General features: G+C 49.6%; 6 protein-coding genes and 1 long non-coding RNA gene across 13 annotated transcripts; 5 read left to right on the top strand and 2 right to left on the bottom strand.

Moving 5' to 3' along the window:
* The first annotated feature begins 6,821 nt into the window (after positions 1–6,821).
* Positions 6,822–22,856, top strand: Efhd2 (EF-hand domain family, member D2). The gene is made up of 4 exons (NM_001031648.1): positions 6,822–7,153; positions 19,033–19,180; positions 20,340–20,474; positions 21,364–22,856. The coding sequence occupies exons 1-4, from the start codon at positions 6,849–6,851 to the stop codon at positions 21,493–21,495; spliced, it is 720 nt and encodes a 239-aa protein (NP_001026818.1). The 5' UTR covers positions 6,822–6,848; the 3' UTR covers positions 21,496–22,856.
* Positions 7,160–14,628, top strand: LOC120103027 (uncharacterized). The gene is made up of 2 exons (XR_005505082.2): positions 7,160–12,382; positions 12,496–14,628. It is a non-coding gene; the product is annotated as an uncharacterized LOC120103027 (long non-coding RNA).
* Positions 22,857–27,257: 4,401 nt separating the features above from the next.
* Positions 27,258–36,482, top strand: Ctrc (chymotrypsin C; the record flags this gene model as incomplete). 2 transcript variants are annotated; one of them, NM_001077649.2, is given in 8 exon segments in its annotated part: positions 27,258–27,309; positions 28,320–28,411; positions 28,495–28,592; positions 29,996–30,121; positions 32,679–32,815; positions 33,828–33,973; positions 35,820–35,972; positions 36,407–36,482. In NM_001077649.2, coding segments are annotated over 8 exon segments (807 nt in total). In that variant the 3' UTR covers positions 36,422–36,482.
* A 10,050-nt stretch (positions 36,483–46,532) lies between these two features.
* On the top strand, positions 46,533–56,915 carry Cela2a (chymotrypsin like elastase 2A). Of its 2 annotated transcripts, NM_012553.2 has the most exon segments (8): positions 47,164–47,224; positions 47,553–47,647; positions 48,698–48,795; positions 49,203–49,331; positions 49,643–49,779; positions 51,944–52,089; positions 53,209–53,361; positions 56,827–56,915. In NM_012553.2, coding segments are annotated over 8 exon segments (816 nt in total). In that variant the 5' UTR covers positions 47,164–47,184; the 3' UTR covers positions 56,845–56,915.
* Casp9 (caspase 9) lies at positions 56,474–74,908 on the bottom strand. 2 transcript variants are annotated; one of them, XM_039110693.2, is made up of 9 exons: positions 74,848–74,908; positions 72,078–72,477; positions 69,503–69,537; positions 67,799–67,975; positions 67,337–67,426; positions 66,240–66,387; positions 59,916–60,095; positions 59,323–59,432; positions 56,474–58,209 (listed from the first exon to the last, which is right to left on the bottom strand). In XM_039110693.2, exons 2-9 carry the CDS (start codon positions 72,259–72,261, stop codon positions 58,117–58,119), a joined length of 1,017 nt encoding a protein of 338 aa, XP_038966621.1. In that variant the 5' UTR covers positions 72,262–72,477; positions 74,848–74,908; the 3' UTR covers positions 56,474–58,116. The 2 variants fall into 2 exon arrangements, with proteins under 2 accessions (XP_038966621.1, NP_113820.1); NM_031632.2 differs by lacking the exon at positions 74,848–74,908 and adding an exon at positions 74,570–74,741 and having other exon boundaries at positions 57,166–58,209.
* Positions 74,909–77,547: 2,639 nt separating this feature from the next.
* On the top strand, positions 77,548–111,536 carry Dnajc16 (DnaJ heat shock protein family (Hsp40) member C16). 2 transcript variants are annotated; one of them, XM_039110431.2, is made up of 15 exons: positions 77,548–77,739; positions 79,471–79,655; positions 84,423–84,489; positions 86,117–86,447; positions 92,744–92,928; positions 94,705–94,809; positions 95,505–95,663; positions 98,379–98,509; positions 99,352–99,535; positions 101,048–101,230; positions 101,386–101,462; positions 102,354–102,434; positions 102,522–102,620; positions 103,968–104,138; positions 110,279–111,536. In XM_039110431.2, the coding sequence occupies exons 2-15, from the start codon at positions 79,489–79,491 to the stop codon at positions 110,319–110,321; spliced, it is 1,983 nt and encodes a 660-aa protein (XP_038966359.1). In that variant the 5' UTR covers positions 77,548–77,739; positions 79,471–79,488; the 3' UTR covers positions 110,322–111,536. The 2 variants fall into 2 exon arrangements, with proteins under 2 accessions (XP_038966359.1, NP_001014216.1); NM_001014194.1 differs by lacking the exon at positions 110,279–111,536 and adding an exon at positions 104,908–105,501 and having other exon boundaries at positions 77,704–77,739.
* Agmat (agmatinase) lies at positions 109,515–140,135 on the bottom strand. Of its 3 annotated transcripts, none has more exons than XM_039109690.2 (7): positions 139,820–140,135; positions 120,317–120,519; positions 115,682–115,730; positions 114,479–114,674; positions 112,277–112,456; positions 110,368–110,452; positions 109,515–109,782 (listed from the first exon to the last, which is right to left on the bottom strand). In XM_039109690.2, exons 2-7 carry the CDS (start codon positions 120,483–120,485, stop codon positions 109,709–109,711), a joined length of 753 nt encoding a protein of 250 aa, XP_038965618.1. In that variant the 5' UTR covers positions 120,486–120,519; positions 139,820–140,135; the 3' UTR covers positions 109,515–109,708. The 3 variants fall into 3 exon arrangements, with proteins under 3 accessions (XP_038965618.1, NP_001041650.1, XP_038965617.1); NM_001048185.1 differs by lacking the exon at positions 139,820–140,135 and adding an exon at positions 123,352–123,640; XM_039109689.2 differs by lacking the exons at positions 109,515–109,782; positions 110,368–110,452; positions 139,820–140,135 and adding an exon at positions 123,352–125,807 and having other exon boundaries at positions 114,412–114,674.
* Positions 140,136–140,602: the final 467 nt, after the last annotated feature.

Here is a 140,602-nt window from a genome sequence, read left to right as displayed (position 1 = left end):
GTGCTGCTTTCCCAGGTTAGCGGCTGCCAGGATGAAATTCACAGTCTTCTGCCCATGTCCGTAGCATCTGTGGAAGGAGCCCAGAAGGGCTAGACTTACGGTATCCTCTCCCTACACACACACACACACACACACATAGTCTTAAAGGATTTGAACCGACTAACAGTTGCACGGACCAACATCTATTCACCCAGACAGGGACGGAGGACAATCTGAAGAAGCCGGTACACTAAATCCATCCAGGAACTTACGAGCCTATTGGAGTTCCAGGAGTCTGGGTGAGGGGTTGTTTACACGTGGAGGACTCACCCCTACACAGGGGAGGACTCAGGAAAGATGCACTCTTGGAAGGCACCTGGAGGCAGAAGGACAGGTCTTCCAGAGTCCCCATTGCCCAGCAGTTGTTTATGGTCTCCAAGCCCTGGGGAGGAGCCCTGCGTAATCTCCCCTTTCCTGGAGGTTTGTTTGCTTTCTGGGTCCCCCTCCCCCTCCTCCTTCCCACCAGGAACATTCAGTTCAGAGGAAACGGCTGCAAACAGAGGCATTAACTTGGAGGCTGGTAAGGTGGTTCCACTGGCAAAGGGATTTGCTGCCAAACTCCTACCTTCAGTTCTAACCCCAGGCTGGCCCTGGCAGACGTCCAGAACTGACTCCTACAGTTGTCCTCTGGCGACCTACGGGCACCGTGCACACTCCCCACCGCCATTGTTCTCATATGCTTTCTGTTGCTGGCATTTATTTGGCTTCCTCATTCTGATCAACATCCATCAGAAAGGGAAGTCAAGGAAGAAACTAAAGGCAGGAACTTAGAGGCAGGATCTGAGGCAGTGGGCTGGACTCTCCCACATCAATTCATTTTTGGGTTTTTTGTTTGTTTGTTTTTTGGGTTTTTTGTTTGTTTGTTTTTGTTTTGGGGGTTTGCTGTTGTTTGGGTTTCTGTTTTCTTTTGTTTGTTTTTTTGGGTTTTTTTTTGTTTGTTTGTTTTTGACAAGGTTTCTTTGGTTCTTCATGACAGGGTTTCTCTGTGTAGCCCTGGCTGTCCCGAAACCCTTCTTGTAAACCAGGCTGGCCTCAAACTCGGAGATCAATTTGCCTCTGTCTCCTGAGGCCAGATCTAGGTTGCCCCCAAATTCTATATCAGACCGTGGAAGCAGTATCCTGAAGTTTTTACAGCTTTACAGAACAAAGGACTTCACAAATAAAGGCAAGTTTAAAACACACCGGTGGGTATATCAGAGAGGCAGGTACCATGAGATTGGGGGAGCTTTGCTTTAGGCTCGAGATGCTACCTGGTGACATTCTTAGCTCTTGGATTGGTGGAAGCTGGTAGTCTGTTAGGTTACTGGAGTCCCAAAGGTTTTCACTTATTGGTCACAGGACATTACTGGGACGAGGTGCGGCTGGGCGTGGGCATTTGGAATGACTGTTCCTGAGGGCTAGAACTAGCCCAAGGGAAAGTCACTGGTCTTTGGAACTGCCACACTAATCAAGGAAAAAAAAAATATATATATATATAATTAAAAACAACCACAATCCATTTAGGCCTAGGCAACTAAATCTTAGGATATTGAAGACCAAACACAAGACCCACGCATGCTAGGCAAGCACTGGACCACTAAGCCACACCCCCAGCCCCATATGCAAATACTATGGAATGCTACCTAGTTTCTAGAGTCAACTCATAATCTACAAGATAACTCCAAGAGAGAGCCCTGTACATGAGTCGGCTCGCAAACATTTGCAAATGCTCCCCTACCCTCTCCTCCTGCACCAGGCAGCGGGGCCTCAGAGTTCCTAGCTGACAGTAGCTACCTTCAGTGCGCCCACTGAATGGCCTCCGGATGCTGTAAGAGATTGAAGACAGAGATTATGGCCCCTTTCCCTGCCATCAGCCCATTACCTCAAGTGAGTGTTTATGGTGTCCCTGGGCCTTGACTTCTAAGCATCTCTCATCTCTCCGGGGCTTCCTGATGACTGGATCTTTATGATGATTAATTAGCTTCCTGGCATTCCTGAGTGCTAGGCACATGCTCTGACCTGGGGTTATCTCTCAAGGCCTCGATAATCCCTTTCTTGATCCCCCAGAATCTCAGGGCTTGAAGGACCCACCCGGTTCTGTCAGACTGTGGAATGTGGCCCCCAGTGGTCATGCCCTGTCTGGTCAACCCAGAGCTCTTCCCAACCCTTTCTTGTTTCTTCCTTCTGTCTCTTCTGTGTACGCAGACACAAGCATGCGAAGTGTGTATGTGTGTGCATGTGTGTATGCGTGTGCATGTGTGTAAGGTGTGGACCCATGCACTCCCACGAAAGGTATTGATTGGCCCACTCTATCATGCCACTATACTGCCCTGTTTCCTGTCTCTCACTGATCTTTGAGCTAGGCTGGAAGCAAACCCCAGTAATTCTCCTGCCTCCACCAGCTACAGTGCTAAGTTCTCTGTATAGCCCTGGCTGTCCTGGAACTCATTCTGTAAACCAGGCTGGCCTCGAACTCAGAAATCTGCCTACCCCTGCCTCTCAAGTGCTGAGGTTAAAATTGTGTGCCACCACATCTTACTAGGTATTTTTTTTTAAGTGTGGATACTTGGGATTCGAACTCAGGTCCTCACGCTTGCATAGCAATGGCTCATACCCACTGAGCCATCTCCCAGCCCAGCCCTTCTCTTTTTCAAATTGTTTTCTTGATAAGACTTCACCCCTCCCTACAAGACAGTTATACAAGTAAATGTGGGAGGCAGAGAAGAGACACGTCAGCGATGACTAAGTCGGCTTAGCTCCCTCTCCACTTGCGAGAGCGTCAGGGTTGGCTCTCACTCGCCTCAGCCTCCGTAGAAATCCTTTGCTGAGGGGGTGATTTTTCCTCAAGATCATTCTTTCTCCATGACCAAATGCTAGAATGTGCCACCAGAATAGATCTTCCCCGCTGCCAGAATCCGTGCTCCCCACACAGGACTCGTGGTCATTATAAAGTGACTCTCCTAATAAAAAGCCAACTGGTATTTCCTAGAAGTTCTATCTCCAGTCTGTCTCCAGTCAGAGCCCATCAATCACCTCTGTTTTTTCATACCCTCCCCATTGCTTTAGTGTCTAAAAGAGAAACAAAGATTCCCTGGACCCCCAAGACAGAAGAAAAAAAAATTGAACGAAACTCAGTCTCCAACTTGGATCTCTGGTTCCGGTTTTAGCAACCAGCCCTCTAGGCAAGACCACAGCCCCATTGCCTCTGAGACAGGCAAGGCAATGAGCGCCTTCCTCACATGTCACAGAGGCTCAGAGGTATGAGGAAGTTCACCGAGGGCCGGGAGACAAGGCTGGGAGATAGGTCAGTCAGCAATGTGTTCGCTGTGCACGTGCAAGGAGTTGAGTTCAACCCCCACCGCACACGTTTGGAAAGCGTCTGCTCCACAACTTCCAGGCTAGTGGAAAACCCTGTCTCAAAACACAGGTGAACTGAGCCTGAGAAATGACAGCCAAAGACCTCTGGCCTTCGTGTGTGTGTGTGTGTGTGTGTGTGTACACAGGTAACCCAAGAGTAGTTTTCAGAGCTTTCCCAAGCTGAGTAGAATGACCCATGCCTTGGTCTCAATACTCAGGGCGCTGAAACCAGAGCATTGATAACAGTTATAGGCCAGCCTGAGCTATCTAGTGAGATCTTGACCAACCTGGTTTACAGAGCGAGATTTTTGTCTCAAAAAAAAACAAAAAACACAAAAAACAAAAAGTGCTTAACTGAGTGCCATTCCTAGGTACCAGGAAAGTAGAGAACCAAACGCTAAGAATTGTCCTCTGGGGCTGGAGAGATGGCTCAGCGGTTAAGAGCACCCAACTACTCTTCCAGAGGTCCTGAGTTCAATTCCCAGCAACCACATGGTGGCTCACAACCATCTGTAATGGGATTCGATGCCCTCTTCTGGTGTGTCTGAAGACAGCTACAGTGTACTTATATGTGATAAATGAATAAATCTTAAAAAAAAAAAAAGAATTGTCCTCTGACCACCAGTAACACATGCTTCAAATTAATAATAATAATAATAATAATAATAATAATAATAATGATTTAATATAAAATTTAAAATGGACTGGGGAGTTGCTCACCCAGAAGGGTGTCCTGAGCTGAGGTACTAAGGCTCCGGTAACCTTTCTCTTTCTCGAGATGTAGCAGATAAGAGAGAAATTCCGTTACCTGTGCATCAAGGTGTTCATCCTCCTGCCCCAGGATTTTACCTATGCAAGCTAAGTAGGATGTTAAGTAGAGTTTAACACACACACAGACACACCCCCTTCAAAGAGTTCAAACTAGACCCCAGATTCATCTCATATGAATGACTTCTCCGGACAGCAGACCCATCAGATATCCTCATCCCGGTGAAGTCAAGTAGATGCAAAACTGCCCATAATTAAGACACTGCTGAGTCCTGAAGAACCATTAGATTGTCATACATTCTCCCAGAGTGCACCGGATACCTGTGATCACAGCACCCGAGAAGCTGAAGCAGGGAAATCTATAGTTTAAGGTCTGCCTAGACCAAATGGCAAGTCCAAGCCCTCAGACTGAAAAGGGAGACTGTCTCACAAACAGAACAAGAAATCAGACTGGGGATATGGATCAGACAGTAAGGCACTGGGCTAGCATGCTCAAAGCCCTGAGTTCAATCTCTAGCATCATATAAACAGCATCTAAGGGTGCAGATCTTGTTCTCCCAACATTTAGAAAGCTGAAATATCAGAAACGCATCATCCTCGGCTACACAGAGAGGATGGGGTTAGCCTGGGCTACTGATATCTATCTAAAATAAAGTCATAAGTTTGGGTAAACTGAGGCTCACCACAGTTTTAAAAGTAACCTTCACACTTTACAAGGACAGCCTAGACAAACATAGACGTGTGCAGATGTAATTTAAATGTTCCAATCTCTGTGCGCCCCTCCCCTGTCCTCGGTCCCTATGAAATAAGTAAGCTGGGTTCCTTTTACAAGCAGCTGGACTAAACTACCCAACACTAAGGAAGTGTAACTCCCTTGGTCTTTAAGAAATCAAAATCTCTAAACTTAATTAGCATCTTTATCAGACTTAGCAACCTTACAAACAGTGAATCGAAATGTTGCATTTTCTAAACTACCGGTTCCTTCTGTATCCATTTTACTCTTGCAAATCCCTTTTCCTTCAACAATATTTTTGAACGCATCAACAAATACTGATGGATGTCTTCCTCTGAGAGTCATCCTGCTGCAGCCAGCAGCTTCTCGGGTACCCTCTGTTTTCACAGCGTCGTCACCTTTTAGCCAGCCCTCTCCATGTCTTCTCTGCACCCTGCTTTTAGGAGTGGGCAGTATCTGGGTCCCCAGCATTGTCCTAACATCTTAGAGAATACACACCCCATCTGTACCAGAGACTCTTAACTCCAAAGAGTAAAGTTTTCCCCAAGTGCTTGTGGAAAGCAGCTTTGTGGACCCCAGTGACAAAGGACAGGTCTGTCAATCTAGGTGGGACCTGGGAATCAGTATTGTGGCTAGTGCCCCTGCAGTTGACGCCAGAGTACCATAGCTTTGTAGTTTTAAGAGTTTGTTGTCTGTCTGTCTGTCTATCTATCTATCTATCTAGAAGGGCTTCTCTCTATGCAGCTAGCCTGGAACTCCTGGTTGTGGACCAGAATGACCGAACTGGGTAACCTCTCTGCCTCCCGAGTGTTAGGACTAAAGGCTACATACACCCTGCTCAAAGATTTACTTTAGGTTTCATTATGTGGACGTGGGGGAGGGGTATATGCTTGTGAGTGCAGGTGCAGAAGCAGGCCAGAAGAGGGTCTTGGATCCCTGATGCTGGACTTACAGGCCTTTTGTGATTTGACCTTCCCTACCCCCACCCTGCACGGACGCTAGAAGGTCCTTCCTTCACCAGCGCGATGACCACTCTTAATAACCGAGCCTTCTCTTCAGCCTAGGTTTGCTGGTTTTGAAGTGACAGACTAGATGACAGAGACAAATTCTCTCTGAACTCCTCCTTTCCAGCCCCCTTTCCTGAGCTTTTGGAGAGAAGGTCACCCCCCACCCCCGGGATCCTCATCAAAGAGGCAACATGGAGATCTTTCTGAAACCCCTCTGAGGTAGAGTCCCAGGCATCCACCGGATCAAGCAGCTTATTGTGCTGAATCATTCTGTAACAGGACGAGCTAACCCCTTCCCCTTTCCCCAGTTCTTCGGGGACCTTTGAGGACTGGTAGGATTCACCTCCCTCATAGCAGCTACCCCACTCTTGAATGATGCCAGCTACTACGGCCCCGGAGACAGTCTCAGTTGGACTCTGGTGCTAGCTAGGGTCCACCTTCTTCAGACTCCTGCAACCTTATCAAGAATGCCCAGCGGCTCACCACCAGTGGTCTCCATGGCAACCGACAGCGTATCAGAAATACAAACCCCTTTTAGAGAAGGGGCTGGGAGCCGCGCCCCTCTCCAGTCCCTGAACGCACAGCCACCTCATGCGAGCGGACCCTCTTCCCTCCCGCAGGGTTGGGACGCCCCCCTCCCCGGGTTCCTTCCAGAGGGCTCCCGGGACTCAGCGGTCCCCCAGAGGTCATCAGAGAGATGTTGATGGTTTTTCACTGGGGGGGGGCGGGAGGGGGACGACGATGAAGAGCTAGGAAGCAGAATGCACATGACCCCCCCCCCCCGGGGACTGAGAGGGACTGGGCACGCGGCAGAGGCGGCGGGAGCCAGCCCGGGGGCGGGCGGTCCCCTAAGTCCCACCTTCAGGGCGGCGCCTGGCGGCGGGGAGTGTCAGGAAGAGGAAGAGCGCGGCCGGGTGCGCGGCGCGGAGCAGGGGCCCGGCCGAGGCAACGGTGCGCGGGCCACCATGGCCACGGACGAGCTGGCCAGCAAGCTGAGTCGGAGGCTGCAGATGGAGGACGAGGGCGGCGAGGCGACGGAGCAGCCGGGGCTCAACGGGGCGGCAGCGGCGGCGGCCGAGGCTCCCGACGAGACTGCCCAGGCGTTGGGCAGCGCGGACGACGAGCTGAGCGCCAAGCTGCTGCGGCGCGCGGACCTCAACCAGGGCATCGGCGAGCCGCAGTCGCCCAGCCGCCGCGTCTTCAACCCCTACACCGAGTTCAAGGAGTTCTCCAGGAAGCAGATCAAAGACATGGAGAAGATGTTCAAACAGTGAGTGCCCTCGCGCCCGGTTTCCCACCACCCTAGACCCGGCCTCGGGCCCGAACCTCCAGTAATCCCAGCTAGGCTCCCCCAGGACCCGGACCCACCAGGGTGGGGAACTCTGCTACCCCTTCCAGAGAGCCACGAGGCTTCCAGACCCACCACCCAAGCACGCAAGTGGATCTGGGGAACCCCCTTTCCCGGTCCTGGCATGTGACCCCCTCCTCCTGGTGATGCTGCCCTCGGGATACTCCACACGGGTTGGGAGCACCCCGAGGTTCCTTCTAGATAATCGCAGGTCCCCAGCGAGTTCCCACCACCACCACATCAGGGAACCGATCCCCTTCCCACTGTTAATGTTACTGCACCTACCACCCTAAACCCACACACACTGAGAAAGGGCCAGTGGCTTCCTCCCTTCCTCTCCTGTCCCAACTACTGGACTCCCTACCCCCCACCGCGATAAGGCACCCCTATTGCCTCTTAAGGGGACATTCCCGGCACCCATGCGAAACATATGCCATTTACTAGGGTCCTTTAATTTCTTCTGCTTAGCTCTGGTCTCTCTAGTTCTAGATTGGGACTACCTCCCCCGTGCCAAACACATACACACACACACACACACACACACACACACACACACACACACACACACACACACCTCAGTTATTCTGTTTACTTACCATGGGTGAAAAAAAACGCTTCAGCCTTTCCACTCCTGCCCACCCTGTTGGCCATGTCCCGTTTCCTTAACACTGTGTGACCGCACACTAGGAGAGGGTTCCTCTGTCCCTGTCCCCCCAGTCTTCAAATATGTATTTCCCCTATTATCAGGACAGAGTCCCCTGGGGCTTAGTCCTTCTCCACACACTGTGAGTCCACCTCCCTGAGCTCTCCACCCGGAACCCCTTCACTCAGCGGCGGGCGGTGCAGTGGTGACTCCCCTGCCCTTTATCAGAAGGCAGCCCTCTTCTCAGCAATAGTCTTCCCCCTCCCATACAATCCCCGGTGCCCGGTACCCGGTACCCGGCGCCCTGTTCCCGTACTCTCTGGGCAGAAAGGGGACCCCTTGCTATGTGCCCTGCCTGGGGTCTCCAACCGCCACACTCCAGTTCCTGTGATCCCAAGCTGTACCCTTACCAGATTAGGGTGTCCCCTAGACCTGCGGGCCCAGCCATTCCACGCCCGCCCCACAAAATAAAGCAATATGGAGGGGATAGAGAGAGTACCCATGGGGGTAGAGAAGGTGCCCTCCATAGGACCGTCGGCCCTACTTTGATCAAGCCACCTATGGTTCCTGGAAAGGAAACAGTCCTCCAGGTACCAGGCCCGAGTAGGGCGCAGAGGGATCCAAACCACTGAAGCTGAGTTTTGGGTGGGGTACGCAGGGAGTCCCAAAGCAGAAAACTGCAGGCAGGTAAAGGATTGAGAGCCCCAGCCACACCCAGCTGACAATACCCAGACACCAATCGGGAAGCCCGTGAAGGGGGCGTTTCCTCCATCCGGGGTCCAGAGAGGGCTTTCCTGCGTCCCACTTCCCACTTCCCACCCAGTCTGTGGGTGACTAGAAAGTCCCTCGTGCTGCTGGAATACACTCCCAAACTTCTCCATGGAGGTTCCAGGGTGAGGGGATACCCACTGGCTTCAGTCTGCGCTGACTGACTAGGCCAGGAGAGCAGGAATCCGCATTCCTTGCTTTTGAATCTTAGGGCAACTGTGACTTCCAGGTAGAGCCAGCCTGTGGGAGTGTCCCAGAGGATATTCGTGTGTCATAGATCTCTGTTGAGATAGGACTGAGGCGGTGCAGCCCACACATGCCTCCCAGCAGCCCTGTGACCCAGGACTTTACAGCTACAAAATGACAGGATTAGGATTCGAACTCAGACAGCATAGCTTCAAAAGCCCCAGCCTTCCCTTCAGAACTGTCTCTCACAGATGCCTGTGTCAGTGTCTCAAATCACATCCTGACACCTCTCTCTCTCTCTCTCTCTCTCTCTCTCTCTCTCTCTCTCTCTCCCCCCGTCTCTCTCCCCCCCCCCCGCTGTGTGACACCCCCAAAGAGCAAACTCGGGAGAGACCACTTGGATTTGTGGGGAACCCGTGGGGACAATGGTCTGGAAGCTGTGTTTGTACTCAGTTTCACACAGGCTGTTTTGGGGGGAGCAGTTTAATTGAGAGGTGCTTTTGTGGAGATGAGAGAGTCCTGGCCTCCTCAGAGCTACCTCTTGGCACTAGTGCTGCGTGCTGGGGTGTTGGGAGGGGCAGGAAGGAGCCAGAAAGCTGGACCTCAGGAGAAGGAAACGCCACTCGCCAGGGTCCCTTGCTGGGGCACAGAGCTGCTGATGTTGTATTCAGGGAAACAAGGCTTCACTGTGCCCCATCAGCCCAGCCCAGCCGGGGCCCGGCTGGGAACAGCCACAGCTAGCTTCTCAGAGCACAAAATACACGATCTGTTTCCACTGTGCAAGCGGCGGTTGCCTCCTGGGGCCCAGCAGGTCCCAGGATCTGAGCCAGGGCTCTGTTGAGAGCAGAGGGCAGGGAGGAGTGGAACTGGTGCCCTTGGAAAGTGGAGCTAGCTTTTCCTTGGCGGCTAGGAGGCCAGGCTTCCTGCGTCATCTTCCTTGTCATCCCTGGACCTCAGTCTACCCCTGTGTAAGAGGAATGGGCTGTGTGTGATGAGTCTCAAAGACACTTATGTTCTAGCCTTATTTCTAAGGGCTCTGGAGCACTGATGTTCTTCAGAACTGCGGTGCAGTCTTCTGGTCCATGCATTCAGTGTGGACGAGCAGATACCGCCTGAGAACAGTGGTTGAGGGAGTGCCGGAGGAAACAGCACTGCCAGCTGACTCCAGCCCCTCTCCCCATTTTACAGACAGGAAAACTGAGATCCAGAAGAGAGAAGTGACCAGCTCGGAATCATGGGTTTTTCTGGAGGTGGGGCCTAGAGATGACATGTACTGAGTTTCCCCCTTTGGTCCGGCATCTTAGAGCCTGTACCCCACCCTCTTGCCCTACCCCTCGTGGCCTCAGACTCTATCCCTTCTCTCTCACACACACACTCAGCCTCCTCCCCTCTCTCTACCCACTCATCCAGAGTTGTTTCTAGAAGTTTCCAAGACAAAAAGGCATGGGACAGATCCACAAAATTTCAGGGATGGCTACCCTCTGAGCCGATAACAGCCCAGGGAGAACTCTGGAAGGTTCTGTAAGCTGATGCTTGCCTGGAAGGCAGGCACACATAATTGTGAACGAGCTGTGGAATCTGAGGAAGGTGCCCTAGTTCCTTGTCCCGTCTGGCCAGCCTCCTCCCCACCCACTTCATCCCATGACCCCTTGCAGCAGGCAGGCAAGGTCCCCTTTCTTTCTGGCTTCCCATCACAAGCTCCTGGGGCCACCGGGCCTCCTCTCTCTTCCCTTCCTGCTTGACAGTCTGCAGCCCTATGAGGCTGTGGATTTAGCAGCATGTGGACCTAGAGCACATTCCTTAACCCTCTCTGGGTCTCTTTCCTCACCTGATGGTGCTGTCAGATGCGTAACCTAGGACTTGGCACTGAATCAGTACTTACTAACTTACTGTCACCACTGTCCCAAGTTCACCATATGCCCTGGCCCTGGCGGCAGCCATCAGCACCGATCCTGAGGTAGCTCAGAATGAGCCTCTGGCTGCCTCTGCTTCCCCCCAACAGAGCTGCCAGGCTGTGAGGCTGGCAGCAGCCCTTTGCATTGGGCAGGGATGACAGGGATGCAACCCGTTGCCACTTTTCCTCTTGCCCAACAGACGCTCTGATTGACGGCTACATATTGCTTTGATAAATAACAGAAATAGAGAGATGAATTCATTATCACTTAATTACGTGGCAGGCAGGTGGTAGAAGAAAAGGGGAGAGCTAACGGCAGCCCTTGGAGCGACACAAAACTGGGACACACGGGCCCTTGCCACCCAGCTGGGTGTCTGAGCAGGGTACTGGGCTTCTGAGCCTCGGTGTCTCCTGGGGTCTTAGGACCTACCTGACAATTGCGAGTGGGGAAACAGAACTGTCACAGGTTTGGCCTGGGGTCTGGGTCATGGATGGTCTTAGAAGCAAAAGGTGCCACCTGCCACCCAGCAGCTATCTTTCTCAAGTTTTGCATACAAAAATCCAGCTGCAGGCACGGTCTTTGGGAATTCTATGGTGGGTCCACAGGGCCAGTAATGGAAGGCTTCTGTGTGTCTACCGTTAGGAAAGACTGCAGCCACGGGTCCCCACAGCAGCCTGGGGGTGGTGTCGAATTAAAGGTGTCCCCAGCCCTGTCCTTACTAGAGAGTCCCAGGGGAACTCACCTCAATTACTTAGAGGTCAAGTTTAGTCCTCAAGACTCAAAGAGGTGAGTCACTTGGCCAAGGTGGTGAGTGCTACTTGTATGATTAGCTCTAGGAGGCTAGCAGGCTTGGTGGGGGTTGAGGTGCCTCCTACCCCAGGGAGGAAGTATTCCCAACAAGGACCTCTTCTCTTTTCCACCCACTTCCCCTCTGCGTCTGAGTCACCTCTCCTTCCCCTCCTGGGGACTTTCTGATTGGTGGGGGGAGCGGTGGTTACACCTCCCATTGCCCCACCTCCCTCCTTCCCAACCTTCTGGTTGAGGTCCAGGCCTGGCCCAAGGGTCATCAGGACTTCCAGAGGCAGGTTGGAGGCCCCCTTCTGCAAGGACGGCTCCTCTGAGGAGTTAGTCACGTCACAGCCTCTTACAAGGAACGGTGCCCACACCCTGCAGTCGCTGAGTTCCTTCTGGCTGTCTCAACAGCCTTCTTGCAAAGCGGAAGTCCAGCTTTGCAAAAACAGAGCAGGCTGCAGGGCCAGGCAGGTGTGGCTAGCTGGGCCCAGCCTGGCTGTGCTGAGCAGGAAGTCCTTTTTAGGACTCAGCCGTTTGACGGATGAATGAGGCCTCAGTTGACCCACTGGGTAGCAGGATCTTGACTCTCTTCTTCTTCTTCTTCTTACTACTACTACTACTACTACTACTACTACTATTACTACTTATTGTTATTGTTGTTATTATTATTATTATTATTATTATTGGTGTTTTGCCTTTGGAGGATATTGCATTCCCCAAACTGGAGTTATACACAGTGGAAGTTTCCATATGGGTGCTGGGAATTGAACCCAGGTCCTCTGCGAGAACAGCAAGTGCTCTTAACCACACTGAGCCATCTCTCCAGTCCTGCTGGCTCCCTTCCTGATACTACCGGCCATTTCACAGGTAGGGAGGCTGAGTCTCAGATGATTAGGGTCCACAGCTAGTGAGAGGCAGAGGCAGTCTCTTCATTGGGGGTCTATCTCCCTACCCTGATTTCTCCCTCACGTGGTCCACAGGCCTTCATGTCTCACTCGTAACCTGGAGCTATCAGAAAATGCATCTCCCCAAGTGCTTCCCAATTCTGGTGGCACTGGCCTGTCATCCCAGCTGCTCAGGCGCCTGAGGCAGGGGGATAGAAAAACTCAAGGCCAGCCTGTGCTGCAAAGTAGGTTCGAGACCAGCCTGGGCCACTCTGCAAGACCTCAGCATGCATGGGACCCTGGGGTTAATCCCCAGCATCACAGAAAGAGACCAAGAAAGAGAAAGTACAAGGCCAGTCTGTCTACTTCCATTTCCCTTCCTGGTGACGGCGGGCAGGTGACTTTGTCTGTGTGATCTCTTCAGGAGTACTGTGAATGGAGTCAAGAGTGGGTAACAACATTGGGTTATATTCATAGTCGGTATCATAAGTGATTATTAAAGGTGGGCGGAGAATAGAGCGACGGCAAGACGCTCCCACATCGCCACCTTGGCTCAGCCCGTGGGTGGTGTCAAACTTGAGGTTAAGACAACCCTGAGTCTTGGCAGCTCTCTGGCAAGTAGCTCTCAGCTTGTAGGCTCTCACTGGACCTTCTGGAAAACAGGAGAGGAGGGCCTGTGAGCACTGCACACTACTTGGTCCCTAAACCCCTGATATTCATGGTAATAAGAGAGCACGGAGACTGGGGGCCGGAGACTGGGGGGCTGCTGAGACCAGCGTCCCTTCAGCAGTCGATCCTCCTGTGGCCATTTGGAAGCAGCAACACAGGCCTGGGCTGGGTGCCAGAAGGGACAGAATGTGGTTAGTTCCCTGTACCCCTTTGCTGGGGCAACAGCTGTGATAATGGCTTCGCTTCAGCCAGCACAGCAGGGCTGGGGCTGGGGGAGCGAGGGCTGCCTACCTGAGGGAACAGTGAGCCCTCTGTCCTCAGAGGAATTCAAGGCACCAAGCAGGGAAAAACCACATTGGGAGTTTGGCCCTTACGGCCGGCCGGGCTGGCTGAAGTGACCTCCACTCACTACCCTTTCTATCCCTGGGACTCTCCAACCCAGCGTCTGGAGGCAGCCGGATATAGTGTGGTTTTGTTTTGTTTTGTTTTATCACAGTTGGACCCCACCTGCACCCATGCTGACCTTGGCCAGTGCACTTTCTTTCTGCCTGAGCCTCCTCGAAAAGGATGTCTGGAGGGAGAATGCCACCCTTGTGACTCGGGGTTATCAGGACGGAGGGCGAGGACAGACAGAGATGGGGGAGAGCGGCTGAATAAGATCGCATTCAGACCTAAAGACAGGGTCAGCCTGGGTGGCAGCTGGAGGGAGGGTGGATGGGAGGGATCTTTTTTGTCACATCCAGGGCAGCAGCTGCTGAGCCCTCCCCTGGTGTGAACTATGCATGGGGAGGGAGGCTGGAATGTGGGCTGGGTGCCAGGCAGCCACAACGTCGTTGCCGTCGTTGCCGTCCTGTCCCTCGGATGTTGAGAAAAGGTGCTGAGCTCCAAAGCCTGAGTTTTGTTATCAGAGCTTGGTGACATTGGCTTTCCTGAACCAGGCCCAAGAGCCCCCAAGGGGAGCATCAGGCCCAGCCCCAGAGGCCTATGAGGAAGTGGGAGTCAGAGGGAGGAGTCCAGCTAGTAATATCCCACCTGCTGTGTGGAATTATCATTCCCCTGCCCTGGGCCCCAATTTTCCTCCATAAGCTGGTGGGCCAGGCTAGGTGGATGAACCCTGAGGGCCAACCTTTCCTTCCTGTATCCTCGGAGCCTCCTGGAGCCTCATTTCCAGCTCAGAAAGAAAGGCAGCAGGATGAGAGGGCCTCCCCAGCCTCGCCTCTCTCATGAGAACACCATCATTTCCCACAGTTGTTCACTTGCTTGGAGGTGTGGGGACAGTCTCCACTGTTACCCCCTTACAGGGAGGAAAGCAGGGCGACCAGGGGCTACCTGCTTAAGGCTCCAGTCCCCTACAGTTTAGCCAGACCCCCTAAGGTGCTGGATCTTTAAGTCAAGCCTAGAAGGGGGAGAGAATGCTAAGCCCCTTGGCCATCTATCCAGTCTGACTTCCTACCCCTCAGGTCACTCCACTCCTCCCAATTCTGTAGGGAGCTAGGCCTAGACCCCTTGGAGAAGCCAGCATGGGTTTGTTTGTACGACCGCCTTACCTAGACTCGAAAACTTTTTTTTTTCTTTTTTTCGGAGCTGGGGACCGAACCCAGGGCCTTGCGTTTGCTAGGCAAGCGCTCTACCACTGAGCTAAATCCCCAACCCGACTCGAAAACTCTTATGCAAACCTAGCTGACCTCAAACTCACTGCAATCCTCCTGCCTTAATCTTCCAGGTGCTGAGATTATTGACAAGGGTCATCACACCCAGCTCCAGCGTAGCGGGGACTTTTGTCCTGTTTTTCTCTTATAATTTAGTGTTCTGTGTCCGTGTGCGCACCTGACTGTGTCCGTGCATTATGTGATGCAGTACCGGGGATGGCCAGAAGAGGGCGACAGACGCTGTGGCGCTGGCGTTACAGGTGCTTGTGAACAAGCTGGGTGGCCCGGGTGCTGAAACCCGGTCCTCATGATTGAGCAGCAGTGCTTTGGGCCTCCAGGGTGGTTTTTATTAACCCAACGTCACTGCCGTTTTCATAGTAAGGATGTGAAATGCTCAGTGTAGCATCTGGTGTATGATCTTGATGGCAATGGCCGGTTTTAAGGTATTAAGCTCCTACTGTGTGTCTGGCCCTGTGCTGAGAGCCAACTTGAATCATCTCGCAATCCTTGCCTCACTTTCAGAGTGGGCTCTTTAATCTGCGTGGTAGACATGGTGAAAGTGGGGTTCTTGGGGTCAGGTGACCCCAGCAGGGCCACCCAACCAACAGAGGCAGGGTTGGGTTTTGAATACAGGGTGAGTATGCAGTCGACTTTTCTCTCAGGTCAGTCCTGTGAACTAGTCACCCATGTACACCTTTAGGGCCTTTGGGGAATGGTCACCTCCCCCAGGGTCACCTCCCACCCTGCACAAGGCTTCTTTTGGCTCTGTGTCACCTGGCTTGGTGATCGATGTTTTTCGGAACTGTAGCCAGCCCCCGCATCGTCCCCTGGAGACTGGAGTTGGCCTGGGTTGGAGCCCTGCCCTGGTAATTGAATGACCTTTGATTGATATAGACTGCGGTTTGAAGCGTGGCCTGGCCCAGCCTGAAGCTGCCAGAAACCAGGGAATCCACAACTCAACGTGATCTCCAAGTTTGGGCATGGCATGTGCTTCCTTTAGTCTGAGATAGTTTATTCTGGCTTTAAAAGAAGCATAGACCCAGCTGGGGACGCAGAAAAACAAGGGACATGTGGCTCCCGAGCTGGGGTCCCAGGCTAGAGCCCTTTTCAGTGGTCCTCCAGTCCTGACCTGCTATGATTGCCGAGCATGTAAAGTGCCTGGTACACAGTGGTTACTTGGCAAGATAACCAAATCTCACCAGAGTGGTGATGGCTGCCAGGAAGCCTACTTACTGTATGGGCCGTGCTGTGGGCTTGGCATCTATGAGCCCAAGCGGGTCTCCCAATGACCAAGAGGCACCATGACATCTGCGTTTCTCAACCACGCTCCAGTGACGACGTTTAGGACCAGTGATGTTTAGTTGCACTGTCAACTTGACACGATTTAGAATCCCTGGAAAGGGAAGCTCAGTGAGGGATTGTCTGGACCAGGTTGGCCTGTGGGCGTGTCTTTAGGGGGCTGGATTATGCTAATTGATGTGGGGAGGCCCTGCCTAAGAGTGGGCAGTATCATTCCCTGGGGTAAAGCACTTGAACCAAAAGCAATCTGGGGAGAAAGGGGTTTATCTGGCTTAGACTTCGATATCATAGGACATCGCTGGGAGGAGTCAGGACAGGAACTCATAGGAACTTGAAGCAGAAACCAAGGAGGAATCCTGCTTGCTGTTTCCGGCTCACAATCAGCTAACTTCCCTATCCAGCCCAGGGAATGGTGCCACCCACAGTGGTCTGGGCCTTCCTAAATCAGTTAGCCATCAAGGTAATCCCTGACAGGTAGACCTGCAGGCCAATCTGATCTGGGCAAACCCTCAATTGAGATCCCCTTCTCAGATGACTCTAGACTGTATCGGGTTGACAATTAGAGCTAACTAGGACAGGTCGGAAAAGCGATCCGGGAGACAGAAAGCACAGCAAGGACTCTTTCGGTTCATTCGCTCTGCGGTTGGTGGCTATGCTGTGGCCGGTTGCTTCAAGCTGCTGCCAGAACTACCCCAGCCATCATGGCCCGTTCTCTCCAACCTGCTTTTTGTCAGGATATTTTAGCATAACCTCAAAAAAGAGACTCAGACCAGAGCATTCTCCTTGTAGGGGGCTGTACGGATGCTGTAGGCAGATTCTTTGATGTCTGTTCAGGAGCACCTATGACTCCCACTTAAGACAAGCAAAAATTGTGCCAAGATGTCACCAGATGCCCCTTAAAGGTCACACTGAGGGGGAGCCCAGGCAGTCTGACATGAGAACTGTGACGCGCCATCTCTGAACTTCACTGAGGTCCACGTTCAGAATGTAAGGGACTCTGTGGTCCCAAGGGACACAGAAGAGGTGTCCTTTGTGTCTTGCCTTGGGATAGACAAGCCCCTCATCAGGTACCCCTATTGACAAAGGAATGCAGTGGGAGCCCAGCCTTCCACCTCCGGCAGGCACAGTGCTGTAACAGGAGAGTGCCCAGTCACCTCAGGGGTGGGGGTGGTTCCTGCTGCAGACCGTGGCTGGGCCTTCACAGCCCTTGCCTGCCCGACTGGCATTCACCACATCCTCTCATACTTGCCCTACCCAGCAGTCCCTCTGTCCTCGGGGCCACTAGCCTGCCTGTCCCCACCCAGCGCTCTTACTCTGTTAGGGAACACATGGTCTGTGCTTCCTTCCTTCCAAGGCCTGATTCACCCATACATCAACTATTTATACCCCTCACACAAATGCTCGCCTTGGCGCTGTGGGCAGACACCGATCTGCAGGTGGCCACGGGACACAGAAGAGGACAGGGCACAGATGCGTTGATTTATAAGTTCATCAGCCGGGTTGGGGATTTAGCTCAGTGGTAGAGCACTTGCCTAGCAAGCACAAGGCCCTGGGTTCGGTCCTCAGCTCCAAAAAAAAAAAAAAAAAAAAAAAAGTTCATCAGCCTGACAGACCTGGGATAGTGGCCCAGCTCTTTTCCTTACTGCTGTGTGACCTTGGGTAGGTCAGTTAGCCTCTCTGAGCCTCTGGTTATTAAGAGTGTTAAGGAGTAATAAAGCTGCCGCCCAACCCGGGGGCTGTTTAGATGTCTACAGTCAGGTGCGGCTGTGTGTAATTGGAGAGGGGCACAGGGGAAAGCCAAGGAGAAGCAGGAAGGGCACCCAGTATCTGTAATTGAGCCCGTACTTGTCCTCAGGCAGAAAAGCCTGCATGTCACCCTGAGGACACTTCCCCCAGGCTCACGGCCCAGGGGACAATCAGAGCAACTGTGTGTCACCCTGACCAGCAGACTTGGCGGTGCAGACAGCACCTTTACTGGCTAGAAAGTGGATTGGAAGCTACCTCTGGCCACTCACAGCACAAGGTGTGTGGGGACAAAGAGAAGGGACATCCAGACCTTTTTCTCACCCATCCCTGACCCTGCCAGGCTGTTAGTGGCAGAGGGAAGAAGGGAAGGGCGGAAACAGAGGCCTGATTATCAACTGGTTCTGTGCCAACACACCCACCCCGCTCCCTGCGGGCTCCCAGAACAGCCTGTTTCCCTGAACACACCCAGATCCGCCGCCCTGCTGTGACTGCGGCCCTGCCTCCCTCCCTCCCAGACACAGTGCTCCAAAGAGGCTGCTGAGACCCTTGGCTCGGAAGTCATTCCCAAGTCACTCATGCCACAGTCTGAGCACCTAGTAGGTGCTTTTTATTCTCTCTCCCAGAACCTTGGCATAAGCTGGGGCGGGAAGATCCCCGAGTGAAGGGTGCTGGCTCCCTCCCGTGAAGGGGCGTGGCTCTGTTAGAGTGAACCACGCACCACAGAAATAGAGGAATGTGATGGTGCACATGAACCGTCCCAACAGTAGGGACAGGAAGGAGGATTGCTGTGAGCACAGGGCCAACCTGGGCTACATAGTGACTTGTAGGACAGCTGGGGCTGCCAAGTGAAACTGTCCAAAAAAATTTAAACATTGAGACCATCTCCGACATCCATGCATTCTCTGGCCACTGGGAATGATTTTGTACTCACGCGTGCGTACACACACACACACACACACACACACACACACACTGCCCATCGAGGTGCCTGGACCAGAGAGAGCAGGACCCACAGGCATGACGTGAGAACATCTGCTTGTTCACACCACACACAGCATAGGAGTCTGTGGTTTCCCCCTCCACGCCTTGGGTTTGTGTGAGAATTAGCACTGTTTAAAATACAGGATGCTGCCAGACCACGTGGTAAGGACCCTTCCAGCCCTGATGGGAAGACACTGACCACTTCCTGTACCCCCGGCTCGCGGCCTCTCTGCATCCTCCCAACACCAGGTCCGTCATGATAGCCTTAAGTCTCTCTCTGCGCCCACAGGTATGATGCGGGCAAGGATGGCTTCATCGACCTGATGGAGCTGAAACTCATGATGGAGAAGCTGGGGGCCCCCCAGACGCACCTGGGCCTGAAGAGTATGATCCAAGAGGTGGATGAGGATTTTGACAGCAAACTCAGCTTCCGGGAGGTGAGTCCATCCCCCCAGGGTCACTCCCGGCCAGCCACACCTGAGCACTGGGTGGCCAGCCAGCTGTGAATAACTGAGAGCTATGTGAGGCTTGCAAGGCATTCTTGGCAGGTATCCTCCTGCCTCAGCCAAACTAGTGCTGGGATTACGAATGTCGGCCATCACAATCAGCTATTTTGAATGACTCCTATGTATGCACGCCACTGAGTTGTGGGAAAGGCTGTATGCTCTGAGGGTCTGGAGATTAGAGGGAGAAGTCTCTGAAATGAGGTGCTTGGCTCAGAGGAAAGGAAGGCAACGGTTCTGCTGAGGGGACCAGGCATGGTGCTAGGTAGCTTCACATTCTCTGAGGCAGAAGCTATGGACCAGCCTGTTTAGGGAATGGCTGGAGAGACCAAGGCTCAAAGCACAATAGCCATGGCACGTGCTGAAGAGATGGCTCAGTGGTTAGAGCACTGACTGCGCTTCCAGAGGTCCTGAGTTCGAATCCCAGCAACCACACGGGAGGCTCCCAACCCTCTGTAATGGGATCTGGTGTCCTCTTCTGGTGTGCCTGAAAACAGCTACAATGTACTCATATATAAAATAAATAAATAAGTTGTATGGTTCTAGACCCCAGATGGCATAGAGTTGCGGCTGTGAGAAAGTAGGTGCTCCAGACAATGCTAGCCCTTAGAGAGCTGGCATGAGTCAGAGAAGGTAGGGAAGAGAGGTGGCGTCAAGGGCTTATTAGGTTATATGGGGATAACCAGAGGCCAGGGGAAAAAGTCAAAATGGTACCCCCAAAATAGCTTGGGGTCAGAGAGCACCCATCCCAATCCTTCCAGCGCAGAAGCCGTTTGCCATCTCTGAACCATCTTCCCACTGCGGAATGGGAGCGTGGTCCCTCTGGGGCTTTGTGAACACAGTGCAGATTTGTGTCGAGGACAGCGGGTGACAAGTAGAGGCGCCCTGAAGCCACTGGTGGGAACTCTTTAGCCCAGGGTCCTAGCAGGACAGACCAGGAAGGTGGGGGCAAGAGCCCCGCCTATCTTGACTTCCGGTCCTGCAGGTGAGCACACAGCCTTTCTGCAGAGGGATCGGAGCTGGGACTTGGGTGTGGCCAGGGACTTTGTCCCCATTATCCCTCACTGACCCCTGTGCCCTCATCTGTCCGCAGTTCCTTCTGATCTTCCGCAAGGCGGCAGCAGGGGAGTTGCAGGAAGACAGTGGCTTGCACGTCCTGGCCCGCCTCTCCGAGATTGATGTCTCCACAGAGGGCGTCAAGGGTGCCAAGAACTTCTTCGAGGCCAAGGTGAGGAGCCAGGGACTGCACGGTCCAGCTGTGCGATGACAGGGCTAACATGGAGGACTGGCGCCGTGCCTCCCTGTCCCTCGAGGCTGCAGAGGAGAGGTGGGGCTGACCTTTCGTGAGGTGTGCAGGGCCACGAGGCTCCCTGGATGCCCCACCTTTGCCAGCCCTAGCCTGGAGGAAGCCGCAGGGCTGCATGTACAGCCTCCCCCCTTCAGCGCATGTATAGATGAGGGGAGGGGACATATTTGTTTCAGCGGCTCCTGAGCCCATCCAGAACCCCGCCTTTTCTTATTTCTTGTTTCCATGAAAAGCTGAAACCGTTGCTTACCAAGGCTGCTCCCCTTCCCTTCTCTCTTTTCAAGCCTTTGATAGAGATGTCAGGGCTCATCAGTGGACCAGTATGTCTGACCTAGGACAGGATGTCAAGGGCATCACGGCTGTCTGTAAACCCCTACTGCTTCTGCCAGTGAATATTCTCTCGCTCTCCCTCTTCCTCTCCTTCTCTCTCTCCTTTCTGTGAGTGTGTCTATCTGTCTGTCTGTCTCCTCTTTCTTACTCTCTCAGAGAGAAATGGTCTCATATTACCCAGGCTGGCCTTGAACTTCTGATCCTTCCACCTCTGTCTCCCCAGAGCTAGGATCATAAGTATTTAGTACCATGTACATCACCCATGCTAGGCAAGCACTTTACCAGCTGGGCTCTATGTCCCCGCCTCTGCCAGAGAGCCCTGTGGTCAGTTTCTGTGTGCAAGATTCTATGTGGATAAACTAAGGCTGAGAGGTGACTGTGGCTCACAAGGGCCGGGGCCAGAAAGGCCCCCTGGAAAAGCAGCTCCCTGGGCTGATCTGATGTGGAGACCACACCCCTGACCTGTCCCCCTCGCCCTCAGGTGCAGGCCATCAACGTGTCCAGCCGCTTTGAGGAAGAGATCAAAGCCGAGCAGGAGGAAAGGAAGAAGCAGGCTGAGGAGGTGAAGCAGCGAAAAGCGGCCTTTAAGGAGCTGCAGTCCACATTCAAGTAGCCAGAGCCAAGGCCAAGACCTGGCCCGGCCCCATGTGCAGTCTGGGGGTACGGGTCGGTCCAGGAGACCTGTGGGAGACTAGCTCCCAGGTCCTGGTCTCTGTGCCTGGACCACTATGAAAACGCAAACTGTATGTGACCGGATCTCATCCGGGAGTCTCCTCAGTGGTTGGTCCAGGCCCTGCTCCCATCCGCTGTTCATGCGGCTGTGACACCAGCCACCAGCATCCTCTTTGGCCATCCCTACGTCTCTTGTTCTCTGGCCACTCTGCTGCCTGCTCTAGCCCAACTCCAGCCCATTCACGCCCCTGCCTTTGGTACCAGCTACTTTCTCCACTCATCACCTACCCTTAACTATAGGCCGCCCTGCCATGGTCCAGCAGAAAGTGAGACCCTCCCCAGGACTCTTCCTTTCAGATCGGCCCCATCTCCGCTGAAGGTGGAGGGACTCCTATATTGATGAGGAGATCCAGGGACTCTTATAGTAGTGAGGAGATCCAGGCCCTACTACTCTAAGCTGATATAAATGGGGCCCAGCCAGGCAGGGTGAAGGCCACTGAGCGAATCTACCTCACAGGCTACACTCTGTCAGGCATGCCACGGGGGATGTGAGTGATAGGGTTCCGTGGGGAGGGTCCCAAGGGGCTGTGGAGAGGGGGGTGGGGTTCCAAAGGGATTGGCCTTTTCAGGGTAGACTTCAGCACTCTGCCTTGACTCCCCACGGAGTGCCTGATGTGTTTATGTGCACTGGCAATAGGACACGGGGCGGCACCCCTTTCACGCTACCCTTCCTTGAGTTTGTCACCAGCGATGGCACTCGTCAGCACCAGATCGCATGGGGACTCCCTGTCACCAGACAGGCCGTAGTGAAACCCGTGCCGCTGCTCCATAGCTCATGTGCTTGCTTCACGCTTTACGTGTGTGTACGTGCGTGTCCCTTGCTGTGTTGTGGAACTGTGACGTCACCCCAGTCTAAGTGAACGGCCACCGGGGCCACCGTTATGCAATGTTCCTCGTGTCACTGCTCGTGAAACTCGATGACTCTTTGTTTTACTACAATGCCTCAAGAGCCCCCGGGACCCCTGCAGGACTTGCAAAGGTTTTATTTTTTCGGTCTTAGAACCTGTGAGAATCGGAGGGGCCAAGCCCAGCCCAGCTCAGCAGCCGTGGCCCTGGCTTGTTTGCCTTAGTGGATATGTTTATACAGAGGAATATAAATTCCCTTTACTTTTGGCTGTTTGCATTTTATTTTTGGTTCCCCCCTCTCAACACCTCTCCCCCGACCCCACTCCCCCAAAAAATGAAAAAAGCTTCATTCGGTGGTACGATTATTTTTTTTAACTAAAAGGAGATAAAATTCTATATTCTTATGTGTGCGTGGTTTTTCATGACCAACCGGAGACAAAGGCGGACAGGATTTATTCTGGATCTAGGCGGCCACAGCAAGTGCCCAGGGAGGAGGGCACTCTTGCTGGAGAAATCTGTCCCTTAGCATCTGTAAAACAGTGATCTAAGCACCCATATTAAACCCACTTCATCCTTAAAGGAGCTCACCAAAGGAGCACTGGGTTGTTTTTTTTTTTCTAAGAATATATATATATATACATATATATATATATATATATATATATATATATATATATATATATATATATATAGTGGCTGTCTTCAGACATACCAGAAGAGGGCATCAGATCCCATTACAGATGGCTGTGAGCCACCATGTGGTTGCTAGGATTTGAACTCAGGACCTCTGGAAGAGCAGTCAGTGCTCTTAACCACTGAGCCATCTCTCTAGGCCAGGAGCACTGGTTTTTAATCCCTTTTAATGGTAAGGATAGGGAGGCCTGAAGGTCTGTGGATACACAGACTGATTGAGGCAACAGGATTTAACCCAAGGCGCGAGCCTTTATCATAAGGCCCCCTGCCTTCAGATTTCACAGAGACTGTCAGAAGAATGGACAGGGCAGATGTGACACACACCTGACATCCTGGCCTTCCTGGGGGCTGAGGTGAGAGGAAGGAGAGTTCAAACCTGGTTGGCCTGGACTAAGCCCCAAGACCCTGCCTGTCTAAAGAAACTGTAACAAGATGGGTGCTATGGGTACAGAGGTTCTGAATCAGTGAATGCGCCCCCCCACACACACACACACACACGCAGACACCCACCATCCTCGATGCCTCTGGAGTGCTGGAGCGGCTGCAATGGTGAGATCAGCAGCTGCTTGTGTGGGGCCCATGGCATCCCAGTCTTCATCTGCTGGACTGAACTGGGATCTCCAAGACTGTCCAGACTTGTGGTTACAGCCTGAACCCAGTGGGGGAAGTTTCTGATTTGTCTGGATGCTGCTGTCCCCTTGTGGCCGTGAGTGGAACTGCAGCATCAGATGGCCACTAACATTTTAAGTCAGGCATCTCCTTTGAGTTCCTTTTTTGTGGGGATCACTGCAAGCAGCGATCCAGGTGAGGTTAGGAGTGAAACTCGGGTCGGCACAACTTAGCCGATTCCGGGTCAAAACCTCTAGAGTCTGATGCCAAGGGATTTGTTTTTTGCATATTTTTAGCACACTAAAACTTGGAAGAAAAAAGTTTCCAATTGGCAACTGCCACAACAAAGCTTAAGGCATGGCTACATCGAATCACATTGTGGCCTTTTCTACATGAAAGTTCTAATAACTGAGAAACTGGGTTCAGGTGGCAGTCTGGGGGATTCAATTTGAAAGCCTGCATGTTTAGTAACTGGTTTTTCTAGTGCCTTTCTGTGAGCGTGTGCCCTATAACTGGCTCGTCCGGTGGTTCTCAAATGCTGCGACTCTTTAACATTGTGGTGACCCCCCCCCCGCCAGAAAATTGTTTCGTTGCTACTCCGTAACTAATTCTCCTACTGTTAAGAATCCTAATGTAAGTATCTGATATGCAACCCTTGTAAAAGGGTCGTTTGACCCCGTGAAGGGGTCGTGAGAACCACTGTGCTAGTCAGGCAGATTTGGGAAGGGGAACAAGATTGAAAGGAACCAGCTTCCATTCAAGCTGCAGCTGGCCTGGCAGATGAGCATGGGCCAAGAGCCCTCAGAATCCAAGAGCCACAGGCTGACTTTCAGGTGCCAGAGGCTCAGCTATTGGGGACCTCAACCTTAGCCTGCCAAGACCCCACCCACTCAGAGCCCTGCAGAGAAAGCCAGCGGAGAAATGAGGTGGCTTCAAGTGACCCAGTTCCCAAGAGAAATTGCTCCAGAAACCATCCCCACAGCATGGTCTGGTGGAAACAGAGATGGGAAGCTCAGGGGTGTGAGACCAGCTGGGGCTCCATGGACCCATGGTGGAAGAGAGCACTAACTCCACCAAACTGTCCTCTGTCCTCTACATATATGCCGTGACACGTGCGTGTGTGGCACACACAAACACACACACACACGTAAATAACTACATGTAACTTTAAAGGGTTTTTTTATATCCAAATTAATTTTAAAAAACTTCCCTGGACCCCTATCTTCTCATTAATCTTCTTTACCAGATTCAAGCCACTCAAATCTCCTTTGCTCTCCCAGATCCTTCACGGGACTCAAAAAAAAAAAAAAAAAAAAAAAAAAAAAAAAAAAAAAGAGGAAGGATTTCACCGTGTAGCCCTGGTTGGCCTGGAAATCTCTATGTAGATCAGGCTAACCTCAAACTCTGCCTCAGTCTCCCAAGTGCTGGAATTAAAGGTGTACACCACCACAGTCAACCCCCCATTGAACTAACCACTCCACCTCACTGATCTGAAGCTCATCAGTGAATCCCCAAACCCTGAGGTCACAATTCTTTTGAATGGTATTTGAGGCAAAACCTCGCCCGCTTCAGTGAACCTTATTCTAGAGGCAATGGCTGCCACCATTCTTGTCAAAGCAGCCAGAACCCAATGTCCTGTGGCTAACACCTGTTCCTTTCACAGGCTCCGCCTCCTCCCCAAACCTTAGCATTGCTCCTCTGGAGGCCATGTGGCCTCATCTGGTCACATCCCACCACCCCCACACATCTTTTGTGGTTACTTTTCCATCACAGCTGCTGGCGCTGAGATCTGAGGTGCCGAGAGTCACACTGTGGGCTCTGGAAGTGAGAGCTACCGTGGGACAGAGCAGAGGGCTGTGACATTCTCAGTGCTTCCAGTTTATTCTGAACGTGGGATCAGCAAAGAAACCTTATTACCTGCAGCCTATCCAGTTCCCACCTAGAATGGATTTCATCTCCTACAGAGCTCCAGCCAGGTTCATCTCTCCTGGAACTACATCACCCTGGCTGACAGAAGGCTCAGGACATACACATAGCAGGTAGTGTGCACACTCAAATAAAACACACATCTATAAACAAGTAAGTACAGCCGCAAGCCCTGACCATCAGTCACAGCCTTCCCACACTCCCAACCCTGCCCCGCCCCTCACAGATACTCACCAAGTGTCTCTGACAGCTTTTGCTGTCTTTATTAGGAAAGGACGAGAAAGGAAGTCAACCCACCTAATATCACAGTGTGGGCGAAGGCTAACGGCATCCTCTGCCCAGCCACTCTCTGTGCCAGAGCCATGGGTGAGAACGCCAATGTGGCGCCCACCCACCCTACCTGCTGCTCTGAAGAAACGGTCACAGACACATTAAATACACTCATGGCTGGTGCCAAAGCCCTGCTACCTTGAGGACCCCAAGAGAATGCTTTGATTTCTTTGTTTTGTTTTGTTTTGTTTGTTTGTTTGTTTTGTTTTTTCGGAGCTGAGGACCGAACCCAGGGCCTTGCACTTGCTAGGCAAGCGCTCTACCACTGAGCTAAATTCCCAACCCCTTGATTTCTTTAAATTCAATGAGAAATGGGGTTGGAGACACGGCTCAGTGGTTAAAAGCATTTACTGTTTTTACAGAGGACCCAGGTTTGGTCCCCAACACCCACAAGCCACTCACAATCATCTGTAATTCTAGTTCCAGATCTGATCTCTCCTTCTGGCCTCCCGGGGCAGCAGACTTAAATGTAGTGTGCAGATATACGTGTGGGCAAACACTCATGCATGTGAAATCATCTTTACATTGACCAAGCCAGCTCAGTCAGCCAACAGGGTCTCGGGGGAGGGAGTGAGGCTTAAAGAAAAAAAAAAAAAAAGACAATTAGACAACTTTATGCTATGACCCCAGCAAATGCTGAAGTGGGTTTATTTTTTTTTCCCAGTCTGCTTTTATACCATTCTAGGCACATGCAGAGAATAGTGCCAGTTCTAGATCAAAGACAAAGTAGGGAAGGAACAAACAGGGCATAAACAAAGGTCTCATGATTGCTGTATATTCAGGGACTTAAGATGATCAAGATACAAAGAACCCATTCCTCAGCTGTGTTTATTGTGAGCCAACTTCCTTGTCTGAGCCCAGTGTCAATCATTCTTGCCAATATTTTTGAAAGGGGCACCAAGAGCTCTCCACACTACATTTTAAAATAATCATACTAATAAAGCAAAAATCAATAGAAAAATATACAAACTGAGTTACCACATCGACAAAGGCAGACGGCAGCCCTGGAGTTTAGTTCAGCGCGCTCTGATGGAAGAGGGAGGCTGGCTGGATTCCTTTAACCCCATGCCTCTAGCCAACCACATGGCCTACCCAAATTAAACAGTAATTACCAAGGTTAGGAAAAGGCCTTGTCAGGACAGGTTTGGCCCCAGGCTTAGCTCAGCCTTGACTCTGGTGGCCTCCCCTCCCCTCTCCGATGCCTATAAATGCCCAGCCTGTCCACACCAGCCAGTCCTCAACACCTGAACCATGTTGGGAATTACGGTCCTCGCTGCCATCCTGGCCTGCGGTAAGCGTGGGAGTGGGGACCAGCTGCATCCAGCTGGCTGTAAGATCAAGCTGGCCTTGGGGGTGTCCTCTATTCCCCCAAAAAGGCACTTTTGGGGTCCTATGTGGGTTCGCCCACTGAGCATCTGTGTGTCGGCTAAACCTCTTCCAGATTAGTAGGCTCTGGAGAACGGATGGAGAGCTCCCTCCAGGCTGTGAGGATCAGACAGGAGACCCTGAGCAAGGGCCACCATAGGTGCTTCATTCTGGGTTCACTCCAGGGAACCAGTGGGCCTGTGTTTCCCCATCTGTGTCCCCCCCCACCCCAACCCACATCCCCACCCCTGATGGCTCTTGGCTCTCCCATTTTGGTGACATTCTCCCAGATCGAAATGGAGGGTGCGACCCGGTTTGGTTTGGTTTGGTTTGGTTTGGACAAGTAAAAGCTCTTGATCAGGAATCCTAAGGACTCTCTAGATGCAGGAGCAAACTGGACACTGCATGTACTGGGTCTGCCCCTATCTCCATTCAGCGGTGGAGACTCGGAGGTCCAGTGATGCTCAGTACCCTGCCAGAGGACCACATGCTGCCTAACGCCAGAATGCTGGCTCCATCAGCCTCACCTCAGAACACGCTCTCGTAACCAATCCACACAATGTCTGAGACATGACAGGGTGGGACTCTGTGTGGTCCACACTGAGTATCCTTCCATCACACATTACACTGTGACCCACAGAAGATATCCTTTGTCATGAGCGCCAGTGGCTGCCTGTTCCTCTCACTTCTCCTTCTGTGATTCTTTAAATGTATCGAGTGGCTTCGTTCTCAGGAGACTCCCAGGTTAAGGTCATTCTTCCCACATCACACACACACACACACACACACACACACACAAAAGGGAAACTGAGGCCCACAGAGCCAAGTGGACTCTCCCAAGTCACCAAGTAGAATATAAACTTGCATACCCGAGTTTTCCCATCTCCCCCTTCTCAAAAGGCCAGCCTGCTTACTTGCACTCCCCTGTCTCCCCAGCCTCTTGCTGCGGGAACCCCGCCTTCCCACCTAACCTGTCAACCAGAGTGGTAGGAGGAGAGGATGCTGTCCCCAACAGCTGGCCTTGGCAGGTACGCATGCTGCAAGGCAGATGCAGGGGTTGGAGGGGCAAGGCTGGGCAACCCCGGAGGGATGATGTGCGGTCCTTCTGCAGGTCTCTCTCCAGTACCTCAAGGACGACACATGGAGGCACACCTGTGGGGGAAGTCTCATCACCACCAGCCACGTCCTCACTGCCGCCCACTGCATCAAGTGAGTGGGGATGACAACCGGAGGCCAGCGAGGAGCCAACAGTCCAGGCACTGGGTTCGCTCTGTCAGCTGTTCTCCTCTGCTAACTCAACTCATTCATTTATTCAGTTGAAGACGTTTCTTGTGCACCTACTGCGTGTCAAGAAATGGCAAGGAAGACAAAAGCTGGCCTCTGGGGCTATTCTAGTAGAAGGCAGAGCAGCTTATGAACGAGTCAATGTGTAACTTATTGAAAAAAAAAAAAAAAAACGGGGGCTGGGTATTTAGCTCAGTGGTAGAGTGCTTACCTAGGAAGCGCAAGGCCCTGGGTTCGGTCCCCAGCTCCGAAAAAAAAAAAAAAAACAAAAACAAAAAAAAAAAACAAAAACAAAACAAAAAAAAAAAACGGGGTTAGGAGAAGGGGACAGGGTACAAGGTGACTCTGGTTTAAGTTAAAAGAAGATAGCCCAGAACTAGGAAGGAGAGAGGGAAGGAGGAGGAATTAAAATAGTAAAATAAGGGGAAGTATAACTTAGTTGGTAGAGTTCCTTCTTAGCATGCACAAAGCCCTGGGTACACACACACACACACACACACACACACACACACACACACACACGTGCCACATCAAAACAGGTGCATTAATAACACACACCTGTAACTCAGTCCCTTGTGAAGTGGAGGAAGGGAGATCAGAGGTTGAAGGCTATCCTTGGCTATGCATTTGAGGCCAGCCTGGGCTAAAAAGAAGAAGGAAAGAGGCAGGTTAAGGTAAAGAGGGAAAGGAAGGGAGGGAGGAAAAAAGGAGAGAAAGAGAGAGACAGAAAGACAGACAAATGGATCTGGACAAAGGCACAAAAGGAAGATCACTCACTGATCTGTGGGATTCCAGGATCAGCCCGAGGGAGGAGCCTCTGAGGACTGGAAAATACTGAGGCAGCCTCCTACTGGGTGCAGAGTGTGAGGACCTGAGAATGAGGGTGGGGGTTGGGGGGGAGAGGAGGCATCTATGCAAGTACCACAGTTGACTGGAGAGAGGCAGAGCTGTGGGAAAGGCTTCGGGTTGTGAGCACCTCAACAGCCAAGGGATGACAGGTATGATGGCGCTTGCCTGCCATCTTAGGGCAGGAGGATCTTGTACTAGGGAGGACAGACCAAGGAGGTGACAGTAAGGTGCCTAAGGCCATGTGGAAGCCAGAGGCATGGCAGCTTGGCTTCTCCTAGTCTGCCAGTCTAGGGCGGCAAGGCTGAGTCCTGGCTCTAAGCTGTGGTTCTTCTCCAATCTTTCACAGGGGCGGGGGGATGGGAACAGACTTCCTCTTTCCCACAAAGCCCTACTGTCAAAAGAGGACCAGGCTTCTAAAGTTCTCAGTTCCCTGTTGGCCCTGCCTGAGGCCATTTGATGTCTCTCCTTCCCATTTCTAGCAAAGACTTCACTTACCGTGTGGGCCTGGGGAAGTATAATCTGACAGTGGAGGATGAGGAAGGCTCCGTGTACGCTGAGGTGGACACCATCTACGTCCATGAGAAGTGGAACCGACTCTTCCTGTGGTCAGTGCCAGCCCTGGGGCAGCATGGGAGGAGGGTCCCCAAGGTGGAGCCACAGAGTCTGGCCCCAGCACTTGGCAAGCCCAGCTCATAGGATCACAGGATGGCGCCACTCGTCCTTCACACTGACCAAGGATAGGGGTTAAGTACACGGGTATCTCTACACCCGAGGCTCCACACCACACTTTCCAGAATTGACCCCGCCAGAGGCTGAGCCAAGCGTTACCTATACGGAGTGCCGTGCGCATGCCCAGACTGCATCAGGCATGTGAGATGCCATCTTTCCGCTAAGTCTCACAACAGCCCTAGATGGGGAACTAAAGCTCAGAGGAGTTAAGAAATATACCCCATGTGGAGCTTGGTGGCACATGCCTTTAATTCCCGCAGAGGCTGGGGATCTCTGTAAGTTCAAGGCCAGCAGTTTGGTCTGCACGAGTTCCAGGACAGTCAGAGCTCTGTAGAGACTCTATCTATCTCAAAACAAACAACACAACACAACACAACACAACAGCCAGTGGTAGTCGTGGTGTACACCTTTAGGCAGAGGCAAGCAGACCTCTGAGTTTGAGGCCACACCTGTAAAGTAGGTTCCAGAACAGCCGGGGTACACAGAAAACCCCTGTCTCAAAAAACCGAAGTAGAGAGAGAGGACAGAGACAGAGAGACAGAGAGAGACAGAGACAGAGAGACAGAGACAGAGAGACACAGAGAGAGAGGAGACAGAGAGACAGAGATAGACAGAGACAGAGACAGAGAGACAGAGACAGAGAGGAGACAGAGACAGAGATAGACAGAGACAGAGACAGAGATAGACAGAGACAGAGACAGAGATAGACAGAGACAGAGACAGAGAGACAGAGACAGACAGAGACAGAGACAGAGAAATGTGGACCAAATCACACAGCCAGTGCATGTCTGCCAGCGTCACCAATTTTCTCTCTGGCAAGAGAGCAGCTAAATGAACCTGCCGGCACCTTTGTCATCACGTTGGACCAGCGGCACCTCCTTTCCAGGGGTCATAACCTACAGTGGTTCTGAAGATTTCACTCTGCTGAGCTATCATGAGTTGGCACATGAGGAAGAAGCCACATCTGAGGGGACAGCTGCATCTATTGGAAGGGTCACTTAGGACTGGAAAGGTGGCTTCATGGCTAAGAGCCCTTGTGTGTCTTGGGGTTTCTGAAGCCATTATAAATATCATGCCAAGGTTTTTTTTTTAAATATTTATTTATTTATTAGATATAAGTACACTGTAGCAGTCTTCAGACACACCAGAAGAGGACATCAGATCCCATTACAGATGGTTGTGAGCCACCATGTAGTTGCTGGGAATTGAACTCAGGACCTCTGGAAGAGCAGTCAGTGCTCTTAACCTCTGAGCCATCTCTCCAGCCCACTTTGTTTTATCTTAGACTTCCAGGTCACTGAGGGAATGGGAGCAGGAGCTGATGTGAAGGCCATGGAGGGGTGCTGCTTCCTGGCTTGCTCCTCATGGCTTGCTCACCAGGACCACCAGTCTAGGAATGGCTGGGCCCTCCTGCATCAATCACCAATCAAGAAGACGCCCCACAGCCTGGTCTATGGGCCAATCTTTTGAGAGTATTTTCTCAGTTATGATGCCTTCTTCTCAGATGACCCTAACTTATATCAAATGGACATAAAAGTAGACAGCACTCTGTGCAAGCCTGAGGACCCAAGTTCAGATCCCCAGCATCCCATGGGAAGCTGTGTACGGTAACCCGAGGGCTGTGGGAGCTGGAGGCTTAAGGATTTCTAGGGATTGCTGGCTGCCAGCCTCACTCTGGTGAGGGAGGGAACAAGGTGGTCAGGGACAGCCCAGGACACCTGAAGTCTTCTGGACTCTGCACACATGCACTGGTACACACAGACACACACACACATACACACAGACACACACACACACATACACATACTCACACACATACACGTACACACACATACACACACATATACACACACATACACACATATACATATACACACACATACACATACACACACATATATACACATACATATACACACATACACATACATACACATACACACACATACATACACATACACATATACACACATATACACACACCACACTGCACACACATACACACACATACACAAACACACCACACCGCACACACATACACACACAAACACACCACACCACACACACAGACACACACACATACACACACAAACACAGCACACCACATACACACACACAGACACATATACACACAGACACACACAGACACACACAGACACACACACATGTACACACACACACATACACACAAACACACCACACCACACACACATACACATATACACACACAGACACACACAGACACACACAGACACACACAGACACACACACGCACACACACACACACACACGCACACACACACCACGAGCCATTTGCCCTCCAGAGTCCTCCCCTAGCTTTGTTACGTAGCTCCTAGCAGATCCCTGGCCACCAAAGGTCAACACACAGCACCACCCTCTGCCCGCTTGCCAAACCTCCACTATGCGTTCCAGGAACGACATCGCTATCATTAAGTTGGCTGAGCCTGTGGAACTGAGCAACACCATCCAGGTGGCCTGCATCCCAGAGGAAGGTTCCCTGCTGCCTCAGGACTATCCCTGCTATGTCACGGGCTGGGGTCGCCTCTGGAGTGAGTACAGCCTGCACTAGAAAATCCCCGAGGCTTTCTGGAGGAGGTGCCACTGTCGATCCCACGTTCTCCCTCCCGACTGATGTTTTTGTAGACTTTTTAAACCTTTGTGATAATAACAACTGCTATGTATTACTTAGCCCAGACCCATGGGACAAGCACATCACAAGTAAACGTGTGTGTGGCTAGAACTCATCGGGCGTTTAGAACAGGGACTGCCTCATTGCCCCAGCCGTAGAAATGGGGTAAAAACGAAAGGCTGGCCTATGATCCAGAACTTGGAAAGTGGAAGCTGGAGAATCAGGAGTTCAAGGTTACTACACAGGGGATTTGAGGACAACCTAAGCTACATGAGAACCTGCATCAAAATAATTAAACTAACTAACTACTAACTAGCTAGCTAGCTAGCTAGCTAACTAACTAACTAAAACTGCCCCTTAGGGGTAGGAGGCTAGATCTCATAGCAGACAGACGCCCATGAAGATGCCAGCTTAACTAGATGGTTAAGTGAGACTATCGAGATTGGAGAAAGCAGAGGTTAGCTCTTAGGACCTCCTGTGCGAGGAAAGCCTTTAGATGTGTCCCCTAAAGATGGAGTGAGGGAAGCCCCTAAGACCTCAGCTGAGGCCGAAGGGTCACAAGTCAACCTGCCCCAGGTCAGAGTGAATCGGAGGCCAGCCTAGGCAGCGCGGGAGACCCTGTCACAAAATACAAAGTTAAGGGAAAGCTAGGGGTATAGTGCAGTGGTAGCATGCATGTCCAGCATCCTCAGAAGCCTGGGTTTGATCCTGACCACGGCAAAATAGGAAGGGGAAGCAAAATTAAGACTCCAAACTAGAGGCCCATAATCCCCAAGGGACTGTGACCCAAAGACCTGAGCCATCCCAGGGAAGGGCACACCCGTGGTTCCCACAGCCTTCCATACACTCTCGGTGTCCTGCTGGCTGGAGGCCAGAGCTAGGGCTGAGCCGAGGACATGGGCTGACTCCCTGCATGGCTACTCTCTCCTCAGCCAATGGTCCCATCGCTGAAGTGCTCCAGCAGGGCCTGCAGCCCATCGTGAGCCATGCCACGTGCTCCAGGTTGGACTGGTGGTTCATCAAGGTCCGGAAGACGATGGTGTGCGCTGGGGGTGATGGCGTCATCTCTGCCTGTAACGTGAGTGTCCTGACCCCACACCAGGGGACAGCAGGGAGGTAGGTGGGCAGAGCAGGGTTCAGGTGGAGCAAATCACACCCCTCCCTCCAAGAAGCCAGGCCATGATGAACCGTGCAGGCCTAGGAGAAAGCTGTCACTCCTGTTCACCCTTCTCTGTTCACCCCTCAGTGCATGGCGAGAGGCAGAGGGCTGGACATGAGCAACTCAGGTTCAAGTCCCAATGCCAGCAATTGGGTGGCTGCTGAAGTTCTCTATAAAGTGGCAAGAGGGGAGAGGTGGTTCAAAGGGTAAAACCCCTTTCACCAAGCCTGGGGACCTGATCCCCAGATGCCACATGGATGCCACATGGTGGAACAAGAGGATTAACTCCATAGTTGTCCTGTGGTCGCCACACATGCACTGTGGTGTGTGTACATGCACACATGGGTGCATGTATGCACACACACACATACACACACACACACACACACACACACACACACACACACACACACACTGAAAGTGAAAAATATATACTGAGGCAAGGGCTGGGGAGATAATTCAGTTGGTAGAGCTTGCCTTCCAAGCACAAGGAGCTGAATTTGATCCCCAGAACTCACGTTATGAAAATGGCACGCGTGGGGTGCACCTGAGTCCCAGTGCTAGGGAGGAGAAGCTGAGGGAATTCCTGGGGCTCACGTGTCAGTGCATCTACCCAATTGGCCAGCTCCAGGCTAGAGAGTGTGCCTCCTGGCTACACATACATACACATACATGTGCACACACACTGGCACAAATAACTAAATACACACACACACATACACACATACACCTTCATCCTTACACACAGACATACAAGCATACATATCTTCATTCTCACATACACACACATACCTCCATACACACACACACACATACACACATACACATGCATGCATACCTTCACCCTCACACACGTACATTCATACACACACATACCTTCATCCTCACAGACATACAAGCATACATATCTTCATTCTCACATACACACACATACCTCCGTACACACACACACACATGTACATTCATACACACACATACACATACACCTTCATCCTCACACACAGACATATAAGCATACATATCTTCATTCTCACATACACACACATACCTCCATACACACACACACACACGTACATTCATACACACACACATACACCTTCATCCTCACACACAGACATATAAGCATACGTATCTTCATTCTCACATACACACACATACCTCCGTACACACACACACACACATACACATGCATGCACACCTTCACTCTCACACACGTACGTTCATGCACACATACATACACACATGCATGTACATACGCGCATCAGAAAAGAAGCCGTACTAACCACTTCACAGAACCACCGTGAGCATGCCTAGCAGCACGAAGTGACTTCCTTCCTGTTCCACACATTCTCCTAAAGGCTCTACTAAGAGGAGACAGGGACTCAGAGTATGACCAGAACCACAAAACATTCAGAACAGTGTCCATTCTGAAACACACCAGCCTCCCTTCTTTCCCAGGCCTCTTCAGGGTTCCCAGCCTCCATGACTCTCTGGGCAGCACACAGCATCTTACACGGTCCTTCAACAGTCAGGGAACCTGAGGGCGAGTTTATTGGCATCATCCCAGATCACAGCAAACCGAAAGCTAGCTAGCTGACACCTCAGGGCCTCACAGGACGAGGCCAAGGTAGCCCCTACACTTCACGGCCAGCCTGAGGCCTGAAAAGTAGGTGTGGAATCGAAGGGCCCAGCTAGCATCCCCCAAAGCAGCCAAGGCCAGCCTCTTTGGGCTGCATTGGAGCTGAGGCCTACTGCCTTGCTGCAGGGAGATTCTGGCGGCCCACTGAACTGCCAAGCAGAAGACGGCTCATGGCAGGTGCACGGCATCGTGAGCTTCGGTTCCAGTAGCGGCTGCAACGTACACAAGAAACCGGTAGTCTTCACCCGAGTGTCTGCCTACAATGACTGGATCAACGAGGTAGGTGTTCCTTGGGCCCGTCCCTGGGCCCCTGGGCCCCTGAGCCCGGCTCCTCACGCAACCTCTCCTTTCCGGATGTATTCACTGCTCGGTCACTTAATCCCACATTCAAGTTCACTCTTCCATTCACTGAGAGACCCTGGCTGAAGCCTTCTCAGAGGAGGCCTTGAGTCGGGACTGAGAGGAGGGGCGGCTCACATAGGGGGACACGTGGGTGGTCACATAAAGGTTTAAGGACAGGGGGTGGGGGGGGGGACAGAGGCAGGAGGTCTAGGATGTGTTCTGAGTCCACAAGCACCATGCTCTGAAGAGCTGGGAGACCCCGGAGCCTATGTGCAGACACCGGCCCGGCCTCCTGGGAACCTATAACCCCTCAGAGAGCCTTGTGCTGGCCCAGAAGGTAGCATCGCTCACATAGGCTTCTACTTCTCCAGAAAATACAACTGTGAAGAGGCCGTTCCAGAAGTCTCGCTGCCCGTCTCCCAACAGCAATAAAGCTTCCTCCATGATTGACTGAGTACATTCATTTATGTCTTCTGGGGGTTCCTGGGTCTCCAAGCACTGGAAACAGATACCCTAGGCCAGGCTGTAGAGACTTAAGGAAGGTGACTTTTTAAAAATTATTATTAATTCAATTAATAATGTTAATTTATCTAAAATATTTTATTAACATATATTACTAAATTAACATGTATTGATTTATTAAATATGATTATATTTTATTTCTGTGGCTGTGTTAAATATATTTACGATATTATAATATAATATTTATAATATTTAAATAATTGATAGTTGTTTAAATTAATCTATTTTTTTTAAATATTTATTTATTTATTATGTACATCCATACACTTTCTGTCTGCATGTGTGCCTGCAGGCCAGAAGATGACCCCAGATCTCATTATAGATGGTTGTGAGCCACCATGTGGTTGCTGGGAACTGAACTCAGGACCCTTGGAAGAGCAGTCAGTGCTCTTAACCGCTGAGCCAACTCTCCAGCCCCTTAAATTAATCTATTAATTAATAAAGTATTAATGATAGTATTAAAGAGGCAGGCAGGTAGCATACGGGGCCAAAATTAAGGTCTAGAACTTCTAGCTGCACGTGGAGGCTGGGGATTCACTCAGAATCAAGGGCAGATTCACTCATTTCAGAGAGGTCAGGCCGCAGAAAGACACCCAAATCCTGTTCCCCCCCCCATGCCACTCACCCCCACTCCTCAGTCATCACCCCCCACACACAACGCACACACACACACACACACACACACACACACACACACACATACACACACTGCAATCTCAACAGCAGCTGTTGGGCAGAGGTGTCTGGTTGGAGAATTTAACGAATCCTGACCCAGGATGGTACAGGAAGAGGAGGCCCCAGCCCTACCCACGGGCTTGAGGAAAGCCGTGGCTTCCACAGTCACAGGGAAAGCCTTCGTTGTGTGAGGTGGGTAGGGAAACTGAGGCTCAGAGAGAGGAAGTACTGAACTAAAGCCTCGGGAACAGGACGAGCCCACAGGCAAAAGTCACAATGGACTAGGAACAGGAGCAAGAGGCAGGTGAGAGTCAAGACCTAAGTGACTGGGGATTGGTGACAGGTGTCCCAGAGGAGACACTAGCCTGGAACCGCTCCTGAAAGTGTGGCTGTTTGTCTTAGGTTCCTAAAGACCATGACCAAAACCAAGTTGGAGAGGAAAGGGCTTATTCAGCTCACACTTCCCCCTCACAGTCCATCACTGAAGGAAGTCGGGACAGGAACTCAAGCAGGGCAGGAACCTGGAGGCAGGAGCTGGTGCAGAGGCCATGGAGGGGCGCTGCTTACTGGTTTGCTCCCCATGGCTTGCTCAGCTTCCTTACAGAAGCAGGACCACCAACCCAGAGATGGCATCACCCACAATGGCTGGGCCCTCCCTATCAATCACTAGTTAGGAGAATACCCTACAGTCTTGCCTACAATCCAGTCTCATAGGTGCGATGTTCTAAATTGTCAATTTTTGAAACCGAGGGTTCCCCTTTTCTGAGGACTATACCTTGTGTCGAGCTGGCCTAAACTAGCCAGTGCAACTGACCCCTTGCCAACTTGACACACCAACGCTTACTTGTTAAGCCATATTTCCTTTCCTGTTCATCCCCAAGAACACACATTAATATGAACGTCACACTATAAAATATTCCAAGTCAAAAAAAGAAAAAAAAAGGGGCTGGGGATTTAGCTCAGTGGTAGAGCGCTTACCTAGGAAGCACAAGGCCCTGGGTTCGGTCCCCAGCTCCGAAAAAAAAGAACCAAAAAAAAAAAAATATTCCAAGTCTTAAAAGCCCCACCATCTTTACAAATTCAAACACTTTAAACTTCAGTCTATTTATAAAAAAAAAAATCCAAAGTCTCTTTTAAATCCTAGAATCTCTTTTAAAATTCGGTCTCTCAACTGCGGGCTCCTATAAACATCAAAAATAAATTCGACACTTTCTTACTTTGAGAAGGGAGAGACAGGGCGCAGTCGCAAACTCCAGCTGTAAATAATTCAGGACCAATGTCTGGTCCCCACTCGGCATCTTCTGGACTCTTCAGAAGAGCTTGGGTCCCTTCTCCAGCTCTGCCCTCTGGAACACACACAGTTTGTCTTCTAGGCTCTGGCCGGCTCCGCTCCACTGCTGCTGTTGTTTTTAGAGGTCACCCCATGGGGCTGGCATTTTCAATGCGCTGGGGTCTTCTGCTACAACTAGGCTATACTTTCTCCGATAGCCTCTCCTAGACTCTCTTAAGGGACTGTAATGCAGCCACACAGTGCCCAGACCTTGGCTGTTCTCCATGATCCCTTCAAACCTTCCAAGCCAGTATCACTGGGTGACTCTTACTCTACCAAGCTGGACTGCCATGGTGGGGTGCAACCTTGGCCATGTCTGGAACACAGCCTCTGTCTAGTGGCTCTCAGGAAACACTTTCCTGAGATTTTGCCTCAACCATCTCGGTCTTTTCTTTCTTTTTTTTTTTTAAGATTTATTTTTTTATTTATTATGCACTATAGTTGTCTTCAGACACACCAGAATAGAGCATCTGATTACAGATGGCTGTGAGTCACCATGTGGTAGCTGGGATTTGAACTCAGGACCTGTGGAAGAGCAGTCAGTGCTCTTAACCACTGAGCCATCACTCCAGCCCTCAGTCTTTTCTTTTCTTTTCTTTTCTTTTTTTTTTCAGAGATGGGGACCGAATCCAGGGCCTTGCGCTTGCTAGACACTGAGCTAAATCCCCAACCCCCCTCGGTCTTTTCTTAATTGCCATTAATTTCTCAGCTTCAGCTAACCTGCATTGTGGATCCCAGCAAAGTAAAGGTTTCACTTTAGTAATTCCGGTATCTTGTTAATCACAACTTATTCTTCAGCCTCATCTAACCAGAACCACAGAATCTTTTTTTTTTCATATTTATTTTTTCTCTTCTTTTTTTAAATTGGATTTTTAATTTACATTCCAAATGTTACCCCCTTTCCTGTTTTCCCGTTCATAAACCCCCTATCCCATCCCCTCTCCCCCTCCTTCTATGAGGGTGTTCCCCCACCCGACCACCCACCCCTTCCCATATCCCCAGCCCTGACATTCCCCTACACTGGGGCATGGAGCCTTGGCCGGACCAAGGGCTTCTCCTCCCATTGATGCCCAACAAGGCCATCCTCTGCTACATATGCAGCTGGAGCCATGGGTCTGTCCATGTATAGTCTTTGGATGGTGGTTTAGACCCTGGGAGCTCTGGTTGGTTGGCATTGTTGTTCTTATGGGGTTGCAAGCCCCTTCAGCTCCTTCAATTCTTTCTCTAACTCCTCTAATGGGGACCCCGTTCTCAGTTCAATGGTTGGCTGTGAGCATCCCTCTGTATTTGTCCTGCTCTAGAACCACAGAATCTTAATTCAATATAACCAATGGCTCCAATAGAGCCTTTAATCTTCCTTCTGAAACTTCACAAGCCTGGCCTCCATCGTCTGCTGGCCTTCAACATTCTCATCTTCCAAGCTCCCACAGAACTTCCCACTGAGAGCTCAACACTCAATGGCTTTTCCAGTCGAGCATTCCAAAATTCTTCCACGATCCTCCTCAAAACATGGTCACAGCAATGTCCCATTATGATGGTACCATCTTGTCTTAGAGTTTCTATTGCTGTGAGGACAGAAACACCATGACCGGAAAACAAAATGGAGAGGAGAGGGTTTATTGGGCTTACACTTCCACATCACAGTTCCTCACCTGAAGGAAGTCAGGGCAGGAACTCATGCAAGGGCAGGAACCTGGAGGCAGGGACGGATGCGGAGGTCATGGCAGGTGCTGCTTACAAGGTCTGGGCTAAATGGATCATTGTCCCTGAAAAGTTCCCCAGAAGCTATGACCATGGAACTTCCGGGGCTAAGGGGAATTTTCAGATTTGATTTAGAATCTTCAGACGGGGTGATCCATCTCTGTTTAGCATCACTTGACCCAGTGGAAACAGCTTAATAGGGAGAGGGGAACTTTCTTTATGGTTTCAGAGCTTTGTGGCAGAAGGGTATGGCTGGGTGTGAGGCCAGGGATGTAACTCTACAGCCCCACCTTTGCCCACCAGAGCCCCAGTAGCCAGGTTAAATTTCCTCTCCCCTTGTAAGGTCATGTCTAGCAGCACCTGGAATTCTTCCTTATGCAAATGAGGCGTCCCCATCACCCCGGCGCGGCCAATGATGTACAAGGTGAGTACCTTGTAAGCCCCCACCCACCCTATAAAGGTTTAAGAAGCTTTTGTGACCCACCCACTCCCCATTAAATGAACTGTTTGACTGAAGACTGCTCTTGCTGTGCTCACAGCCGCCTGTGATCTCTTCTGCGCCTGGCTGTCTGTTCTGCTTCCCCTATCGGGATTTGCGGGTCTTGAAGGACAGCTATGGGCAGGGAGGCGGCGCCTGAACGGCAGCTGAGCAGCAGATACCACGGGGATGGGAAGCAGAGGGAACAGGAACAGGAAAGGGATAAAAAAGACACCACCCCAAGGAATACCCCTCCCCCAAGACCTTCTTACTCCAGTCAGGCTCCGCCCCCAGCCCCCGCCTCCAGCCAGGCTCCGCCCCCAGGCCTCCCCTCTTCCTAATTACTCATTCAAAATTTTAATCCATAGATAAATGAAACTGTGGATAAGGCCAGAGTCCTCCTGGTCAAACTCTTTCCAGAAAGGTCACAGACACGCCCGAAGGTGTGCTTTCATAATTTCTTAGGTGACTCTCAATTTAGTCAAGTTGATAGTCAAGACCGACCATCGCAGCCTGAGAGACTGGGCTGGGCCCATTGTAATCGGCGGGGTCCCCAGAAGGAGGAGACAGGAGGGTCACATGACAGGTGTAAAGATGAAGGATGACACTCCCCTAGGGGGTCAGAATCAGGGAGACAGGAACAGGGAGAAGGGTCCATGAGACAAGAGATTCAGGCAGTCACAGGAGCTGAAAAGGACCTAGACAGATTCTCCTGGTGCTTGCGAAGGAAGCCATCTGCTGACTCCATGACTCAGCCCTGTAGGATAAATTGGACTCCTTGTTTCCAGAACTTTAATATGAGAAGATGGTTTGGTGTGTGGTGGTCTGTTACCATAGCCAAAGCAACCCATCGCTCCTGTCAGAAGGAACCTGCAGGGCTCAGGGATAAAGGAGGGTCATGAAGGACTCCCTGGGACCAGGGGGATGAGAGCAATATTGGAGGTTTTGGTCTGAGAGACCACAGACTCAGGCTTTAACTACCCCTCTCGTGTGTGTGTGTGTGTGTGTGTGTGTGTGTGTGTGTGTGTGTGTGTGAGAGAGAGAGAGAGAGAGAGAGAGAGAGAGAGAGAGAGAATATGTCTTTATTCTGTAGCAGCTGTGGTTGTTCTAGAACTCACTATGAGCCAGGCTAGCCTTGAACTCACAGAGATCTGCCTGCCTGCCTCTGTCTGCCTCTGCCTCTCAGGGGTTAAAGGCTGGCACTACCATGCCCTGCTTTGTCCCCTGTTTTCTTTGTGGTGTTGATGAGAGAAACAGATCTCGCCTCAAAGGAATAAAATGCACGTTTATTCTGGAACCAAATTTCAGTGACCATGACCCAGGAATGCAGATTTGGGTCTCCTCAAATACCATGCTCTAGTGAGGTAGCAATTGTATGACCTTTTTTTTAGTAACATAACAAAGAAAGCCACAAGTGAGGATACCATTCAAATATGTTGGTGGTGACATCAGGTGTGCAGGTTATAAGATTGGAGGACTCTACCACAGGGCTCCTGGTACTATATACGTCAACCCTTTGTTTTGGGTGGAAAAACAGGGTTTTGTTGAGTTAATACGTTTCAAACTGTTTTTATCTATTCTCAGGATGTCAGGTCGGGGTAGCAGCAGGGTATTTGTTTAGACACAGAGCTGGGGCCAGGGATGATATTTAGTGGGCTAAAGACTATGCACGGTACACCTAATTAGCTTCTGGACCTACGTCATCCCCACGTCTCCACATCTCTGCAGTCCCAACCAGTCAGCCAGACATGGCTTCTTTCTAGGAATTCACACTGGGTTGAGGGATGCCTGGCTGTGGCTTCAGAGAGCCCAGTACCCATGGTGCCGGTGCTGTGTAACAGTAGCAATTACTGTGCCTCACCCAATACCTCAGCCACAGAGAACCCTGGCTACTATCCCTTCTAGAAGAGAACCTTGGGTTCTGAGAGACTTAATCCCTTTCCCCCAGACCACACAGCCAAGGAGCAGGGCACTGTGATTTAAAGTCCAACTCCATAGCTGTGCCCTAGACAGTCACATTGCTCCAACAGGATCCTAAAGTCACACAGACCCCTTCACAAACAAAAATGTTCCAGTAACCAGGGAGGGGTGTAGGCAGCAGGAAACAGCAGGAGACCTAGAGACAGATGTTGGGAGGTGAAGAGAGGAGTTTGAAGTCACCCTCAACTACATAAGAGTCAGAGGCCAGCTTGGACTACCTGAGACCTCCCATCTCCAAAGATAGATAGATAGATAGATAGATAGATAGATAGATAGATAGATAGATAGATAGGATAAATAAGTAGGTAGACGGATAGATGATAGATAGGTAGATAGACACAGGCAGAGGGACAGACAAACAGACATAGATAAAGTCCACAGAGTGATCACCGGGAGGCTGAGGCAGGCTCTGGGCTACAGAGTGAGACCTTTGTCTAAAAAGAAGAAAAAGAATGAACATCTCCCAAGAGCTGGGATCACAGGTGTGTGCTCTGTGCAACCACTGGATCCTTGGTATGTTGCGTGTATGGCATGAGGGAGTGCATAAGTACCACACGCAGAAGGACAACTTGCAGGAGCTGATTCCCCCCTTCAATTTTACACAGCAAGTGCTTTACACACGAAACCATCTCACCCTACCTACAGTGAGTTCAAGGCTAACCTGAGGACATGAGACCCTGCCTCACACACACATGCACATTTATTTATACACATACCCACATAAACAGCCTCACACCCAACTAAGTACAACTGTGCATATGCACAGAGACAAATACACGTACACACACTTAGCACGCAGATCATACAGACATATAAGCATGCACATGCGTACACACTCAAAGATACGCACAAGTGCATACACATTTACATTCAAACACATATATACTTGTGTGCACTCACACTTTCATATACATGCTAGAATGTATTTGTATGTAGACACACACATGTGTACATGCCATGCATACTATGTACATATATACTCAAACACATTTGAATATACAAAAGTACAGATACACAGAAACAGGCGGACATGCATGTACACATACATGTATATAGGCAGACATATATAAACACAAACACACATAAACACTCATATACCCATGCACACACATACTTATGCACATACACATCTATAGGCATGTGTGCACACATATACATGCATACACACAGAAAAACAAACACATACTTAACCTTACAAACATTTCAAAGCATATATATATGGGCTCATACAGAGATAGACATCATATAGATGTATACACTCAAACACACATATACATGTACATACACAAAGACGCACTTATACATATAGACAGGTGCATACATATATAGACATCCATACACACACATATATATACCCAAACACAAACACATATACATACAGAAAGACAGGCATACACACACACACACACCATTTACCCAGTTCCCCTTCTGAGAATTTAGAGTCTCTGCCAGAGTCAGGGTCAACAGCCAACAGCACTGGCTTTGAGGCTATCTGTGAGGAACAGTAAGACAGCACGTGCCCTAGTGCCAAGCCAACATCTCACCCTAGAGGATGCACTGCAGGTGCTGACCTGGAGACCACGGCCCTCACGGGAGTTCTAACTTTCCAACTTTCCAATCTGATCCAAAGTCGCCGGTTCCAGCCACAAGGCCAGGCTGGGACCCTCAAACAGCCCACACAGACATGCCCATGCTGAGCCCAGGCCCCGAGCCAGAGAGCCCGCCACCGGGCTCCTCAGAGGAATGGCTCTGAGTGAGTCATGAGAAGGTTACATCTGCAGCCCTGCTCCACCCGCAGAAGCTCAAGGTCACACAGCCCAGTTTAGATCTTGCTACACAGCCACGCTATCCAAAAGTGCAGGAGTCGGGTGGTAGGGTTTGGGGGCCCGGGGGCTGCCGTGGTTCCTTGCTGTTCGCTCTCAGCACAGCACAGAAGCCTCGAATGGATTCACATGCAGCCCGGCCTTAGTCCTGGGTCAGGATAAAGCCTCCCTTCCAAGACAGGGATGGAGCACGTGCTGCAGACTCTACCAGTCCTTGCACTACATCCCCTTCCCCACTAGGCACTGGGTTCTAGGGAGGCCATGTGACCAGAGGTGAGCCGTACCTTAAGTTCTGGTGAAGTGATCTGAGGCCACAATGACAAAATGGAAAGGAAACCACAGAGAAGTGGGCTTGTCCCCCAGGGTGTGTGTAGTGATGAGTGCCGTCATCTTTGGTTGTGGAAGCTGGGATTGGTATCTAAGGGGATGGGACCAAGGACGCTTTGAAGGCCTCTACAGTAAGACACCAAGCATCACTCAGAGTGGGGAGGGCAGGTAGCTCAGTGGGTAGAGTGCTTGCCCGTCAAGCATGAAATGATGATTTCTGGCTGGAGAGATGGCACGGGTGGGGGTGGAGGCAGGGGTTGGGGTCGGGGGGGTGCTGGAGACAGAGCTCAAGAACAGGGCGCCTGCCTGGCATGTGTAGGTCCCCAGGTTCAATTTGAGAGACAGAGAAGAGATGGAGAGAGACTGAGCATATGTTCCCTTCCATTTTGTAGGTAAACAACCCTCAGGCAAAGAGCCTGCCTACTTTGCCCAAGGTCACACAGCAAGCAGCAAGCTCACGGCAAGCTGTTTGCTCAGTGACTTCATCTAGAGAAAACTTATTTTGATCTCAAAGCCAACACCCCGAGAAGAGTGCCACCTGCACCTTGACTTTTAAGGGAAAACTGACATTGACATTTCCAAAATGGCTGCTCTCGTGACCCTTGTAACCATAAACAAAGGTTCTACCTACCTATTCCAGGGAATCAGGGGTCGAGCTTAAACAAGAACACCCTCTGACTTCCAGTTCAATAGGATCCCGCACCCCAACACCCCTATCTTTGCAAGACCCTTGCCCTGAGCTTCCCACCCATACGGCAGTCCCAGAACTGTACCTGAATTCATTCATTCATTCATTCATTCATTCATTCATTCTCTCCTTCTTTCCCTCTCTCCTTTCTCTTTTTGAGATAGTGTCTCATGTAGCCCAGGTTGACGTTGCTGTGTAGCTGAAAACGATCAGTATATCCTCCTGCCTCCACCTCTGAGAGCCCTGGGATCACAGGACTGTGCCACAGGAACCTAATGTTCTACAGCGCTAGGATTCCAACCCAGGGCTTGACTGGGTAAGCCCTCCATGGGCTGAGCTATACCTGTAGGCCCTAGTCAGCATGGATCACATGCATTAGCAGTTAGCTCTGAGTCACCAATTGCAATGCATTAAGGAAGGAAACGGAAGCATTTCCCCTAGGAGTCACTTAACCCAGAGTGAGTCCAGATTTAAAATCTCTATTTCATGTTCTCGGAGGCTTCGGCCCCCCTGTCTGTCTACTGTGTAAGTCTGAACCTGTGCCCACCTGGAGGCTGTCTTGGGAAATCTGTCTGTCCCTGTGCCCGCATCTGACCCTGCGTGTGAGATCGTCTCTTCTGGGTGTTCTGTGCCTATGTGTCTGTTGTTGGGTGACTGTCTGTCTGTCCCTCACGAAGGGCTTTGCTCTGTCTTTATTGAACAGCATAGAAAGCATCACACAGAGAACGGAATGGAGTATATTGCTGAAATCTTTAACTCAGTTTTACAAGGGATTGAGTAAGTCACTGGGTCCAACTGATCCCAACTGACCAAGACAGCAAACATCAACCAGCATCCAAAAATGCCTTAACCTTTAGGGTAGACTTAGGAAGTTGCCTCTCTCTCTCTCTCCTCTCCTCTCTCTCTCTCTCTCTCTCTCTCTCTCTCTCTCTCTCTCCTTTCTTGTTTATTTGTTTGTTTGAGACAGGGTTTCTCTGTGTAGCCCTGGCTGTCCTGAAACCCACTTTGTAGACCAGGCTGGCTTCGAACTGGATGCTTCGCAAGCTGGTCTGGTATTTTTCTTCGGAAAAAGCAACCCCAAGAACAAGCAAAATGGCTGCTCTCATGACCCTTGTGACCATAAAGAAAGGTTCTACCTGTTCCAGGGCATTAGGGGTTGAGCTAGAACAAGCTCACCCTCCCCTAACGTGCAGAAGTCTCTTGAAAGCAAATAGAATCTATGTGTCTTTGGTGGTGGTAGTTGTTGTTGTTGTTTGGGGGGAGGGGGTTTGGGTGAAACAATCTCATGTAGCCCAGGCTGGCCCGGAGCACTCTATGTAGCGATGGACGATCTTAACTCCTGATCACCCTGCCTCTGCCTCCCCAGAGCTGGGGTACCGGGTGTGTGCAGCCATACCCAACAAAGCCAACTTGGTACCTATCTTTGACAAGTTTCTCAATGTACTTCCAGGATGGCAAGGAAATGGAAAAAATTAAAAAAAAACATTTGGACTCCAGCCCTTTATTCCACTGGGCTTTGGGAAAAGCTCCACCTTGCGTACTCCTCCCGCTTCTCTGACAGATAAGGCCATGGATATAAACAAAGCTTAGTCAGGGCCAGACATACAGACATCCACGGACACACCATGATCAGGACACTGCTGCTATCTGCCTTGGTGGCTGGAGGTAACCTCTGTCTGCTGAAGCTGGGAACCGGACCCTCCTGTCCTTCCCTCCAGTGGCTGTCCCCTCTCCAGTTGGTCCCTCAGTTATAGGACACATGGAGTAGGGCACGGTGACACACTCCTTGTGTCAGCCTCAGGAGCCTAAGACAAGAGGGTCGCAAATTTAAGGCCAGCTTCAGTTACAAAGGCGACTTATGAAGCAGGGGTGAAGGACAGGACTCACGGACCTCAAAGATCATTCCAAAGCAAGAGTTTCCTGTTAGGGTTCAGATATGTCCACAAATACCGTTCCCAACCAACACACTTCTCTCTCAACTCTCTCTTCACAGCTCTCAGCTGCGGGTACCCCACTTACGAGGTCCAGCATGATGTGAGCAGGGTAGTTGGGGGTCAAGAGGCCAGTCCCAACAGCTGGCCCTGGCAGGTGAGTCTGCCACACCGGTGGGTCTATCGTGCACACAAAGATGAGGCCTCCGGAAACGGAGAGGGCAGCACAAACAACTGCACCAATAGGATACATTTCTACAACCTTGGCCAATTTGGTGGTGGTGGTGGTGGGGTTTGAGGGAAAAGTTAGTTCTTGAATGCCTATGAGGTCAAAGAGATGGTGTAGGACCTCAGTACATTACACTACGTGAGAGGAAGCTCTGGATGGTCTGGGAAGAGCGTAGCTTCCATCAGTCTGAACGTTAAGAAAGGATTTTTCTGGCTGCTGTGCACTGAGAAGAAATGGGTGAGCGGGCATGGTGGCTCACACCTGCAATCTCACCTCTTGGAGGACTGAGGGCGGTGGGGGTTGGGAGTTAAAGGTCAGCCTGGGCTACATAGCAAGACACTGTCAGAAATGAAAGAAAACATAGGATGAGGGTTGGATTAAGGGCCACAACACAGGCTCACTAGGTAGCCCAAGCTGGCCTCGAATTCTCACCCTCCTGTCTCAGCCACCGCCCTGAGGGTTGAGATTAGTTAGTGAAATTTTTAATATTTTGTTCGTCGTAGATTTGTGTTAGGTTTTGCTGTTGCTTTGAGACAAGGTTTCGTATAGCTCAGGCTGTTCTGCAACTTGTTACCTAGCTAAGATTGTCCTTGATCTCTCTCTCTCTCTCTCTCCACCACCCAAGCACTAAGATCTCAGACCACATGTGCAACCACAGCCAGCTTTTGTCTTCATTTTTTTCCTGTAAAGCTCTAGAATTTACTGGGTTCAGTGGCACACATCTGTAGCCCCAGAACTCAGGAGGTAAAGGGAGGAGGGTCAAAGTCTCTAGACCATCCATGACTATGTACCAACCGACCCTGTGTGTTGGGGAGGAAAACATTTTTACCTCAGTGGTTGGAGGTCTAGGGATAGCCCCTTAAGTATGGGACCTGGCTTGAGCGCTCTGCCTCAGCCTGCTGTCAAACCATGGGAGAACTGAGAAACCAGTTTCTTCCACCCAAGCACCTGTTCTCCCGCCCCCAACCCCCACCCCAGGTCTCCCTGCAGTACCTTTCCTCTGGAAAGTGGCACCACACCTGCGGAGGCTCCCTGGTGGCCAACAACTGGGTTCTGACCGCTGCCCATTGTATCAGGTAACTGGACACGGTGGTTCCCTGCTCGCCTAACTGTGCACGGTGTCATGGAGTGGCACTCAACACTAGAGCATGGATCCCCGAGGAGACTGGTCAGTGCTCTGTAAGGGAGCCTGGAGAGAGTCATCACATGTCTGCCTTAGACACAGGGGCAAGGCCATGGTAGTTCAGGGTTATCGAGTTCCCTTGTGCATACACTACATGCACTGAATGCCCTGTGCCAGTAGAATATAAAGGAGGAAGAAGAAGCCCAATGCCTGCCTTTCTTCCGGGGAAAACAGTGATGGTTCTGGGCAGGGATTGTTTCCTTGATAGCATTCTGTCCTGAGGTGACCTTGCTCACAGACCGGGAGGGAGGGGTTGGGGGAGGGGAAGAGGTCCCTGACCTCTCGCTCTGCCCCTCACAGCAACTCTAGGACCTACCGCGTGCTGCTGGGCCGACACAGCCTCTCCACCTCGGAATCCGGCTCACTGGCTGTTCAGGTCTCCAAGCTTGTGGTCCATGAGAAGTGGAACGCTCAAAAGCTCTCCAACGGGTATGTTTCTGCCTGGTGCTCTCAGTGGGTAGGGTTGGCGGCAGCACAGAGAGGGGGTCGACACACCCCTCCTCTGCCTCTTCTGTACAGAAGAGAGGGAGCTCTTCCCTCCTAGAAGTGGAGCCACCCCTATCCCACAAAGCTGCCACAGAGGTGGCAATGGTGGAGTTATCAGAGAAGGGAGAAGCAAAGGCCGTGGGAGATCCTGCTACCCTGACAGCTGGGTCAGCCTGGGATCATACATGGGAAATGAGAATGCTAGATAGGAATAGTCAACACCCTTGCTGCTCTAACCTTTTTACCTGACCTAGGAATGACATTGCCCTGGTCAAACTGGCTAGCCCAGTGGCCCTGACCAGCAAGATCCAGACGGCTTGCCTCCCACCCGCTGGTACCATTCTGCCAAACAACTACCCCTGCTACGTCACAGGCTGGGGCCGGCTGCAGAGTAAGTGAAAGCGAGTGGGGGCGGGGAGGACCCCCAAGGCCTGGCAGGGAAGGGAGATGCTGTTATCTCTGTCCCTACCGTGTTTGGTTGCCTTAGAGGAGACTGGTAAATATGTCCGGGGTTCAAATCTCAGCTTTATTCGCTGTGTGATTCAGGCACATTACTGAGTTCTGGTGGCTTCCTCATCTGTAAAATGGGGCACAGACCAGCAGGGGGAGGGAGTGGAGTAGAGGCTATATATAGTTGACAAGGTACAGAGAAGGCGAGAGAAGACAGTCCGTGGAAGCGCTTATGACTGGTAACTACAGTGCACAGCAGCCACTGCACACAAGTTCACTATGGTGGAGTGAGAGCTACATGGACCACACTGTGTCTTTCATGCATGTGGCCCAAGGCCAGAGCTCAGAATAACATAAACTGTGTGACCACAATCTTCTGGAGCTCCGTGAAATCCCCAAGACCCTCCTCAGAAAGCTGGGCCAGGTTTAGCTATACTGTGTCCTCTCATATGATTGGTTAGTGTTCTGATCACTGGTGATTGGCTCAGGGATGAGCACCTGACTCAAGCTAAGCCAATAGGAATTGGGACTAGAGAAGCGCCTCTCCCAGACAAAGAGCTGTTTGCAGTGGCGGCCATTTTCTTCTCTATAGAGAGCAATGAAGCCCAACACCAAACCAATGAGGAAATTGGGGGGCGGGGGGGGTTAGCCCTGGCTTCTTAGATATACACATTTCACTCAGAATGGGCCCTTTGTAAAACCTATTTCCTCACTTTTAAAGTATAAAGTCTGCGGTGAATGTCAAAGATGTGTATGCTTTGGCCCCTGGATGGTGTTAACCAAGCATTAGTTGTGTGCTAATTAGAGCAGTCTTCCAAGTCCCATCTGTGAAATGGGAATAACTATTACTGTGGCAACTGACCTGTTTTAAGAGCCTGATAAACTGTGATTAAAGAAAGATAATGAGAAATGGGAGATTAACTCAGTTGGTAAACTGCTTGCTTTGCAAGCATGGGGAGATACATCCTCAGAACCCTTGAAAGAAGACAGGTGTGGTTGTGTGTTCCTACGATCCCAACTGTGGGGATCCTTACGGATCAGTAGCCACCCAGTCTTACCCTATTGGGTGAGCCCTAAGCTAGTGACAGACCCTAACTGAAAAGTCAAGGCAGATGGCGCTAGAGAAGTGTTTCTCAACCTGTGGGTCACGACCCCTCAGGATCGTATATCAAATATTCTGTTTATCTGTTATTTATATTATGATTCATAATCGTAGCAAAATTAGTTACGAAGTAGCAGTCATACTTTTACGGTTGGGGGTCACCACAACATGAGGAACTGTATGTATTTAGAGTCGCAGCGTTTGGAAGGTTGAGAACTGCAGTAGAGGTTGACTTCTGACCTCCACATGGACACACACACCCGGGAAATGAAATGAACTTTATTCTGGCCAACTGTGGCAGTGATGTAGACAATGTCATTTGGGCCATGAGGAAAACTACCTTGACCAGCTGGCGGAGTATTTTTTTCTGCCAGCTAGAGTGGTCCAGACAGCTCCCTCTCATAGTAAAGTAAGAAACCTGTGGAACTAGCCAGGCAAAAAGAGGAATTCTAACCCAAGGGTAGACACACAGCTAGATGTCGGGAACATTCTATATCAAGGAATTTGGAGCCTGTGAGCAACGTGAAGCTCTACTTCAGAGTGTCTTTTCTGCTTCATCCTTCGCCACACAAAAGAAAATGGCAGCCACTGCCAATGCCAGAATCCCAGAGGAAGGAGCTCATTGGCTTTGGGTTGAGTCAGATGCTCGCCCTGAACCAATCACCAATAGTCCAAACACCAACCAATCAACTGAGGACACAATGCTAACTAACATGGCCACCAGCAGCAACTGTGTGGATGGGAGAAAGTAAACTGGACCAGAAAGGAAGGGTTGGACAGAAGACACAGCAGCGAAGCTTCTCTCACACATGACTAGCAAGCTCTAGGAATCCTCCTGTCTCCGTCCCCACCCCCACAGTCACACTTGGCATTTTCCGCGCGCATTGGAGATCTGAACTCAGGTCTTCCTGCGTTCATGGCAAGCACATCCCTGGCAGTCCTTGTTCTCTCTTTATGTGGGAGTCTCTTTGCCCCCTCATGCCTTCTCTGTGGTCTCATTCAGCCAATGGAGCCACTCCTGACGTCCTGCAGCAGGGCCGTCTGCTGGTTGTGGACTATGCCACCTGCTCCAGCGCTAGCTGGTGGGGAAGCTCCGTGAAGACCAACATGGTGTGCGCTGGTGGCGACGGTGTGACCTCCAGCTGCAATGTGAGTATCCACAATCGGGTGTCTCAGTCTACAGCAAAACATGGCGTGGATGTGGCATAGGGGGAGTTGGGGTAGTGGGGTGTCCTAGGATTCATCTTCTCCCTCCTTCCTGGGCTGGAACCCTGTTAATTGTTCTGGAACATTCCAGAAACTGGCCTTCGTTCTCGTTGTCCCCAGAAAAATATTGTAAGTACCATTGCCCTGTAGCATTCTCTTTGCCTAACTGCTAGGAAATCTTTTTTTTTTTTAAGACTTATTTATATGAGTACACTGAAGGTGTCTTCAGACACACCAGGAGAGGGTATCTCATTACAGGTGGTTGTGAGCCACCATGTGGTTGCTGGGAATTGAACTCAGGACCTCTGGAAGAGCAGTCAGGAGTCTTAACCACTGAGCCATCTCTCCAGCCCTGCTGGGAAGTCTTTAGTCTTTCTTGAATCTCATCCAGGTCTCCCATTACTGTCATCCCACAGTAAACGGCCCAAGATAGCCCCTTTGGTAGCTGCTACAGAAATCTACTTAAAGACAGTGTCAGGAACCGAAGGACTTGGTACAGGCAGATTCTGCAGAGGAAGACAAAGGGGGAAGGGAGCCCCCACACCTTCAGATGCAGTCAGTGTCTTGACTACTAGACAGACAGACAGACAGACAGACAGACAGACAGACAGACACACACTCACTCACTCACTCCATGGTCTCCCTCGGGCCTCTGAACAGTTTTGCCTTCTCTTGTGAACCAGAAAAGCTTCCGCTGGACTGACTGACGCGCTCTCATGAGAGTGAAACAAGAAAAGGCATAGAAAGGGCATAGCTGCCAACTTGGGACACATACCTACCACCCCAGCACTAGGGAGGGTTGCACAGTTTAGCACAGCCTGCGCTAAATGGAAAGACCCTGATTTTTTTAATTAATAAATTAATTAATAAGTGGCGAGCGATGCCAACATGATAGTCCACGCCTGTAATGGCAGCATTTATGAGGCTGAAGCAGGAGAGGCACGTTGTGAGGCTCAGTATCCAAAAAGTGAATACCAGCTCCTGAGGACAGTGACCTCGTAGAACAATAGGGCCCACTGGGCACCCTCTTCCTCTCTTCACGCCCCACTCTGGCTTCCTCAGGGGGACTCCGGCGGACCACTGAATTGCCAGGCATCTAATGGCCAGTGGCAGGTGCACGGTATTGTGAGCTTTGGCTCCACTCTGGGCTGCAACTACCCCCGTAAGCCATCTGTCTTCACCAGGGTCTCCAACTACATCGACTGGATCAACTCGGTAAGAACTGTCATCCCTGAGCCCACGGCCCGCCCACCGTGAGACCCGCTGGGGTTCCCAGGGGCAGCAAGTGGATCTCATCTCTTTATATGGTCCCACTGGTGTGGACCCTCCAGTGCTGTCAGTGATATTTATCTGCAAAGCCCACACCCAGGTTGAGACCCCTACAACCTTAGTTTTTAGCACTTAATTCCCCTGAAGAGTGCTCCCCCAACTCCCTCAAGGCCAACTGTCTCATCTGCCCCGGGACAAAGGACTATTCGGTTCTATGTTGGGCCACTCCCCGGCATAAGTTAATCTTCTGTGCCTGTGTGTCCCCAGAAAGTCCTCTTCTGGAAGCTCGATTTCCCTTTTACTATAATAATCCCAAATTATTAAAAGAATAACAGAGGGAATGTTATAAAGTGCGTGCCTCGCAAATACAAAGGCCGCAGATCAATCCCCAGGACCCATGTAAAAAGCCAAGCGTGGTAGCCAGTGTTATCCTAGTGCTGGAGAAGCAGAGACAGGAGGAACCCAGAGGCACGCTGGCTAGTCAGAGCAGTTAAGGACACAGGGGCAGTCAGGGAGGCAGCAGAGCAGGAGGAAGTTGGCAGTCAAGGGGCCCTGGGTGAGGATGAAGGAACATGGAGTCTGCAGAGGAATGCTGGGAAGGGGGAGGACTCTGCCCATAGGGTGTATTTAACTCCGCCCCCTTGGTTTGCTTTTCTGTAAAATGGGACTTGAACCGAGCCAGACTCCTCAGGGGGTACAGCCCGGTGTCCGACAGAATGACTAGGGTGTTGGCTCGTGTGGCAGCGCCCATGAAGAAGGGAAGCTGCCATTGGCTCATTATCTCCAGCTCGGTGTGCAGGGAACCTTAAATTGAATTAGACTGCTGGAAAACCAGATATGAAGCGGCAGTTGTGAGCGAGTGCCTGAGGGAGCCGGCTGTCAGAGCCAGCCTGAGGGAGCTTCCAAGTTTGCCGGCTCTCACCTGCCCGCTTCTCAGTCTTTTGTCTGTCTGCTGGGTCTGTTCCGCACACAGCTAGACTCGACCCCAGAGCTCCCAAGAAAGTTTGTCAGGGCTCAGAAATGGACCAGTGGGATAGAGGGGCTTGGGGTCAAGCCTTATAGATGGCCTGAGTTCAGTCCCGGGTGTCCCGTGGTACACACATGCGCACACAGCAAGTAAATGCTTTTTTTAAATCTTTTTTAAAATTGATTTTGCTCTTTTAAAAGTAAGTTAGAGGGGCTGGGGATTTAGCTCAGTGGTAGAGCCCTTACCTAGGAAGCGCAAGGCCCTGGGTTCGGTCCCCAGCTCCGAAAAAAAAGAACCAAAAAAAAAAAAAAAATTGACAGAGGGGACTCTAAAGCCAGCTTAGAGCATTTCAAAGGAGCCGCGGTGATTGGTTGGGAAGATGCTTCTGGCCTTTGTCTCAGCCAGCTCCTCAGATGTCTTTTGTGGTCCCAGCTGCTGCATTAGTTAGCTCACAGCTGAGACTGGCAGCACCTTCGGGACCCAAAGCATGACCTGTTGTCCCAGCACCTGCTGTTCCCAGCCACAGGCGGCACAGCAAGGCAGATGGCCGAGGGTAGGAGTCAGGAAGACGAAAAGGGGAAAGCAAAACTTGCTGGTTACCTGGGCGGAGCTCCTGCATTCCTGGGAGAGCAGCCACTGGGGGAGAATGCTGGGGGACTAGGAGGGGAGGACAGGACAGGCAGGGGTGGAGCGCTGAGCAGCCAGCTGTCCCTGGAGAAGCTGCAGAGGAGACAATAGGAGCCTCACAAGGTCCCAGCCCAAGGCTCTGTGTGTGTGTGTGTGTGTGTGTGTGTGTGTGTGTGTGTGTGTACAAACAGCTGCAACCCTGAGGGGGTGCCTCAGAGCACACCTGCCTAGACAGCCTTAGGTGATGAGCCAAGGCCAACAAGCAGCCAACAAAAGGCACAAATGACCCCGGCATTCATCCTTTTGGCAAATGACCACTGAAAAATTCCAGCAATATAAAAATATTGCTTATTAAAGGAACATAGGAGCGTATCACGCAAATAACGAAGATCCCCTGGCTTTCACCTTTGTCCCACTCTACAGAGGCAATCACTGTGAATTATATGCTATGTGTTCATCTGGGCCTTGTGTGCATAAGCCAAAAATACAAAACCAAACCAAAAAGTCCTGTATTGCCAGACGTGGGGTACAGATGTATAATGGCCAGTACTTGGGAGTCAGAGGCAGGAGGATTGTTTTAAGGCCAGCCTGAGCTACATGAGACCCTGTTCTCAAAACCAGCCAGGCATGGTGGTAATGAGGCCAGCCTAGGCTACATAGTGAGTCCCAGCCTCAAAACAAACAACAAAGAAACTCCCACAACTACTTGTGTAGATTGTCTTCTAACAAAAGCCACGACAGTCACATTTTATTTGTTTAATGAACTCAGTGGTCATTGTGAACTGTGAAGTGTCTTCAGCACAAACATCACTAGAGACGTTTATTCTGGGTCCTGATTTTTGTTTTGTTTTTGTTTTTCGAAACCGGGTTTCTCTGTGTAGCCCTGGCTGCCCTAGAACTCACCCTGTAGACTAGGCGAGCCTCAAACTCACAGAGATCCACCTGCCTCTGCCTCCTGCCTCCTGCCCTGCCTGTGCTGGGATTAAATGTGCGAGCCTGTCACCTGGCTCTGGGTTCTGTTCTGAACGGCTGCCCACACTGCTGCAGTGAGCGACCTCAGACACAGATCCCTGTGCTCTGTGTGTTTGTGCTACAAAAACCTGAAGCTCAGCTGGTTATAGAACCTGCATGTCAGAAGCACGGGAGGAACCCAGCATAGGTGCAGGGGGGAGGGTCAGGAATTCAAGGTCATCCTTGGCTACATAGCAACTTTGAAGCCATCTTGAGTTATGAGAAAACCAGCTCACCAAAAAAAAAGAAGCCCAAGGGTTAAGAGTTATTGTGTAGCTCTGTAGTAGAACAGGTGCATAGAATGTAAGACCCCGGGCTCCATCTCAGCACGGAAGACACACCCAAAAAAAGTATTTGATCCTGCTAATTGGTCATGGGAGATAAGTGAGAGCCTCACCCCATACACTACATTAGTGCCTCAAATAGTAAGTTTAAGAAACAAATAGGCCTGTGTAGAGGTGCACACTTTTAATACCAGTACTCAGAGGCAAAGGCAGGCGGATCTCTGTGAGTTCAAGGCCAGTCTCGTCTATGTGGTGAGTTCCAAGACAGCCAAGGCTACCCAGGGAGACCCAGTCTCAGAAAAAAAAAAACAAAGAAACAAATTACATCAAAAAACCACACCCATCTGTACATTTGGCTTGTAATCGATTCCCGGCTTCCGGGCCTGACGCCCAAGCAGGACTCTGGGCCAAGACCCTTCTTGACAGGAGGGGAAAACTGCGACCGCACCTCTTGGCCCTGAGAAGTCACTGAACTCAGTGCTCAGCCCTCAGCTTAACGTCACTCTCCTGTGTGTCCTGCAGGTGATTGCAAAGAACTAAGCAAAGGCATCTCTGTGACTGTCACCTTGGGAACGCACGGAAGGGACACAGTAATAAAGTGACTTAGGAATCACACCATGGGATGCGTCTGTCTTATTAACCCGACACCCTAACCAGGGCCCTGGAAGCAACACCTGTGGCCCAACCTGCGGCAGTGACAAGCTATCATCCCTGTACTCGGGAGCAGTGGGATGGAGACTTTGAGGCTAGCCTGGGCTACAAAGTCAGAGCATGGTTCAAAAATAAACAAACAAGGCTTGGCACCCTTACCATCTACGGTCAAGTGAATGTTCACACAGCAAAGACCAGAGGAAACCAGAATGAAGTCAGAACAGCTTTAAAGACGGGGATGGTACCCTTCCCAGGGGAGGCCAACATGTCACTGTTGCCCGGTCACTGCCACTGGAGGACCAGGCTCACTTAGCAAGGAAGACACTGGGAGACACTGTCCAGGTGTCCCCACTAGGGTAACCAACAGACAGGAGACTTGATCAGTGGGGACTCTGGCTCCCACCTCAGTCAACTCCTGGGCTCAGGCCGAGACCTTGGAACACAGAGAAATACTCAGGAAAAAGCTAGTCTCCATTGTAGGAAGAGCAGAGTGAGGGTGGGGATGATACAGGCAAAAGACAGTCCTTTTGCCTAAGATTTATTGTTTAAGGATAAATACTGTGCTCAAGGAAGAATTAACCCTTCTGGAAACTTTGATGAGACGCAGTCCAGATCCAGGTATTCACACTGGGCCAGCTGGACTGTGGGTCTGGGAAGCAGTGATGCTGGTGTCTGCAGCCACAGACCCCTGTGGGCGATGGCCCTGGGAGGGGGGTGCTGTAATGTCCCCCAGGGCACACATGACAATGCCTGAAGACATGTCTGGTTGGCAGAACTCAGGAGGGGTGCTCAGGTGGAGACCAGAGACAGCTCAAAACACTACAACACACGGGGCAGTCCCATGACAGGATTACACAACCTCATGTGTCCGTGGTACATCGGCAGAGAAGCCCTGTTCTAGAGAGGCCTGGGGGTCCCAGGCCACAGTCCCTAACCACAGATGAAGCGGCCAGGCAGCATCCACAGTACTCTGTTCCTCCCCTCCCACCGTCCCACGTCTCCTCCAACCTGGAAGCTGCTAGGAGCCTGTCTGCATGGGAAACGGGGAAGAGCAGCCTGCCCCAGTTCGAAATCCTTGCTTCACGGGACAGTTCTGACCTTGGCCTACTCCAGGCCATGAAGGCTTTTGGGAGAAAAATGAGGCAGAGAGCAGCCCCTGACTCATGAAGTTTTAAAGAACAGCTTCTTCCGGAGGAAGTTAAAACAGCCAGGAATCTGCTTATAAACCCCTTTCTCAGAAACAGCATTGGCGACCTGCAAAACAGAAGCACAGCGGTAATCTGTGAGTACAGGGGCCTTGACTGAGGCAAGGGCTGAGGAGGGGCCCCACAGAGAGGGCCACTGAAGGGGACGTCTGAAGACGACTCCACCTACAACCTGCTGAGGTGGGTCATAGAACAAACCCCTTAGCTTTGTAAAAGAATGGAAAATTCAAGGTTTGGTTTGGTCTTGTTTCAGACGGGGTTTCTCTATGTAGCTCTGGCTGTCCTGGAACTCACTCTGTAGACCAGGCTGGCCTTGGACTGGGAGATCTTCCTGCCTCTGACTGCCAAGTGCGAGGATTAAAGATATATGCCACCACCACCTGGTCAAGTTTTCTTATGCAAAAATTCAGTTCTAATCGGACTGAAAAGTTGAGGGAGGGGGCAAGAAAGATGGGGAAAGATGACCCAGAGACCACATGTGTCCTGCTTGGCCCTGGCTGTCCCCTGCCCTGTAGGGTCCATTTCAGGACCAGAAGTGACCCCTATACCCCCAGAGTGTGTATCTGAGCAAACCCTCAGGGTCCACATGGAGAACAAATGCCCTGAAAGGGGACGGGCTGTTATGCCCCCCCCCCTTCTCACTGAGGCCTGCAGGAAGGGGACACACTAGGACAGTATCGCAATGCCGAACAGTACAGTCGAGAGTTGATGACATGGGGTGGAGATGTAGCTCCACTGGCCCCCAGCACTGCATAAACTGGGTGTGGCAGTCAACACTTACAATTTCAGCACCCAGGAAGTAAAGACAAGAGGATCAAAAGTTCAAGGTCATTGCCCACTACAGGCCTAGGCCAGCCTGGGCTACATGAGACCCTATTTAAAAAGAGAGCATGTGGCGGGGACTGGCATGGGGTTCAGGGAGTCACTTTTGCCACTGAGCCAGCCCACCTGGCCCTTAAGATCACTCTCATCTGTGTCTGGGCATCTGCCTCTAAGTAGGCAGGGAAGATGACACTTTGCAAACAGGACCAACGTCACCACCATGGTCACTTTCCTCATTTGAGAGGCAAAGCACTCCCTGATTCTCTGTCAGTCTTTGCATCTGGCTAGGGCCTGCTGCCCTGTTCTGCAGGCCTCTCTGCCCTCAGGAAGAATTGCTCACCCTGAGAAGGAGGGACTGCAGGTCTTCCGAGCGAGCCCACTGCTCCAGGACACCATCCAAGGTCTCGATGTACCAGGAACCGCTCTTCTTGTCTCTCCAGGAGACAAAACCTACAGGAGGGGGAAGGTTGACGTCTGCCACTGCCAAGCAGAGGGGCACAGTCCTTGGCGGAGTGTGCAGGCTGTGGCCAGATCCAGACTGTGGTTCACTGGCACGTGGCAAGGGTGACCCCATCTTCCTGGCTCCCTGCTAGCCTTCACCCTCAATACCACTTGACTGGCTGTGTCTCCTTCTTTCTCAGCTTCTGAGAAGCCAGGGGTCTCAAGAAGGTTGAAGGATGCACCTTACCACCTTATGCCAGGCACTGAGCTGAGGGAAGTACTAGTGCCCCACCCCCACCCTCCCAGTGTATTCCCCAAGACAACCTCAGCTAGGATTACTGCTCTTAATCCTCATGCCTTGCCTACTTCAGCCTGAGGTGGGGCTGGGAGAGGTAAAGAACCTGATGAGGACCCCATAGGCTGTGCCTGGCAGAAACACCACCTCAGGGCACAGCTGCCCTGGGCTAGGGGCGGCTGCACAGATGAGCTCACCTGGGAAGGTGGAGTAGGACACAAGGATGTCACTGGGGGTGGGCAAACTTGACACTGCGTCCAGCTGGTCCAAGGTCCTTGGGCCTTCCTGGTATGGGACAGCATCTGGCTCAGAGTCACTGTCGAAGGCCTTGTCTTGAGAGGAAGTGAAGGCCACCTCAAAGCCATGGTCTTTCTGCTCTGCAGGAAGCAGAAAACAGTCACCTAACGTCATGAATGTCACTTCAGCACAGGGTGCTTCTGTAAAGGAAAAGGTCTGGACTGGAAGGCTTCACATGTGAGCTCTGTCATCCGGGAAGGAAACAGAAACTGGATATGACGGGGCACGCTTGTTTTGAGATGGGGTCTCACTTATGCAATCCTGGCTGGCCTGGAACTCAATATGTAGACCAGGTTGGCTTTGAACTCACAAGAGATTCACTTGCCTCTGCCTCTCAAGTGCTGGGATTAAAGGCATAAACACAGTATGTGTGGAGGTAGGGTATGTGCATAAGTACAGTTACCCACAGTGGCCAGAAGAGGGTGTCGGATCTCCTGGACCTGCAGTTACAGGAAGCTGCCCACGTGTGTGCTGGGAACTGAACAGCGTCCCCTGCAACAGCATGTGCTCTTAGCTGCTGATGTATCTCTCCGGGGCCTGGTTTTGAGCTTTGATCACCCTGCCTTGGCTTCCTAAAGAGCCGAGATTACAGGTCTGTGCTAACAGGCCCAATCACTGGTATCTTTTAAGCTACCCTAATTAATACCCTAATTATTTTATAGTACCCCAAAACAGAGAATCCAAACTATACCAAAAAGGGGGGCCTGACAAAATGGCTCAGAAGGCACAGGCACCTGCGGCCAAGCCTGGGTCCCACGGGGTGGAAGGAGAGAACTGACTCCAAGTTGCCCTCTGACCTCCACGACCATGCACAAGTGTGAACATACAGGCTACATTTTATGTGTGTGGGCGTACATACACGCATCGCAGCTAACAAGATCTGTGTCAATGTGTACACCTCTTATCAACCCACAATTTCCTAAGGAAATAGCGCAGTGCAGCCCAAGGCCCTCTACGGAGATCCCTTGACTAGCGGGAGCTGAAAGGTGGTGGCCACTGTTGGGAGGTGACATGGGAAAGCAGAAGAACGAGACAGACAGAGACACCAGCCACATGTCTGTTCATGTGTCATTCTGTCTGCAAACTGTATAGGAAGGCTGAGCCCCAGGTGAGGACAAATATGTCTACAGGCAAGGCTGACCCCCCATACCAACGTCCAGCAGGAGGCATTCCCCCAGGACTGACAGCGGGGCATGTCTGAGCCACACCGGGTTCTCCTCAAGGGCGTCACACTGTATGACACACTGACAGCACCACATCCATTACTGGCTCTGGGGGGCATTTTCAAAGCCTGGTTCTATGCCACACCTACAGAGGGTAGGTGACACGTCACCTTTTAAATGAAAATAGTGACTCTGAAAACAGCAACAGTAGAGCGAACAAAACCCTGGGCTGGCGTCTGCATGTGTGTAAACAGGGTACCTAGCCAGGCAGGAGCAGGGATGGCATTGTTTCTGTCCATAGGTGACATGGCACCACCAGGTGGCAACAGCATTAAACACAGGTCATACTTCCTGGCAAAGACAGAGCTAGACAAAGAAAAGACTAGAATTCCAAAAGGGGGAATAATTTAGGAGGGTAGACAGGATCTCATGTAGCCCAGGTGAGCCTGAAATTTTTTTTTTTTTTTTTTTTTTTTGGTCTCTCTCTCTAGCTCTGGCTGTCTTGAGACTCACTATGAAGACTACCTACCCTGGAACTCACAGACCCTCCTGCTTCTGCTTCCCAAGTGCTGGGATCAGCCTTGTCAAGGAAGGGGGCAACAGGGAAGACTTCCTGGGGGCAATGGGAATAAACTATATGCAGAGATATAGGAGAGTCGGGGCTGGAGAGATGGCCCAGCGGGTGAACGCACTGGGGGCTCTTGCAGAGAATCCAGGTTTGGTTCCAATCCACATGGCAGCTCACAGCCTGTTCCAACTGCAGTGCCAAGTGATCTCATGGCCTCTCTGGCTGTCACAGCCCCTGTGCCCATGTGGTCCACAGAACATACATGAAAACACCCATATGCATAAGACAGAAAACCAAAACAGTCAGGTGTGGTGGTCTACACCTTTGATCCCCTGTGGAGGTGGGCAGATGGCTATGAGTTTGAGGACAGTCTGGTCTATACAGTGAGTTCCAGGACAGCCAGGGTTACATCTCAAAATATACAAATCAAGAAATTAATAACCAGGGGCTGGAGAGATGGCTCAGTGGTTAAGAGCACCGTCTGCTCTTCCAGAGGACCTGAGTTCAATTCCCAGCAACCACATGGTGGCTCACAACCATCTGTAATGGGATCCAATACCCTCTTCAGGTGTGTCTGAAGACAGTGACAGTGTACTCATATACATAAAATAAATCTTAAAAAAAAAAAAAGAAATTAATAACCAGGAGCCTGGAGCATTCTGGGAAGGCTGTGCAAAGGAATGGGTAGGCAAGCACAGTGGCAGAGTCTGGGTCATCAAAGGCCTTGATGACCCTGCTAAGAAGTCTGAAGAGTAGCACCAGTCATGTGTGTGGGACCAGAATCCTACTTGTTGGGGTTGGGGATTTAGCTCAGTAGAGCGCTTGCCTAGGAAGCGCAAGACCCTGGGTTCCGTCCCCAGCTCCGGAAAAAAAAAAAAAAAAAAAAAAAAGAACCAAAAGAAAGAATCCTACTTGTTACTGAAAACAGGGTGGGGGGTGAGGGGATGGGGGGTGGGAGAGGCGACAAGCAAACAGGGAGCTGTCCTGGGAGCCTGGGAGTTTGTGGCATCCCATACAGCTCTGTTCCTTGTTCTCTCTGCGTCTTTCAGGGATTGGGTTTGGAACATCATCTCAAAACACCCTAGAACAGAAATAGGGTGAACAAGGGGGCATCTCCATGGCTGGAGGGCTCAACTACTCCCTCCAGGATGTCAACATTAGACCAAAGAGCACTGGCAACAAGAGGGGGATGTGCGGGTACCCCTGAGCCCTGGAGGTAGTGGGGGGTATATGGGATTTCAGGGTTGTTTTGTTTTATGGTTTTTGTTTGGCCTTGGTTTGTTTTCGGTTTTCAAGACAGGGCTTCTCTGTGTAGCCTGAGCTGTCCTAGAACTTCTGTAGACCAGACTGGCCTCAAACTCAGAGAGATCTACCCGCCTCTGCCTCCAGAGTGCTAGGATCAAAGGCATGCACCACCACCGCCTGGCGGTTCTCAGTTATTTAAAGGAGCTGGGCGGGTGCTGCATATGTATAACTCGAGCATCCGGTATTATGACCCCCATTCACTGAGACTTCTGCAGATGAAGGCCCAGGGCTATGCAGTGAGTTAGTGACCAATCCAGGATTTACTGACACATCCTGAATCCTTCACTGTCAGCCTAAAAGCATAAATCCTGTAGCGACTTATACTGTTCACGTTAAATTATAAAATCTAAGGGTCACACCCTCTCTCTTCTGTTGTATACACAAGGTGCTAAATAAATACTTCTTGAATGCCTAAGGCCTGTTCCCCTAGTTGATCCCAAACAGAATGGGGCCAAGTATCCACAGAACCTGTGTTACAGGACATGGGGGTGTGCCCTGTCCCTAGGGCGAGCCAGACAGCCCCCTGGCTCACAGCGGTCACTTCACTGGAAGCTCGGGTGCAGGGACAAGGCAGACAGCCAGAAGCCCAGGGCCTCCATAGAAGAGACTCCTGGACAGGATGTCAGAGGTCCTAGTGTGCTAAAACAAATTCATTTGTTTTGTTCTTAGGTGTGCATATGTGTGAGTGCATGAGTGTGTGTATACACGTGTGTGCGCACACGTACACTCTCCTTGTTTCCCAGGTTGTTTTCAAATTCCTGGACTCAGGTAATCTTCCTGTTTTAGCTTCCAAGGATGAGGACTTTTTTTTTTTCTTTTTTTTCTTTTTTTTCGGAGCTGGGGACTGAACCCAGGGCCTTGCGCTTCCTAGGCAAGTGCTCTACCACTGAGCTAAATCCCCAACCCCAGGACTTTTTTTTTTAAAAGACAGGTTCTTATATAGTCCATCCTAGCCTCAAATTCACCACGTAGCTGAGGGTAGCCTTGAACTCCTGATTCTTCTGCCTCCACCTCCCAAATGTGATTACAGTTGAGTGTCACTAATTCTAGATTTAAAAAAAAAATTCAAAATGTTTTTATCCTTTAATTTCAGTTGCTTGAGAGTAAAAGAAAAAAGATAAAAGTATCAAGTTTTATTTATGTGGATATGTGTATGTGAATGTGTGAGCATATTGGGGTGGGGAGGCGAGTAAGAAAAGAGAACTGTATGCCCTGGGCCTAAAGGTGCAAGCAGTTTTAGGTGCTGGACAGCACACTCTGGTCCTCTCTCTATAAGAACAGCAGCAGTGAGGTTGGGGATTTGGCTCAGTGGTAGAGCACTTGCCTAGGAGGCGCAATGTCCTGGGTTCAGTCCTCAGCCCCGAGAAAAAGAAAAGAAAAAAAAAAGAACAGCAGCAGTGCTTAACCACTGAACCATTTCCCAGGCACCTAGATTTGTTTGTTTGCTGGTTTATTTGTGCTTTGTAAGAAAGAGCAGCAGGTTCCAGGCTTGGAAAACAAAACAAAAGCATGTAATGTCAAAGTCAGAGGTTTGCTGTATCTTTTTTTTTTTTGGTTCTTTTTTTCGGAGCTGGGGACCGAACCCAGGGCCTTGCGCTTACTAGGCAAGCGCTCTACCACTGAGCTAAATCCCCAACCCCTCTTATTTATTTTTGAGATAGGCTGTGGTAGTTTGAATATACTTGGCCCATGGGAAGTGGCACTATCAGGAAGTGTGGCCTTGTTGGAGGAAGTGCATCATTGTGGGGGTGGGCTTAGAAGCTCTGCCCAGTGTGTAATAGACCCTCCCCCTAGCTGCCTGGGAATCTCTTCTGGCTGCAGTTGGATCAAAATGCAGAACTCTCAGCTCCTTCTACAGCACCATGTCAGCCTGGATGCTGCCATGCTTCCTGTCATGTCAATAATGGACTGAACCTCTGAAACTGTAAGCCAGTCCCAATTAAATGTTGGCCTTTATAGGATTTGCCTTGGTCATGTGTCTGTCTTTTCACAGCAGTGAAACCCTAACTAAGACATAGGGTCTCACTGTACAGATTTGGTTGGCTTGAAATTCACTACGTAGACCAGGCTGGCCTTGAACTCAAGAGATCCACCTGTCCCTGCTTTCTGAGTGCTGGGATTAAAAGTATGGCCTGGAGGGATGGCTCAGCGATTAAGAGTACTATCTGTTCTTCCAGAGGTCCTGAGTTCAATTCCCAGCAACCACATGGTGGCTCACAACCATCTATACTGGGTTCTGATGCCTGTTCTGGTGTGCAGGTGTACATGCAGACAGAGCACTCATGCAAAATAAATAAATAACTCTTTGGGGGCAACATTTGGGATGTAAATACCCAGGCATGGCTGTTTACAGTGATCTTGTAAGTACAGAAGTTCAAATTCTCTTAAAAGTCATAAGGAGAGAGAGTGGGTGGGGGAGCGAGAGAGGCGGTGGTGGCAGCAAGCACAGGTACTATCTTGTCACCGGAAGCTGCCTGCCACATTGAAATTGGACAAGAATTCGACAAGCCCTCACTAGAGCCAGCACCCTGGTTCTGGATTTTCAGCTTCCAGATCGTGAGGGAATAACCCTCCCTCCTTATGTATTACCTAGCCTGTGGTGTTCAGTTATAGCAACAGAAAACAGTAAGGCACCAAGCACAAAGCAAAACCTCGAAGTCCCTCACATCCCCGGGCTCCTGGGAATTCCACGAGTTAAATTCTTTAGTTTCTCCTTGAGGCTCAGTGCACTTTCCCTGGGACAGTAGAATCTCCTTTGCTCTGTGTGTGTGTGTGTGTGTGTGTGTGTGTGTGTGTGTGTGTGTGTGTGTGTGTGTGAATATTAGCATGTGTTAGCATATGTGTGTGCGTATACATGTGTGCGTGCCTGGCTCACACTCATGAGCTCCGTGTTTCATGGCAAGCACTTTACAGATGGAGCTACCTCCCCTGCCCCATTCTGTTTTTATGGGAACTCTGGGACTGAAGAGATCAAGCTCACACAGACCTGTGGCATCACTGCAGCCAACTCAGATGTTGCTAGGCCTTTGGTGGGGAGGTGGAAGTCCTACTATACATGTACCAGTGGCGTGTGCCAGTGACGTGTGTGGAGCATCCCATAAATGCAGTGAGGGGCTGAGGTGGGGAAGGGAAGAGGCAGTGGCTCCTTCCCTGCCTACTGTGCTCACAGGAGGCCCGAGTCCACTCACCACCACCACAGGCCTGGATGAAGAACAGCTTGGGCTTCCCTCCCAGGCTGGGGCAGCCGGTCCCATTGAAGATGTTCACAATTCTCTCGATGGACACAGAGCATCCATCTGTGCCATAGACAGCACCCGGGAACTGGAGGTGGCTGGCCTAGAGGACAAGGTACCGTGGTTACCAAAATACCTCAGTTACAAAAGACTCTAGGTAGAAATCCAGAGGCCTGTCCGAAGGCTCTGTGTGGAGAGGGCCCTAGGCGGGCACACTGACTAACCAAGATGGACCAGGCGGGTCAGCGTCTATTCTAAGGGACTCAGACTCACTTAACTATGGGAGCCAAGGAGCCTGAGTGCAGGTCAGCTGTGTGTAGACGGTCTGTCCCCATGCCACCAGTGTCAACGTCACCCATAGGCTTGTACAAATGCTGATTCCCAGGCCTCGCCTAGCCCTCCACAGTCAGCCTTCTGGTCCTCCATACCCTCTGAAGCAGCCAAACACAGAACAGCATTTATCTTGGTGGTGTTGTTGTTGTTGTTGAGTGTCTGTGCATAGGCTACCCCCATGCATGTTGGGGGTCAGAGAACAGTCTGTAGGAGTCAGCTCTCTCCCCACACCATGTGGGCTCCAAGTTGTCAGGCTTGGCAGCCAGCACCCTTATCCGCTAAGCCATCTCACTGGCCCTCAAGCCCTCAACTTAAAACATGAAGGATCGAAGACCCGGATAGGAGTAGGGGCTTAGCCATGATAAATTAGTACGTTAGTGGCCAAAGCATCAGATGGGTCCCAGTGTCCTGTGTCCCACCCGATAGGAAAGGACCTGGAACATTCTCCATGGAACACAGCAGACATAGAGAACCAGGACAGCTGCATTTGGTTTCTGAACCAGGGAGGAGGGCTGAGCAGACAGGTTCTCCTTCTCCATCCTGGACAGGACCTCCCCATCCCCCTCCCACCCACAAAGGCAACTCCTTAGAGGACCACATGGCCCTGAAAACACAGCAGGAGGGACAAAGGCCTCACCACTTCCGCTTCCTCCCCAAAGCTAAGGGGCCACGAACACAGAGGGGCAGGGATACGGCAGAGCTGTAGAGAGGCCTCCTACCTGGCAGCCATGAGAGAGGATGACCACCACGAAGCAGTCCAGGGCACGGTGGTCGCGGTGCGCCATCTCCATCAAAGCCGTGACCATTTTCTAGGAGGGAAGGCTACAGTTAAGGCAGGGGCTCCAATGGAGATCTGACTTACAGGATCCGGCCAAAGGCCACGACACAGCACTCTGCTCCCAGTGCTGAAGCTGGGACAGACGCAGTCAGCAGACGCCACCATTGGTGCTGTGCTTAGTCACTGGCCATTTAATCCCCACAATGACTCTGTGGGGACCATTACTCTTGCTTCTAAACCAGGAAACCGAGGCATAAGAGGTTAAATGGCCAGCATTAAGAAAGCCGGTCCTCAGACCTCCTCTCTCTATCTGATGCTTGCACCAGTTGCCCAGGTCACCTCCACAGGCCTGTGGACACAGAGGCTTCTCTGGGGATTGTTCCTTGGGGGACAGCGGTTATACCTTAGCAGTCAGGTCGTTCTTCACCTCCACCATGAAGCGCAGCCAGCAGAAGCGGTGCTGAAGCTTCTCACAGTCCACGTGGGAGCCAATGCGTGTGCTGAGCCCTGAGGAAGGGCAGAAGTTCACGTTGTTGATGATGAGGCAGTGGCCACAGGGATCCGAGTCCAGGGTGTATGCCTGTGTAACAACAGGTTTCCAGTGTCATCAGGGGGTTCAGGGCACCCCTCGGGAGAGGCAGGGACTCCTGGATCTCACGGAAGTGGTCAAGTCTGGAGTGCCAGCACTCGTCATGGGGGGCAGTGCGGACTCCACCCAGCATTCCAGTGAGAAAACCCACAGGAAGAGCCAGACAAGCGCCAGGTGTGTGCCACTCCCTGAGAGAACTGAACGCCATCTTAGTATTTGGGGGTGGAAAACCGTCAGCTAAGTGGCTCCCACACAAAAGCCCAGCCAGCCATGGTGGCACACACGGTTAATGGCGACACTTGAATTGCAAAGGCGGGTGGACTTCTGTGCTCAGGCCTAGTCTACACAGAGAGACTTTGTCTCAAAGGAACAAAACAACACCCTCCTCCAAAAAAAAAAAAAAAAAAAAAAAAAAAAGCCCATAAACCAGGTAAGTTGGGAAGGAAGATTTTCATGAGTTCAAAGTGATTTGGGGGCTTTATATTGAGTTCTAGAACATCTTGGGCTAAATAATAAATTCTAGTTTCAAAAATACAGAAATGGAGGGGGGAAGGGGCTGGAGAGACGGTGCAGTAATTAAGAGCACCATATGCTCTTATAGAGGACTTCAATTCAATTTCCAGTGCCACATGGTGGCTCACAGCCTCCTGTCACTCCAGTTCTAGGAGATGCGACACCCTCTTCAGGCTTATGAGCACTGCACACACGTGGTACATGTAGGCAGAACACACACACACACACACACACACACACACACACACACACACACACACACAAAATAATTCCTTAAAAATACCAAACAAAGAGTTGGGGATGGTGACCCACACCTTTGATCCCAGCACTCTCGAGGCTGAGGAAGGCGGATCTCTGTGAGTTCCAGGCCAGCCTGGTCTACAGAGTGAGTTCCTGCTGGGAAACCAGGCTACACAGAGAAACTTTGTCTTGAACTTCCCCATCCCCCAAAATGAAAAAAACAAGCAAAAAAACAAAAAACAAAAAACAAAAAAACAACCAATCCAGACACATTCGCCCAGAGGGACTGGCCCAGGGCTCAACTGAGGGTCATGTGGAAGGTTCTTTCAGAGCAGTCTCATGCCAGGGCCCAGCCTCTGATCTCCTGAGGCAGCTCTCACCCAGGCTCAGGGCCCTTGAACTTCCTCTTTCCACAGCCTGTTTGAGCCCATGGGTCTGAAAATAATTAAATATTCTTCTGCCTAATTTTCTCCCTAGCACAGGGCTCTGTAGGGTGAGTGGTCTTGCTGTCCCCTTGTCCCCAGCACATGGGAGCCACAGAATACATATGTGAAGTATACTCGAGAATAGCTTGAGTGGCTTGCCCTGGAGTGGACGCCCCAGAGGCTGTAGCCCTTCTTTGGGTTCGAGCTCTGACTTTACAGGGGCAGCTGGGCGGACAGGACAGAGTGCTCCAGCTGGGGTCAGGAGCCATGGAGAGTGCTGACTGTACCCGCACTCGCCAGCCAGGCTTGGGGGAACAACCCTAATCACATGAGGACTCACCATATCTGCATGTCTCTCGATCTTCCCTGGAGTACCTGGGAAAACGGGAGAAAGAAGAAATGGGGGTGTTGAGGTTCATCTGGGAAAAGCCAAGGAGCTGTGTGGACAGCTCCCGTGAGAGAGAAGTGGGATCTTTAGAATAGAGTCACGTGACACCGACAGTATGGCAAAGTATCTAAGAGTTGCCAACAAAGTTAAACACACACTTACACCCTTGTAAGGAGTTGGCCAAAAATGTTCACTGAGGTCTTATTCCAAAGCCTCAAACTATGATTCAGCTACTCTGGGGGATATCCTAAAGAGGAGCCTGCTCGTGATACCCACAATGCCCTGGGTAATCGGAGAGCAAGAGGTTATGTTAAAGCAAACAAGGCAGCCACTGAAATACAGAGCCCATGATTCCATTCATACAAAATGCCACACGGAAAGGAGCAAGGGAGGTGGCGTGAGGGGATAGAGAGGTGGCTCAGCACACAAGAGCGTTCTTGCAGAGGATCAGGGTTCAAATCCCAGCAAACACATCCGGATCAGTTCAGGATCATTGTCAGGTCCAGTTTCAGGAGATATGGCACCCTAGTGAGCCTCTGTGGGCACCAGGCATGTATGCAGTACACACCCATGTACATCATGTGTACATACACATACACACACACAGGCAAAACACCCATATACATAGAATAAAAATAACAAATCTTAAAAGAGAGGAGGAAGTCAGAGCACATGCTAACTTAGTGTTTTACCAACCTCCAGCCCTCTGGATTAACATTTCTCCTCAGAACTGGGCTGCAACTGAGAATACACATTCACCACAGGACATCAAATCCCTCGTGAGGAGCTAGGAATTGGCTTGTGGGTAAAGCATTGGACACAAGGTTGAGAAGGCCGGAGTCTGGATCCCCAGAACCCGCACACAGTTGGATGTAGTAGAAATCACTTGTAATCCCAGCACCCCTACACTGAGATGGGAGGCAGACACCCCTACACTGAGATGGGAGGCAGAGGAGAGACCCTAAGACGTTCACAGGCCACCTGACCTGACTCGAGTAGTAATGAACAATAGTGTCTGTCACAAACCAGGTAGAAGGGAGGGCCAGCACAGAGGCTGTGCTCTGCCTCTACACGTGTGCAACGATGCACAAATGCAGGTGTGCACTCACTCACGTGCACACACACACACACACACACACACACACACACACACACACACACACACACACAAAGTCAATAAAATAAACTTTACCAGAAAGCAGAAAGTTTCAGGTCCAGACTGCTCTTCCTAATGATTCCAAATGACATTCCCCAGAGGGAGATAGGCAATGGGTCCCCTGTATCATCTGCCTCCTGTCATGAGGTGACTACACACAGAAACGATTCCTCATCCTTCTAGGTCAGCCAACTGTACCTTCAGAACTTCAGGATTCTTCCCTTTAACGGACTTCAAAAGTTACAGGGTCTGGGCTAATTTTACATCAACTCGATACAAGTCAGGAAGAGAAACTCTCAATGAGAAATGCCTCCATGAGGTTGGCCTGTAGGCAAGTCTATGGTGACTGACAGGGGAGGGCCCAGCCCACTGTTGTTAGTGCCATGACTGGGCAGGTGGTCCTGAGTTAAGAAAGCAGGCTGAGAAATGCCACAGAAAGCAAGCCTTCCTCCATGACCTCTGTAAGGTTGCTGCTCCAAGTCCGTGTCTTGTGCTCCCGCCCTGCCAAGTCTGTAACTCCAGGTTATTCAGAGCAGGAGCAACTATCAGCTGGCAATGAAAGAGAGTGACCTGTGGTCCGCACCATGAAGGAACACAGGCATGATGGGTGAAACACACCAAACTCAGCAGAGCTCCTACTAAGGTACGGTTTCATTTTTAATGATGTTCAAAGACAGGAAAAGTGACAAATGTCAAGGAGACCAGGACAGCAGTCCCCTCAATTGCAGGAGCCGGGTATGGACTGAAGAGGCAAGGTCTCCTAGGATTCTAGAATATCCTGTAATGTGGCAGTGAAGGTGGTAGAACCCTGTGTGCGCATGCATGCGCACAGACACACACACACACACACACACACACACACACACACACACGGCTGACATGTTGCATTTCCCCCACATTCTGCTGCCTTGACATCTTAGGCAAATCATTCCTCTTTCCCGGGGCTTTGCTTCCTCGCTGCCAGGGCTGAATCTAACAAAATCTGCTTTGCAGGACCGAGGGAGGTAGGGGTATGCTTCGTGCAATATATGTGTGCGCAGGGCCGAGTCCTGACAGCCAGCTTCCCCTCACCTCCTTTCGGGCGTGGGTAATTTCAGACACCCACCAGAACCCGAAGGCAATCCCTGAGCAACGGCCCCTTCTGGAAACACTGTGAGTAACAATGAGGATACAAGTCAGACGCTTGCTTCTCACATGGGCTGTCAGAATTTCATCTCCTATAGACTGATCGGAAGAGTCCACGTCTCTCCTGTGAGCGTTCATTAAGACAAACGTTACATTTAAATCCTGAATCTCAACCGGGGCAGTACCCAGAGTCACACCCCAGTAACCTCAATGCACCCACCTGCCAAACATTCTCTTGATACTCACAGACATCATGAGCTCTGCCAGAACCAATGTCCACCGGCCTGGGTGTTTCTGGTGTGAGAACCTCTGGCCTGAGCCGAGTAGGCCAGAGCTCTTCCGGCCCCAGCACCACTGGGGTGAGGTTTCCCAAGGCAGGCTGAGATGGGTCCAGCTTCACTACTTTCTGCTCCTTTGATTTGAGTCCCATTGGTCCCAGGACCACAGGCACCAGGTGGTCTAGGGGTGTAACAGCTTCTGGATCCTGCTTGGCTGCTTGCCCACTGCTTTGCAAGAATGAAGCCAGAGAGCCTTGGCCTGTGTCCTCTAAGCAGGAGATGAAGCGAGGAAGGGCCTGCCTCCCTCGAGTCTCAAGATCTATGACCAGCTGCCTGGCCTGATCCCGCCGAGACCCAGAGCCTGCCCGCTGTTTGGATAGAAAACCAGACACTCATTATCCAGTGACATCTACAGTCACCCTACCTCCCGCTTCTCACCTAGCCTCTACCTTGTGAGTGCCGGGACTGCAGGTATGTACCACCACCCCTGGAACAAGTCTCTCCTTTCAAACAGTCTGCCATTCCCAATACTAGGTCCGACACTGCTCTGACCACACTTAGCTGGAGAAGGACAGAGGCTGCTGGTGCCTCCCCGCGCAGTTTGGCTTTTGATCCCCCTTAATATGCCTGTGGTAGATAGACAGAAACTAATCTAGCAGTGTACTGAGTTCATGTCCCTCTGCAGTCTTTGCTTGTCAATGACACCTACTGTGTGTTTGTCCAGCTCTGTGCTAAGTGCTAATTAGCCCTACTAAAAGTAGCAAAATGGTGGTCAGTAGTTTGGACGAGGTACTTCAAACTTTCTAAACTTGTTCCTAACATTAAAATAAGAGAATTAAATGTAGAATTCAAGATCTCCAACATCTCTGTTTTTGGAGGAAAAGAAGTTTCTGTTGGGGGGGGGGGACTTTCATATTTGTGTGGGGGAAGGAAAAGTTCTCAAGTAGCCAAGATTGGCCTTCAAGTTCCTTCATAGCTGAGGATGACCTTTGAACTTCTGCCTCTCCTGACTCCAGAGTCACCAGGCCTGGTTTTATAGGGCTAGGGGTTAGACTCAGGGATTCACGAATACTAGACATGCACTGTACCAAATAAACTGTATGTCTAGCTTCTTGCTTTGGTTTTGCTTTTAAACATTTACTATGTATGTATGTATGTAGGTAGGTAGGTAGGTATATGTGTGTGTATCTAGATGTATATGTGCCAACTGTGTGTGCCTGGTGCCCAAGGAGGCCAGAAGAGTGTGTCAGATCCCAGGGACTACAGTTATAGTTGTGAGCCACCATGTGGGTGCTGAAAACTGAAATCAAAGCTCTTAACAACTGAGGCAGCTCTCCAGCCCTTGGTTTTGGTTTCCAGAGACTCGATCTCAAACTCTGTATGTAGCCAAGGATCCCCTCCAACACCTGATCCTCCTGCCTCTACCTCCTGAGGGCTGGGATTCCAGAGGAACAAACCATTCCTTTCAAACAGCCTGCCACTGCCAACACTAGGTCGGACACTGCTCTGACCACACTTAGCTGGAGAAGGAAATACGACAGAGGCCGCTGGTGCCTCCCTGCACAGTTCGGCTTCTGATCCTCCTTAATATGCCTTCTGGAAGACTAGGGCTTTCCCTTCAAACCACTTTCCTTGGCCAGCATGGGCCCCTCCGAAAGTGTTCCTGAGACTACTTTTGTTATTATCTGGTAGTTAACCCCATGACTCTACACCACTTTCTTCTATTTTCCTTCACTAGACCAGACTAGGTTCCAATCCAGATGCTGGAGACAGCTTTCTAGACAGTTCCCCAGGGCCTGACACTCATATCCTCTCAAAAAGAAATATTCCCTTTTCAGACTTGCAGTGAGGCATCAACTGGAGCAAAGAAGCTCAAATGTATTTTTTTTAAAAATCAAATGTTTGATTGTATTCTTCGGTGGTACCTGTATCAATGTCCGTCTTTTCTGAAATCCTTTATAAAGCATGCACTTGGATAAAAGCCCAGCTAAAAAAAAAGACATGGGTCCTGGGGCTGTGGCCCCACAGAAGTGCTTCACCTTGGTTATCTCATTCATCCTAGAACAGGATGACACCGTTGCATTTCACAGCCCAGGAAACTGAGGCTCAAAGACGGCAAGTGACAAGTACAATGAGCCAGTATAAACCTAAAGTGGGTGTTTAGGACCCTTCTACAGAGAGGCTAAACTACTAACAAGGTGTGGGTTACAGTGGCATTAGCGAGCACTCCACAAAAGAGGTGCTTGGGTTCTTCTGAAGGATTAAAAGAGCTGGATTGTGGAAGGTTTTAAAAATGGAGTTCCCACACCATGGTTTCCCAGGGCCTGGGTTGCACACCGTGCAAAGCGGGAGAAAAGGGCGGGAGCTCCGTAGCGGTGGCTTCAGTGAACCTCTCTGCGACCTCCCAGTCCCTACCGGCGCCGTGGGAAAAGCGGCGGACACAAGGGAGCGGGGGAGCACCTGAATATCCTCGATCATGTCGCGCGTGAAGAGCTCACGACTCAGCAGAGCGTCCCACAGCTCCGCGACTTGCAGTTCGCGCACAAGGCGTACCCTGCATCGCCGCAGGAGTTGCCGGTCAGCCTCCTCCATGGCTAGCGGATTGCTGGACCCCTGGTTCCGTCCGCTTCCGGGCCTCGGGTCCCGCCCCGGCACCCACGCCCCGCCCCCACATAGCTCCTCTAGGGATCACGCTCCGACCAGTGGTCACCGCCCCAAGGCCGGTCCCTCAAGCTCACTCGGCTCCACCTCCGCAGCCACCTCAGCTCCGAAGGCCCCGTCACCGCTTCACCAGTCCTCCCACCTCTCTCACTCCCCCCACGTCCCCCCTTCCCCCCACCCCCACCCCCCGCGCTCTCAGGCCACGCCCCTTCGCCACGCCCCAAGATGTCCTTGCTTCGTTCCGCCTGCTGGCGCTGCACGCAAGCCCCGCCCCGTCACACGCCTCATATAAGACTCGCTCTTCCTTGCCTCATAGACCAGCACTCCGGCCCTATGGAGTTCCTTCGCTCCGCCCCGTGGCCCGCCCCCTTCTCTGCTTTTGCCTTTGTCCCCGCCTCCAGGACCCGCCCCCATCTTGCTATTCCAACTCTCTCCTAGTCCGGCACTCAGGCCTCACCCCACCTCTTTCCCTGCAGCGCTCTCTCCTCACGCCCCTCCCTCGCCCAGCTCTCGCCCGCCTCTAACAGCGGCCAAACGTAACGTTGCTCCGCCCCCCATGCGACCCACGTGACTTTCCATGCGGCCTTCTCCTCCCACACTCTCCCCCAGGGCGCCCCTAGGGTTCCAAACCCCAGGTTTGCCTTGCTACCTTCCGCCCATTTGCTGGTTCCGCTTAGCAGCGATTGTTCTAACAAAGTTCACTGGTGACCCTATTTCTACAGATGCTCAAAGGGTCGCGAGAGGAAAAGGAAGAAACCATGTCTAGACGTCTTTCAAGTCCTTTGCGGGCTGTGGCTTTCTTCTAACGCCCTCCTCCGTTGCGGCTAGTAAAACCTCGCCTCCTGCTTTTTCAGGCTATCCTGCCTCAGCAAACTAAGCCCACAGACTTCCATCTCGCTCTCTTCTCTTTCCCTCCTCAGCACCTCCCACATAGAAACTGCCAGGAATCTAGTCCTCTGTTCTCTCAGTTTTGTACCACTCATTTCCACGACTTAAAAAGTAACTGAACAAGGCTGGAGAGATGGTTCAGTGGTTAAGAGCACTGGCTGCTCTTCCAGAGGTCCTGAATTCATATCCCAGCAACCACATGGTGGCTCACAGCCATCTATAATGGAAGGTGATTCCCTCTTTTGGTGTGCATGAAGATTCCTATATACATTAAGTAAATAAATCATTTTTAAAAAATAATTGAGCATCGTGCTAGCCACTTACGGTGTTGTCCCAGCTAGCCATGTTATTATCCCTGACATATTCCCGATAATAGTTATTCCTTGCTGACAGCTGTGGACATGTGTTAGGGATCTCACAGCTTGACCCCCAACAGAGGCATCTGAGATTCAAACCCGAACTGGGATAGACCCTTAGCCAAGAATCCACCATGGAATATGTCAAAAGATGATATTACACTCGCTTCCCGATTTTAGCATCAGGCAACGCTTCTTTCCATTAGATAGGATGCACATTCGGATGAGCAGCTGAGGTGAATTTACAAACAGGAAGTCTGGGGAGAGCCCAAACAAGAAACTCGAAGGGGAGTAGTTGCCAAGTCAAGGAGATTCGCCATGTTGGCTAAAACTGGCTGGTTTGGGGATTGGGCAGTTATATCTCTGTCACCTGATTTCTCAGACAGTTAAATAACCTAGTTTCGGCTTGGTAAAAATGAGCATGAGTGACTACAGCACATTGGTCTGCTGGTGCAAGTGCAGAAGCTCAACTGAAAACCAGTATGAATGTATTGTTCATTCGAGCAGCAAAGCCTTGGAGCTCAGTGATAGAGCACTTGCCTAGCATGCATGAGGGCCGCATTTTATTGCCCACACAGGCCAAGGTGGGAGGGGGGCGCAACAAGCTTTAGCTTCACTTTTCATTTATTTTGCAACTAACTATTCAAATACTGACAGCTTGTACAAATCAAGGTCTGTGCAGACAGTGATACGGTGCTGAAGAAGAAAAGAGACTGCCTACAGGAGCTTACACTCCTAAAAGAGCAGAGATATGGAATAAATGCATAAAAGATAGAGCCGGGCATGGTAGTGCAGACTTTTAATGCCAGAACTCTTTTGGGAGGCAGAGGCAGGCAGAGCTCGTGAGTTTGAGGCCACCCTGGTCCACCTAGCAAGTTCCAGGCCAGCGAGGGTTACACAGTGAGACCCTGTCTCAAAAACAAACAACAAAAACGGTGTGCTAGGTAAGGGATAAAAAGCAACCAATAACATAAGAATTCACTCAACAGGAGGCATGGAATAGAAAATACATTCCCAAGAGCCCTTGGTTGCAGGCGCAAAAAAATGTCAGCCTATTCACCACGCCCTCTTCCCCAGTTCTTGTCTAAATCCCAGTCTAGAACATTTTTGGTTTGATATACAGAATTTGAAGTCTTGGATTCTAAGCTTTGGGCAAGTCTTTGACCCTCTCCGAACTTCAGTATATGGAGAGGTTGAACTAGGAAGAATCCCTAAGGTCGCCTCAAACTCTGACGTTCTAGGATTCTATGAATAGGGTCAAAGTGAACTGGGACCAGCGACTGCGTCCCCGTCCTAGCAACAGTTGCTAGAAGTGGGCCACCTTCTGGCAACCAGTGGAAACCCCTCCCCAGTTCCCGGAGGTCTTCCTGGTATCCCGTGATGCATAGCGAGTTGGCCTCGCTAGTAGGCACGCTCTGGCCTCGCTGGTCAAGATCAAGCCTTCAGACCCAGCCGGAGAGCGCGCTCCGTTCCTATAGCAACCGCGCCCGATCCACGTGCCTACGGAGACCATCAGGGCCAAAATAGGCTGGCTGAGAGTGCAGCCTAAACCCAGTCCTTGCACGCCTTCCAGACACTGGGTCTTTAAGTGACACGTGACGGCCCGGGGCCTGGGCCCCGCCTCTTTCCCCTCCCCAGGTGCTCTGGTGTGGACTGGAAGCGCCGGCCCCGGCGGATTCACTGGAGCACGGACTCTGCGGCCGGTTGGGCCGGTGCCCTTTCCCGGTAACTCCTTCCCGGCGTGACGCGCGAACGCGGCGGGGCCCTGCAGGCTGGGGGATCTTCCGTGAGATCCTCCGCGACCTCAGCCCTTGCTGGGCCCGGGGGGACCCGGGAGCCGACAGGAACCGGGGCGGCGGGGGAGGGGGCCGCCTCCCGGAAGGTCGCGACCCGGGCGGGCACCGGAGTCGGGACTTGGTCCTGCGGAGCGTCTGGGGAGCCTCAGCCACCTGCGTTTGGGGACACCGAGGGCTACCTGTTGGCCAGCGCGTCCCCTGCCCTGTGGCCAGCCCCCTGGAGCTGGAGAACGTCAGCCAAAATAATGTCCCCATCTCACCCACTGAAGGGCTGACAATTCACCCACCCTGCTTGTGGCTTTTGCATATTAAACCCCTTACCCACTTTACCCCACCCCCGACCATGAAGATCCTGCTAGGTGCTGGTGCTCAGTCACACCCTGCCAGCAAGAACACAGGTTTAGGTCCTAGAATGGTGGACAACCTCCCCTCCACCCCCAATCTGATCCTCATTCTGGATCTCAATACCTCAGAACAGGTTGTCTTGAAAGAGAAACTGGCTTGCTTGTGGATTGTACTTAGCATGTATGCAGTCCTAAACAGTGGTCAATTGTCTGTGAAGACTCCCAAGCAGGATTTATGCCTGGAACTTGTCAAATACACCCCCCCCCCCGTCCCGAGTGAGTTGTCAGCCACTGAACTGAACACTGTGAGGTCAAGATAAATGTAACCCATGAAAATAATGTATGGTATAAAAGACCATAGCCCTCTGTGTGAGTGTGTGTGTGTCCAGGTCTACACTATCTCCGTACCAACCAGCCAGGATTATTCCAAAACCCACACTGAGTTCAACCCCTCAACTGAGTTGTAGTTAAGACATTTTAAAGCCCTGCCTATTCATTAAGTCTTTCCTGTTCTCTTTAGATGGAAAACTAAATTCTTTCATAACCATTTTTTCATATCTGAAGTTTCCATGGTCAATAACCAAATTGCTAACTGGCTTAAAAAACAGCTTCCCATTTCGTCTGAATGAATGTGATGATGATGATGATGATGATGATGATGATGATGATGATGATGATGATGATGATAGCAGCAGGCTTCTGAATATTACTGCACAATTATTTGTAAAGTTTTACTTTGATGTCCATTTAGTGCCCAGAAATGCCACAGTGATCCCAGAATGTAATTTAGTACATGAGAAATCATGATGAATTCGTGAATTAATTTGACACATCCTGAGCTACTCTGAAGCCAATTGTTTATTATTATGATAGGTGAGGTTGTGCAGGTGAGATGTGGTCTCCTGGATATCCTAAATCTGTTCTTGTAGTCACCATGTATTTCAGAGCATTCATTTTTAATAATTTTTTTTTTTTTGGTTCTTTTTTTCGGAGCTGGGGACCGAACCCAGGGCCTTGCGCTTCCTAGGTAAGCGCTCTACCACTGAGCTAAATCCCCAGCCCCCATTTTTAATAATTTTAAAAGGGCTTTTCTAATATGAGTTGTCTTTTTTTTAACTTATAATAGTTCTTATGTGTGATATTCAAAAGTTATGTTTTTTTTTTAAGATAGGGACAACAACTAGATTGACACACTCCCCTTTTTAAGAAAATTTCTTGTTTAGTTCTCATCTGAACATCTTGATCCCCTCCCTAAGAAAGCACAAGCATTCGGGTTCCTGTCTCTTGAACTTAAAACTACCTTTTAATCATTTCAGCTCTGGGAAGGAAGAGAGATGGAATTGAAAAGGTTGAGCATTTCCTGGCAATTCTTGATAGTCCTCGTTCTGATCCTGCAAAGCCTGTCTGCATTGGATTTTGACCCGTACAGAGTCCTAGGGGTCAGCCGCACAGCCAGTCAGGCTGACATTAAAAAGGCATATAAGAAGCTCGCTCGGGAATGGTAGGTGAAACCATGAACAGGAGTTCAATGTCTGCTAAGCAGTCAGCAGGTGGCTGAAGCCTCAATGAGGATGACTTGTCTGTTTCTGTGCTGGGTGTATTTGTAGACCTGTTTAGAGTATTGAGGGCCAGCTAATGGCCCATGCTCCATCTTTTTTAGCAGTCTAAAGTCTGTGTTTACTTTAATACACAATTCTTCAGGAATACTACAGCTTAGAGCATCCTCGTAGATAATGTTAGGACATTTAATGTTAAAGTAAGAAGTAAAATGAATTTAAAAAAAAATAATTGAAATGCACAGGATACCTTACACTTATGATCCCAGCACTTCAGAGGCAGAGGCAGGAGGCTCACCCACCCTTGGTTGAAGTCAGCCAGGGCTTCCTGGCAAGTTCCAGGCCCACTAGAACAGCAGTTCTCAACCTGCGATTCCCGACCCCTTTGGGGGTTGAACAACCCTCTCCGAGGGGTCACCTAAGATGGTCAGAAAACATTTAGGATTCGTAACAGTAGCAAAAGTACTGTTACAAAGTAGCAACAAAAGTAACTGATGGTTAGGGGTGTCACACCGTGATTAACTGTATTGAAGGGTCACAAGAAGGTTGAGAACTGCTGGCTAGAGCAAATAAGGAAGTGAGGTGGTCTGCAGGAATTAACCTCCTGTTGTGTAGAGGAATTCTGGTTTTTAAACATTATTTTTCCTTTGTGTGGGAAGAGAGTGTGTGTATGAGAGTTTGGGGGTCGGGGGGCTTCCCTGTAGCTCTGGCTGTCCTGGAACTCACTTTGTAAACTATACTGGCCTTAAACTCAGAGATTCACCCATTTCTACCTCCTGAATGCTGAGATGAAAGGTGTGTGCTTCTGCCACTACCCTTCTTTGTTTGGGGTTTTTGGTTTTTTTGGTAATATTTTATTTTTAATTATATGTATATCTCAAAAGAGACTGCTGAACGTGTGGGAGGTGGAGTTACGGGGAGTGGGAGTTGCCTCATGTGGGCACTGGAACAAAACCTTGGTCCTCTAGAAGAGCAGCAAGTGCTCTTAACCACTGAGCCATCTCTCCAACCCCTAGAAAGCAATTCTTTATGTGCATAAATGTTAAAGGGAACATACAGTTCTATTCTCTAAAACTCTAAGCTTTTAAAACATTTAGAATATGGACTTTTGGCTCCAGTTTTAAGAGATTCAAGAAGCAAGTGTATAACTTTGTAAAAACACCTTGAGAGAATTACCAGAACTTTTTGAGACGAAAGTCTTAGTGTGTAGCCCTGCCCGGCCTAGAACTCACTATGTAGCCCAGACTGGCCCTGAACTCACGGAGAGATCCCCCCTGCCTCTCAGGCACTAGGTATGCTCATGAGAGCAATCACAGTTTCACCTGGCGTCATCAGGATTATAATTACCAGGGAAGCAGTAAGTGTTAAACTTACTTTGGGCAAACTTCTCCCGAGACAACGTCAGCCAAGGAAGGACAGGCGTTAAGTAGCTGCAGAGAGAGTAGCGGGAGGACCATTGTTGAATACCTACTGCATGTTCACCTCCAGGTTCTGTGTGTCTCGTTGTGCCCATTTGACTAACCCTTGAGAGAGATGCTTCAACCTGATTTACAAATGGGTTGTCCAGTCGCAGAGTTGGCAACCCTGTTGCCCCTCATGCCCACAGTTTGTCCTGTTGGTACACGACTTTGCGATCACTTGCCCCTGTGCACATGAGTAAAATTGAACTGGTTAGTGCTTCAGGAAGACTAGTGTCAAGTTGGGCAGCCACGGAGCTGCCTTTGCGAAGACTCTAACCTTGCACGCTCTCCGGCTGACAGTATTTTTTCTCGATGAGCAGATTTAGCTTGATTTTAAACTAATTGTGGTAAAGGTAAAAAGTGTAAAGAATGTCAATGAATAATATTTGGGGCAATATTCCTATTATGAGGAATCGAGAATTAGATGCTGAAAATGCCATATCGAATAATGCATGGCCTCTTTCCAGCAAGTCTCTGCCAAATTGGCTTTCAGTAATATCTCAGGTCCCTGCCTCTCTGTACTTAAGGCAAGATGACAGTCTGTGGTTAGTTCATAAATAACAGCCTTCTTTGGACCAAGGTATCTAGAATGGTAGCTTAAGGTTGGGGGCCTCCCTCCTGCAGCGTACAGTTGTGACCTTTGTGTGTCAAGTTTTAAGAGATGTTCAGCTGTTGGCTAAACGCCCTTGTCTTCCTGCTGGAGTCTCTAGGAGTGATTCATATCGGCACAAATGTACAGTGTTGGCTTTGTGCATTGAATTCGTATTTACCTGCAAGTTTGTACTGTTTTCCTGGTTTCTACTGTTTGGGCCCAGGCAGTGTTTTTTCTCTCTTGCTTTAGTCTGTGTCCCCTCTGGGTGGTTTCATAGTAACATTGAAGTGATATAGCCCCACTTGACTTCCAGAATGAGGCATAGCGGGGAGACATGGTTAGTTAGCACTTGGACCATATTTTGTCAAGTGCTTTTCTGAGTGTTTCTTAGATCTCACCAAAAACATGCCTGGTGAAACCATGTGATGTGACTATATTTTTCTATCAGGAAAACTCTATTTCCCGCTCATGAATTACATATTATCATGGGTTTGCCATCTGTGTTAGCAGAGTACCAGGGCCCCCTAGGAGAAGCAGACTGGCGTAACGTGGTTTGCTCAAAGCACATCAGTCCTGCTCACTTTACCTGAAAGAAATTACTACTTTGCATCTTCACTTTTATTCCTTTAGAGGTTACACTGAAAGTCAGTTGAGCCATACACAGTAATTTGAAATGGAAGTTTGCCCACTGTGAGGCAGCTCATGAATCTATCTCCTTCCCTGAACCCAGCATTGGATGGTACTCACCTAGGGCTGAACCTCCCTTCTCCGAGTATTTGCAACTTGGAGAGGTCTCCCACCTTCAGGAAAGCACGCCTGAGTTCTCAGCTAACCTGTTCTACCCAGCTGCCATCGAGCCTTTGCCTCCGTCTCCTGTGAAGCCCCTCCTCCCTTCCTGCCTGTCAGCTCCTCAGGCTAAGTCATCATCTGCAGGTGTGCACACTTTATCCACCCATCCCTTAACCTGAGTTTAAAGAGTAAAAGCTTATATTGTAGTCAGTAGAAGCACACTTTGGGCCGCCATCCTGTTCCCTTAAGTCCTGTTGTGTTCGATGTGTCTACCTGACATTTGCTTTTTAACCTTATTGACATTTGTGGCAAGGATTCAGTGGTTAAGGGCAGGGTGGTATCTAAGTGCAAGTCACTTGAAGTTCCTTGTTTCAGAGAGTAGAGTAGGGGATAAAGTCCACTCATACATTGATGCTCCAATGAGTTTAGTGACTTGTAGCTTTTTACTTCAGTGCATTTGGTGTGTTGTCAGTCTTTCCTGTTTCCCTGTGAATTGTTTTTCTTCCCAGCATGTTTGCTAGGAGAAACGTCATACGGTTAGCATAAGTGATTACACAGTGTAAGTGGAGTGAGGCTCGGTGGTGCACACCTTTAGTCCCAGTACTCTGGGGGCAGAAGCAGGTGGATCTCCGTGAGTTTGAGGCCAGCTTCATCCACAAAGAAAGTTTCAGGATATCCAGGGCTACATAGAGGGGCAAAAGAACAGCAAAGAATAAATGTGGTTAAAAAAAAAAAACTTAATGGCTGGGGATTTAGCTCAGTGGTAGAGCGCTTGCCTAGCAAGCACAAGGCCCTGGGTTCGGTCCCCAGCTCCGAAAAAAAAAAAGAATAAATGTGGCTGGGCCTGGTAGAACAAGCCTGTGGTTCCAGCTCTCACAATGCTGAGGCAGAAGGATGAAAAGTTTGAAGCCAGCTTAAGCCATCTACTGAGCTTCTGTGTCAAATAGTGACAATCTCTTCATACCATGACCAGTGAAGTCTTTGTGGAAATCTGATTTCAGTCTTGGGGAGCAGCAGTAAAGCACACGAGGCTCATCCCTGCTCTCAGGAGATCTCCAGAGCTGCCAGTGGGAGGAGTGTGACCTGTAGTTCACACTTCGGGGAAGAAAGAGGCAAAGCTCTGGAGTTTAAAGCCTGCCCTGGGTACCTGAGACCCAGTCTCAAAAAACAAACTTTATGCCCCAAAGATAACAAGACTATAAACATGAAAAGATGGAGAGTGAATGCCTCACGTGGAAATAGCAGGTGCCAACTAGTTGAGAGACTCTCGGCTTCCTCACGGCTTATACACAGCCTTGAAATCATTACCCACACGAAGGGAAAAGTAGCCAGTCAGAGGCAGAGTGGGTCAGCAGGGCAGGGGCAAAAATGGGGGTTCTGATGTGAGAGTGAGCAGCAGGCATGGGAATGTGGCCGTCATCCCCTCACGGTGCAGCTTCGCCTACACCCAGGGCCTGCATTCAGGAAAACAAAGCCAAGCACCTGCAGCATGAACCTGACCCAGGGAGGGAGCACTGCTGCCCGGGGACAGCATGAATAACTGATTTAGCCTTGAGCCAGGTTGAGTCATGCTTAGGACAAGGATGAGGGTGCACATGTGTCTCCTCTTCTCAGCAGTGAGCTGTGGTGATCTCTGATGCTTTGGAAATGGGCTCAGCTGGAGCATCTTGAGAGGAAACGGCCTGTGTTAAAGTTCAATTTTTTTTTTATGGTTGAGTGAAGCAACTGATTGTTTCTACCATTTATTTTTGGAAACAGTCCTAAGCAAACAACCTTCTCTTCGTTCCTGACGTTGAGAGTTGTGTGGATGAGGTTATAAAATAGCTGTGCATAAAAAAAAATCTTCTCACTGGCTGCCATCTGTGTTTCAGGCATCCTGACAAAAACAAAGACCCTGGAGCAGAGGACAAGTTCATTCAGATCAGCAAGGCTTATGAGGTACCGTGACGGCCACTTCGGTGCCTCCATTAGCTCCTAGAAAATGGGTGGAGGGACTGGGAGATGGCTCAGCACCTCAGCCATGCAGGCAGGATCTGCAGAACCCACACAAATGCCACCTACAACGTCAGTGCTCACAAGGCTGAGAAAGGCTCCCGGGTCAAACTGGGCAAAACAGCCTTATCCGAGAGCTCCCAGTTAAGTTGAGAGACTCTGCCTCAAAGAATAGGGTGGAGGGTGACTAAGCAAAACCCCTAACATTGGCCTCGGGCCTCCACAGCATGTGAGCTCACACACATGAAAACAGAAATATGAATGCACACACAAAGCAAAGGGGAAACAGGCCAGAGCTGAGGAGCTCTGTGACGTCACCTCAGCAGGGCACGTTCTCCACAGGCAGCCCCAAATTTCTTATAATGTTAGAGAAGAGATCTCTGCCCCTCCAACATGTCGAAGCAAACCCCTTAACATTGTAGCTCCTAGAAAACCCAACCCATTTTGAAAGCTTTAATAAGAACTTTGCACTTACCCAGACAGATGTCTGTTCTGATTATAGACACTCAGGTTAAAGAATCTCACAGCAGTTTGCCTGGTTACACAAGGTTACAAATAACTGAAACACAAGACTTCTGGTAAGTCTCCAACATGTCGGCTTAAGTAGCACGGCCTAGAATACACATAGGCAGTAGGTCCCTGGCTGCCTGATTTGTTAGGGTAATGTGTTTCAGCAGATGGTGACTCATCACCCTAAAAAGATTATTGAATTTTAGTCTTCAAAGCTAGACTTGAGTCAAGCAAAGTTGGTGGTAACATGGCTCAGTGGGTAACAGCACCTGCTAGCCAGCCCTAAGGCCTGTGTTCAACCCCAGACCCATATGGTGGAAGGAGAGAACTGACTCTACAAGGTGTCCTCAGACCTCCATACCTGTGTTCTCCACACATGGAACGAACATAAAAGCGAAAGCTGAGGTCAGCTCCTGCTTAAGGCCCTGGACACGCTTTGTTTACTCTCTGATGTTCATGGTTACCGTACCTTGGTCCAAATGAGTCTAACTCCAGTGGTGTGGCCAGGGTGATGTTCTATGGTGGATCCTGGTAATGGTAATGGTCAGGTCTTCTCTGGTGTTTAGTGGGATGGTTGACAGCTTTAATGTCTACCTGAGGGAGAAGATCTCACCAAATGAACTCAGGGAGTTTTAACGTCTCTGTTAGGGAGTTTGAGAGGAACTTACTCACTGTGCATGTGTGTATTTTCTGGGCTTACATGTGCCATGACACACATGTTGGTCAGAGGAGAACTTGCATGAGTCGGCTCTCTCCTGCCATGTGGGTTCTAGGAGTGGTCAGATGGGAATCGGTCTCTCCTTCACTTCCTCCCCATGCGTCCAGCCTTGCTGGAGTTGAACCCACCATCCCACTATTCACTTCTGAGAAACACACTGCCATCTTTCAGGCTGCTTACTGGAAAGCCATTCGGGGCTGGGGTGTGGCTCGGGTAAAGGGTTCGCCAAGTGCACACAGGGCCTGGCCTCAGTCCTCAGTCCTGAAAACAGAGAGCAAGGAAAGAGCCCTTTGGCAAGCCACCTCCTTGCCCTTTGGACTCTTTCTCTTCCTCTTCCTCTTTCAGATTCTGTCCAATGAGGAGAAGAGGACAAACTATGACCACTACGGTGATGCGGGTGAGAACCAAGGCTACCAGCAGCAGCGCGAGTACCGCTTCCGCCATTTCCACGAGAACTTCTATTTTGATGAATCCTTTTTTCACTTCCCTTTCAATTCCGAGCGGCGGGACTCAATCGATGAGAAGTACTTGTTGCACTTTTCACACTACGTGAATGAAGTGGTTCCCGACAGCTTCAAAAAACCCTACCTCATTAAGATCACGTCGGATTGGTGCTTTAGCTGTATCCACATCGAGCCTATCTGGAAGGAAGTGGTCCAGGAACTGGAAGGACTGGGTAAGTCGTTTCCATTAGAGCACTTCTCTTTAAAATGTACGTGTTCTATGTGTGAGTGTTCACCCACTCGTATATACTGAAATACACGTATGTACATACACTGCATACAAGCGGTGCCCATGGGGACAGAAGAGAGCACTAGATCCCCAGGAGCTGGAGCTAGAGGTGGTTCTAAGCTGCTCTGTGGGTTCTGGGAACTGAGCCCAGGTCTTCTGCAAGAGCAGCAAGTGCTCTTTGAACCTCAGAGGCACCGCTCCAGCCCGTCATTCTTAAATGTGATGGGCGTTGGGGAGAGGGAGCAACCAGTGTGTTTTCTTTTCCCAAGTCCATAGTGATTGATTTTCAAAGGTGTTTATGGAGAGAAGAGGTGTATTAAACTACTTTTCTTTCCTTTTTAAATGCGTATGAATGTTCTGCCTACATGCATGTCTGTACCTGCATGCATGACTAGTGCCTGAGAAGGTCAGAAGAGGGTATAGGATCCTCTGGAACTGGAGTCACACAAGGTTGTGAGCCACCATGTGGGTCCTGGGATTTGAACCTAGATCCTCTGCAAGAGCAAGGAGTGCTTTTACCTGCGGAGCCATCTTTCCATACTCTACTTTCTCAAAGGCATATACCAGTATAACTGGCTCGGCTCGGCTCGGCTCGGCTCGGCTCGGCTCTGCTCTCTTCTCCTCTCTTCTCTTCTTTTCTAAATTCTCTGAAAAGAGTAGACTTCTGGAAATTAGTGGGCCATTTGTTCCAAATAGGTTTTTGGTGCGCTGTGCAGAAGCAGGAGGGTACTCGGCCTTGGCCAAATACGTCCCTGGATGTATGAGCCTGGATACAGTGGCCCTTGGACGAAGCCGGAAGTACTGTCATCCAGTGGAGCAAAGGCAGTGGGAAGTTGTTTGCTCTCAGTGTATAAAGCTGGATGAGAGCGGAGATGTCGCACAAGTAAATGCATGTGAGAACACACCCAGCCCACATGGGGGTCAGAGGTTGACTTTGTCTCTCCTTCTACCTGTGGTTTCTGGGCATGGAACTCTGATCGTCAGGTTGCAGCAGAAGTCATAAAGATGTGAACATAGGGGAAGGACCACAAGGTCTGAGATGCAGTAGTCACCAGGAGCTGAAAAGGGTTCACACGGGCTTTCCCTGCAGCTTACAAAGGAAGCCAGCTGCTGACTCCATAGCTCAGCCCTGTAGGATAAATTGGATTCCTTGTCTCCGGAACTTTAAGATGAGAAGTTGGCTTGGTGTGTGGTGCTCTGTTACCATAGCAAAAGCAACCCATCGCTCCTGTCAAAAGGAACATGTAGGACTCAGGGATAAAGGAGGGTCACGAAGGACTCCCTGGGACCAGGGGGATGAGAGCAACATTGGAGGGTTTGGTCTGAGAGACCACAGACTGGTGGTTGGAAGGGAGGGGAATTCGAATTCAGACCTCGATTGTCTCCAATCTCTGTTTTTGTGGTTGTTTGTATTAATGAGACAGGATCTGTTTGTGTAGCCCTGGCTGTCCTGAAACTTGCTATCTAGATCAGTCTGGCCTCAAACTCACAGAAATCTGCGTGCTTCTGCCTCCCAGGTAGTAGGGTGAAAGGTGTGTGCCACCACTCCTGGCAAAGCTGTCCTTTTATCTCCATATTTATTCTGTGGGATGCTCATGAAGATGCATGTGTGCGCACACACCATCAACAACTACAATGACAACACATGGAAAGCTTTAGAGAAAGATGCCCAGTGTCGACCTCTAGCATCCTGTGTACAAGTGTTGGTTAGCACACACTGTGTTAGTTACACTACACACTGCACACACATCTGGGTGCCATGACATATGCTATGCTGTGGTTCAGTGCAGAGGCAGCTGGATCCTGAGGCCAGCTGGCCATCCAGCCTAGCCTAATCAGCAGGTTCTAAGCCAAGAGAGGAACCCTGACTCCAAAACTAAGGCGCATGGCACCTGAGGAGTGGCCTAGGGCTGACCTCTGCCCTCCATGTGTACACACGCACATGGACACGCACAGAGTGGTAAAGTTTCAAATGTGACACTAGGAATGCAGTTGCCTTCTTTCTGTCTTCTGCACAGCTTCATTGTATAAGAAAGAATTGGTTAGCTGGGTGGTGGTCCATGCCTTTAATTCCAGCACTCAGGAAACAGGCAGGCAGATCTCCATGAGTTCAAGGCCAGCCTGGTCTACAGAGAGAGTTCTGGAGTAGCCAGGGCTGTTACACAGAGAAGCCCTGTCTTGAAAAAACAAAAACAAAAGAAAGGGAAAGAAAGAATAAGAATTGGCTAATAGCCACTTTGATTGAGCACCTACTAAGTGCCTGCCTCTGTCTGATGCTGACAATACACCAGGACCACTCTCTTCCTTGGAGCCTTCATCGTAGAAGGGGGAGGCCTATAAATAATGAACAGGAAGAGGTGTGTGCACGCTGTGCTAGAGCATGAGAAACAGCCGTGGGGGAGAGCTGAGCGGTAGCATGTGCTCAGTGTGCTCAGGACCTTGGATGCCATCCACTGGGACCTGTGTGCAAGCAATAAGCTGTGGAAAAACAAAGTAAGTGGGAGTCAGGGAAGGCAGTGTGCAGACTGGTCTCATCCCAAGTGGGGTGAGTACTTCTTTGCACAGTTTGGTCAGTACTGTGATCCATTTAGAAGGAACAGTCTGCTCTATGTGAAGAAGAGACTGTACCAGGAAAGACCACTTAGGAGGCCGCTGTAGTAGCCAGCCAAGAAGAATGAAGAAGTTGTGTGCCGAGGTGCACACCTGTGTGTGATCCAGGCACCTGGGGAGCCAGAGGCAAGAGGATCAGGGTGCTCAGGGTTATCCTTGGCTACATAGTGAGGTGAGCAGAGAAGGAAGAGGAGGAGGAGCACTCTGAGAGTGGTAAAGGCTGTGCTGGCATCTTCTGAGGAGATGCAGGAAGCTTGCTGGCAGATTGGGTGTGGGTGTGAGGGACGAGAGAGGGATGGCTGTGTCGTTTGCACTGTGTAATGGGAGGAATGGAGCTGCCATATTTGGAGCGACAAAGGCAGCATTGGAGCTTCTGTGGGAGGAGGCTAGGAGTTCAGTGTCAGGAGCTTGACACTTTCAAGCCTCCCAGACACCAAAAAGTTCTCTATATTGGCTGTTAATCTTGCACTTAGGGCAGACATACCAGTTAAATGAAAGAACGAGAGAGGACCGGAATTAAATGAAGCAAGTATCAGGTGAAAAGGAAATGCCAGGAGCCCCACTTTACTGCATGTGTCCTCGTGCACACAGGCGAGGAGTGGGCAGATGACACCAAGCTACCCACAGAGCTCTGCTACCGCATGTGGGCTCTGCAACGGTGCTAACTGGAGTGTGTTCACTTGATGAAGTTCTCTTTATTCATTTTGTAGGTGTGTTTGTGTGTTATCATGTGTACGTGGAATGCCAAAGCTGTGTGTGAAGGTCAGAGAACAGATTTGGGGAGTCAGTTCTCTTTCTCACCTAGTTTTAAGGCAAGGTCTCTCTTGGTTCTGCCATGCTGTGTACACAAAGATAGCTGACCCACGGGTTTCTGGGTGATCTCTGCCTCCCATCTCCCATGAAAACGCTGAGTTACAGATGCACACTCAGATCTGAAGGCGTTAGGCTTGTGGAGCAAGCTTTTCCCATTAACTACGCCATCTCCAAGCCCCTTCCTGTACTCTGTAAAGAATTTGTAGCCATGCTGATGGCACACACTTAGTCCCAGCACTCAGAGGCAAAGGCAGGTGGATCTCTGTCAGTTTGAGGCCAGCCTGGTCTACCTTATAAAATTTCAGGCCAGCCAAGTTTGTAGAGTGAGGCCCTGTCTCAACAAAAAGAAAGTAGAAGAGAAGGAAGAAGAGGAGGAGAAAGTAAAAGAAAAGAAAAATGTTGTAGTTTTAGAGTTCTTTTAAATTATTATATTTTGGGCTGGGGATTTAGCTCAGTGGTAGAGCGCTTGCCTAGGAAGCACAAGGCCCTGGGTTCAGTCCCCAGCTCCAAAAAAAAAAAAAAAAAATTATTATATTTTATGTGAATGGATATTTTGCCTGAATGCATGTCTGGGTTTTATGCGTTTGAGACAGGTTGTGGTGGTTTGAGTAGTTTGAGTAAGAATGCCGCCCATAGGCATATGTGTGTGTGTGTGTGTGTGTGTGTGTGTGTGTGTGTGTGTGTGTGTGATGTGTGTGGTGTGTGTGTGTGTGTGGTGTGTGTGTGTGTGGTATGTGTGTGATGTGTGTGTGCGTGTGTGGTGTGTGTGTGTGTGTGGTATGTGTGTGTGGTGTGTGTGTGTGGTGTGTGTGTGTGTGTGGTATGTGTGTGTGGTGTGTGTGTGCGTGTGTGGTGTGTGTGTGTGTGTGGTATGTGTGTGGGGTGTGTGTGGGGTGTGTGTGTGTGTGGTGGTGTGGGGGGGGTGTGTGTGGGGGTGTGTGTGGGGTGTGTGTGTGGTGTGTGTGTGTGGTGTGTGTGTGGTGTGTGTGTGTGTGTGTGGTGTGTGTGTGGTGTGTGTGTGTGTGTGGTGTGTGTGTGTGTGGTGTGTGTGTGTGTGTGGTATGTGTGTGTGGTGTGTGTGTGCGTGTGTGGTGGTGTGTGTGTGTGTGTGGTGGTGTGTGTGTGTGGTGTGTGTGTGGTGTGTGTGTGTGTGTGGTATGTGTGTGTGGTGTGTGTGTGCGTGTGTGGTGGTGTGTGTGTGTGTGGTGGTGTGTGTGTGTGTGTGGTGTGTGTGTGTGGTGTGTGTGTGAGTGTGGTGGTGTGTGTGTGTGTGGTATGTGTGTGTGCGTGTGTGGTGGTGTGTGTGTGTGGTGTGTGTGTGGTGTGTGTGCGTGTGTGTGGTGTGTGTGTGGTGTGTGTGTGGTGTGTGTGTGTGTGTGTGTGTGTGTGTGTGTGTGTGTGTGTGTGTGTTTGATTGCTTAGTCACTTGAGAAGGATAGGAGGTGTGGCCTTGTGAGATAGGTGTGCTTTTGTTGGAGGAAGTCTGTCACTGGAGGTGGAGGTTTCAAAAACCTAAGCCAGGCCCAGTGGCTCTCTCTCCCTTCCTGCTGCCTCCAGACTCAGATGTAAAACTCAGCCACTTCTCCAGCACTGCTTCTGTCTGCTGCTGCCATGAGCCTGCCGTCATTACAATGACAGCCTCTGAAACCAAGCACTGTTAGAAGAGTTGCTGTGGTCATGGTGGCGCTTCACAGCCGTAGGACAGTGACTAAGACACAGAGTTTCCTGTGTAGCCTTGACTGGCCTGGAACTGGATATGTAGACCAGGATGGCCTCAAACTCACTGATCTCTACCTCTCTCTCTGCCTCCTAGTGCTGGCATAAAGGTGTGTGCCATCATGCCTAATCCAGCAGGCTCAACTCTGCACTACATAAATGCCTGGTGCCTGAGAAGGCCAGAGAGCATGGCTGATGATCCTTGGAAATGGAGTTAGAGATACCGAGAGTCACCACATGATGCTGACAAGTGAGCCTTGCTCCCAGAGGAACCAGTGCTCTTAACTCCTAGCCATCTCTCCAGCCCCCAAAGACTGTATTTCATTTTATTGTGTGTAGGGTTTTTGGAGGGGGTACACATACAACAGCAAGCATGTGCGGGTCTGCAGACAACTCTGAAGAGTTGATTCTCTTCCTCAACGTTTCCAGGAGATCCAGGGCTCAAATGCAGCGATCCATCCTGTACAGCAAGCGCATTCACCCACTGAGCCATCTCCTATAAGGGAGATGTGTCTCCAGAGGTGAAATGTGACTCTCTCATGTTGATAAGTCAGAGGCTGTGGTGTGGGGTGGGATACTGTCACGAAGTCATTGGCCACTTATTTATATATGTTTGTTTATGGGTAAGAACATGGTGGTCAGATTGTTTCTTCTTTTTTGCATTTACTCTGTGTGTGTGTGTGTGTGTGTGTGTGTGTGTGTGTGTGTGTGTGTGTGTGTACAAGGGTCAGAGGATAACCTGTCAGAGTCAGTTCTCTCTTTTCTATCTTGAGAGCCCCAGGGATGGACCTCAGGCTTGACAGCAAGCTCTCTCCGGCCCGCTTTCTTTTTTTCTTTTAAAAAATTTCCTCATGAGCGTCTCTCAAAATTAGTAATAACAGGCATAAGAGATGGTCAGGTTTACAGTTTTTTGTAAATATTACCAGGTTGTTCTATAGAAAAACTGGCCGATCTAGAATTCTAACAATGCAAGAAAGCTAAACAAGCTATTAAAATACTTATTCCCACCCAGTTGGTCCGTTTTTCCATCCCAACGGATTTGTCAGCACTCCTTCCTGCCGAGTCTCAGGACGCTTCATGCGGTTCTTCCATGCTTTGCAGGTGTGGGGATTGGTGTTGTCCATGCTGGGTACGAAAGACGCCTGGCCCATCACCTGGGAGCACACAGCACCCCCTCCATCCTAGGGATCATCAATGGGAAGATCTCTTTCTTCCACAATGCGGTAGTTCATGAGAACCTACGGCAGTTCGTGGAGAGCCTTCTTCCAGGGAACTTGGTGGAGAAGGTGAGTGTCCCCAAGACAGGGCTGCCAGCTGAAGCCTCCCAGACTTTGCTCTGAGCAGCCAAGACACTTCCATTTCCTTACCACGTAAGGCAAGAAGCCTGAGGAGACTAGCGGCTGAAGCAGGATACAGAGCTGGAAAGAGCTCACTGCCATTACAAACAGCTCACAGGTTCTAGACATCAGAAAAACCTGATCCGAAGCCACAGTCCGGTTTACTAAACAACAACAAAGTTAGATCACATGATAGAATTTATGGCTCTTGCATTTGGTCATATGTACAAATTTGTCCTGTGAGAATATGAAAATCAGGCTGGAGAGATAGCTCAGTGGTTAAGAGCACTGACTGCTCTTCTAGAGGTCCTGAGTTCAATTCCCAGCTACCACATGGTGGCTCACAACCATCTGTGATGGGATCCAATGCCCTCTTCTGGTGTGTCTGAAGAGAGCTACAGTGTACTTATATAAATTAAATAAATACTTAAAAAAAGAAAATATGAAAATCAGATTACATTGAGAAAAATTAATTACCTTTGGATTTTACACTTTTTAGGTATGTATTGGGTAAGTATAATCATATCTACCAAACCCACTAAATTCATTAAACAGATATTATTTCTAGAACTTTAAAAGCTTAGTGGTCATGATGGTGTACACCTTGCATCCCAGCACTCAGGAGGGAGAAGAAAGTGGATCTCGGTGCATTTGAGGTTAGCCAGGACCTTGTTAAAAGTTCCAGGTCAGATTGCTGTGTGGAGAGAATTTGTCTTAGAAACAAAACAAAAAGTAAAAGCTTAGTGAGGGCAAGAGAGCTGGCTCAGAAGGTAAAGATGCTCATCAGCAAGCTTGACCCCCCCGAATGTGATTCCAGCACCCACAGGGTGGAAGGAGAACCAGCTCCTGAAAGCTGTCCTCTGCCCCATGCATGCATGCAGAGCTCATGTACCTGTATGTACACACACACTCGGTCCTCTTGGGTCAGAGCAGTACATGCCCTAACCACTGAGCATCTCTCCAGCCCAACTTAGGCAGGCCTTGTTTACAGAGTGAGTGCTGTGTGCCTTCTATGGCACTGCGCTCTGGCGGCTGCTGGCAGGGCCTGTGCTCGGAGATGCCCTGTACTAGATCTCTAGGACTCCTACCAAAAAGCAAACAAGAACCAACCAACTGAGAAGTGACTTTATAGTGTAGTCAGTAATTCTTTCATCTGTAAGAGTTATAAACATATGACATGTGTGTCACCATTCTTCTAATGGCTTTGTCAAATTAAGACAGACTAGTGGCCAAGGCTGGCAGATCTCAGTGAGTTCAAGGCCAGGCTGGTCTGCTTAGCAAGTTCCAGTCCAGCCAGGACTAAATGGACCCTTTCTCAAAAAAAGGCAAAAAGATTAGTTGCTGCATTTTTTGTTTTTTAAAAACAACCTCTTTATAGGTACTTAACTTTCCTCCTGACAGAAGTATAATACAATTGTCAAGAATTAAACATTGTGGCTAAAGAGATGCCTTGGCAGTTGGGAACACTGGCTACTCTTCCAGAAGGCCTGGCTTCCGTTCCCAGCACCCACATGGTGGCTCACAACCATCAGAGCTCCGGTTCTAGGGAGTTTGATACCCTCTTCTGACCTTTGTGAGCACCTGACATACGTGTAGTGCACGTGCATACATACATGCAGGCAAAACATTCATAATAATAATAAATAGTAAAAATAATAGATAAAAATGAATAAAATTGTTTTTTAAAATTAAATATTGCAACTAACCTTCTATTTCCAATTTAAGGTCACAAATAAAAATTATGTGCGGTTCCTCTCTGGCTGGCAGCAGGAGAATAAGCCACATGCCCTCCTGTTCGGCCAGACACCAGCAGCGCCACTGCTGTACAAGGTAATGCATCTGTGGAGTAGCTTCCCGTTTCCCTGGTGGGGCAGCAGCCCTTCGTCAGAACCCATGGCTTGCTTGTCTTTTGTATAATTACATTTTTGAGCATCTTTAACTTAAAAATCCCAACTCAGAAAACTCTTGACCGTCAGTGCCTCACACCTCAGGAAATTCCACCCCAGCCTCATGTGACAGGTCACAGTCGAGACATAGGAACACTAAAATGTGCGCTCTTACCTTCTCACTGTGAGTATAGGGTGTATGGGAAACATACAAATTTTATGTTTAAATTTGGTCCTGGTCCCAAGAATACTTTGTTAGGGATGTGCTATATTACAAAATCTGAAAAGGGCTGAACCATTTTGGTTTGCAAATGTTTCAGAAAAGTCTATTCTGCCTGTGCTGGGATAGACATGGACACACACACACACACACACACACACACACACACCCAGGCAAAATTTCTGGATAATGTTTATTTTGTTTTATCTCTTGACAAAATTAGTTGTGTTCACCCTTGCTCAGTTTCTATGCACAGAATACGACTAGAATTCCTGGAGTAGATGTTTGAGGGTGAAGAAGACTCATGGGGCTCCATAAGCTGACAGCTCATCCCAGCCATCGATGCTAATGGGTCCCACTTGGTCTGTAAGCTGTGCCAAGCTGTCTGCTTCACCTCCTTCCTCCCTCTGCCCTCACAGTTGACGGCCTTTGCATACAAAGATTATGTGTCATTTGGATATGTGTATGTGGGCTTGAGAGGTGTGGAGGAGATGACCAGGCAGTACAACGTCAACATCTATGCCCCCACCATGCTGATCTTCAAAGAGCACATCAACAAGCCTGCCGATGCGATCCAGGTATGTGAGTCACCTCAAGCCTTCACAGAAAGCAGAGCTGAACTATAAACAACGCACTGGAAGGCTCAGGAGTTCAAGGTCATGCTCAGCTACACGTGAGTTTGTGGTTAGCCTAAGCTGGAGTCAGACTTTGTCTCAAATGATGAAGAAGGAAAGAAAAGGAAGGACCAAGATGGCTTAGTGGGTGAAGTGCTGCTGCCTAACCTGACCCCTGACCCCTAAGTTCACTTCTTGGACCCACATGGAAAAAGGAGAAATCAACTGCAGAGGGTCATCCTTGTCCTGAGTGTGCTCAGGCACACACATGCACACTCATGAGACAGACAGACAGAGTGTTAGAGAGTTGATCAAAACAGCTGAATAAAGGGAGAAATTCACTTGGCATTTTTTCTTACTGATGCACTAAATTTTGTTGATTTTTTTTTAATCTGACACAATAATGTTTTGCTTAAAAAACTGAAATCGTCTCAGATGGCACACAGGTGGAATTCAGTACTCTGAAGGCCACGGCAGGAGAATCTGGGTTTGAGAGAAGAGTTATTTGTTGACTTTTGGGTTTGTTTTTTAGACAAGGTCTCACTCACTATATAAACATGGCTGACCAGAAACTCCCAGAGATCCACCTGCCTCTGCCTCCTGAGTGCTGGGACTAAAGGTGTGCGCCACTATGCCCAGTAGTCCTTGACTCTTAAGTGGCTACAATAAGTTTTGTTAAGTGCTTTTTTGGGGGACTGGAGAGATGGCTCAGCAGTTAAAATACATGTACTGCTCTTCCAGAGGCCCCAAATTCCAGAGTTCAGTTCCCTGCACCGATGTTGGGCAGCTCACAGCCACCTCTAACTCCAGTTCTAGGGGGTCTGACAGTCTTTTCTGGATCCTGTGCTCCTGTACACTCCCCTACGCATACCTACACACACATACATGTGATTTTTTATAAATTAGAATATAGTGTATAAACATTTCGTTGTCCAACTGCTGTGTAGTGAATATGGTATTTTCAGGACATCCACTGTACACTACAGTGGTTCAGTCAGGGGAGGAAGGACAGAAAGACAGTCTACCCAGTGTACTAGGTCGCCTGTTGAGCATAAAGAATAGGGTGTCTGAGACTGGGAATGGGGAAGGTCATTTTGTAGGACAGAACCAGACAGGGAAATGACTGATGGGAAAAGAAGAGAACAAACTGGTCTTAGGCATGCTGAATTAGAACTGCCTACAGCAAATGCTAGAGGTGACCCTAGGTGGGCAGAGGGCAGCTTGGGAAAGGCAGGTGGAGGCTGGCCTCAATGGCAGTGTTTATAATCTCAGCACTTTAAAGGCTGAGAATATTAAGAATTCAGAGCCAGCTCAGGAGGCTTTAGGAGGCATCTGGGGGCTGATTTGTTAGGTGCTGGCCTGGCAGGCCCAGAGCCCCAGGCTGGAGGTACAGCACTGGAGAAGCCAGTCATTGCAGGCCTGTGATCTCCGCACTCAGGACACAGACGTTCTGAACTAACATAGTTCGCTGTGACATCTTGAGATATCCGCACATTCACGTTTGTGTAGAGGTCACTGGGGAAGTCAGTGCTTCCTCCTGTGGGCTTAGAGAATCAAGGGGAGACTGACAGACTTGTCAGCAAACACCCTTATCCACTGAGCCATCTCCCTAGCCCAGGCAGGGTATCTGTCAGCTCCCCTCTGTGAGACAGCGTCTTCTGCTGCGCTCTCTGCTGATGTAAGGGACACGGGTGCTCTCCAGTACTGACCTGGTATCCTCCAGCAGCTTTGCAGACACTTCAGCAGCCAGGTATTTATCTGCCCTGTCCTTAGGACTTGCTAAGTACACAGTGAATGACTAATGACAGTTTTGTGTCTCCTTCATCATGTCTGTCCTTTGAACTAGTTGAAATCGTAACAAAGCATTCAGTGTTCACTTTTGTGGTCCGCCTCTTCGGTCTTACAGACAGGTTTGGGAGGGGCTGGGATGTCAGAGCGGTTGTGCTCTTAGAGTGTGTGAAGTCCTGAATTCACTATGAAGACACATAAACTTGATGTGGTGACAATGCCTGAAATCCCAGCACCAGGAAGGTAGGAAGATCAGAAATCCAGGGCCATCCTCTGCTACTTAACAATCTGGGTTCTCCAGCCTGGGCTACACAACACCTGTATCTAAAGGACAGTGGTTGGACATGGTGGTACAGCACTCTGGTGGCAGGGACAGGTGTGAACTTGTGGATTTGAGGTCATCATGGTCTACAGAGGAGTTCCGGGACAGCCAGGCTAAATAGTAAGACCCTGTCTCAAACACACAAAAGCTGCCATTGTTTGGGCGTTTTGTTTGTTTTTTGTCTTTTTGAGGTACAGTAATTGAACCCAGAGCTTCGTGCATGTTAGACCAGCGTACTACCACTGAACCATCTCCCCAGCCCTGGAATTTATTTTGAGTGGTTTAGTTTGCTACAGATCCCAAAGTAGAAATACATTTGTGTAAAATCAAAAACGATCGATGTAAACTGTTAGTGTGAACTGGTATGCAGAGTCCTGCAGGAGAAACCTCGTGATTGTCTCCTGAGCACGACCTGCCTGCATCATGACCTTCACCTGAGATGCTAACCAACATTTCCACACAATACTTGCCTAGTGATGTTGCTTTAGCCAGGGTCAGCCATGGTCTTCATAAGTGTGAGTAAGCCCATGTGCAGTGTGAAAACAGAGTACTTGTTGGTGTTTCTCCAGGCTCGGGGGCTGAAGAAGCAGGTCATCGAGGACTTCATCACCCAAAACAAGTACCTGCTGGCGTCCCGGCTCACCAGCCAGAAGTTGTTCCATGAACTCTGCCCCGTGAAGCGGTCTCACCGACAGAGAAAGTAAGGACTCGAGGCTCTGCCTCTCACTGAGAGGTGTCTTTCTCAGGGGCAGTTAAACCTCTGTGATGGGGTGGGGTGTCTTAGTCCAGGGTACCCTCAGACCACATGCTGAAATCATAGACATAAGCCCCCATATCTAGTAGATACGGGGAGGCCAGCAACATGGGTTTGCTCACTGAGATCCATGTGATAGAAAGAGGATTGATCCCCACACACCAAGACACACGTGCAGTTTAGGATCAATCTGAATCTCACTATTTACCACTGCTGCTCTTGAGCAGGCCACTGGTATCCCATGGCTCTGTACTCCCATGCGTCCCCTTGCTCAGGACTCAGTTCTCCAGTGCATGTTTGCCATTGGTCTCTCCAAACCTAGGACTCCGCCCTCTTTTCTTCCCCTACAACACTTTATCCAAATATCTGCTCAAACATCAGGTGGTGTTTTCCTGACCAGCACTCCAGCCTCTCTCTGTCCCTCCTGTCCTCACAACACTTGTCAATACCCATTTATGTGTCTGTGTGTCTGTCTTCTCTACTGAAACAGGATGAGATGTTGTCTGAGAGCTCAGTAGAGGTCTGAGGAAATGAATGGATAAATGCTAGACTTCCTTTAGAACCTTGTGGAGGCAGCCCCTTCAGAACAAGGTTCAGTCACCTGTGCCCTAAGGTAGATCAGCCACTCCTCCCTGAGAGAGGAGATCATACAGAGTGTAGCTCTAACTTAGCAGCCATTGCCAGCCCTGGTCCTGCCTCGGGGTTGCTCATAAGGACTCCTCTCTCATTTGTGTACAGATACTGCCTCAGGGTTGCTCATAAGAGACTCCTCTCTTATTTGTGTGCAGATACTGCGTGGTTCTGCTGACAGCTGAGGCTAACAAACTAAGCAAACCCTTTGACGCCTTCCTGTCATTTGCACTGGCAAATACTCAAGACACGGTGCGCTTTGTGCACGTCTACAGCAGCCGGCAGCAGGAGTTTGCCAGCACCTTGCTACCGGACATTGAAGCATTCCAGGGGAAGTCAGGGGTGAGCCATGGGCCCCAATCCTCGTTCCTATTCCCACTCCTCCTGTCTTGGGAGTACTGCGTATAGAGTCCAGACATCTGGAAACCTCTGAGACCTGGTTGGAACATTATTCAGACTTCCCTCCATCCTTCACCTAGCGACTTTACATCCCCCATGTGGGCTCCAGACCTGCCTGGAAGGACTTCTTCCTCCACTCCAATGCCATCCCAGCTGAGCCCTCTTGGCCACTTCCCCTGAGGGAAGTTGAGATGTGTCAGCCTTTTCCAACAGCTTTTCCTAGGTATAGCATAGTGGTACAGAAGCCAAGAGGCCCATTCTCCAAATCTCAGGCCACTGGTGATGTGCTCAGAAACTTTCCTTCCTCACATTCTCTGCCTCTGCTGTCACTGCCCACCCCCCCAGAAGCCTAAGGTGGTTCTTTTGGGGTCAATATTGTAGTTTGGTGGCAGAATGCTTGCCTGAAAAGCCTGAGGCCCTGGGTTGCATGCTCAGCACACAGAAAGGAGGAAAAGACCCACGGTCTCATTCAGTTATCATAGAAAAGATCTCTGCAAAGCAAAGGCTCCTTAACTGGACACTAAGTCAGAAGTTGCTACACAAAATCTGTGGGAAGAAAAAAAGTTTAGAATTTTGACAGAAGCTTTGGGATGTCACCATAAAAGCAGTTACTTTTGCCAGTCGTAGTGGCATATGCCTGTAATCCTAGCACTTGGGAGGTAGAGGCAAGAAGATGAAGTTTCAGGCCAGCCTGGGCTACTCAGTGATTAAGAGCACTCACTGTAAAATTCATGGCCTTTTTTATTGATTATTATTGCATGCATGTGTGTGTGTGTGTGTGTGTGTGTGTGTGTGTGTGTACACATACATATATCTTAGCACGCATGCATATTCCTGTTCAGTTCATACAAAACTACCTGTACAGTATATTTTCAAGACTGACTGTTTGGCTTTGAACAACCAAATGGTGTACTCTTCCCCGAGCAAGAAAGACCTCTTCTCCCATTCCATGAGTAAATGTTTTGAAGAACCAAAAATTAGATTATCATCTGGGAAGGCCAAGGTTGATCTCTTGAGCCCAGGAATTTAAGGCCAACCTAGGTCACAAAATGAGAACTCATCTTGACAGTAACTCCTGATGAGGGTGGGATTCAGTTGGTAGAATGTGTAGCTGACATGCACTAGCCCGGGTTCCCTCTCTAGCACAGTAAACGAGGGATGCTGGTAAGCCAGAGACAAGTTCAGGGTCATCCTCACAACTCACAGTGAGTTTGAATACTCATGACTCAGACCTCAAGGCCTCCTACAGATACCATAGACAGTGTAAGGTATTAGCTTAGGTGTTGCCCTCATGAGGCCCTTTTGCCATCTGCCCTGAAAAATATGTAAGTCTAGGCTGGGCTCAAACTCCTGATCCTCTTACCCCAGCCTCAACCTCCCAGGAATCGGGGGTTGGGGAGGGAGTTTATATCCTGCTGCTTTTGAGACCCTTAATGGTTTTTCCTTTTTGCCCAGGTGTCCATCTTGGAAAGGCGGAACACAGCAGGGAGGGTGGTGTTTAAAACCCTGGAAGACCCCTGGACTGGCAGTGAGAGCGATAAGTTCGTCCTTTTGGGTTATCTTGACCAGCTGCGGAAAGATCCAGCATTTCTGTCCTCAGAAGCGGTGCTCCCTGACCTGACTGACGAACTGGCCCCTGTGAGCATCAGGGACCAGAAAGAATGGGTCACCAGGAGGGGTGGGGCAACGTGAAGGGCGGGGCAGGGACAGAGCAGGATTGACAGGACTTGTCTGTTGGGAAGTGTGGGTTCCTTCTGGGCTCAGTCCTGTCTACTGCCCATTTCCTCCCCCAGGTGTTTCTCCTCCGGTGGCTCTACTCTGTGTCTGACTACCTCTCGGACTTCTGGGAGAGCCTGCTGCACAGTAACTGGTAGGATGTCACGGGTTTTTTTTTTACTTGGCAAAGCCAGCCTCCAGCTCTAGAAAGAACCGTGCTTGGATTTCAGTGTGCACTTGCTGCTGGAAGTAGGAGAGTTCACACAGGCCCAATGACTGACTTCCTCTTTCTTGCTGACTGGTACTTCCTGCTGGGAGGGATGAGTCATCCCAGCTGGCTTCCCTCTCAGCAGATCTGGTATTAGTCCCTTCCTCACTCTGCCTGCCGCTCAGCGCAGGGCCTCATGTGTAGAGTGCAGTGTGTGCATGCACGGATAGATATATCTGTCCATGACCAAAACTTAGGAAAAGGGTTTATTTTGGCTTACAAGCCAAGGCAGGAGCTGAAGCAGACCGCAGAGGAATGCTGCTTACTGCCTGCCCACAGTGGGTAGGCCCTGCTGTATCAACTAGTAATCGAGAAAACTCCCCCACGGACGTGTCCGCAAGCCAGTCTGACGGAGACAGCTCTCCTGCTAAGTTCCCTCTTTCCAGGTGACTAGTTCGTGCCCACTTGACAGCTGAAGCTGATTGTGACACTCCCTGTCCATCTGGGCCACATCTGATCATTCTGGCCACACAAGAGTCAGTTAAATTGAGATCATTCCACAGACTCGATAGTCACCAGTACCTTAGTGTCAGTAAGTTGTTCTGTGTGTCCAACATAAATCCTTCATCCTCTTCTGCAGAATGTACTAGACACAGCCTAAAGTCACTTTCCAGAATACAGTCTCTGTGACTAGGGCTCTGAGGACCCCCTCCTTCACCCTAGAAACAGCCAGTCTTGGGATCGTGTTTCTTGGTGTGAAAGGAGTTTGGTTGGGACTTTTTCCCACTCAGACAGCCGAATCCCAGCAGCTGTGGCTAACACTGCCTTTGCTTCCAGGCGGGAGATGATGCCCTTGCTGTCCCTCATCTTCTCAGCCCTCTTCATCCTGTTCGGCACTGTCATCGTCCAGGCTTTCAGGTGAGCCTGGTGACCAACCTGCCACGTCACTTCTGCCCTCTTTGTTTAGAAAAGAAAAGAAGAGTAACTTGTGTTTCTGTGCTTTAGTGACTCAAATGAGGAGCGGGAGTCTCACCCTCCGGATAAAGAGGAAGTCCCTGAGAAGGCTGGGAAGACTGAGCCGAGCTTCACCAAAGAGAGCAGCAGGTTCTTCCTACACACACCCTGCCCTCAGCTTCGTAGAGCATCGTAGGCTGAATGAAAGGCCTCCTTGCCTGGCTGTACTGGCTGTTAGTTTGAGGGAGGGATCAAACACAGGGCCTCACATGTGCTAGACAGAAGCTCTCACTGAGCAGCATCCTGATCCCCAACTCTAAAATAACCTCAAGTGTAAAACTTTATGGATGGCAACATAAGGCCACAGGTAGCCTTCTGAACCAGGGAGTCATGGCGGCACACACCTTTAATCCCAGAACTTGGGAGGCAGAGGCAGGCAGATCCCTGCAAGTTTTAGATGGTGAGTTCCAGACCAGCCGGAACTACATGTTGAGACCTTGTCCTAGACAAAAAGAAAACAGCCGTGTGCCTCATTGGTGGGTCTCAGTCACAGCAAGTGCACGTGTACCCAAAGTTTAGTGAAGTCACCTCAGGCTGAGGTGTATGAACAGACATGTCATGTTTTGACCCCACCCCGTGTCTCACTTGCATGTTCACACGTGTTATCAAATGGGAGGGAAATCCAGACATCCAAAGCATTCCCAGGCATCTGAGTTCTTCGTAATTGATATTTTTTAGTTATGTTGGAGTGTGTCTGTGTGTAGCTTTGTACCCTCAGAGTCCAGAAATATCAGATCCCCTACAGCTGGAGTCCAGACTGTTGGGACTTTCAGTACACACTCCTAACTGCTGAGCTGTCTCTAGCCCCTTCCCAGGCATCTAGAATAGGGAAAGCCACTGCTGACTGGGGGTCACTGAGACCCTCTGCATACATACATACAGGACTGATAAGCCGAGTGCCAGGGGATTTGCAGTCCCAGCTTCAGTCAGGAAAGCAGGAAGAGAAAGAAACAAAAGGGAGGTGGTATCTGACCCAGAAGCTGGGCTGGCCTGTCCCATGACCCACAGCTGCAAGGGACCTGTCTGAATTAAAAACAGACGCACACCTAAGCATGTGTGAGCTCCATGGCTCTCCTCTGCAGCCACCTTTGCACTGGACAGAAAGCTGTGTGAGAAGGGTTCCTGTGGGCCAGAGCCACCTTGTGGCCTGTGGGTCCTAGTGCCAAGAAGCAGACCCGATCAAGCCAGCAGGCATTCTGTTTCACTGGTTTTGTGTTTGATTTGGAGGCCTAAGGGGGAGTTTGCATGTTTATTTATTCCCATAGCCCAGGCTATCCTCAGACTCACCACATAGTTGAGGCTTGCCTTAAGCTTCTCATCTTCCTGTGTCTACCTCCCAGATGCTAGGGTTACAGGCATGCGTTGCCCACACCTGACTTCCAGTGGTTTCCTCTTCCTCATCTGATCATGTCTAAAGTTCTCCATATTTCTCCACAGCAAAATTCCTAAAAAAGGCTTTGTGGAGGTGACTGAACTCACAGATGTGACGTACACCAGTAATTTGGTACGCCTGAGGCCGGGTCACATGAATGTGGTCCTCATCCTGTCCAATTCCACCAAGACAAGCCTGCTGCAGAAGTTTGCTTTGGAAGTCTACACATTCACCGGGTAAGCAGGGTGTCTGTGCGTGCATGCATGCATGTATGTGTATGTGTGTGTATGTGTATGTGTCTTGAGCTCAAGAAGGTGGCAGGGAGGGGTTGGGGATTTAGCTCAGCGGTAGAGCGCTTGCCTAGCGAGCGCAAGGCCCTGGGTTCGGTCCCCAGCTCCGGGGAAAAAAAAAAAAGAAGGGGACAGGGAGAGAGAAAGGAGGGTGTGTGTGTATCCGAATAAAGAAGAGAGGAGATTCTCCACTTGGAATAAGAGACTAGAAGACTGCTGCACACTTCCCAGCAGATGAGCAGTCTCTGTATTCTTCCAGAGCCACATATCTGCCATCGTTGTGGTTTTCTCTTGACTTTGTTTGTTTGGGTTTTTTGAGATGGGTTCTCTGCATAGCCCTGGCTGTCTGGAACTCATGATACAGATCATGCTGGCCTCAAACTTACAGAGATCCTCTGCCTCGTGAGTGCTATGATTAAAGGCAGGCACCAGCATACCTGACTTGTAATTTCTATAATAGACCTGGATGCTCTCAAAGTTGGAACAATCCTCCTGCCTCTACCTTCCAAGTGCTAGAATTACAGACTTTCTTCCACTCTCCCTTGACTTTCATGTCCGTGTACCCCATGCCTCAGCTCCACATAAATTCCTTCCTAAGCTCAGGCTGCAGCCAGCCAAGCCTCTCCTGGCTGTTCAGCCCTGCCTAGGGTGCTGATGCTGTTCCCAGTGGCCTACTCGGAACTCCTGAGCCCTCCCTCCTCTGCTCTTCCCACAGGAGCAGCAGCCTGCACTTCTCCTTCCTAACCCTAGACAAACACCGGGAGTGGCTGGAGTATTTGCTAGAGTTTGCTCAGGATGCAGCTCCCATCCCAAACCAGTATGACAAGCACTTTATGGAACGAGACTACACTGGCTACGTGCTGGCCCTGAATGGCCACAAGAAGTATTTCTGCCTTTTCAAGCCCCTAAAGACCGTGGATGAGGAGACCGTGGGCTCCTGTGACCTTGACTCCTCCCGAGGGAAGCCACCCTGTGGCCTTGGGCCCAAGCCCCTCAAAGGCAAGCTGAGCAAGCTGTCGCTGTGGATGGAGCGCCTGCTGGAAGGCTCCTTGCAGAGGTTCTACATCCCATCGTGGCCTGAGCTGGACTGAGCCGAGGGCTCTTCGGATTGTAGCGTACCCCAGGGACAGGGTTTTCCAGAGAGTCTCGATTTTAGATTCCTCTTCTAGAGCAGTGGCTAGAAGACCTTTCCTTTGTCACCTAGGAGTAAAGCGCACCACAGGTTTGACCCCCAGATGAAAATCTTCCCCTTTGGGTTTTCTTGCCCCTGATGAATGCCGCACTACTTAAATAGACTGCCCAGCCCCTCTTTGCTGTCCCTGTAACGTGCTTGCACCCCCGTCCTACATTGGAGATACCCAGGGCTTGACCCTGAGCCGTGCCTGGATGAACCTCAGGATCTTCATGAGCTGCCATATGGGGTGGGTCACTCACCTCTCCCCCGCCCCTGCCGCAGGCTCCTGCTAGCCCCTGCTTAGCCTCTGCCAAGGTGCGTGCTCTCAACACCATGGGACAGCCCACCACAGCTTCTAGGTCCTCCGTCTTCAAAAGAGGCCTTGTGTGTAAGCAGTTTTCCATGTGACTCTGCTTCTGGCGCAAGCATTGAAAAGTATATTTTGGGGGTATCCCCCACAACAATTGGCCAACCATGGTTTTGAGAAGAAAGGGGTGACCAGGCGGGTAAGGGTGCAGCATTCACATTTGGTCTCCCCACCGAGAGGGAGGGTGAGCACTGCCTGGAGGTGCACAGCCCTGTAATCTTGTGAGTTTCCCTGTTCCTGACCCCTTCCCTCACGGCACTCCCTGTCAGCACCACCACAGCCAGGGCTGTCTGCCTCACCAGCGCTGGAATGACTGAGCTGCTGACCTGTCTCCAGATGCCTTTTTGCCTCTGGATTTTAGAGTTCGATACTAGGAGCCATATCCTGTGACCTTGTCCTCTGAGCGTAGATAAGCTGCTATAGAGCCAGTAGATTTAAGGTGGCAGTACTTACTCCTCCCGCCAAAAGCTGGGTGCAGGAGCCCTGCCTGCCTCACTCTACAGGAGAACAAACGCCAGGCGTGTCTTCATACCAAGGAACCTGACCTCTCTGACAATTGCATTTGAACATTGTTGTCCCCAAAGAGCTCAATCTTCAAGTCGTCCCTGTGACTGAGCGGAGACTTGTATGGACTCCTGTCCAGTAGGCAGCTGCTTCTGGTGTCTCTGCTTCATCGCTTCTCCCTCACTCATGCTGCTTTTCCGCCGCCTGACCAGACCCGGCAGCTCCAGCTTGCCTGGCCCCACGCACCTTGGGCTCAGGGCCGGATCATGCTCGCCCACTCAAGGGCGCACCCTTTGTTTTTAGAGCCAAACCATGAGGAGAGTTTGGACAACTGTCACACATGGTGTGTTCTACTGTCAAGCAAGTGCCCTTTTATACAGTGAAGGGCACAAATCAGGGACCGGACATTCACTCAGTGAGTATTTTCCTGTTGTAATTGCTTTGAACCAAGCACCTCGGATCCTGACTACTTTAAACACTGAGCTCCAGTGGTAAGTGATAAATTATTTGAACCCAGGAACTGTAGTTTCCAGAGTCTTTAGCTTTATTAAAAAATAAAGAAAACACTGCCAGGCTTCATTCTTCCACCTGACCCTGTAGAAGTACATGCCGATTCCAGATGCGCTGCTCATGCGCCTGCCCCGCAGGAGGGGGAAGGCAGCCTCAGCCCCTCTGCCCAGTCCTCAGAATGCGTTTCTGGAGGCTGAGGGTGAGCAGGGTGGAGCACTGAGTCCCACCCCAAGTATCACACACAGTGATTTTTCTTTCTGTGTTTATGACTGGGCTCCTCTTAGGAAACTTGGTGATAGATTTTTGTCTTTACGTTCGTTTCTGGAACTGGTGAAATCCCTTGACATGTCATTTCTGAAAACCAAAAGGTCCCTGGATGTTTGTGCTTTTCTCAAAACTGTACCATGAAGATAAAATGTCTTTCCATTCGAGGGGCAGAGAGGAGCAGGGATAGCATTGACAGAAATCCCTGCAGTCCTGATGGCCACGGGGTATCCAAGGACACCATGGGGCTTTGATTGGTTCTTTGCTTGCTTTAAAGGAGGGTCTGACTATGTAGCCCAGGCTGGCCTCCAACTCAAGGCCCTCCTGCCTCAGCTTCCCAATTACTGGGATTGCAGGTGAGCACCACAAGTCTACCTTTGACAGACACAAGCCTTTCCTCCTGAATGTTGTTTCTATGAACTGTTTATTTTTGTGTCAAATATGAGCTATATTTATGCTCAGCCAAATGCCAGGGTTTCTCGTCCTAATGAATGTAGTCTTCACAGGACCTGATTTCAGTTCAGATACTGCTGTGTGAGGAGTGGGTATCTGCTCAAGGCAGCCTGTGAGTCGTGTTCAGTAGCTGGGGTGGAAGTCCAGTCAGTCTGTGGGATGCCCTCTCCCTGCCACTTGGGGATCAACTGAGGTTGGCCTAACTCACGTTGATAAGCTCCAGAGAGAGACATTAGTGGAGACTGCTCTCCTGTCAGCCGCCAACACCCAAAATAGTTCTCTTGTTTTCAGAAGGGTCAGTCTCCTCATCTGCAGTCACCACCGGTATGTTTCTAAGGAAATAGATCCGAGCCATCTGCTTCGCTCGGCTAGGGACTGGCAGCAAGCGCCCAGCATCTCTGGTTTGGCTTGGTTTGGGTTTTCAAAGTAGAGGCGCATCTGAGGCTGAAGCTCAGTGGTGAAAACACTTGCCTGTGGAGTGTGAGTCTCTGGTTTGATCCACAGGGATGAGGGGGATTTGGGTACCATCCCTTAATTGCATGGAGCCAGATGTGGGGTCCATGCCTGGAATCCCAGCACTCAGGAAGCAGAGACCGGAAGGAAAGTCAGGACTTGGGGTTAATCCTCAGCATGAGCAGGCAGAACCAGCGTGGGCTATGAGACCGGGGCTCGGGGTGTTAGAAGACCTGTGTAGCACGTGTGAGGCACTGTGTTCTTTAATCCTAGCTCCATAAAATAAGTAAACAAGTAACTCGTTGAGTAAGAAGAGGATGCGGATGAAATATCATTTGTGTCCATGTGCCCTTGAAACAATGGCGGGACGGAATCTGTTGTCATTCATTAGAAAGGATAGCTGTACCTGGAGACAGAGCTGAGAGGAAGGTGGATATTTTGCACTTTTGATATTACTAAGAACAAATAATTTATTTGGCAAATTGTGTCTTTTATGTTTTATGTTTTTCCTTTTCAGTTTGGTTTTGTTTTTGTATTGTGAACAGGCACTAAAGCTAATGTTATTTTTGTTTTAAGAATATTGCGGACTGGAAACAAATAAACTATTTTAATGTGTGATGGCTCTGGGGCACCTCTGGTACTGCAAGATGATTTCCTCATGGATACATTATCAGAATTGTATGCCATTCAGTCATGCCCTCAGTCAGGGCAGGCTGGCATCCTCGATGGTGGGCATTGAGGAGCCGTCAGCCTAAAAGGCAGAGAATGCAAGGCTGGGTTGTGCAGCGAGGGTTAGGAGGGCCTCTCAGAGCAAGCTGGCAGCATCTGGTTTAGTCTTTACCCCAGGCTTGTTTGAGGTGCAGTGCAGTGATGTGGTCTTATTCTATAGACCAGGTTAGCCTTGGACTCACGTGGACTCCCCTGCCTTGGCTCTCCACTGTGAAGACAACGAACGCTGTGGAGGTGGAATGCTTGCACAGTGCTACCTCATGGGCCTTTCTCGTTTATTCATCTCCTTCTCCTGTGTTCTCCAGCTTCTATCAAGGGAATAAAATAAAGCAGTATAGACTGGCCAGACAACCGGTTTTGGTTTTTGAGAGAGTCTAGCATTCTTGCTATATAACCCTAGTTAGACTCAAATCTGTAGCAATCCTGCCTCAGCCTCCCAAGTGTTGGGACTACAGGTAAGTGCCAGGCAGGGTACGTCACTGGACCTGGAGCTGCTGTATTTCTCCGGTCCACATTTCTCCGTAGAAATGTGAACTTTGGCCAGGCAGCGGTGGCCCACACCTTTAATTTCAGCACTCTGGAGGCAGAGGCAAGCTGATCTCTTGAGTTTGAGGCTAGACTGGTCTACACAGTGAGTTCCAGGACAGCCAGGCTACATAGAGAAACCCTGTCTCTCAAAATAAGCTTGGGTGGAAGGGAGATGGCTCATCAGTTAAGAGCGCTTACTAATACAGAGGACTCTGATCCAGTTCCCAGCACCCACTGGAGGCTCACTGCTGTCTAACTTCAGTTCCAGAGGACCAATCCTGAACCCTGTTCTGAACTCCTCAGGCACACATGTACACATGCAGGTACTCGGGCACACATAAAAATTAAATAAATGTTTTAATGTTAGGAAGGAAAGAGACACGAGCTGTTCGAGCTGTTCGGGGTAATGCTCTGAATTGCCCTTGTTTGTGGTGACACCTCACAGGAGGGGTTCTTTGATCCTAGCCACAGTTCGTTCACAGGGCCTTGAGGCTTCATCATGACCCAGTCTGTTTCAACTTCAGGAACACTGACTCAGACAGTTGTCACCTTGGGGAGAGCACACAGCATCTCAAACAGTAGGTTAGCCGCGAGGAGGGCTGTGTTTCCTAAGAGGAAGAGACAGGCTATGAAGCTGGCACACACCTCCCCGAAGTCCACTCTCCAAGGACTCTAGCCCTTCTGGCCTTCCCAGAGCCCTGGCTTCTGAACTCAGGGTGTCATCCACCTGTAAACATGCCCTCAGTCCCTACCAAGCATCTTCTGGAGACCGAATGAGAATTCTGAGGGACCTTTGATACCAGTGACTGCTTGGGGCCCACCCTCAGGCCGGTAGGCCTAATCAGAAGCTCCTTTCTTTCTTCCACAGTTAGAATGACAGGGGTGACATCTGCTTTGCCCAGGTGTCAGCCGAAGCAGCCCCCTCCTTCACAGTAAAGCATGCTTTGCAAATTCATGTCTCAATGAAGACACCAAAGGGATGCCACTGAGCCACCCTGCCACTGAACAGCAGCCCCTGGCACCTCCCAGGGGCTTTGTTCCTTGCATTAGCTCATGCTTGTCTGGGTCGTGGTAACAGGCTTCACCGTTGGACATTCTCCACAGGGTCCCCGAGGTAAACATGGAGGCCTGCCTCCTAACTGGATGAATCTAAACCAACAGCCACCTGTGGATCGCTCTTGCTCTTCACTCACCAGAGAGATCATACGGCGGGGAAACTTCCACAAGGTCACAGCCCACCACATTCAGGCCTTGACAGCCCCGGATGATCTCCAGAGCCTGCCCAAGGTGAGCATGACAGTCATTTCCAATGAGAAGCAACCAGTGAAGGCACAGATAACCCACGCTTGACCTAGGCGTGTACTGGCTACAGCCACGCAAGGTGACCCAGGTACACAATTCACAGCACACAGCCCCTCTACTAGGGGCTCCGAGGTGCGACAGTGGAGTCGAGCAAGCCATGCAATGCCATGTGCCATGATCCTCGAGACAAGCAATCTTCAGGAAACAGCCTGGGCGAGAGAAGGCTTCCCAAAATATAAACAAGAAGAGAACATTCTGGGCAAAGACACAGGCTAAGGTACCAAAGGAGATAGGCACGGGGTGGGGCTTAGGAACAGGTACAGAGGCCTTACTGAAGAACTTCCCATCCTCTACATGAAAAACAGACAGGGCTTAGGGTTGCTCCAGAAATACTCTGGATGGGACGGGATGGCTGTGAGAGACAGTTATGAGCGTCCTCCTTTCTTAGAAGATGCATGCAATTTACTTAGACCTTGGACAGCCTGCCCCTCATACCCTGCCTCCAAGGACATGATAATCAGGGCCATGGGAAAAGACCCTGCCCTGGGGGATCTCAGCATGGCTCCAGCCACCTGGGCAGGGTCAGTCTCCCATGTGTGCACTTCACAAATGTCACCATAAGAGCTTGGTGCGTTGTATATTGGTTTGAGGCTGGGAATGTTGCAAAGACCTTTGTTCATACTACGAATGAGTGCTACTACTGGGACACCCTCTCAGCCCCAACACTCAGTGTTCTTAGGAGGGGACACTACAAAATGTTCTCCATGAATTGAGAGGCAGAAAGAATGATAGAGGCCTGGGCAGGGGTGACACATGCCTCTAATCCCAGCACAGCACTCGGGAGGCAGAGGCCGGTGGAGCTCTGAGTTCAAGGCCAGCTTGGTCTACAGAGCAAGTTCCAGGACAGCCAGGGCTACACAGAGAAACCCTGCCTCAAAGAAGAAGAGAGGAGAAGAAGGAGGGAGGAGGAAGAGGAAGGGGAAAAGAATGAGAGAGAAAGAGAAAGAAAGAAGAAAGAAAGAAAGAAAGAAAGAAGGAAGGAAAGAAAGAAGGAAAGAAAGAAAGAAAAAAAGAAAAAAGAAAACCACAGACAAACACCTCAAAGCAATGCCTCATTTCTACAGTCAGCCCTGAAGACAAGCTCATTACATTGTGAAATGACATTATGGTCTACAAATTTCATGCTCACAAACCACACAGTCCAAGTTTTTTTTTAAATATCTTAATGTTTTTCAAGTAAGTTTACAATTTGTGTTGAACGGTATTCACTACTATCCTTAGCCAAAGAAAAACAAAAGTAACCTGAGTCCTGAAGACTAGGGCTCAGGCAACTGCAGTGTAAAGAGTACACCCTTCCCAGGGTAGTGGTGGCTCACAGCTTTAATTCCGGCACTTGGGAGGCAGAGGCAGGCAGATCTCTGAGTTTGAGGCTAGCCTGTCTACAGGAGTTCCCGGACAGCCAAGGCTGTCTCAAAAAAGACCACTAGTTAAGAGTGCTTGCTGCTTTTACAGAGAACTCAAGTTTGGTTCACAGCACGCACGTTAGGTGGCTTCCAACCTCCTGTAATTCAGCTCCAGAGGGATCTGTGAGATCTTGTATACACAGGTGTGTTTCTCTCTCTCTCTCTCTCTCTCTCTCTCTCTCTCTCTCTCTCTCTCTCTCTCTCTCACACACACACACACACACACACACACACACACACACACACAGAGAGAGAGAGAGAGAGAGATGGAGCAGAGGACACATACATAAAAAAGAATACCCCCTCCAGCAGGAATCCACTAGGGAAGCCCACTTACCTGACTAGGGGTGAGCCCAGCAATTTCTGGTGTCCCTGTCCCTGGGGCATAGGCAGGATCCAAGGCATCTATGGCAAAGCTGATGTAAAGAGGCACACCCCCCATCTGCTGCCTGATCTCTGCCATCAGGGGGACCAGTGACTTCATCCAACAGTCTTCAGCCAGGACCACACGGAAGCCCTGTGCAGGCAACAGTCAGAGAGCTGAGGTGATAGCTGACCCCAGACTCTGCCTAACACGCACGTATCACATCTGACCTCAGCTTCCAGGAGACGAACAGCAACCCCCACTCTACTGATGAAGTTAGGAAGCAAGGTCAAGTCTGGCCTGAGCGGTGGGATAAGGAAAGAGCATTGTGGGCTGGAGAGATGGCTCAGCAGTTAAGAGCACTGACCGCTCTTCCAGAGGTCCTGAGTTCAAGTCCCAGCAACCACATGGTGGCTCACAGCCATCTGGAATGCCCTCTTCTGGTGTGTCTGAAGACAGCTACAGTGTACTCATATATATAAATAAATGTTTGTTTGTTTTTTAGTTTTTTTTTTTTTAAAAAGGAGCTTTGCTAAAACCAAGCATGAGAAACTTGGTCACTTATGCTTCTAGATGCTTCTGTCTAGAACCCTGGGCTTGACACTCTAAAATCAAAGGTCTAGACAGTTGAAACAGTTCGGCTAGGGTAAAGGCACTTGCTGCCCAGCCTAATGACCTGAGTTCAGTCCCAAGACCCCACCCAGCAGAGGGGAACCTGATCCACAAGTGTCCTCTGACCTCTGTACTCATGCTGTGGCACTCACACACATTAGAATAAATAAATATAAAAGCAAAGTAAAATGAAGGAAGCAGGTGTGGTGACCCACACCTTAAATCCCAACATGTGGAAGGAGAGGTAGGTGGATCTCTGTGCGTTTGAGGCCGGCCTGGTCTACATGGCAAGTCCCGGGACAGCCAGGGCTATATAACGATCCCCTGGTCCAAAAAAAAAAGAGACTGAGGTGTTTGTGTGGAAGCCTGGCACCGTGTTCAGATCAGAGCTTTCCACTGCTGGGTGTTAAACACTAGGAAAGGGCATCTGCCCTAGCTCGGGTTCACACCCCATGTCTTCTAAGCCAGCAGCCCCCAAGGGGTTTGCTCTCTGTTTCATCCTTCTGCACAGCAACTGGCAGCTTCTGCCTCACTGATGTCTCCCAGGCACAGTGGCTTGCACCTGCTATCCCCAAAACTCAAGAGGCTGAGGCAGAAGGATCACCATGTTGCAGGCCAGCCTGGGCTACAGAATATGATCCTGTACCAAGCAAAAGCAAAAATCAGCAAGCAAGAATCAGTACTGTTGCCACATGGCTCACTTGATTCAAACTCAGCTTTTTGTCTCCGCTTGCTTTTTCTTATCTGTGTGTGTGTATGTATGTGTGCATGTGTGTGTGCATGTGTGTGTATGAGAGAGAGTGTGTGTGTGTGTGAGAGTATATGAGAGAGAGAGAGTGTGTGTGTGTATGTGTATGCATGTATGTGTGTATGAGAGAGTGTGTGTGTATGAGTGTTTGTGTGTGTGTATGATAGAGTGTGTGTATGAGAGAGAGTGTGTGTGCATGTGTGTGTATGAGAGAGAGAGTGTGTGTGTGTGTGTGTATGTGAGAGTGTGTGGTGTGTGTGTGTATATGAGAGTGTGTATGTGTGTGCATGTGTGTATGAGAGTGTGTATGAGAGTGTATGTATGTATGTGTGCATGTGTGTATGAGAGAGAGTGAGTGACTGTGTGTATGAGAGAGTGTGTGTGTATATAAGAGTGTGTGTATGTGTGCATGTGTGTATATGAAAGACAGAGTGTGTGTGTGTGTGTGTGTATGAGAGAGTGTGTGTAGCATAGGCATGCACACCTTTGCAGTTGCTTCTCTGCTTCCACTGTGAGGGTGTTGGGGATCAAACTCAGGTCATCAAACTTAACGGAAAGCCCCTTCCCTCTGTGAACCATGGTGCCAGCCCATCTCTGGTTTTATCCTCAAACAAGGTCTCACATAGCCCAGGCTTGCCAGGAATTCAATACAAAACTGTGAATGGTGTTGCATTCTTGAAGTTTGGGCTTACAGACCTATCCTGCCACATCTAGCCCCAGCCTCACTTTCTGAACTTAAATAAAGCACCTGTTGAATCCCTCTTTGACAATGCAGAAGACACTTTGCAGAGTAGAGAGGGGCGAGCATCTGTCACCTGGCTCCGACTGTATCTGTAGGGATCCAGGGTCCTGGAGGAGCCCCGGATACCTATCTGTACCACTCGCTTGCTGTCCAGCAGTCCCTCATCCACACTTCGGCGGAAAGGTGTCCGATGGTAGACCTTGTCCTCCAGAGGTTTGTCCGAGGTGTTGCTGTGGGCACCCACATGCACTAAACCCACAGGGCCATGCCTGGGGGCAAAACAGCATCTCAGAGATCAAAGGTCCAGGCATCCTGCCTGCCTTGCACCTATTTTCTGTGTTCAGCTCACTTAGCACCTAGGAAAAACCAGGCAGAAGCAGACACGACTGGCCTGCCACCAAGAGTTTCAGAGAGAAGGGAGTGGCTCAGGGTGGAGCTCTGTAAAGGCTAAACCAGTCAGAGTCATCTTTTTTTTTTTTTTGTTCTTTTTTTCCGGAGCTGGGGACCAAACCCAGGGCCTTGCGCTTCCTAGGCAAGCGCTCTACCACTGAGCTAAATCCCCAACCCCCAGTCAGAGCCATCTTTTCTCCAGCTAAGGCACCAAAGGAGTCTGCTCCTTTCCATCAGCCCTGCAGGACATGGCAGATGAACACAGTTCCCACTAGCAAGAGGCTAGAACAGCTTGAGACAAGACTGACCCCATCCCCACACAGAGTCAGGATGCTACCCACATACCCCGCCACCCCCGTTAGGATGTTATCCATGTTCCCTCCCAGAATGCCCAATCAGAATGCTGCCCACATGCCTTCCCTAAAACAAATTCTGAAACTCCCACTTCCACCCTCTACCTTCCTCCAACTAAATCTGCCAAAGCTGACCGGTGTCAGTAGACTTGCACTTACTGAAAAACCTACTTTCTGTTGTCCAGGCAAGGAAGGAGTCTATGGGAGATGGGGGATTGGAGGGGGGATAGGGCCTCCCCTCTGTCAATATTTGTACTTAGCTTGCACAGAAAAACAGATAGAAGGTAGCTGGGGTTACATATCTCACTCAGGACTCACTGGCCAACCGAAAATGTAGTGCGCGTGTAACACGGCAGATGTAGGCAAGAGAAAGCACGCCAAGCTAATGACTGACAGAGAGAGACACATGGAGTCCAGCCTTAGTTTTGAGCCATAGAAACAAGTCAGTGGGGGATTTCTAATAACCCTTCCATAACCTGCACCCAGTAGCAACTTGGACCTTAGCTCCTGGATGCTGCAACCTTGGAACTTACTCTTTTGCCACGGCTTGCAGTATGGGATATGTGATGGTATGGTCTCCACCTACAGAGAGAAAACAGGACAAACACCAAGACCATCATATGCACCAGCCCCAAAGTCCCCAACGCTGCCACCGTTTTGGGTGTACTACAGAACTGTATCTATAGCTAAATGGCTATGGGTGGCATTCTAAAAGGAAAATGCCTTCCCTGCCTGTTGTATGATCTTTGATCTCACTATGAGATTGTGCTGTTTACCGGAAAAAGCTATTACTAGTCGTGGTGTGGCTCAGGCTTAGTGCACACCTTTAATCCCTCTGGCTGGGATAAGACACACCCTCAGTACACATACACCTTTAATCCCCAAACAATAGAGTTAAACTAGTTTGTAGAAGGAAGCACCCGTGTTTGAAAGTGATGTCAGATTGAGTGGCAGACAAAGTGATGAATCAGAGAAAGATTTTTTTTTTTTTTTTGGTTCTTTTTTTCGGAGCTGGGGACCGAACCCAGGGCCTTGCGCTTCCTAGGTAAGCGCTCTACCACTGAGCTAAATCCCCAGCCCCTCAGAGAAAGATTTGACAGAATACAATATGCCCCACTCTGAGGAGAACAGAGAGCAAAGAGAAGTAACTTTAAGAGAGCAATGCAGAGGAGAGAGGCAATTTTCCTGGCAGATTTGTACAGAGACAGGTTGCAGAGAGAGAACAAGATAGACGCAGGTGGAGACAGAATGGGCCGGAGAATGAGAAGGAGCCAGAAGATTAGAACAGATTGCCAAAGTTAGTAATGAGGCCAAGCAGAGCAATTCAGTCAGCGGCCAAGAGAGAAGCCAGATTGAATCAGTCAGCTTGGAGAGGAGTTTGAGCCGGAACAGCTGAATTGAACCAGCCGATCAGAGCTCAGAAAGAAGAAGAAAGGGTGAGATTATTCGACAGCAAGTCTCATAGGCTGAGAACATTCTAGGCCTTGGTAAGATTGTATAGAAGCCTCCAGGACTCGGCCCAGGTTAGCAGCTGGAGGCAGTAAGCCTCCAAGACAACAATTAATCTGTCCAATCAAAGTTACTTTTACAGCCATCGTTTATCAGCAGAGACTGGAGCTGGAGAGATGGCTCAAGCGCGAACTGCTCGACGCTCATCCCTCAGATCATGCAGCTCACAAACCATCTATAACCCCCACTCCAGAGGTCCTAGACCTCTGGCCTTCACAGACACCTGCATTCACGTGCACAAACCCACACTCAGACACAGGAGCAGAAATGACATAAATGAAGACGTATGGGTTGTTCTACAAAACAACTCCACCCCCTGGCTCTCCCTGTAATGGAGTGAATGACGTGTTATGGTAGCTGAGGATCCTGCTTTACCTTTGTTTTGACTTTGTGTGTGTACGTGTGTGTGCGTGTGTGCATGTGTGTGTGTGTATGAAGTGTATGACTGATAGCCTATGTGTGTCGATCAGAGAATATGTAAGAGTGAGTCAGTTCCCTTGAGCTGGAGAGATGGCTCAGTGGTTAAGAGTGCTGACTGCTTGGGGGCTGGAGAGATGGCTCAGTGGTTAAGAGCACTGACTGCTCTTCCAGAGGTCCTGAGTTCAAATCCCAGCAACCACATCGTGGCTCACAACCATCTGTAATGAGATCTGATGCCCTCTTCTGGTATGTCTGAAGACAGCTACAGTGTACTTATTATATATAATAAATAAATCTTAAAAAAAAAAAAAAGAGTGCTGACTGCTCTTCCAGAGGTCCTGAGTTCAAATCCCAGCAACCACAATGGTGGCTCACATGTTACATGGGAATTGAACAACAACCATCTGTAATGGGGTCCAATGCCCTGGTCTGATATGTCTAGAGACATCGACAGTGTACTCATATAAATATAATAAATCTTTTTAAGAAAAGAAAAGAAGAGATTCAGTTCCCTCTTCAATGTGTTCCAGGGAGCAAATTCAGGTCATCGGCATGGCAAGCAGTCTTACACATGGAGTCATCTCTGTGACTCAGATGTTTTACTTTAACTTTTGGTAAAGATTTATCTATTTTTTGTGTGTTTGAGTGTTTTTGCCTGCCTGTGTGTCTCTGCACCTCAGCCATGCCTCGTGCCCTCAGAGGTCAGAAGACCTTGAGTCCCCTGGACTTGGGGTTAACAGATATGGCTGTGAGCTGAGACTTGAATCATCTACAGAAACAGCCAGTGTTCTTAGTCCTGAGCCATCCTTCCAGCCCAGAACCTCAATTAAATCTAACACGGTTAGCAGTTTCCCTAGTTTGTTTCTTTACTAACTTGTTAATTTTTGCACTGGGGATTGAACTCAGGGCCCCGCACATGCTGCATAAGTGCTCCAACACGCTAACCTTTGGTTTTTTTGGTTTTCAAGATAGGATTTCTCCATGTAGAGCTGGCTGTTCTGGAACTCTCTGACCTCAAACACCCAGAGATTCACCTGCCTCTGCCTCTCAGGTATCTCATCTTTTTTAGGAAACAATTTTGAGGACTGGGTGACATAGGCACTGAGAACTGAACCCAAGTCCTCTTGGGTTCCACAGCACCACCTCTCCAGCCTTGCACAGAAAGGGTTTTGATCATATTTGCACCCCATTCCCCTCTCCTTTCCAACACAGTCTGTCCTAGCTTAGTGCCTCCCCCCAACCCCCTTAGGATTTACTTATTTTGCCTATGTGAGCACAATGTCGCTGTCTTCAGACACACCAGAAGAGGGCATCAGAATCCCATTACAGATGGTTGTGAGCCACCATGTAGATGCTGAGAATTGAACTCAGGACCTCTGGAAGAGCATTAGGTGCTCTTGACCATCTAAGCCATCTCTCCAGCCCTGTGCTGCCGTCCTGTCCTCCTCCTCTTCCTCCTCCTTCTCCTCTTCCTCCTCTTCCTCCTCCTCTTCTTCCTCCTCTTCCTCCTCCTCCTCCTCCTTTTACAAATCTCATTGAGTTTAGCTTCAGGTCCAAAGGAAACTCCATTTCCCCAAACGCTGATGCTCAGACAGAAGCCAGCCTTCCTCAGGAACTTGTGGAACTGGTTCCCCTCTCCCAAATGGAGCCATTTCCCTCCCTAACTGGCAGAGGGACAAGCACGTGCTGGCCTCCAGGCTCCCTCAGCAGTACAGACGCCATTACACAGTTCAGAGTCCACGCCAACCTCCCAGACTTCTCAGCTCCGTCCTCCCCTACCCTAAACATCCCCAGCTCACAGGCTTCCTTCCCCCACCTCCCCCATCTCCTTATAGTCCTGCTTTCTCTTTCTTGGTCTCTGCTCCTTCTCTTTCGCCCGCTCTCTTGGTTTTCCTTTCTTGGTCTCTCTCTTTCCCTCTCTCTGTTTCTCTCCTCTGCCTTCAGCCTTCCTTTTATCTCTGCTGTGACCTCTTCCAGGTATCTCTGACTCCCCCACCTCATCTGCAATAACGACCATCTCCTTATCAGCACCACAGAGTAGACATGTTAGCGGCCATACATTTAGTGTTGCCTGTACATATCTAGGTATGGAGGTATGTTGTTATTTGCCAAAACTGTCTTTTTACTTTTTCCTCCACTTTTTTGAATCTTGTGACAGGATCTCACCAAGTTGCCCAGGCTAGCCTGGAATTCACTCAGAAGTAGACTGGCTGGGGTTGGGGATTTAGCTCAGTGGTAGAGCGCTTGCCTAGGAAGCGCAAGGACCTGGGTTTGGTCCCCAGCTCGGAAAAAAAGAACCAAAAAAAAAAAAAAAAAAAAAAAAAAAGAAAGACCCTCTCGCAATTCTCACAGTCACTAGAAATGTTTTTTGTCTGTCAAGTTGAGAAGCTACAACTGAGCCCCTCTTGATAGCTTTCTCCAGGCCTGGGGTGGAAGGCTGGGAGGAGGGTGAGGGAGTGAGGGAGAGGATGACAGGGCTGAGATGGAGGACTGGGAGGAGGGTGAGAAGTCTAAGATAAAAGGCTGGGAGGAAGGGAGGAGAGGAAGATGCTAGATTAGAGTTAGAGGACTGAGAAGAAGGTGAAGAAGCTGGGCGACATACATGCAAGGTAGAACATTCGAAAGAAACCAAGAGAGAGAGAGAGAGAGGAAGAAAGAAGAAAAGAAAAAGAAAAATCTACAACTTAAGTAACTGTGATCAATAAGAGATCAATACATTCGGTCCCCAGCTCCGAAAAAAAGAACCAAAAAAAAAAAAAAAAGAGATCAATACTATCATACGTAAGATAGTAACTTTTTTTTTTTTTTAATCCATGCAAAAAGAAGCTCTTGAATGAACAAGAAAACCAGTAACACAGATTCCCCTAGTCACACTGGGCTTGAAGCAAAAGCAGGGAAGAGGTTAACTTATCGTCCTGCTTTATCGATTTGACTGTTGATTTTCTGCCCCTGGACAAATGCCTCACAGGCCTTACCCTACTTTACCCGTCATCCTCTCGTTTTGTTTTGTTTTCCTGAGAAAGGGTCTGATTATGGAGCCTCCATGCCAGGCCTCCCAAAATATTAAATATCCTTTCCCCTGGGACTAAAATGAATGAATTCATGGTTCACTTTTCCTTCTGGGTCCCTGTTCAAAGTAGCTTCCCCTGGAGAAACAGCTGCCCATCGGCCCATATTGAATAACCACCCTCCCCTACCACCACAGAGAAGCGGCACTTGCCCTTGGCGGGAGCCTTTACCCAAGGTCAGAGGAATGCAGCCAGTTGCTAGGATGTTCTGATAGGCCTCTCGGATTAGCCGGCAGCTGTCCTGAAGGTTGTAGAGATTGACGTTCACATTGCCTAGGTCTGCAACCCTGAGGGACTGGAAGGGGAGGGCTCCCGTGCTGGGATTGACAGTCCCCAGCATCAGTGACTCCTCCCGGATGCGACGGGGTCCAAATCTGGAGAAGAAGAATCATTTACGTTGTCAGCTGCCACACAGTTCCGAAGGCTCTCTGCGCCTAGATGGCTCTTAATATTTGGGACAGGTGACCCTGTGCTGTGGGATCACCTTCTTAGCTTATAACCACTAGCAAGCAAGAACACCTCGTCCCACAGCCTGCAAAAGCATGTCTAGATATTACCAGATGTCACCACTGGGTCTAAAACAACCCCCTCTGAGAACCATTCATCTGCTCATATTTGAGCCTTCAAAAAAACAAAACAAAACAAAACAAAACAAAAAAATAACTTAGAGATTTTAGTTTTTCATTGTTTGTTTGACGGGGTCTTGCTATGTTGCCCAAGCTGGCCTAAAACTCACTGCGTAGCCCAAGATGGCCTCAAACTCTCAATCCTTCTGCCTCAGCCTCCAGAGCACTGGAATTACCAGCATGCACAACCACAGCAGGCTGTGTTTCTGATCATGTTGAGGTTATTACTTTTCCACCTACTTTAGTATCTGAGGGTGATTTTTTTTTTTTTTTTTTTTGGTTCTTTTTTTTCGGAGCTGGGGACCGAACCCAGGGCCTTGCGCTTCCTAGGTAAGCACTCTACCACTGAGCTAAATCCCCAGTCCCGTGATTTTTTTTAATACCCAGATGGCTCCGTCAGTAAAGCACTTAGCATATAAGTGGAAGGGTCCAGTTTTGATCCCTAGAACCCATATAGGGTGACACCCATTTGGAATCCCAGCACTGGGGAATCAGGACCAGTTAATAAGGGATCCGAGGCCACCAGCCTAGCCTACCCCAGTGTCTTAGTCAGGGTTTCTATTCCTGCACAAACATCACGACCAAGAAGCAAGTTGGGGAGGAAAGGGTTTATTCAGCTCACACTTCCAAGTCAGGACTGGAACTCAAGCAGGTCAGGAAGCAGAGGCCACGGAGGCCACAGAGGGGTGCTGCTTCCTGGCTTGCACCCCCTGGCTTGCTCAGCCTGCTTTCTTATAGAACCCAGGACCACCAGCCCAGGGATGGCACCACCCACAATGGGCTGGGCCCTCCCCCCTTGATCACTAATTGAGAAAATGCCTTACAGCTGGATCTCATGGAGGCATTGCCTCAAGGGAGGCTCCTTTCTCTGTGATAACTCCAGCTGGTGTCAGGTTGACACACAAAACCAGCCAGTGCACCCATGAATTCAAGGCCAATGAGAGACCACCTTCTCAAACAAGTCAGTGACGCAGAAGATGAGTCAGTGGGTTGTCCCCAGTCTCTCCCCACGTGCATGTATATGAGCATGCACACAGACGCATTGAGCACATATATGAATTAAACATTTTTTTTCAAAAGAGGGTTTCTCTGAGTAACCAAGCCCTGGCTGTCCTGGAACACTGGCCTTGAACTCACAGAGATCTGCCTGCTTCTGCCTCCCAAGTGTTGGGATTAAAGCCATGCACCGCCATGCCTGGCTTCAGTGAAATGTTTTTTTAAAGGGACTGGAGAGATGGCTCATCAGTTAGGAGCACTGGCTGCAGAAGATCCGAATTTGGTTTCTAGCACACACACGGCAGCATGCAATTGTCCTTACCTCAAGTTCCAGAAACATCCAACACTGTCCTTGTCTGGCTACTTGATATCAGGCAGAGATGTGGTGTGCAAACCATACATGCAGACAAAAGCATGTGTTCACATAAAATATATATATATATTTTTTTTTTGGTTCTTTTTTTTCGGAGCTGGGGACCGAACCCAGGGCCTTGCGCTTCCTAGGTAAGCGCTCTACCACTGAGCTAAATCCCCAGCCCCTAAAATAAATATTTTTACAAATTTAGTCTGCCCTTAATCCCAGGACTTGAGAGGCAGGGTCAGGTGGATCTCTGTGAGTTCGAGGCCAGCCTGGTCTACATAACAAGTTCCAGGACAGCCAGGACTGTTACCCAGAGAAACCTGTCTTAAAAATTATTTTTAAAGTGCCAGCCAGTGACATACTGACTCTACTTTGTGCTCTGCCTGTTTGTCTTTTGACGCTGGAGATCAAACCCAGGGCTCCTCAAAAGCAGAGAAAGGGTTTTGTCCCTCCATCCCCAGATTAAAAAGCCTGCCCACCACCACATTTATAGAAGAGATTAGATAACTCCAGTTTCTGTTTCCTGGTCGTTAGACTAACGATGCTCTCATTTAGTTGATGGTGTGGTTGTAAAAATTAAACAAAGTCATCTTTGCAAAATGTTCTGGGTTCCTTGACATTTAAGAAAAGACAGCTTTGGGGCTGGGGATTTAGCTCAGTGGTAGAGCGCTTACCTAGGAAGCGCAAGGCTCGGGGTTCGGTCCCCAGCTCCGAAAAAAAGAACCAAAAAAAAAAAAAAAAAGAAAAAGAAAAGACAGCTTTGAAAATCCAGCTCGATACAGTCAGACGTAATGGGTCAAAGCGGAAACGGCCGATGCTTACTAATTAAGAAAATAGATTTTATGTCTTTTGACTTAGTGATAGCTAGAGGTGTGGGGAAGGGACAACCAACAACTTCTGTTCTCGAATTCGCATCCCAGTGAAACTCCCTGGTTTACTAATGAAGTCCAGGCCGGTGTTTCTGAGCTGCCTCTTCTTCCTGGCGTAACCAGAGTATACCCATTCTGGACCACTAAGGACCCTGAGATATCATGACTGACTGGCCTTCCAATTCCGTGCTAAGCCCTTGGCTTTGCTTCTTGAGGGAGGAGAGAAACCAGTTTCTCCAATGCCCTCTCTGATCCCAAAAAGACCTGGATGAAAAGGTGATCGCCCGCGTGCTTTCTGCACTCCTGGCTCCTGTGCCCAGCCACGTGTCCCCAGCCCAGGTGCTTCAGCCTTACCTTGCCCCGGGCCGGTTGGAAGTTCCGGTATCCAGAGGCACACCGACGAAAGCAGCATCCAGCCCCTCGGGGGAGGACTGCAGGGGCAAGTGCATCATGGAACAGACGCGTACCGGCTGTACCTGTGACTCAGAGCTAGGGGACGGGTGATGTAGGGTATCTGAGGTATCTGAAGCCTGGCGGGTCCCAGGACAGAAGAGCCCCGCAGAGGCACGCCACGTGACCACCCCAGACCCCGCACTCCGGACCCAGCTGGACTTCAGCAGCTGCAGCATGCCGCCTATTGAGGAGCCCAACCAGGCCTGTGTGCCAGCCCCCAGTTGCAGGGCTCAAAGGGCAGGGACACCCTGGGATCAAAGAGGCTGGGAGGGCCCCAAAGCCCAAGCGTTTTTTCCAGCTGCCCAACTGTGGACTTCAGCCCCTGGATAGTCAATGAGCCAGGTTGGGGCTCTCCATTCATGCCCACCTGCACTGCCCCAGGTTTGTCATTGCAAGGATCCCCTCCCCCACCCCCAACATCTGGCCTTTGGCTGTCCTATTCAGAGTAATTTTATTTCGCTTTGCTTGTTGTTGTTGTTGTTTTTGTTTTGTGAACAAATGGTTTTGTTCTGTAGCCCAGGCTAATCCGGAACTTATGTAGCCCAGGTTGGCTTTTAGTGCTGAGTTAACAGGCTCAACAAAAGTAACGTTGTGTTGTTGTTTCTTTGTTGCTGTTTCAAGGCAGCACAGGCTGGCCTCCAGATCGTCCTGTAGCTGAAGACGACTTTGAACTCCTGATTCTTCTGTCTCTACCTCTCAAACCCTGAGATTACACAGTTCTAGATAATACATATATGTATATCAATATGTCAATATATATCAATATATCAACATCTATATCTATGTGTGTGGTGTGTGCGTGTGTGTGTGTAGTGTGTGTATATATAGTGTGTGTATGTGTGTGTAGTGTGTGTGTGTAGTGTGTTTGTGTAGTGTGTGTAGTGTGTAGTGTGTGTGTGTAGTGTGTTTGTGTAGTGTGTGTAGTGTGTAGTGTGTGTGTTGTGTGTGTAGTGTGTGTGTTTGTATAGTGTGTGTATGTGTGTGTATAGTGTGTGTGTAGTGTGTGTGTATGTGTGTGTTGTGTGTGTAGTGTGTGTAATGTGTGTGTATAGTGTATGTGTGTAGTGTGTGTGTATGTGTGTGTGTAGTGCATATATATGTATGTATGTGTGTATGTGTGTATGTGTGTATGTGTGTGTAGTGCATATATATGTATGTATGTATGTGTGTGTGTGTGTGTAGTGTGTGTGTGTGTGTGTTAAAAAATGTCTTGAGGTCTACAGAGATGGCTCAGAAAGAAAGAGCCCACATCATCAGGAGGTTGAGAACTACTACACACATACATACACACTGACACAAAAACAAACACATAAATACAAGATGAGAAGAAAAAAAGAAATATTTGGGGGTGGGATTCTCAGGAAACAGAACTCTTTTTTTTTTTTTTAAATTGAGACAGGGTGCCCCGTCTTGGAGCTCACGATGTAGACTAGGTTCCCCTCAGATCATAGAGCTCCACCTGCCTCAGCACAGAATAAAAGCATTTGACACCAGGTTCGGTATAATTTTTTTTTCTTTTTCTTTTCTTTTTTTCGGAGCTGGGGACCGAACCCAGGGCCTTGTGCTTGCTAGGCAAGCGCTCTACCACTGAGCTAAATCCCCAACCCATATTTTTTTTTTCCTTAAAGGATAGCCAGGGGTGGGATATTTGCATCATACCTGCAAAGGCCTTCAGTTGTACTCTGAGTAAAGAGAATATGAAAGGACATTACAGCTGGGCATTGTGGTGTCAGCTTTTAATCCAAGTCCTCAGAAGGCAGACGGGGAAGGGTCTCAGTGAGTTTGAAATCAGCCTGGTTTACACTGGGAGCACTAGCTCCATCTACATTACACAGCAGCATCCTGTGGCTGTTGTCGTTGTTGTTGTTGTTGTTGTTGTTGTTTGGGTTGGTTGATTGGTTGGATGGCTTGGGGGTTTTTTTGTTTGTTTTTGTTTTAATGGATTTATTTAATGTATGTGAGTACACTGTCTCTGTCTTCAGACACACCAGAAGCAGGCATCAAATCCTATTCCAGATGGTCATGAGCCACCGTGTGGAACTCAGGACCTCTGGAAGAGCAGTCAGTGCTCTTAACCACTGAGCCATCTCTCCAGCCCTGGCTTGGTTTTTGAATACAGGGTTTCTTTCTCTGTGTGGCCCTGGCTGTCCTGGACCTCTCTCTGTAGACCAGGCTGACCTAGAACTCAGAGATCAACAGGCAGTGCTGGGATTAAAGGTCTGCACCATCGCTGCCTGTTGTGACATCCTAGTTTGTTTTTAAACTCTGTAATTCATTACAAATAATTTACTATTGAGCTGTAGAGAAAGGCACAATACCAGCAAGTCTGCTAGAGAGCTGTCCTCTCCTTAATTCTAAGGAAGGAAAAAAGAAAAAAATCCCTCAGGGGGAGGGGAGGAATAAGATGGCCCAGTCGGGGGGGTTGGGGATTTAGCTCAGTGGTAGAGCACTTGCCTAGCAACCGCAAGGCCCTGGGTTCGGTCCCCAGCTCCGAAAAAAAGAAAAAAAAAAAAAAAAAAAAGATGGCCCAGTCAGTGAAGGCATCAGCTGGCAAGCTGAACAAACTGGGCTCAATCCAGAAGAGAGCTGACTCCTAAAAGTTGTCCTCTAACCGCCACAGGAGCGTCATGGCACACATGCACACACATACACAAAATAAATGTGGGAAAAAAAGACCCGCGCCGAACAGGTGCAACGTGTGAGACACTTGGTATTTTGTTTAAATGAATCAAAAGGAACTGGGTGAGCCAGGCGGTGGTGGCCTTGAATCCCAGCACTCAGGAGGCAGAGGCAGGCAGAGCTCTGTGAGTTCAAGGCCAGCCTGGTCTATAGAGTGAGTTCTTGACCGGTTAGAAAGAGAACCCGTGACTTGCCTTGATGCAAAGGGTCACACATTAAGCTCCTCCACAGGGCTCACTCTAGGATGGACAAGGGAAAACAGGACAGAGTTCTCTGAGGCCAGTCAGTAATGGGTGTTCAGTATTAGAGGAGGCTTCTAAGAAGTCTATTTTCCAGAACAAATAAAATAACCCGTTCCTCTCCATACCAATTCTTTTTTTTTTTTTTTTTCCGGAGCTGGGGACCGAACCCAGGGCCTTGCGCTTCCTAGGCAAGCACTCTACCACTGAGCTAAATCCCCAACCCCCTCCATACCAATTCTAACATGGTTTCTTTCCAGTCCCTGAACAGCTTGTTTTCTCACGACTGGTTTTCTTTTCATTCATCTCATGAATATGTATGGCAACCACTGTGCATCGGGCACATTGTGCCCATGACTGGAGAAACCCTCCCTCCTCATGCCCGAAGCATGGCCTTCGGAACGGATGTTCTGGTGTTTCTCCACCTCCCTGCTTTCCTCAAGACAATCTCTTTTCATACTGAAGTGATGCTTTTCTTCTGCAGACAGAGGACTCTCTCATTCGGGGAAGCTTCTGCAGTCTGATATCCCATCCTGTCATCCCCACAAAGAGGCACCAGCTCAGCTTTGAAACATCTGCTGATGTCACCTCAGAGGCCAAATGAAAGTTAAAAGTAGAGCCAGGTGTGATGGTGCCCACCTGCAAGCCCAGGTGTGGTGGTGCCCACCTCCAACCCCAGGTGTGGTGATATACACCTGTAACCCCAACACTCAGGAGGCAGAGCAGGTGGATCTCTGAGTTCAAGGCCAGCCTGGACTACAAAGAGTTTTCCAGGGAAGCTTGAAGAAAGAAAGAAAGGAAGAAAGAAAAAAGAAAGAAAGAAACAAACAAACAAACAAACAAACAGGGGCTGGAGAGACGACTCTTTCAGAGGACCTAGGTTCAATTCCTAGCAGGGTAGCTCAGCTCACCACCTTCTATAACTTTAGCTCCAGGCATCTGACATCTGATGCCCTCTTCTGGCCTCCATCATCACCAAGAATGTGAGAAGCGCGCACACACACACACACACACACACACACACACACACACACACACACACACACGCAGGCAAAACCATATACATAAAAATAAATTAAAAATAAACTTAAAAAAGAAGCCTACCTCAAGGTACTCCTTGTCAACATTTAAAATAAATGTGTGTGTGTGTGTGTGTGTGTGTGTGTGTGTGTGCGGGCGTGTGATCTTACAAAAAACAAGAACAGGGGTTGGGGATTTAGCTCAGTGGTAGAGCGCTTGCCTAGCAAGCGCAAGGCCCTGGGTTCGGTCCCCAGCTCCGAAAAAAAGAAAAGAAAAAAAAAAACAAGAACAAAATGAACAAAATGCCCACCCCAGGGCCTACTGGAACAGTGTGTTCAGAGGACACAGGAGAATGAGCCAGTAATTGGAAAACAGCTGGTGGGGAACAGGCACCCATGCTGGTGTCTGGGGGTTCTGGGCAGAGCAGCCCAGGCAGCCAATCCTAGTCCATGTCCCCTGTGTTTGCCCATGTCCAGCTGGAGAGCCATTTTGAACAGAGTTCAAGCTAACTGTGGGTGACCGACTCAGTAACACAAGAGCAGAGTGATGTCACACATACCTAATGTCTGAGGTGCACAGACATTGGCTGGGGGCAATGACCAAGCAGACAGCAGCCTGGAAGCAAAGGTGTTTCAAATCAGAGCTCCGAAATACTTTTTCTTCGAAACTATGACTTTCTTTCACCACCATCCCCTAGTTTACGTCAATGGAATGTCCAATAGAAGAAAATGGATAGCGTATAGTTCCCATCCATCTTTCCTCATCCCCCAGTGCTGCGGATGGAAAGCCAGCATTCTTCCAATGAACTACACTCGGGGGCCTTATAGTCTCCTCTATGCAACAGGAAGGCCTTGTCCCTGCAAACTCTAGGCTCCAATACAGGCTTCATTCTCTCGGCTGGCCAGAGGGCTGCTCTGAACCTTGTACAAATCAGGTAAATGCTGTGTGAATGATTGACAGGATCTGAGGCTGTGCAGATCCACTCCAGAGGTGATGACGGCTTTGGAAAAACAAACATGTACCAGTGCCAGTGGGCACCAGAGTGTGAAGAAATGCCTGTGTGGGTCCCTCTGACCTGTTCTGTGAGGTAAGGCTTCTGGAGGAGTCAGCGCTTTGAACTTGTCTCTGCTTGTGGAAACACAGACATGACCGCAGCGTGGCAAGACCAGTTCGATGTACAGCTCAGGAGGATACCGAGTTGTTATCAGCAACACCTCTGTCCTTCTGCCCTCTGTTTTGCTTTAACTTGGCTTTTTTTCCTACTTAGTCCAGGCTCATCTCCAACTGTCAGTCCTCCTGCATCGTTTTCCTCAGTGCTACAATTCCAGGTGGACAGCACCATGCCGGGCTAATGCCTTTTTTTTGCTTGCTTGTTTTGTTTTCCAAGACAATGTTTCCCTTCGGAGCCCTGGCTGTCCTGGAACTAGTTTTTTTAGACCACCCTGGGACCCGCCCCTGCCTCCCAAATCCTGGGATTAAAGGCATGGACCTCTACACCGGGCTAGGCTCTGTGTATCTGAGGTTCATGGAGACCAGAACAGGGTGTCAGATCTCCTGGAACTGGAGTTACGAATGGAAACTGGGGCCTCTGGAAGTGCTCTTACTGCTTAGAGGTCTCCCCGGCCTCTATAACGTCTGTAAAGCCATGCTTAAGAATATTAGTCCTCCTTCTGCTGCTGTAACAAAATACCTGAAGCCAGTTACTTAATGAAGCTGTGGGGTTGGTTCCCAGCATGGTATAAATCCATGTCTGGTGGCTTGTGCATTTATAACAGCATTTGAGAGGCAGGGGTGGGAAGATCTGGAGTTCGAGGTTATCCTGGGCTACAGAAGGAGTTTGGGGGGGGGGGGGGCGCATGGGGCTGGAGAGATGGTTCAATGGTTAGAGCACTGACTGTTCTTCCAGAGGTCCTGAGTTTAAATCCCAGCAACCACATGGTGGCTCACAACCATCTGTAATGAGATCTGATGCCCTCTTCTTCTGGTGTGTCTGAAGACAGCTACAGTGTACTTATATATAAATAAATAAATCTTAAAAAAAAAAAAAAAGGAGTTCGGGGGTGGCCTGGGATACATGTGACCCCAAGGGAGAGAAGGAGGAGACCAGGAAGAGGGATCCAGTTTTGGAGGGCAGAAATTGGACAACACTATCAGGTCAGGCTCTTTTTTTTTCCGGAGCTGGGGACTGAACCCAGGGCCTTGCACTTGCTAGGCAAGCGCTCTACCACTGAGCTAAATCTCCAACCCCCAGGTCAGGCTCTTTTTTTTGGTTCTTTTTTTTTTTTTTTTTCTGGAGCTGGGGACCGAACCCAGGGCCTTGCGCTTCCTAGGTAAGCACTCTACCACTGAGCTAAATCCCCAGCCCCCCAGGTCAGGCTCTTAAAGAAGGCTTTGGGATGGAAGGCGGTGTCCAACCGCTGGCAGCACTCTGGAGTGACCAGGCGGGAAACAGGAAGCAAAAGGGTGAGGAAGGGTGGGGACAGTCTTTTCCTAACATCTTATTCTCTTGGAAACAAACCTGCGTGTCCTGAGAAGTAGTCTTATCTCTTCATTGATTACACCCCCAATAAATGACTTGTTTCCCATTAGACCTGTGCCTCATTAAGCCACACAGACACGCAATCCTTCCAGGGACAAAGAGCATCAAACCAGAGCGTCATGAATTCATTTCATTGTCATATAAAAACAAACATCCAATCATATTTGGATGAAAAGGCAGACAACAGGGCTGGAGAGATGGCTCAGTGGGTAAGAGCGCTGACTGCTCTTCCAGAGGTCCTGAGTTCAATTCCCAGCAATCACATGGTGGCTCACAATCACCTGTAATGGGATCTGATGCCCTCTTCTGGTGTGTCTGAAGACAGCTACAGTGTACTCATATAAATAAAATAAATATTAAAAAAAAGATTAAAAAAAAAAAAGAAAAGAAAAGGCAGACAACTGCAGTGGAGCTAGGGCCCAGCATCAGGAGAGAGATTGGTTCACAACAGTACAGCATAGCAAGGAGGACTTTGTACCCAAAAAGTGGGGCTGGGGGTGGTCCACAGAGGGGAATTACCAAGAGGAATGTTATGGGCTGTTCTGGTTCCATGCTGTTGCTGGTATAAAACTCCCTGACCAAAAGCAGCTTAGGGAAGAAGGGGTTTGTGTCAGCTTAGAGATCACTGTCCATCACTGAGGGAAGTCGAGGCAGGAACTTGAAATCAAGCCTGCTTGCCAGTCCACCCAACACTCTGACCAACAAACTCACTCACAGCTAAGGAGGTATATAGCAAGAGTGGTGGTGGACAGCGCTTGCTGGCTCACTGAGGCTCATGCTTTCCTATAGAGCCCAGGACCACCTGCCTAGGGATGGTGACGCCCATAGTGGGTTGGGTCCTCCCACATCATTTATCAATAAAGATGACTTCCCACACACATGCCACGAGCCAATCTGGTCTAAGGAATTTCTCAGTTGAGACGCCCTTCTCAGGTGAGTCTAGGCTATATCAAACAGGATGAACCGACCTAACAGGGTTCTTGCTGAAGGTTGAATGATATGACATCACAGCAGGATGGTGGAGGAGGAAGTAAGAAGACATTGAGTGTGATCAGACACCCAGGGCGGGGACTTCTAGCTATATCCAGTTCTGTAGTGTTCTTTGCTACAACTTGACTTTACACCTGTAATCTCAGACTCAGGCGTGAGGATCCGGACTTTCTGGAACTGCCTAGAAACAAGAGGTGGGAAAGGCTTGACTTGTTTCCCTTGTTGTTGTTGTTGTTGTTAGTTTTGTTTGATTGTTTGTTTGTTTGTTTGTTTTTTGGTTTGTTTGTTTTTTGAGACATAGTCCGAGCTGGCCTGGAATTCTTGTAGACCAGTGGCCAGTGTTACCTCAAACTCACAGAGATCAGCCAGCCTCCATCTCCCAAGTGCTGGGATTAAAGGCATCAGGCGACACATCCGGACAGTCCAACCAACTGTTTCCAGATCCAAACACCAAAGTAACTGGCCTCCCCTTCACTGTCTAATCCAAAATGAGCTTCCTAGCTTCCCAGGTCACAAGGAAATGAGGGAGCATACATTTGCATACAGGAAAGACCCAACCAGTGATGGGAAAAGATCGTCAGAGTTAAATATTGTTGGAGCAGACTAGGAGGGGATACAAGATTTCCTGCATCTAACAGAAAAGAAGGGTGGACCCAGAGCAGTGGACATGGGTCTCCTTCAACCATTCAATCGCTTGGCATGGTGTATGTTACTGTTAGCTCAGGTTATCCCTGCTGCCTTCAAACAGCAGCCGAGGGAGCTAGAGATGTGGCTCAGTGGGAGAGCATTTGTCAGGCAAGCTCAAACACTCGTTTCTAGCTCCAGCCATGTGAAACAAAGAAGAATGCAAAGCCTCTTACTGTCCGAGGTAACAGATCATGTTCCTGAGCCAACTTCTGGAAAGCCCCTACAGCAGGAAGCTGCAAATCTCCAAAACCACCCAAAAAAAGACCCAAAAGACCTCTGACGTCATCCTGATACCCAAACAGGTGGCCACCTATGTTCTGGCATTAAGAGTCTCTGACATGGAATCTCTCTACACTGAATACATATGTGTAAAATTCCTGTTTTCGGGTACTGGGGATCAAACCCAGGGCTTTGCGCATGTGGGGCAAGCACTCTAGTTCCGAGCTGTTCCTTAAAGGGTGTGTTTTCATAGATAATTACGGTCATGAGCTGCGAGGCTCAGACGTGGCCATTTTGCCTGCCTTACATCTGTGGCTGTCAGGAAGAAGCTGCCTGTCAACAAACTCGGTATGAAAACACCCCAAGCTGCTCAACAGCTGCTTGCTCAAAATAGTTTACCCACGGAGCCAAGGGCCAGGTGTTGGTTAAGTCTGTCGAGGATAAGAAGCCCCGTAATAGCTCTCTCCCCTAGGAGTAATTGGCTGTAAGCTCAACAAGACAGTCTAACTTAAAACGGGCCTTAGCATTTATTTAGTTATTTACATGTGTGAACATTTTGCCTGCATGTTTGACCATGAACTATCTTTGTTTTTTAGGACAAGGTTTCTCTGTATAGCTCTGGCTGTCCTGGTATTCGATCTGTAGACCAGGATGGCCTTGAACTCAAAGATCTGCCTGCCTATGCCTCCCGTGTGCTGAGATCAAAGGCATGAGCTACCACTGCCAACCTGGTACCCAAGAAGCTCAGAAGAGGTCATTGGCTCTCCTGGAATTGGTGCTACAGACAAGTTGTGAGCCATTGTGAACTTGAGTCCTCTGGAAGAGCAGCTAGTATTCTTGACTCCTGAGCCATTTCTCTAGCCCCAAAAGTTTTAATACTCCAGGGTGATAATATGGGGCAGTAAAAAATGGCGTTAAATTTGTGTCATATTTGGACTTTTGCTTCCAGAAATCTAGATGGGGAAAATGATTTGGGATCAGGCACGGTGGTTCATGCCTTTAGTCCTAGCAGCAGGAGGCAGGGGATAGTGAGTCTCTGGGTTCTAAGCCAGTCAGAGCTACATGGTGAGATTGTGTGTGTGTGTGTGTGTGTGTGTGTGTGTGTGTGTGTGTGTGTGTGTAGAGAGAGAGAGAGAGAGAGAGAGAGAGAGAGAGAGAGAATGTTGATTTGTTTTTTGTTCCCTTTTGCCTAGAACAACCAAATACAGTCAGGACACTGAACACCAGGCCACAAAGGCCAGGAACACATGGGAAATAGACAATAAGAAGGCCCTTGACATTGCCCAAGTTCCCTGTTTCCGGGGTTTCCAGCGTGGAGTTCAGAGAAGGAAAACTGAGGCCAAGCCCAATGGAATGCCTTAGATCAGCGGTTCTCAACCTGTGGGATCCCTAACCCCTTTGGGGATGGAATATAAGGTATCCTACATATCAGATATTAACGATTCGTAACAGTAGCAAAATTACAGCTATGAAGTAGCAACAAGCATAATTCCCTGACTAGGGGGTCACCACAACGTGAGGAACTGTATTAAAGGGGCACAGCATTAGGAAGGTTGAGAACCAGTGCCTTAGACAAACAGAAAGTTTTAGAGGCCAGACAGGAAAGGGCAGCTCCAGTTCAAAGGACAAAAGGCCAGGGAGGAGAGAGTTCTACACAGACACACAGACAGAAGATATCCAAGATCTCTAAAGGAATCTCTTTTAATATTAAGCACCTATCTGGGAGAAAATCATTAGTCCCCATTACTTGGGGGCCTGAACTTGAACACTTGCCTTTTTATTATGTTTTTATATCTTGAGGGGGAGGGGTCGGGTCAAGACAGGGTTTCTCCATGTTAGCTTTGGCTGTCCTGGAACTCACTATGTAGACAAGCTGGCCTCAACTTCAGAGATCCACCTGCCTCTGCCTCCCAAGTACTGGGATTAAAGGTGTGTGTCACCACGGACTGGCTATTATCATCTTCTTAAATTTTGCATTTACACATGTGTTGAGTTCAGGGTACCATGTGCATGAAGGTACCCTTGAAGGCCAGAGGGTCACCTGAAGTAGGTGCTGGGAACTGAATGTAGGTCTTCTGTAGAAACGGCAAGTGTTCCTTTCTGCAGCAATTAAGGGATCGCTAAGCCATCTCCTCATTAGTTTGAGGTCCTATTTGTTACTGTACTTTTGTGTTCTTGAAACAGGGTCTCTCTATGTAGTTCTGGCTGTCCTACAACTCCCTATGGCTGGCCTCCAACTTGCCAGAGATCAGCCTGCCTCTGCCTCTGGAGTACTCATATTAAGGGCCTGCACCACCATGACCTACTTGTTGGTTTTTTGAGACAGGACCTCATATAACCCCAGGCTATCCTAAACTGGCTCCTTGAACATCTACCGAGACCCACAGAGTAGTAAACTCACAGATATATGTCCAGTTAATGGTGTTTTAGGGATCCAACCCAGGGCCCTCTGGCATGCTTGGCAAGCACTCTACCTCTCAGCCTTCCAGGAAGAGCACTGAAGTCCAAGAGTTGAAGGCCTGGCGTCCATCCGAAACACTTGGCGTGTTGGAACATGCCCTTAATCCCAGCACTTGTCTCGAAAGGTGCAAAAATGACTTTCTAAAGTATTTGCACTTTTCCCTTCTGGTAGTCTTTTAATGTTACTCGAGATCCAACCTAGGGACCTAGAGAATTCTAGGCAAGCATTCTATCACTGAGCCACACCCTCAACACCTTCGCTCTCGTCTTTTAAAATAGAATAATTATTCTTGAACTGGTTATCCTTCATAACAACCATTCATGACTAAACCTGATTTGGACGAGCGTGAGCAACCAGCCCTGACCAAAGCCGCAGGGAAGCTGTGGGAAGCTATTGCCCAGGACTTGGCCACATCCCTGCATCACGCGGGATCTGACCCTTTCTCTGAAGCAGGAAAGAAAGTCCCTAAGTGGGTGCAGGCTAGACACACCCCGGTTGCATCTCTCAGGATCCAGAGCTTTCCAATCCTCGGAGGGGGAGACGCATGGGTTCCAAAACTTGGGGGAGAGCGCAGCAAGGAGAAGCTGCAGTCAGCAGGGTGGAGGCTGGACCCTTAATTACGCAGCATACGCACGGGCCACAGTCACCTTAGCAACCACAACCTCAGCGACACACCCACAGACGAAGCATTGGCTGGGAAGTCACGTGACTAGGCGGACCCGCCCATTGCGCCGGTGCGCCGCAGGCGGTGCTGCGGCGCGCAGGCGCTTTGGGGGACGAAGGTCCTTGCACCAAGCGCTTCTTTGGCTTAAGTGCCCATCGAGATCCCAAATGCGCTTCAAAGACTTTTCGCGAGTCTGCGTGGGAAGCGATTCTACAGGAAACGTGGCAGATTTCAGATTAAAGCCTGTCTTCCCCAGGAAGAGAAAGTTCTCAGCAATGGGTTTGACGCCAGAGGAATTTCGTGGCGAAGAGTGAACTTTAAGGAGGCGGGGTTACTTCTGCCTGAAAAAGTGGCTGTATCCAGGCGTACAGTCTGCTAGGGTAGTTGCTGCACTTCAGAAGTTTACTTCTCAATCATGCTTCTGATTGTTTGAGACAGAGTCTCAACCCAGGCTGCCTTCGAATCCCAGATCCTCCTGCCAAGATCTCCCCAGTGCTCCTGTATGTCATTACACCTCACTCTTGGAGAATTTTTTAGAATGACTCTGGTTCACAGTTGTTCCTACCTAGCTGTCCGATATTTTGCAGACCAACATACACAGTAACTAATGTAAAAGGGATTTTAAGATGATTGGGGGTGGGGCTGGAGAGATGGCTCAGTGGTTAAGTGCACTGACTGCTCTTCCAGAGGTCCTGAGTTCAATTCCTAGCAACCACGTGGTGGCTCACAACCATCTATAAATAACGTAAATAAATCTTTAAAAAAGAAAAAAAAGATGATTGGGGAGGGGCTAGCTTTTAAAAACTCACGGTGATGTCTTTATAAAAAGATAAAGAGAGGGGGCTGGGGATTTAGCTCAGTGGTAGAGCGCTTACCTAGGAAGCGCAAGGCCCGGGGTTCGGTCCCCAGCTCCGAAAAAAAGAACCAAAAAAAAAAAAAAAAAAGATAAAGAGAGGGGAGATATGTTCTACGGAGGTGTGGTGAGGTGTCGGGGAAGGAGTGTCTGTTGAGACATCCCTTACCCCTGAGGGACCCGCCACAGGACGGTATAATATAGAATAGAATTTATTCAGCGTATGGGGAGGGGAGTTAAGAGGGTAGCAGGAGCAGAGAAAGGCAGAGACAGAGAAGAGGAGTAGAGGCCGGCCATGAGTACATGGAGAGAGGAAGGGAAGGCAAGAGCAAGAGAGTGAGGAGGGGGCAAGCAGCCCCTTTTATACTGTCAGGCATACCTGGCTGTTGCCAGGTAACTGTGGGGCAGAGCTTAGACAGAATGCTAACACACGGACTGGAAGGATCACATAGCCCAGGTTAGGCCCGAACTCTCTAGCCTCCCACCTCCAGCTCCCCAGTTCTGGGATTACAGGCTCGTACCACAGCACCAGGCCGATAGCATCCTTTCTGATCCACTTCCCTGCAGCAAGTGGAGGTATGCACTCTCACAGGTGTGCAGTAACAATACTTTTGGGAGAAATGAGTAAACCTTCTACTCTCAAGAAGTTTTAGGCAGGGGCGGGGGTGGGGGTGGGGCGCCTGTAATCCCAGAACTCTGGAGGCTGAGGCAGGAAGTATGCCATGAGTTCAGTGCCAACCCAGGTTACATAGTGAGTAGCAGGCCAGTCAAGGCTACATAGAAAGACTGTCTCAAAACCCTATAGTCTGCAGAGCTGGCTCAGCGGTTAAGAGCACTGTCTGATTCTCTAGGGAACCTGGGTTCAATTCCCAGCACCCACATGACAGCTCACAACTGTGTGTAATGTAACTCCAGTTCCAGGAGACCCAAGCCATCAGGCATGCATGGGCTGTACACATTATCTATGCCTGCAGACAAAATATCCATAGATATATTTAGATGCAGCTCGATTCGTATCGAGTTCAGTTCCTATACTGAAGAGTTAAAGCCTGTGACCCAAGCATGTGTGAGGGACAATGACAAGTTTGAGGCCATCCTGAGCCTTAAGCTGACTTTGTGGGAAGGACAATGACAAGTTCAAGGCCACCCTGAGCCTTAAGGTGACTTTGGAGCCAGCTGAGACCACATGACACTGTCTCAAAAACAAACAGTTCTGGGGATTAGAGAGATGGCCCAATGGTTAAGAGCACTGTCTGCTCTTCCTGAGGTCCTGAGTTCAATTCCCTGCAACCACATGGTGGCTCACAACCATCTGTAATGAGATCTGATGTCCTCTTCTGACCTGCAGGCATACATACAGGCAGAAAGCTGTATGATGTGTAATAAATAAATAAATAAATAAATAAATAAATAAATATTGAAAAAAAGAAAAGAAAAACAGTTCTGTTAAGTTATCCTAAGTGACCTTCTATTGTACCCAAAATATTGGTAGTACTCACCCAGGAGACTTAGTAACGACTTTATTATGTTTTAAACTCTCTCTTTATACTTTTGGAATTCCTTGGCGAGCCTTGGACTTAGAACCAGCTAGCCTCCACCTTAGAATTATAGACTTGTGGTCACGCCTGGATTGCTTTTAATCCCAGCTTGGGAACTCCTTCACACTTATAATCAGTTTTCTGAGAAGGACGTGGGTGATTTGTCCTCCTCTTTGTTTTCTGAGATACTGTTTAACTGTAGTTCTGGCTGTCTTCGAACTGAATCTGAAGCTTCAAACCAGCTTGATTTCAAATCTGTGATCGTCCTGCCTCTCCTCTGTCTCTTGAAATGCTGGGATTATGGCCACGTGCCATGCCACATTTCATAGCAAAATGTTTCTCAAAGAGAAAGAAAAAAAATTTTTTTTTGCCAAGGTGTGGATCTGGAAGGGAGTGTTCAGGTGTTAGCAGCCAAGTCAGAAGTTTCCTCAGAGACGCTATGTACAGATCTGCAGCTTGTAACCGATACTTTTATTCCCAGTCAAAATTCAAAAAGCCTGGAGGTTGGGGATTTAGCTCAGTGGTAGCGTGCTCGCCTAGCAAGCACAAGGCCCTGGGTTCAGTCCCCAGCTCCAGGAAAAAAAAATTCAAAAAACCTAAAAAAAAACAAAAACAAAAACAAAAAACAACATTTTCGGCAGCCATAAAGATATTAGGGTTGGTTCTGATCCTTTCTAAAGAACACATTTTTTGTTTGGTTTTGTGACAGGGTCTCTGTGTAGCCCTAGCTGACCCACAATTTCCTATGTAGACCAGGTCAGCTTCAAACTAATGGAGCTCTGTTTGCCTTTCCCTTGAGATCCGAGGCAGGCTCTGCCACACAGAGCAAGGGCAAGTTTTGAAAAAGGACCCTAAGAGTATAGGAGAACAAGGAGAAGCAAATGAAGGGCATCCAAGAGCAGAGAAAGGAGCGAGGAGGTTGAGTTTGACACAGATGAACTTTGACCCCATTTGTAATTTTGCCCCGGACTGATTCTTGCATTAAAGTATCGATCTCTTCCTCTAAACAATGGAGTTAGGCAGATGATGATGACTGTTATCAGAGGCGAGCGAAGTTCAGACTCACTCCAGAGTACAAGTGCACTGGAGGAAGGTCTCTTGGAAGGTGGTGGGACTGGAGTCTTGAGCAAGCTGCTGGCCCCTGACACAAGTGCACAGGTTCCTGGCCAAAGAAACAGGAAGTTTTTGTGTAAAAGCACTGGAGAGGTTGAGGCAGGTGGATCTCTGTGAGTTCAAGGCCAGCCTGGTCTACGGAGTGAGTTTGACGATAACCAGAGTTATACAGTGAGACCCTGTCTCAACCACAACAACCAACAAAAAAAAAAAAAAAAAAAAAAAAAAAACCAAAAAAAAAACCCAAGACAAAACAAAATTAAATTAAGTCCTATCTACTCTCATTTGACGAGCTAGATGTAACAGGAATAAGGCAGGAATAAGGGTCTGCTTAGAGCGACCAACCTAGCCAGGAAATGACAAGGATTCGTGGTATGCTCCTTGGAGATGCAGCTTTTTTTTTTTTTTTTTGGTTCTTTTTTTCGGAGCTGGGGACCGAACCCAGGGCCTTGGGAGATGCAGCTTTAAGGAAACGTTTTAGAGAATGCTATGTATAAATTCCCTAAAGAGAAGGTAAGAGTTCAAAAGTATCAAAAAGTATTTACAAGGCTGGGCATGGTACCAAGGGACTTTTGCATTTGTTTTTTGTTTTGTTTTGTTTTGTTTGAGAATAGCAAGGGACTTTAATCTCAGCCCCAGAGAAACAGAAGAAGACAGATCTTCCTGGGTAGGAGGTTAGCCTGGTCTAGATATCCAAAGCTATATAGCGAGAGAGCCGGCCTCAAAAGAAGAAATATTTACAACGCAGGCATTTTAAAGCCAATCAGCATGTGCCAGGATGACGGCCCAAGATAAAGTCCCTAGTTGTGCAAACCTACTGAAGAAATTGGATGCCCAGAACCCATATTAAAATCTGGAGGCACCAGGCCTAGTGGCACTCGCCTTTAATCCCAGCGTTAGGGAGGGAGAGACAGGCGGATCTCTGTGAATTTGAAGCCAGCCTGGTCTACATAGTGAGTTCCAGGACAGCCAGGGCTACACAGATACCCTATTTTGAAAAACCAAAACCAAAACTAAAGCAAACAGAAAACAACTACCAAAAACAGGCTGGTGAGATGGCTCAGCAGGTAAATTGCTTCCTATTAACTCTGAGGACCTGAGTTTGTCAACCCTGGTCCCTCACGATGGGAGAAGAAACCGAGCGCCCAAGTCATCTCTCGCCTCCACACGCAACGCCTGCACTGAGCACACCCACCAGCACATAACAAAGCACACATACGTAAGTCTACCTTTGAGGTTGGGGATTTAGCTCAGTGGTAGAGCGCTTGCCTAGCAAGCGCAAGGCCCTGGGTTCAGTCCCCAGCTCCGAAAAAAAAAAAAAAAGTCTACCTTTAAAATCAAAACAACAATAAGATCAGAGTAGATACCTTTTAGCTGGTTGGCTGTTTCAAGCAGAGAGGAATCAGGCAAGAACGGAGGAGGAGGTGGGAACCTCGTTGGCAGGGACCAGGAAGTAACGGAGGGGTTTTGGAGCGCAGCGCTCTCTCGGGTGTGGGCAGAGCACCCGTGATCCAGCTAAGGGAAAAAAATAGAAATGTGGGTTATTACTTTTTATTATTAATTTCATACACGTGTGTGGGAATGTGAGTAGGTGCCCAAGAAGTCCAGAAGAGGGTTCCAGATTCCCCAGGGCTGGAGTTACAGGGTGTCACGAGCGATTCCAGCCAGCTGTAGACTGTTGTGATCCGCCCCCCCCCCCCCCGGAAGGGTGCTGGGGGCTGAACTTGACCCTCAGCAGGAGCAGTGAGTGATTCTAACCACTGAGTCATCTCTCCAGCCCGAGACTTTAGCTTCTTAGCTTCTTCCTATTTGAAACCAGTAACAAACTGTGCGTATTTAGGGAAGTAAAGTTCCCGAGCCTCAGTTTCCTTTCATGAAATGAAAATGGGGCTTCCATATGCAGAGTTTTAACATAGCCGTTGAGCTGGAGAGATGGTTCAGTGAAGAGATGGTTCAGTGGTTAAGAGCACCGACTGCAGGGGTTGGGGATTTAGCTCAGTGGTAGAGCGCTTGAGCGCAAGGCCCTGGGTTCTGTCCTCAGCTCCAGAAAAAAGAGCACGGACTGCTCTTCCAGAGGCCCTGAGTTCAAATCCCAGCAACCACATGTTGGTTAACATAGTGGTTAAGGCTGTAGGCCTGCTGGACCACTA

The sequence above is a fragment of the Rattus norvegicus genome, chromosome 5, assembly GCF_036323735.1.
Source record: "Rattus norvegicus strain BN/NHsdMcwi chromosome 5, GRCr8, whole genome shotgun sequence".
Taxonomy (NCBI): Eukaryota; Metazoa; Chordata; class Mammalia; order Rodentia; family Muridae; genus Rattus; species Rattus norvegicus.
Note: the sequence above shows the minus strand (reverse complement) of the source record. Positions and strands in the feature narration are given on the sequence as shown.

Bases quoted from the DNA above. Each gene is read 5' to 3' on its own strand.
- Efhd2 (NM_001031648.1), top strand. From the start codon at position 6,849: ATGGCCACGGACGAGCTGGCCAGCAAGCTGAGTCGGAGGCTGCAGATG. The intron at 7,154-19,032 runs GTGAGTGCCCTC...CTGCGCCCACAG, and splicing joins ATGGAGAAGATGTTCAAACA to GTATGATGCGGGCAAGGATG. The intron at 20,475-21,363 runs GTGAGGAGCCAG...CCTCGCCCTCAG, and splicing joins AGAACTTCTTCGAGGCCAAG to GTGCAGGCCATCAACGTGTC.
- Cela2a (XM_063287152.1), top strand. From the start codon at position 47,185: ATGATCAGGACACTGCTGCTATCTGCCTTGGTGGCTGGAG. The intron at 48,796-49,202 runs GTAACTGGACAC...TGCCCCTCACAG, and splicing joins ACCGCTGCCCATTGTATCAG to CAACTCTAGGACCTACCGCG. The intron at 49,780-51,943 runs GTAAGTGAAAGC...GGTCTCATTCAG, and splicing joins AGGCTGGGGCCGGCTGCAGA to CCAATGGAGCCACTCCTGAC.
- Casp9 (NM_031632.2), bottom strand. From the start codon at position 74,701: ATGGAGGAGGCTGACCGGCAACTCCTGCGGCGATGCAGGGTACGCCTT. The intron at 67,427-67,798 runs GTATAACCGCTG...CTTCCCTCCTAG, and splicing joins AGAACGACCTGACTGCTAAG to AAAATGGTCACGGCTTTGAT. The intron at 58,210-59,322 runs GTGAGCAATTCT...TCTGTTTTGCAG, and splicing joins TGCAGTCCCTCCTTCTCAGG to GTCGCCAATGCTGTTTCTGA.
- Dnajc16 (NM_001014194.1), top strand. From the start codon at position 79,489: ATGGAATTGAAAAGGTTGAGCATTTCCTGGCAATTCTTGATAGTCCTC. The intron at 92,929-94,704 runs GTGAGTGTCCCC...TTCCAATTTAAG, and splicing joins CAGGGAACTTGGTGGAGAAG to GTCACAAATAAAAATTATGT. The intron at 95,664-98,378 runs GTATGTGAGTCA...GTGTTTCTCCAG, and splicing joins AGCCTGCCGATGCGATCCAG to GCTCGGGGGCTGAAGAAGCA.
- Agmat (NM_001048185.1), bottom strand. From the start codon at position 123,626: ATGCTGCAGCTGCTGAAGTCCAGCTGGGTCCGGAGTGCGGGGTCTGGG. The intron at 120,520-123,351 runs GTAAGGCTGAAG...CTTCTTCTCCAG, and splicing joins TCCAACCGGCCCGGGGCAAG to ATTTGGACCCCGTCGCATCC. The intron at 112,457-114,478 runs GTGACAGATGCT...TTGCCTGCACAG, and splicing joins ACAGATACAGTCGGAGCCAG to GGCTTCCGTGTGGTCCTGGC.